Below are 144,179 nucleotides of genomic sequence, written 5' to 3'. Positions count from 1 at the left end.
TCCAGTCGTTTCCATAGAAACGTTACTCACTTTAGAAGGAGATGTCATAGAACCCATAGTATTTCATAGCGACGCAATTTCTGTGTTAATTCGTCAATGTGAGGGAGCGAGGGATGCAGTAAAGAAGGAATAGTGCATTGGACTGGAGAATCTCGTGTCCTTAAGGAATATCCAGTCGTTTCCATAGAAACGAGACTCAATTTAGAAGGAGATGTCATAGAACACATAGTATTTCATAGTGACGCAATTTCTGTGTTAATTCGTCAATGTGTGTGAGCGAGGGATGCAGTAAAGAAGGAATAGTGCATCGGACAGGAGAAACTAATGTCCCAAAGATTATCCAGTCGTTTCCATAGAAACGTTACTCAATTTAGAAGGAGATGTCATAGAACCCATAGTATTTCATAGCGACGCAATTTCTGTGTTAATTCGTGAATGTGAGTGAGCGAGGGATGAAGTATAGAAGGAATAGTGCATCGGACAGGAGAAACACGTGTCCCAAAAGAATATCCAGTTGTTTCCATTGAAACGTTACTCACTTTAGAAGGAGATGCCATAGAACACATAGTATTTCATATCGGCGCAATTTCTGTGTTAATTCGTCAGTGTGAGGGAGCGAGGGATGCAGTAAAGAAGGAATAGTGTATCGGCCAGGAGAAACTCGTGTCCCAAAAGAATATCCATTCGTTTCCATAGAAACGTTACTCAATTTAGAAGGAGACGTCATAGAACCCATAGTTATTCATAGCGACGCAATTTCTGTGTTAATTCGTCAATGTCAGGGAGCGAGGGATGCAGTAAAGATGGAATAGTGCATCGGACAGGAGAAACTCGTGTCCCAAAAGAATATCCAGTCGTTTCCATAGAAACGTTACTCAATTTAGAAGGAGATGTCATAGAACGTATAGTATTTCATAGCGACGCAATTTCTGAGTTAATTCGTCAATGTGAGGGAGCGAGGGATGCAGTAAAGAAGGAATAGTGCATCGGACAGGAGAAACTCGTGTCCCAAAAGAATATCCAGTCGTTTCCATAGGAACGTTACTCAATTTAGAAGGAGATGTCATACAACCCATAGTACTTCATAGCGACGCAATTTCTGTGTTAATTCGTCAATGTGAGGGAGCGAGGGGTGCAGTAAAGAAGGAATAGTGCATCGGACAGGAGAAACTCGTGTCCCAAAAGAATATCCAGTCGTTTCCATAGAAACGTTACTCAATTTAGAAGGAGATGTCATAGGTCCCATAGTACTTCATAGCGACGCAATTTCTGTGCAATTCGTCAATGTGAGAGAGCGAGGGATGCAGTAAAGAAGGAATAGTGCATCGGACAGGAGAAACTCGTGTCCCAAAAGAATATCCAGTCGTTTCCATATAAACGTTACTCAATTTAGAAGAAGATGTCATAGAACCCATAGTGTTTCATAGCGACGCAATTTCTGTGTTAATTCGTCAATGTGAGGGAGCGAGGGATGCAGTAAAGAAGGAATAGTGCATCCGAAACTACATAGTCATATCCCAAAAGAGAATCCTGTTGTTTCCTTAGAAACATACCCTATTACGAAGGAGATGTCATAGAACACGTAGTATTTCATAGCGACGCAATTTCTGTGTTAATTCGTCAATGTGAGGGAGCGAGGGATGCAGTAAAGAAGGAATAGTGCATCGGAAAGGACATAGTCGTATCCCAAAAGAGAATCCTGTTGTTTCCTTAGAAACGTTACTCTATTAAGAAGGAGATGTCATAGCACCCATAGTATTTCATAGCGACGCAATTTCTGTGTTAATTCTTCAATGTGAGGGAGCGAGAGATGCAGTAAAGTAGGAATATTGCATCGGACAGGAGAAGCTCGTGTCCCAAAAGAATATCCAGTCGTTTCCATAGAAACGTTACTCAATTTAGAAGGAGATGTCATAGAACACATATTGTTTCATTGCGACGCAATTTCTGTGTTAATTCGCCAATGTGAGGGAGCGAGGGATGCAGTAAAGAAGGAATAGTGGATTGGACAGGAGAATCTCGTGTCCTTAAAGAATATCCAGTCGTTTCCATAGAAACGATACTCAATTTAGAAGGAGATGTCATAGAACCCATAGTATTTCATAGTGACGCAATTTCTGTGTTAATTCGTCAATGTGTGTCAGCGAGGGATGCAGTAAAGAAGGAATAGTGCATCGGACAGGAGAAACTAATGTCCCAAAGATTATCCAGTCGTTTCCATAGAAACGTTACTCAATTTAGAAGGAGATGTCATAAAACCCATAGTATTTCATAGCGACGCAATTTCTGTGTTAATTCGTGAATGTGAGTGAGCGAGGGATGAAGTATAGAAGGAATAGTGCATCGGACAGGAGAAACTCGTGTCCCAAAAGAATATCCATTCGTTTCAATTGAAACGTACTCAATTTAGAAGGAGACGTCATAGAACCCATAGTATTTCATAGCGACGCAATTTCTGTGTTAATTCGTCAATGTGAGGGAGCGAGGGATGCAGTAAAGAAGGAATAGTGCATCGGACAGGAGAAACTCGTGTCCCAAAAGAATATCCAGTCGTTTCCATAGAAACGTTACTCAATTTAGAAGGAGACGTCATAGAACCCATAGTATTTCATAGCGACGCAATTTCTGTGTTAATTCGTCAATGTGAGGGAGCGAGGGATGCAGTAAAGAAGGAATAGTGCATCGGACAGGAGAAACTCGTGTCCCAATTGAATATCCAGTCGTTTCCATAGAAACGTTACTCAATTTAGAAGGAGATGTCATTGAACGTATAGTATTTCATAGCGACGCAATTTCTGTGTTAATTCGTCAATGTGAGGGAGCGAGGGATGCAGTAAAGAAGGAATAGTGCATCGGACAGGAGAAACTCGTGTCCCAAAAGAATATCCAGTCGTTTCCATAGGAACGTTACTCAATTTAGAAGGAGATGTCATACAACCCATAGTACTTCATAGCGACGCAATTTCTGTGTTAATTCGTCAATGTGAGGGAGCGAGGGGTGCAGTAAAGAAGGAATAGTGCATCGGACAGGAGAAACTCGTGTCCCAAAAGAATATCCAGTCTTTTCCATAGAAACGTTACTCAATTTAGAAGGAGATGTCATAGGTCCCATAGTACGTCATAGCGACGCAATTTCTGTGTAATTCGTCAATGTGAGAGAGCGAGGGATGCAGTAAAGAAGGAATAGTGCATCGGACAGGAGAAACTCGTGTCCCAAAAGGATATCCAGTCGTTTCCATATAAACGTTACTCAATTTAGAAGGAGATGTCATAGAACCCATAGTGTTTCATAGCGACGCAATTTCTGTGTTAATTCGTCAATGTGAGGGAGCGAGGGATGCAGTAAAGAAGGAATAGTGCATCGGAAACTACATAGTCATATCCCAAAAGAGAATCCTGTTGTTTCCTTAGAAACGTACCCTATTACGAAGGAGATGTCATAGAACACATAGTATTTCATAGCGACGCAATTTCTGTGTTAATTCGTCAATGTGAGGGAGCGACGGATGCAGTAAAGAAGGAATAGTGCATCGGAAAGGACATAGTCGTATCCCAAAAGAGAATCCTGTTGTTTCCTTAGAAACGTTACTCTATTAAGAAGGAGATGTCATAGCACCCATAGTATTTCATAGCGACGCAATTTCTGTGTTAATTCGTCAACGTGAGGGTGCGAGGAATGCAGTAAAGAAGGAATAGTTCATCAGACAGGAGAAACTCGTGTTCCAAAAAATATCCAGTCGTTTATTTCCTAATAGAAATGTTACTCAATTTATGAGATGTCATAGAACGTATAGTATTTCATAGCGACGCAATTTCTGTCTTAATTCGTCAATGTGAGGGAGCGAGGGATGCAGTAAAGAAGGAATAGTGCATCGGACAGGAGAAACTCGTGTCCCAAAAGAATATCCAGTCGTTTCCATAGAAACGTTACTCAATTTAGAAGGAGATGTCTTAGATCCCATAGTATTTCATAGCGACGCAATTTCTGTGTTAATTCGTCAATGTGAGGGAACGAGGAATGCAGTAAAGAAGGAATAGTGCTTCGGACAGGAGAAACACGTGTCCCAAAAGAATATCCACTCGTTTCCATAGAAACGTTACTCACTTTAGAAGGAGATGCCATAGAACCCATAGTATTTCATAGCGGCGCAACTTCTGTGTTAATTTGTCAATGTGAGGGAGCGTGGGATGCAGTAAAGGAGGAATAGTGCATCGGACAGGAGAAACTCGTGTTCCAAAAATATCCAGCCGTTTGTATTGAAACGTTACCAATTTAGAAGGAGATGACATAGAACCCATAGTATTTCATAGCGACGCAATTTCTGTGTTAATTCGTCAATGTGAGGGAGCGAGGGATGCAGTAAAGAAGGAATAGTGCAACGGAGAGGAGAAACTCGTGTCCAAAAGAATAACCAGTCGTTACCATAGAAACGTTACTCAATTTAGAAGGAGATGTCGTAGAACCCATAATATTTCATAGCGACGCCATTTCTGTGTTAATTCGTCAATGTTTGGGAGCGAGGGATGCAGTAAAGATGGCATAGTGCATCGGAAAGGACATAGTCGTTTCCCAAAAGAGAATCCAGTTATTTCCTTAGAAACGTTACTCTATTAAGAAGGAGATGTCATAGAACCCATAGTATTTCATAGCGACACAATTTCTGTGTTAATTCGTCAATGTGAGGGAGCGAGGGATGCAGTAAAGAAGGAATAGTGCATCGGAGAAGAGAAACTCGAGTCCCAAAAGAATATCCAGTCGTTTCCTTAGAAACGTTACTCAATTTAGAAGGAGATGTCATAGAACACATTGTATTTCATAGCGACGCAATTTCTGTGTTAATTCGTCAATGTGAGGGAGCGAGGGATTCAGTAAAGATGGAATAGTGCATCGGAAAGGACATAGTCGTATCCCAAAAGAGAATCCTGTTGTTTCTTTAGAAACGTTACTCTATTAAGAAGGAGATGTCATAGAACCCATAGTATTTCATAGCGACACAATTACTATGTTAATTCGTCAATGTGAGGGAGCGAGGGATACAGTAAAGAAGGAATGGTACATCGGGCAGGAGAAACTCGTGTCCCAAGAGAATATCCAGTCGTTTCCATAGAAACGTTACTCAATTTGGAAGGAGATGTCATAGCACCCATAGTATTTCATAGCGACGCAATTTCTGTGTTAATTCGTCAATGTGAGGGAGCGAGGGATGCAGTAAAGAATGAATAGTACATCGGCAGGAGAAACTCGTATCCCAAGAGAATATCCAGTCGTTTCCATAGAAAGGTTACTCAATTTAGAAGGAGATGTCATAGAACACATAGTATTTCATAGCGACGCAATTTCTGAGTTAATTCGTCAACGTGATGGTGCGAGGGATGCAGTAAAGAAGGAATAGTGCATCGGACAGGAGAATCTCGTGTCCCAAAAGAATATCCAGTCGTTTCCATAGAAACGTTACTCTATTTAGAAGGAGATGTCGTAGAACACATAGTATTTCATAGCGACGCAATTTCTGTGTTAATTCGTCAATGTGAGGGAGCGAGGGATGCAGTAAAGAAGGAATAGTGCATCGGACAGGAGAATCTCGTGTCCTTAAACAATATCCAGTCGTTTCCATAGAAACGATACTCAATTTAGAAGGAGATGTCATAGAACCCATAGTATTTCATAGTGACGCAATTTCTGTGTTAATTCGTCAATGTGTGTGAGCGAGGGATGCAGTAAAGAAGGAATAGTGCATCGGACAGGAGAAACTAATGTCCCAAAGATTATCCAGTCGTTTCCATAGAAACGTTACTCAATTTAGAAGGAGATGTCATAGAACCCATATTTCATAGCGACGCAATTTCTGTGTTAATTCGTCAATGTGAGGGGGCGAGGGATGCAGTAAAGAAGGAATAGTGCATCGGACAGGAAAAATCTCGTGTCATTAAACAATATCCAGTCGTTTCCATAGAAAACGATACTCAATTTAGAAGGAGATGTCATAGAACCCTTAGTATTTCCATAGTGACGCAATTTCTGTGTTAATTCGTCAATGTGTGTGAGCGAGGGATGCAGTAAAGAAGGAATAGTGCATCGGACAGGAGAAACTAATGTCCCAAAGAATATCCAGTCGTTTCCATAGAAACGTTACTCAATTTAGAAGGAGATGTCATAGAACCATAGTATTTCATAGCGACGCAATTTCAGTGTTAATTCATGAATGTGAGTGAGCGAGGGATGAAGTATAGAAGGAATAGTGCATCGGACAGGAGAAACACATGTCCCAAACGAATATCCAGTCGTTTCCATAGAAACGTTGTTCACTTTAGAAGGAGATGCCATAGAACCCATAGTATTTCATATCGGCGAAATTTCTGTGTTAATTCGTCAGTGTGAGGGAGCGAGGGATGCAGTAAAGAAGGAATAGTGTATCGGCCAGGAGAAACTCGTGCCCCCCAAAGAATATCCAGTCGCTTCCATAGAAACGTTACTCAATTTAGAAGGAGACGTCATAGAACCCATAGTATTTCATAGCGACGCAATTTCTGTGTTAATTCGTCAATGTGAGGGAGCGAGGGATGCAGTAATGAAGGAATAGTGCATCGGACAGGAGAAACTCGTGTCCCAAAAGAATATCCAGTCGTTTCCATAGAAACGTTACTCAATTTAGAAGGAGATGTCATAGAACGTATAGTATTTCATAGCGACGCAATTTCTGTGTTAATTCGTCAATGTGAGGGAGCGAGGGATGCAGTAAAGAAGGAATAGTGCATCGGACAGGAGAAACTCGTGTCCCAAAAGAATATCCAGTCGTTTCCATAGAAACGTTACTCAATTTAGAAGGAGATGTCTTAGATCCCATAGTATTTCATAGCGACGCAATTTCTGTGTTAATTCGTCAATGTGAGGGAGCGAGGGATGCAGTAAAGAAGGAATAGTGCATCGGAGAGGAGAAACTCGTGTTCCAAAAGAATATCCAGTCGTTTCCATAGAAATGTTACTCAATTTATGAGATGTCATAGAACGTATAGTATTTCATAGCGACGCAATTTCTGTGTTAATTCGTCAATGTGAGGGAGCGAGGGATGCAGTAAAGAAGGAATAGTGCATCGGACAGGAGAAACTCGTGTCCCAAAAGAATATCTTGTCGTTTCCATAGAAACGTTACTCAATTTAGAAGGAGATGTCTTAGATCCCATAGTATTTCATAGCGACGCAATTTCTGTGTTAATTCGTCAATGTGAGGGAACGAGGGATGCAGTAAAGAAGGAATAGTGCTTCGGACAGGAGAAACACGTGTCCCAAAAGAATATCCAGTCGTTTCCATAGAAACGTTACTCACTTTAGAAGGAGATGCCATAGAACCCATAGTATTTCATAGCGGCGCAACTTCTGTGTTAATTCGTCAATGTGAGGGAGCGTGGGATGCAGTAAAGAAGGAATAGTGCATCGGACAGGAGAAACTCGTGTTCCAAAAAATATCCAGCCGTTTCTATAGAAACGTTACTCAATTTAGAAGGAGATGACATAGAACCCATAGTATTTCATAGCGACGCAATTTCTGTGTTAATTCGTCAATGTGAGGGAGCGAGGGATGCAGTAAAAAAGGAATAGTGCATCGGAAAGGACATAGTCGTATCCCAAATTTAAGGAACCATTTGCACTAGAGCACAGATAATATTTAAGTTAGTTAACTTAGATTATATGTATCGATTTTTTAAGACAAGAGAATGCAAAATAAAGCAATTAACACCGCTCTCTTGTCACAGCGAGTAGGCATCAACACTCTCATGTCATTCGTTGTCCTAGAAGGACTTAATATTTTGTGCGGCTCCACAGTTAGCCATATTGATATTTATTAGCAGAAAAGAGGCGCTGAATTAATAAGTCGCTCTCATTTGTGAATGATCTGCCATTATTTATCTAGAATTTTACGTAAGTGTAATTTATATCGTAACGTATATGTTAAAATGAATATATGTTTTATTTAATCGTATGCTTTTCTTTGTTTTAGTAGTTTTAGTCACTCCATTTTCATGATTGAAGCTGAGGTCAGATATCAGACTCTGTCTAAAAAAAAAAATACATAATGAGCCCTGGCTACGTTCCGTACATCTTCGGACGTGCGAAGCTCGATAAATTCACGGCGTAAAATTTTAATCCCTCAATTACTTATCCAAACAATAACAGTTATTATTATTACAAATTATTATTATTATATATTATTATTATTATTTTATTTTATATTTTTTTATTTGTTACACTGGCGACTATGTGCCAGGACTCATTATTGTATCTGTACTACAACTAATTGTTCTTTTTCATGTACATCCTGACCGGTGACGAGAATATTAAAAAAAAACGAATAAAATCTGGAGACAGTTTGGACTGGAAATGCAATCTTCGCATCAAGACGATATGCACGGTAAGACGCAGCACTCGCGCATCCACAATTGATTCCAAGCACATTTTTCATTCAAAATTATTTTTCTCAGCATTAAATTCAGTATTTAGTTTCCATTCAGTAATTTTTTCCAAATTCCACGAAATCTCATTATTCAGACGATTACATTCCGATCCAACAATACGCAAGTTACATTGCACAATATGGCCGACATTGTACAAGATTCAAGCAACATGGCTAGTCACCATTAACACGTATGCTACTTTAGATCTTTAAAGTCATCTCTCAATCATTCTCAGTCATTTAAACATACACATAGGCCGTACATTTTCACACTACGCGTTTAAACAATTTTTTTCTTGCACACAATTTATTCACGATATGGTAAAAACTCGACACCAGTACACAATGGAACAACAATCAAGTAATGCAAACATGGATACACAGACACAGTCAGACACAGAAATTAATACAGACACGCAAACGCATCAAAATAACCTGCTACACATACACACAAACGCCGAAAGGAGCAACTCCGAACCAAACCTGAGAGACCACGTCACGTCTAATGACGCGGCGGGGGCAAGCTCATTTTGCAATCAAAATTTTGGCGCTATACTGAATTCAATTTTGGAAGGCATATCCAATATTAAGCAAGATAATGACGAAAAATTCTCACAATTAATGACAGACAATGCAGCCTTCAGGAATGACATAAAATCAGACTTCGCCACACTGACTCAAAAGGTAGATGAAATTAATACACGTCTTTCCAAACAGGTCGACGATCTTACGGAAAAATTCGAAAATTTAGAGTTACGACAAAGCGACAATGCCAATCACATCCATGACTTGACAAAAACCTGTGAAACTATTAATTGCAAACTAGAATCAAACACGCACGCATGTGACGAAATTAATTTAAAGGTGAATACAATAGAAACAAACGTAGCTGACATCCACAAACAGATTCACACAACAATACAGATAGAGGCTGAACCCCATTTGTCTCGCATTAATTCACAATTTAAAGAATGGACGGCACACAAAGACGAAATTTTTGAAGAATGTATACAAAACAAATTGCCACATATTGTGCACGATTCTGTAGTGGAATACATGAACAACAATAGTCAAGTAATCGATGACGATATGCAAACAAAGACAACTCAATGCCAAGCACAACAGAATAGTACACCCACTACACATTTTTACACACACAGAAGAAAATCTCGATTCGGAAATGAACACATGTACACACACGAATTTCCACACTCAAATACACAATACACTGACACGCATAGCAACAGATACCCATCACCTGAAATACAATACAATTATTCTGATGAAGAACCATGTACACACAGGGAAGAATTCAATGATTACACGGAAAGAAACAGACGAACACGTAACAAAGAAGAAGAAAGTCTATTCAAGCACCGTAAATTCCAACCTTTTATACCAGGCAAAAACACTGTACACCCTGTCATCTTCTTAAAAGCTTTTAGGAACGCATTCCCACGTTCGTGGAGCGACCACAAACGCATTGCGTACGTTGTGGATTACATTCAAGGGGACGCTGTTGTCTGGGCTTACCATGAAAGCGACAGATGTGTAACATACGAGCAGTTTGAACGCGCCTTCTTGAATAAGATTTGGTCACCCACTGTGCAGGAACGCATCCGCAAACAAGTCACTGAACCCGAACACTTCAATCCTAAAAACGGCAACCTGCCCAGATATTTCGAGAAGTACCTAAACATGACACACTTCCTTAATGAACCAGTGAAACCAAAAGATGTGATCCGATCACTGAAAGCAAGACTTCCTTTTAATATTAAAGAGAAATTACTGTACTTACAGGACGACGATCCTGAATATTTTTTGGAAAAGTTAGATGCTGTTGATTTACTATATGAAGAACAAGAACCAACACACAACTCACGCAGTAGGAATCAACATGTCTACATTGCTACATTACCAAACACACAGCAAAATTCACAACACACAGTAAACATGCAAAACAGTCACCACAACTCACAGCTGCACACAGACAACAACTACGACTATACACAGGGAGATAACCCGTACAAAAAACGAAGAAACAACAATTTTAATTCAAGAAGGAATAGTGGAAACAACAACGCACACAAAGCAAAACAGAAACACTGGCAAAGAAACAACAACACAGATTATACAAGAAATGGAACACTTACACCGCACTTTAATCAGAACGACAACCAGTATTATGTGAGACAGTGGCAAACACCGCAACCGCCACCACAAAATCATGTTCAGATGCCACAAGGGAATTTTGTGCAAACAAGCAACACAAACCAACAAGTGACTTCAGCCAACCGAAAACAGACAGGTGATTGGCAAAGACAATATCCAAATGTAAATATTATTGAGGTAGCTAATGAAACTACAACTACACTTACCAATGACCAGACAAACCAGGTAAACTAGAACCAGTCATTACTGAGCCCCAGGTCGTGACTGAGGAACATTTGGGGGGCAACTTCAATTTAGAAACTATGTTTGAATACACACTTGCTAGTGAAACTGTGAAACAAGAAAAATTAACATTTACACAACAAGAGTTGCCTACACTATTCTTAAGATATAATGAAAGTGGAAACTTAGCTGATGATCTGATAAATAATAACACACAATGTCACAATGTAAAGAAAAGATTTGTACTGTCTTCCACCTCAGGCATTGTAGGAGGTATACCTACTAACATAATTATTGATACAGGAGCTGCTGTCAGTGTGATTTCTCACAATTTTTATACTATGATGAAGAAAACTTCTAAGATACCAGAGTTCCCAGTTCAGAACTGTTTAATATTAACTGCATTAGGTAATAAGTCAAGTAGAGTTAATAAGCAGGTATTTGTGACTGTTAATATGGGAAATGGAATCGTACAATGGCCTTTCCTAGTTGTCCAAAACCTTGCTGCCAATTGTATATTGGGTATTGATTTTCTTTGCGAGAAGGACTGTACTATAGACTTCTCCAAAGGCATTTGTTATTTTAAGTATGAAGGCAAAGACATAGTTTTGAACTTGGACACTCGACTAGTAGACCATAACAAGCACTGTTCTGGCTACACGATACAGATTATACGTGAGACTGACATAGATTCCACACAACAACCTGTATCACACGGTGAGGTAGTGAATGATGTACTTACACAAATTAATTCTAAGTTATCAGAATGTGATGCTATTAATGAAGAGGAGAGATCCCAGCTTAAACATATTTTACTTAAGAATAAGGATGTTTCACTAGTAAGCCAGGTAGGATCAACACATATATGTATACGATTGAAGTCAAGCCTCACCAAATCTATTACCACAAGTCATACAATGTACCTCTAGCTCTGCGACCTGCAGTTTGGGAAGAACTAAAGAAAATGATTACATGGAATATTATAGAACCACCAACATCTCCATATTGTAGCCCTTTGCATGTAGTGAAAAGACACAATGGAAGTATCAGGTTAGTATTAGATGCAAGAGCTATCAACCAAATTATCTTACCTGTGAGGACACAACCAGAAAATCTTGACGAACAACTTCAGAAGTTCTTGGATGCAAAATATTTCTCTACAATAGACCTTAAAAATTCGTTTTGGCAGGTGCCAATAAGCAAAGAATCCAGAAAATATACAGCCTTTGTGTTTGGTGGCAGAACTTATCAATTTTGTGTATTACCATTTGGCCTAAATGTAAGCTCAGGAGTATTCATTACTGCACTAAACTCTGTACTCGGTGATGATTTACTAGAAACTGTTACACACTATGTAGATGACATACTGATTGCCTCAAAAACCTGGAAGGATCACACTGATACCCTGAACACTTTACTATGCAGATTCACACAAGCTGGTATCACTGCCAATATTTGTAAATCTAGATTTGCTTGTTGTGAGATCAAATACCTAGGACACATCATCAACACACAAGGCATTAAACCTGACCCGTCAAAATTAGATGCTATCAGACATTTCCCCAGTCCCACTAATAAGAAACAGTTAAAATCATTTCTCGGTCTATGCTCATTTTTCAGACGATTCATACCTAAACAGTTACTCAATAGCAGATACTTACTAAACTTATTAAAGAAGAACCAGGTATGGATTTGGAACCAAAACTGTGAAAATGACTTTACTAAAATCAAAGAAGCCTTAGTAAATTCTAACATGCTGGAACATCCAGACTTCAATTTGAACTTTTGTATTGCTTGTGATGCATCAAACATTGGTTTGGGATGTTGTTTATTTCAACTTGTTAATACAGAAACTTCAGAACGTATTAAGATCATTGGTTTTGCCAGTCGTACTTTAACGGAATGTGAAAGATCTTACTCCACCACAGAATTGGAAACATTATCTATTATATGGGCATTTAAAAAGTTTAATTATTATCTGTATGGAAGACACACCATTATATACACTGACCATCAAGCACTTACATTCCTTTTGTCATGTAAACTCATTCATCCTAAACTTACACGATGGGCACTTGCATTACAGAATTACTCTTTTGAAATCAAGCACATCAAGGGAAAAGACAACATAATAGCTGACACACTTTCAAGACTACTGCAAGGATTACACCATAACAATACAGACTTTGAGAACACACACGATTACAGAATACTACTCATGCAAGACAAACAGTTTACACAATACTACATAGACCTATGCAAGAACATGGCAACACTACAAGATTCAGATCCACATTGGTACAAAATAAAACAAATCATAGTACAACAACACAATGACACTTTACAAGACAGATACATGTTACACAACAACATACTTTTCTACAAAAGACACACAAATGCTACTAACTGGTGCGTTTGCATACCACAAGATTCTGTACACAATCTCGTTGCACACACTCACACAGTTTGGGGACACTACGGAACAAAGAAATGTCTAAACAAGTTACATACATATTGCTATTTTCCAAACATGAGAAGAAAAATACATGATGTTATCAGCAAATGTCTCATATGTCAAAAATCCAAGCCACAAAATCAATCCACCAAAACAGATTTGCACTCTATCTTACCTACTGGACCTAGAGAGATACTTTGTACAGATGTTAGCGGACCTCATCCAACTAGCATCGGAGGTTGCAAATACATTCTAGCATTTTATGACATATTTTCTAAGCACATCAAACTTTTTGCCATTAAGTCACCCACAGCAAACACCATCATCAGAAGATTCACAAATGATTACATGCCATACTGTGGAAAACCTAAAGCCATTCTATCAGATAACGCCAAGTATTATGCAGGATTCACCTGGAGAAAATTTCTAAAGGACAATAACATTAAGAGCATCTTTATTTCAAAGTTTCATGCATCAGCCAACCCTTGTGAGAGAGTTTTTAGAGAATTAAATAGATTCATGAGAACTTATACCTCAACACAGCACACAAACTGGATACATTACCTAGCACTTTTTGAGGAAATACACAACAATTTAAATATATACAACACACCCTACACTCCCAGAGAAATCATGTTTGACACAAAGGAAACTAATGAATGGAGCAACCCACTACCAAAATTTTCTGACACCAAACCTTCACAAGAGGAAAAGGTAAGGGAAGTACTCATTTCAATTACTGAACAAGCTGACATTAGAAATAAGAACTATGGTGCTAATCTGAAAAGAAGGCAAAACTTTACAACAGGCATGCAAGTTTTACTTAAGACCCACTACAAATCGTCATTACCTCTAAAACGTAATGTTAAGTGGCGTCCACTATATGAAGGTCCATACACAATCATTGATATACCACACCCTGGAGCATATCTGTTACAAAACCCCAAGAATAAGAGAATTTTAGGTTTGTACCCTCACAAAGATTTGAAAACTTTTAGCCCTTAACAGAGTATGCTGATACAAAAACAAGGTAAGTCACATCTGGTACTTCAAGCTGGAAGAAGAAGATATAAGCTATAATCTTAAGTATCTACATTTTACAGCACCAGCAGTAACAGCAGCAGCAGCAGCAGCAAGAAGATAAGACACAGGAAGAACTAACAATTTTCATGCAAAGCACAGTTACTGATTATATTTGTTAATACCTTGCAGACAAGCTGACAGACTAAATGACCGGAGGCAATTGCTGCTCTGAACCAGATATATTAATTGGCATGATAGACACTTGATTTGCTATTCACACTCACACCACAATCCACATGAACACAACATGCACAAAAAAAAACACTCTACAGGAAATGACAAATGAGATTAACTGAGCAAGGCTATATATTTTATTTTATTTGTAAATGATACTTTGTGCATGTGCTAATTTGGAATTGACTGTGGATGTGACGTGTCGTGTCTTATTGTAATCATGATTTTTCAGGACAGATCATCTCAAGGATGTTTTCTAACCTATTATGAAAGTTTATGTTGCAGGAAACATTTAATGAGGAAGAACACTTATTGTGTAGTACTGATGTAAAGGAAAATATACTTAAAAGGAAAACTTTATTAAAAAGGGGAAGAGACCTGTAAAAGAAAATGGATTTTCTGAATGTATCACAATACACTGAACCTATTAGATAATTTTTTTTATGTCTGACCCATATGTATTTGTAAATATCTAGTTTAGTGTAATTGAAAAATATAAAATATGTATATGTATTACGAAACAATGTAGTGTAAATGTATAGATACATGTTTCACAGAAAATTTTTATATCTATGTAAATATGTAACAGAAAACTATACTCAAAGTGAAGTGATATTTGTTATGTTTTGTGCTCTCCGTTGTGAACGAACATTTTGTTTTGCAACGAACAATGTGTGAACAAGTTGTGTGCAAATATTAAAAAAAAAAAAAAACCGGTTCACTGTGCTCATGATGGGACACTATAGGTGACGTGAGTAGCAAAACCACGGCACACTTTTCGACGAAACGACGACACAATATCCAGGAGACGACATACGCTTTTTGGAAGACGAAATATGGAGGTTACTGAGTAGATGTACCACGGACTGGTCAGTATGGAACCACTGACACCATGAACTCCTACCACGACGAAACCACATTTTAACTATGTCTTCCAAAGCACGCTTGGTTGCGAGATTCTTGATCTCCAACTTGTTTCTTCAAGAACTTTCGTCTAAATGTAAACAAAACGTGTGACACGTGACATTTATTTTAAAGTGCAAAGACTTTAGCACAGTATAGATAAACCTTTACTAACAAGTGACATTCTAAAGAGAATATGTTCACATATCTCTGAATATGCACAAAACCATTAATTAATTTATTGAATGAACATGTGTAATAACATTTTGAAGTGAAAGAGAACAACGGACTATATGCCCAACAAAATTTTTACAAAGTAACAGCACAAGTGAATACGAACTATGAAATTCGTTACAGTCTGTGTAGAACTGTTACATAAAATTGAGAACTGTATGCACGCTAGCAGTAATAGCACTGAGCCACTTCGTTAGTCTCTGATACTGCAGTTCCTGAGTTCAATACTGCTCGGAAGCGAATATTTTTATTTTTTCTTTTCACTTTCATTGATCTTGTATGTAAATATTATTTATGTATTTTTGTGGATGTATGACATTTTATGATATTTTAAGTATGTTGAATCTGTGAAACAAGATACGTAACAACTTATGATTCATGACATGACAAATAAAGAAAATACGTCAACAAATTGCTCAGCTGCAGGTGGTACACCTTTGCTCTCGCAATTTGGGGGGCAGTTTAAGGAACCATTTGCACTAGAGCACAGATAATATTTAAGTTAGTTAACTTAGATTATATGTATCGATTTTTTAAGACAAGAGAATGCAAAATAAAGCAATTAACACCGCTCTCTTGTCACAGCGAGTAGGCATCAACACTCTCATGTCATTCGTTGTCCTAGAAGGACTTAATATTTTGTGCGGCTCCACAGTTAGCCATATTGATATTTATTAGCAGAAAAGAGGCGCAGAATTAATAAGTCGCTCTCATTTGTGAATGATCTGCCATTATTTATCTAGAATTTTACGTAAGTGTAATTTATATCGTAACGTATATGTTAAAATGAATATATGTTTTATTTAATCGTATGCTTTTCTTTGTTTTAGTAGTTTTAGTCACTCCATTTTCATGATTGAAGCTGAGGTCAGATATCAGACTCTGTCTAAAAAAAAAAATACATAATGAGCCCTGGCTACGTTCCGTATATCTTCGGACGTGCGAAGCTCGATAAATTCACGGCGTAAAATTTTAATCCCTCAATTACTTATCCAAACAATAACAGTTATTATTATTACAAATTATTATTATTATATTTTATTATTATTATTTTATTTTATATTTTTTTATTTGTTACACAAAAGAGAATCCAGTTGTTTCCTTAGAAACGTTACTCTATTAAGAAAAAGATGTCATAGAACCCATAGTATTTCATAGCGACACAATTTCTGTGTTAATTCGTCAATGTGAGGGAGCGAGGGATGCAGTAAAGAAGGAATAGTGCATCGGAGAGGAGAAACTCGTGTCCCAAAAGAATATCCAGTCGTTTCCTTAGAAACGTTACTCAATTTAGAAGGAGATGTCATAGAACACATTGTATTTCATAGCGACGCAATTTCTGTGTTAATACGTCAATGTGAGGGAGCGAGGGATTCAGTAAAGATGGAATAGTGCATCGGAAAGGACATAGTCGTATCCCAAAAGAGAATCCTGTTGTTTCTTTAGAAACGTTACTCTATTAAGAAGGAGATGTCATAGAACCCATAGTATTTCATAGCGACACAATTTCTATGTTAATTCGTCAATGTGAGGGAGCGAGGGATACAGTAAAGAAGGAGTAGTACATCGGGCAGGAGAAACTCGTGTCCCAAGAGAATATCCAGTCGTTTCCATAGAAACGTTACTCAATTTAGAATGAGATGTCATAGAACCCATAGTATTTCATATCGACGCAATTTCTGTGTTAATTCGTCAATGTGAGGGAGCGAGGGATGCAGTAAAGAATGAATAGTACATAGGGCAGGAGAAACTCGTATCCCAAGAGAATATCCAGTCGTTTCCATAGAAAGGTCACTCAATTTAGAAGGAGATGTCATAGAACACATAGTATTTCATAGCGACGCAATTTCTGTGTTAATTCGTCAATGTGTGTGAGCGAGGGATGCAGTAAAGAAGGAATAGTGCATTGGACAGGAGAAACTAATGTCCCAAAGAATATCCAGTCGTTTCCATAGAAACGTTACTCAATTTAGAAGGAGATTTCATAGAACCCATAGTATTTCATAGCGACGCAATTTCAGTGTTAATTCGTGAATGTGAGTGAGCGAGGGATGAAGTATAGAAGGAATAGCGCATCGGACAGGAGAAACACGTGTCCCAAACGAATATCCAGTCGTTTCCAAAGAAACGTTACTCACTTTAGAAGGAGATGCCATAGAACCCATAGTATTTCATATCGGCGCAATTTCTGTGTTAATTCGTCAGTGTGAGGGAGCGAGGGATGCAGTAAAGAAGGAATAGTGTATCGGCCAGGAGAAACTCGTGCCCCAAAAGAATATCCAGTCGTTTCCATAGAAACGTTACTCAATTTAGAAGGAGATGCCATAGAACCCATAGTATTTCATAGCGACGCAATTTCTGTGTTAATTCGTCAATGTGAGGGAGCGAGGGATGCAGTAAAGAAGGAATAGTGCATCGGACAGGAGAAACTCGTGTCCCAAAAGAATATCCAGTCGTTTCCATAGAAACGTTACTCAATTTAGAAGGAGATGTCATAGAACGTATAGTATTTCATAGCGACGCAATTTCTGTGTTAATTCGTCAATGTGAGGGAGCGAGGGATGCAGTAAAGAAGGAATAGTGCATCGGACAGGAGAAACTCGTGTCCCAAAAGAATATCCAGTCGTTTCCATAGGAACGTTACTCAATTTAGAAGGAGATGTCATACAACCCATAGTACTTCATAGCGACGCAATTTCTGTGTTAATTCGTCAATGTGAGGGACCGAGGGATGCAGTAAAGAAGGAATAGTCCATCGGACAGGAGAAACTCGTGTCCCAAAAGAATATCCTGTCGTTTCCATAGAAACGTTACTCAATTTAGAAGGAGATGTCATAGGTCCCATAGTACTTCATAGCGACGCAATTTCTGTGTAATTCGTCAATGTGAGAGAGCGAGGGATGCAGTAAAGAAGGAATATTGCATCGGACTGGAGAAACTCGTGTCCCAAAAGAATATCCAGTCGTTTCCATAGAAACGTTACTCAATTTAGAAGGAGATGTCATAGAACCCATAGTGTTTCATAGCGACGCAATTTCTGTGTTAATTCGTCAATGTGAGGGAGCGAGGCATGCAGTGAAGAAGGAATAGTGCATCGGAAACTACATAGTGATATCCCAAAGGAGAATCTTGTTGTTTCCTTAGAAACGTACCCTATTAAGAAGGAGATGTCATAGAACACATAGTATTTCATAGCGACGCAATTTCTGTGTTAATTCGTCAATGTGAGGGAGCGAGGGATGCAGTAAAGAAGGAATAGTGCATCGGAAAGGACATAGTCGTATCCCAAAAGAGAATCCTGTTGTTTCCTTAGAAACGTTACTCTATTAAGAAGGAGATGTCATAGAAACCATAGTATTTCATAGCGACGCAATTTCTGTGTTAATTCTTCAATGTGATGGAGCGTGGGATGCAGTAAAGAAGGAATATTGCATCGGACAGGAGAAACTCGTGTCCCAAAAGAATATCCAGTCGTTTCCATAGAAACGTTACTCAATTTAGAAGGAGATGTCATAGAACCCATAGTATTTCATAGCGACGCAATTTCTGTGTTAATTCGTCAATGTGAGGGAGCGAGGGATGCAGTAAAGAAGGAATAGTGCATCGGAAAGTACATAGTCGTATCCCAAAAGAGAATCCAGTTGTTTCCTTAGAAACGTTACTCTATTAAGAAGGAGATATCATAGAACCCATAGTATTTCATAGCGACACAATTTCTGTGTTAATTCGTCAATGTGAGGAAGCGAGGGATGCAGTAAAGAAGGAATAGTGCATCGGACAGGAGAAACTCGTCTCCCAAGAGAATATTAAGTAGTTTCCATAGAAACGTTACTCAATTTAGAAAAGAGATGACATAGAACCCATAGTATTTCATAGCGACGCAATTTCTGTGTTAATTCGTCAATGTGAGGGAGCGAGGGATGCAGTAAAGAAGGAATAGTGCATCGGAGAGGAGAAACTCGTGTTCCAAAAGAATATCCAGTCGTTTCCATAGAAATGTTACTCAATTTATGAGATGTCATAGAACCCATAGTATTTCATAGCGACGCAATTTCTGTGTTAATTCGTCAATGTGAGGGAGCGAGGGATGCAGTAAAGAAGGAATAGTGCATCGGACAGGAGGAACTCGTGTCCCAAAAGAATATCTAGTCGTTTCCATAGAAACGTTACTCAATTTAGACGGAGATGTCATAGAACCCATAGTATTTCATACCGACGCAATTTCTGTGTTAATTCGTCAATGTGAGGGAGCGAGGGATGCAGTAAAGAAGGAATAGTGCATCGGACAGGAGAAACTCGTGTCCCAAAAGAATATCCAGTCGTTTCCATATAAACATTACTCAATATAGATGGAGATGTCATAGAACCCATAGTATTTCATAGCGACGCAATTTCTGTGTTAATTCGTCAATGTGAGGGAGCGAGGGATGCATTAAAGAAGGAATATAGCATCGGACAGGAGAAACTCGTGTCCCAAAAGAATATCCAGTCGTTTCCATAGAAACGTTACTCAATTTAGAAGGAGATGTCATAGAACCCATAGTATTTCATAACGACTCAATTTCTGTGTTAATTCGTCAATGTGAGGGAGCGAGAGATGCAGTAAAGAAGGAATAGTGCATCGGACAGGAGAAACTGGTGTCCCAAAAGAATATCCAGTCGTTTCCATAGAATCGTTACTCAATTTAGAAGGAGATGTCATAGAACCCATAGTATGTCATAGTGACGCAATTTCTGTGTTAATTCGTCAATGTGTTGGAGCGAGGGATACGTTAAAGGAGAAATAGTGCATCGGACAGGAGAAACTCGTGTCCCTAAAGAATATCCAGTCGCTCCATAGAAACGTTACTCTATTTAGAAGGAGATGTCATAGAACCCATAGTATTTCATAGCGACGCAATTTCTGTGTTAATTCGTCAATGTGAGGGAGCGAGGGATGCAGTAAAGAAGGAATAGTGCATCGGACAGGACAAACTCGTGTCCCAAAAGAATATCCAGTCGTTTACATAAAGACGATACTCAATTTAGAAGTAGATGTCGTAGAACCCATAGTATTTCATAGCGACGCAATTTCTGTGTTAATTCGTCAACGTGTGGGAGCGAGGGATGCAGTAAAGAAGGAATAGTGCATCGGAAAGGACATAGTCGTATCCCAAATAAGAATTCTGTTGTTTCCTTAGAAACGTTACTCTATTAAGAAGGAGATGTCATAGAACCCATAGTATTTCATAGCGACGCAATTACTGTGTTAATTAGTCAATGTGAGGGGCGAGGGACGCAGTAAAGAAGGAATAGTGCAACGGACAGGAGATACTCGTGTCCCAAAAGAATATCCAGTAGTTTCCATCGAAACGTTACTCAATTTACAAGGAGATGTCATAGAACCCATTGTATTTCAGAGCGATGCAATTTCTGTGTTAATTCGTCAATGTGAGGGAGCGAGGGATGCAGTAAAGAAGGAATAGAGCATCGGACAGGAGAAACTCGTGTCCCAAACGAATATCCAGTCGTTTCCATAGAAACGTTACTCAATTTAGAAGGAGATGTCATAGAACCCATAGTATTTCATAGCGACGCAGTTTCTGTGTTAATTCGTCAATGTGTGGGAGCGAGGGATGCGTTAAAGGATGAATAGTGCATCGGACAGGAGAAACTCGTGTCCCAAAAGAATATCCAGTCGTTTCCATAGAAAAGTTACTCAATTTAGAAGGAGATGTCATAGAACACATAATATTTCATAGCGACGCAATTTCTGTGTTAATTCGTCAATGTGAGGGGGCGAGCGATGCAGTAAAGAAGGAATCGTGCATCGACAGGAGAAACTCGTGTCCCAAAAGAATGTCCAGTCGTTTCCATAGAAATGTTACTCAATTTAGAAGGAGATGTCATGGAACCCATAGTATTTCAGAGCGATGCAATTTCTGTGTTAATTCGTCAATGTGAGGGAGCGAGGGATGCAGTAAAGAAGGAATAGAGCATCGGACAGGAGAAACTCGTGTCCCAAACGAATATCCAGTCGTTTCCATAGAAACGTTACTCAATTTAGAAGGAGATGTCATAGAACCCATAGTATTTCATAGCGACGCAGTTTCTGTGTTTATCCGTCAATGTGTGGGAGCGAGGGATGCGTTAAAGGATGAATAGTGCTTCGGACAGGTGAAACTCGTGTCCCAAAAGAATATCCATTCGTTTCCATAGAAACGTTACTCAATTCAGAAGGAGATGTCATAGAACCCATAGTATTTTATAGCGACGCATTTTCTGTGTTAATTCGTCAATGTGAGGGAGCGAGGGATGCAGTAAAGAAGGAATAGTGCATCGGACAGGAGAAACTCGTGTCCCAAAAGAATATCCTTTCGTTTCCATAGAAACGTTTCTCAATTCAGAAGTAGATGTCATAGAACCCATAGTATATCATAGCGACGCAATTTCTGTGTCAATTCGTCAATGTGGGGGAGCGAGAGATGCAGTAAAGAAGGAATAGTGCATCGGACAGGAGAAACTCGTGTCCCAAAAGAATATCCAGTCGTTTCCATAGAATCGTTACTCATTTTAAAAGGAGATGTCATAGAACCCATAGTATTTCATAGCGACGCAATTTCTGTGTTAATTCGTCAATGTGAGTGAGCGCGGCATGCAGTAAAAGAGGAATAGTACATCGGGCAGGAGAAACTCGTGTCCCAAGAGAATATCCAGTCGTTTACATAGAAACGTTACTCAATTTAGAAGGAGTTGTCATAGAACCCATAGTATTTCATAGCGAAGCAATTTCTGTGTTATTTCGTCAATCTGAGGGAGCGAGGGATGCAGTAAAGAAGGAATAGTGCATCGGACAGGAGAATCTCGTGTCCTTAAAGAATATCCAGTCGTTTCCATGGAATCGATACTCAATTTAGGAGATGTTATAGAACCCATAGTATTTCATAGCGACGCAATTTCTGTGTTAATTCGTCAATGTGAGTGAACGAGGGATGCAGTAAAGAAGGATTAGTGCATCGGACAGGAAAAACTCGTGTTCCAAAAAATATACAGTCGTTTCCATAGAAACGTTACTCAATTAAGAATGAGATTTCATAGAACACATAGTATTTCATAGCGACGCAATTTCTGTGTTAATTCGTCAATGTGTGGGAGCGAGGGATGCGATAAAGGAGAAATAGTGCATCGGACAGGAGAAACTCGTGTCCCAAAAGAATATTTAGTCGTTTCCATAGAAACGTTACTCTATTTAGAAGGAGATGTCATAGAACCCATAGTATTTCATAGCGACGCAATTTCTGTGTTAATTCGTCAATGTGAGGGAGCGAGGGATGCAGTAAAGAAGGAATAGTGCATCGGACAGGAGAAACTCGTGTCCCAAAAGAATATCCAGTCGTTTACATAGAGACGTTACTCAATTTAGAAGTAGATGTCGTAGAACCCATACTATTTCATAGCGACGCAATTTCTGTGTTAATTCGTCAATGTGAGGGAGCGAGGGATGCAGTAAAGAAGGAATAGTGCATCGGAAAGGACATAGTCGTATCCCAAAAGAGAATTCTGTTGTTTCCTTAGATACGTTACTCTATTAAGAAGGAGATGTCATAGAACCCATAGTATTTCATAGCGTCACAATTTCTGTGTTAATTAGTCAATGTGAGGGAGCGAGGGATGCAGTAAAGAAGGAATAGTGCAACGGACAGGAGAAACTCGTGTCCCAACAGAATATCCAGTAGTTTCCATAGAAACGTTACTCAATTTAGAAGGAGATGTCATAGAACCCATAGTATTTCATAGCGACGCAATTTCTGTGTTAATTCGTCAATGTGAGTGAGCGAGGGATGCAGTAAAGAAGGAATAGAGCATCGGACAGGACAAACTCGTGTCCCAAATGAATATTCAGTCGTTTCCATAGAAACGTTACTCAATTTAGAATTAGATGTCATAGAACCCATAGTATTTCATAGCGACGCAATTTCTGTGTTAATTCGTCAATGTGTGGGAGCGAGGGATGCGTTAAAGGATGAATAGTAAATCGGACAGGAGAGACTCGTGTCCCAAAAGAATATCCAGTCGTTTCCATAGAAACGTTACTCAATTTAGAAGGAGATGTCATAGATCCCATAGTATTTCATAACGACGCAATTTCTGGGTTAATTCGTCAATGTGAGGGAGCGAAGGATGCAGTAAAGAAGGAATCGTGCATCGGACAGGAGAAACTCGTGTCCCAAAAGAATGTCCAGTCGTTTCCATCGAAATGTTACTCAATTTAGAAGGAGATGTCATGGAACACATAGTATTTCAGAGCGATGCAATTTCTGTGTTAATTCGTCAATGTGACGGAGCGAGGGATGCAGTAAAGGAGGAATAGAGCATCGGACAGGAGAAACTCTTGTCCCAAAAGTATATCCAGTCGTTTCCATAAAAACGTTACTCAATTTTGAAGGAGATGCATAGAACCCATAGTATGTCATAGCGACGCAGTTTCTGTGTTAATTCGTCAATGTGTGGGAGCGAGGGATGCGTTAAAGGATGAATAGTGCATCGGACTGGAGAAACTCGTGTCCCAAAAGAATATCCATTCGTTTCCATAGAAACGTTAGTCAATTCAGAAGGAGATGTCATGGAACCCATAGTATTTCATAGCGACGCAATTTCTGTGTTAATTCGTCAATGTGAGGGAGCGAGGGATGCAGTAAAGAAGGAATCGTGCATCGGACAGGAGAAACTCAAGTCCCAAAAGAATGTCCAGTCGTTTCCATAGAAATGGTACTCAATTTAGAAGGAGATGTCATGGATCCCATTGTATTTCAGAGCGATGCAATTTCTGTGTTAATTCGTCAATGTGAGGCAGCGAGGGATGCAGTAAAGAAGGAATAGTGCAACGGACAGGAGAAACTCGTGTCCCAAAAGAATATCCAGTAGTTTCCATAGAAGCGTTACTCAATTTAGAAGGGGATGTCATAGAACCCATAGTATTACATAGCGACGCAATTTCTGTGTTAATCCGTCAATGTGTGGGAGCGAGTGATGCGTTAAAGGATGAATAGTGCATCGGACAGGAGAAACTCGTGTCCCAAAAGAATATGCAGTCGTTTCCATAGAAACGTTACTCAATTGAGAAGGAGATGTCATAGAACCCACAGTATTTCATAGCGACGCAATTTCTGTGTTAATTCGTCAATGTGAGGGAGCGAGGGATGCAGTAAAGAAGGAATCGTGCATCGGACAGGAGAAACTCAAGTCCCAAAAGAATGTCCAGTCGTTTCCATAGAAATGGTACTCAATTTAGAAGGAGATGTCATGGATCCCATTGTATTTCAGAGCGATGCAATTTCTGTGTTAATTCGTCAATGTGAGGCAGCGAGGGATGCAGTAAAGAAGGAATAGAGCATCGGACAGCAGAAACTCGTGTCCCAAAAGAAAATCCAGTCGTTTCCATAGAAACGTTACTCAATTTAGAAGGAGATGTCATAGAACACATAGTATTTCATAGCGATGCAGTTTCTGTGTTAATTCGTCAATGTGTTGGAGCGAGGGATGCGTTAAAGGATGAATAGTGCATCGGATAGGAGAAACTCGTGTCCCAAAAGAATATCCAGTCGTTTCCATAGAAACGTTACTCAATTTAGAAGGAGATGTCATAGAACCCATAGTATGTCATAGCGACGCAGTTTCAGTGTTAATTCGTCAATGTGTGGGAGCGAGGGATGCGTTAAAGGATGAATAGTGCATCGGACAGGAGAAACTCGTGTCCCAAAAGAATATCCATTCGTTTCCATAGAAACGTTACTCAATTCAGAAGGAGATGTCATGGAACCCATAGTATTTCATAGCGACGCAATTTCTGTGTTAATTCGTCAATGTGAGGGAGCGAGAGATGCAGTAAAGAAGGAATAGTGCATCGGACAGGAGAAACTCGTGTCCCAAAAGATTATCCAGTCGTTTCCATAGAATCGTTACTCAATTTAGAAGGAGATGTCATAGAACACATAGTATTTCATAGCGACGCAATTTCTGTGTTAATTCGTCAATGTGAGGGAGCGTGGGGTGCAGTAAAGAAGGAATAGTGCATCGGAAAGGACATAGTCATATCCCAAAAGAGAATCCAGTTGTTTCCTTAGAAACGTTACTCTATTAAGAAGGAGATGTCATAGAACACATAGTATTTCATAGCGACACAATTTCTGTGTTAATTCGTCAATGTGAGGGTGCGAGGGATGCAGTAAAGAAGGAATAATACATCGGGCAGGAGAAACTCGTGTCCCAAGAGTATATCGAGTCGTTTCCATAGGAACGTTACTCAATTTAGAGGGAGATGACATAGAACCCATAGTATTTCATAGCGACGCCATTTCTGCGTTGATTCGTCAATGTGAGGGAGCGAGTGATGCGTTAAAGGATGAATAGTGCATCGGACAGGAGAAACTCGTGTCCGAAAAGAATATCCAGTCGTTTCCATAGAAACGTTACTCAATTTAGAAGGAGATGTCATAGAACCCATAGTATTTCATAGCGACGCAATTTCTGTGTTAATTCGTCAATGTGAGGGAGCGAGGGATGCAGTAAAGAAGGAATCGTGCATCGGACAGGAGAACCTCAAGTCCCAAAAGAATGTCCAGTCGTTTCCATAGAAATGGTACTCAATTTAGAAGGAGATGCCATGGAACCCATTGTATTTCAGAGCGATGCAATTTCTGTGTTAATTCGTCAATGTGAGGGAGCGAGGGAAGCAGTAAAGAAGGAATAGAGCATCGGACAGGAGAAACTCGTGTCCCAAAAGAAAATCCAGTCGTTTCCATAGAAACGTCACTCAATTTAGAAGGAGATGTCATAGAACACATAGTATTTCATAGCGATGCAGTTTCTGTGTTACTTCGTCAATGTGTGGGAGCGAGGGATGCGTTAAAGGATGAATAGTGCATCGGATAGGAGGAACTCGTGTCCCAAAAGAATATCCATTCGTTTCCATAGAAACGTTACTCAATTTAGAAGGAGATGTCATAGAACCTATAGTATTTCATAGCGACGCAATTTTTGTGTCAATTCGTCAATGTGAGGGAGCGAGGGATGCAGTAAAGAAGGAATAGTGCATCCGACAGGAGAAACTAGTGTCCCAAAAGAATATCCAGTCGTTTCCATAGAATCGTTACTCAATGTAGAAGGAGATGTCATAGAACCCATAGTATTTCATAGCGACGCAATTTCTGTGTTAATTCGTCAATGTGAGGGAGCGAGGGATGCAGTAAAGAAGGAATAGTGCATCGGACAGGAGAAACTCGTGTTCCAAAAAATATCCAGTCGTTTCCATAGAAACGTTACTCAATTTAGAAGGAGATGTCATAGAACCCATAGTATTTTATAGCGACGCAATTTCTGTATTAATTCGTCAATGTGAGGGAGCGAGGGATGCAGTAAAGAAGGAATAGTGCATCGGAAAGGACATAGTCATATCCCAAAAGAGAATCCAGTTGTTTCCTTAGAAACGTTACTCTATTATGAAGGAGATGTCATAGAACCCATAGTATTTCATAGCGACACAATTTCTGTGTTAATTCGTCAATGTGAGGGAGCGAGGGACGCAGTAAAGAAGGAATAGTACATCGGGCAGGAGAAACTCGTGTCCCAAGAGTATATCCAGTCGTTTCCATAGGAACGTTACTCATTTTAGAGGGAGATGACATAGAACTCATAGTATTTCATAGCGACGCAATTTCTGTGTTAATTCGTCAATGTGAGGGAGCGAGGGATGCAGTAAAGAAGGAATAGTGCATCGGACAGGAGAAACTCGTGTCCCAAAAGAATATCCAGTCGTTTCCATAGAAACGTTACTCAATTTAGAAGGAGATGTCATAGAACCCATAGTATTTCATAGCGACGCAATTTCTGTGTTAATTCGTCAATGTGAGGGAGCGAGGGATGCAGTAAAGAAGGAATAGTGCATCGACAGGAGAAACTCGTGTCCCAAAAGAATGTCCAGTCGTTTCCATAGAATTGTTACTCAATTTAGAAGGAGATGTCATGGAACCCATAGTATTTCAGAGCGATGCAATTTCTGTGTTAATTCGTCAATGTGAGGGAGCGAGGGATGCGTTAAAGGATGAATAGTGCATCGGACAGGAAAAACTCGTGTCCCAAAAGAATATCCATTCGTTTCCATAGAAACGTTACTCAATTCAGAAGGAGATGTCATAGAACCCATAGTATTTCATAGCGACGCAATTTCTGTTTTAATTCGTCAATGTGAGGGAGCGGGAGATGCAGTAAAGAAGGAATAGTGCATCGGACAGGTGAAACTCGTGTCCCAAAAGAATATCCAGTCGTTTCCATAGAATCGTTACTCAATTTAGAAGGAGATGTCATAAAACCCATAGTATTTCATAGCGACGCAATTTCTGTGTTAATTCGTCAATGTGAGGGAGCGAGGGATGCAGTAAAGAAGGAATAGTGCATCGGACAGGAGAAACTCGTGTCCCAAAAGAATATCCATTCGTTTCCATAGAAACGTTACTCAATTCTGAAGGAGATGTCATAGAACCCATAGTATTTCATAGCGACGCAATTTCTGTGTCAATTCGTCAATGTGAGGGAGCGAGAGATGCAGTAAAGAAGGAATAGTGCATCGGACAGGAGAAACTCGTGTTCCAAAAAATATCCAGTCGTTTCCATAGAAACGTTACTCAATTTAGAAGGAGATGTCATAGAACACATAGTATTTCATAGCGACGCAATTTCTGTGTTAATTCGTCAATGTGTGGGAGCGAGGGATGCGATAAAGGAGAAATAGTGCATCGGACAGGAGAAACTCATGTCCCAAAAGAATATCCATTCGTTTCCATAGAAACGTTACTCAATTCAGAAGGAGATGTCATGGAACCCATAGTATTTCATAGCGACGCAATTTCTGTGTTAATTCGTCAATGTGAGGGAGCGAGAGATGCAGTAAAGAAGGAATAGTGCATCGGACAGGAGAAACTCGTGTCCCAAAAGATTATCCAGTCGTTTCCATAGAATCGTTACTCAATTTAGAAGGAGATGTCATAGAACACATAGTATTTCATAGCGACGCAATTTCTGTGTTAATTCGTCAATGTGAGGGAGCGTGGGGTGCAGTAAAGAAGGAATAGTGCATCGGAAAGGACATAGTCATATCCCAAAAGAGAATCCAGTTGTTTCCTTAGAAACGTTACTCTATTAAGAAGGAGATGTCATAGAACACATAGTATTTCATAGCGACACAATTTCTGTGTTAATTCGTCAATGTGAGGGTGCGAGGGATGCAGTAAAGAAGGAATAATACATCGGGCAGGAGAAACTCGTGTCCCAAGAGTATATCGAGTCGTTTCCATAGGAACGTTACTCAATTTAGAGGGAGATGACATAGAACCCATAGTATTTCATAGCGACGCCATTTCTGCGTTGATTCGTCAATGTGAGGGAGCGAGTGATGCGTTAAAGGATGAATAGTGCATCGGACAGGAGAAACTCGTGTCCGAAAAGAATATCCAGTCGTTTCCATAGAAACGTTACTCAATTTAGAAGGAGATGTCATAGAACCCATAGTATTTCATAGCGACGCAATTTCTGTGTTAATTCGTCAATGTGAGGGAGCGAGGGATGCAGTAAAGAAGGAATCGTGCATCGGACAGGAGAACCTCAAGTCCCAAAAGAATGTCCAGTCGTTTCCATAGAAATGGTACTCAATTTAGAAGGAGATGCCATGGAACCCATTGTATTTCAGAGCGATGCAATTTCTGTGTTAATTCGTCAATGTGAGGGAGCGAGGGAAGCAGTAAAGAAGGAATAGAGCATCGGACAGGAGAAACTCGTGTCCCAAAAGAAAATCCAGTCGTTTCCATAGAAACGTCACTCAATTTAGAAGGAGATGTCATAGAACACATAGTATTTCATAGCGATGCAGTTTCTGTGTTACTTCGTCAATGTGTGGGAGCGAGGGATGCGTTAAAGGATGAATAGTGCATCGGATAGGAGGAACTCGTGTCCCAAAAGAATATCCATTCGTTTCCATAGAAACGTTACTCAATTTAGAAGGAGATGTCATAGAACCTATAGTATTTCATAGCGACGCAATTTTTGTGTCAATTCGTCAATGTGAGGGAGCGAGGGATGCAGTAAAGAAGGAATAGTGCATCCGACAGGAGAAACTAGTGTCCCAAAAGAATATCCAGTCGTTTCCATAGAATCGTTACTCAATGTAGAAGGAGATGTCATAGAACCCATAGTATTTCATAGCGACGCAATTTCTGTGTTAATTCGTCAATGTGAGGGAGCGAGGGATGCAGTAAAGAAGGAATAGTGCATCGGACAGGAGAAACTCGTGTTCCAAAAAATATCCAGTCGTTTCCATAGAAACGTTACTCAATTTAGAAGGAGATGTCATAGAACCCATAGTATTTTATAGCGACGCAATTTCTGTATTAATTCGTCAATGTGAGGGAGCGAGGGATGCAGTAAAGAAGGAATAGTGCATCGGAAAGGACATAGTCATATCCCAAAAGAGAATCCAGTTGTTTCCTTAGAAACGTTACTCTATTATGAAGGAGATGTCATAGAACCCATAGTATTTCATAGCGACACAATTTCTGTGTTAATTCGTCAATGTGAGGGAGCGAGGGACGCAGTAAAGAAGGAATAGTACATCGGGCAGGAGAAACTCGTGTCCCAAGAGTATATCCAGTCGTTTCCATAGGAACGTTACTCATTTTAGAGGGAGATGACATAGAACTCATAGTATTTCATAGCGACGCAATTTCTGTGTTAATTCGTCAATGTGAGGGAGCGAGGGATGCAGTAAAGAAGGAATAGTGCATCGGACAGGAGAAACTCGTGTCCCAAAAGAATATCCAGTCGTTTCCATAGAAACGTTACTCAATTTAGAAGGAGATGTCATAGAACCCATAGTATTTCATAGCGACGCAATTTCTGTGTTAATTCGTCAATGTGAGGGAGCGAGGGATGCAGTAAAGAAGGAATAGTGCATCGACAGGAGAAACTCGTGTCCCAAAAGAATGTCCAGTCGTTTCCTTAGAATTGTTACTCAATTTAGAAGGAGATGTCATGGAACCCATAGTATTTCAGAGCGATGCAATTTCTGTGTTAATTCGTCAATGTGAGGGAGCGAGGGATGCGTTAAAGGATGAATAGTGCATCGGACAGGAAAAACTCGTGTCCCAAAAGAATATCCATTCGTTTCCATAGAAACGTTACTCAATTCAGAAGGAGATGTCATAGAACCCATAGTATTTCATAGCGACGCAATTTCTGTTTTAATTCGTCAATGTGAGGGAGCGGGAGATGCAGTAAAGAAGGAATAGTGCATCGGACAGGTGAAACTCGTGTCCCAAAAGAATATCCAGTCGTTTCCATAGAATCGTTACTCAATTTAGAAGGAGATGTCATAAAACCCATAGTATTTCATAGCGACGCAATTTCTGTGTTAATTCGTCAATGTGAGGGAGCGAGGGATGCAGTAAAGAAGGAATAGTGCATCGGACAGGAGAAACTCGTGTCCCAAAAGAATATCCATTCGTTTCCATAGAAACGTTACTCAATTCTGAAGGAGATGTCATAGAACCCATAGTATTTCATAGCGACGCAATTTCTGTGTCAATTCGTCAATGTGAGGGAGCGAGAGATGCAGTAAAGAAGGAATAGTGCATCGGACAGGAGAAACTCGTGTTCCAAAAAATATCCAGTCGTTTCCATAGAAACGTTACTCAATTTAGAAGGAGATGTCATAGAACACATAGTATTTCATAGCGACGCAATTTCTGTGTTAATTCGTCAATGTGTGGGAGCGAGGGATGCGATAAAGGAGAAATAGTGCATCGGACAGGAGAAACTCATGTCCCAAAAGAATATTCAGTCGTTTCCATAGAAACGTTACTCAATTTAGAACGAGATGTCATAGAACCCATAGTATTTCATAGCGACGCAATTTCTGTGTTAATTCGTCAATGTGAGGGAGCGAGGGATGCAGTAAAGAAGGAATAGTGCATCGGACAGGAGAAACTCGTGTCCCAAAAGAATATCCAGTCGTTTCCATAGAAACGTTACTCACTTTAGAAGGAGATGCCATTGAACCCATAGTATTTCATAGCGACGTAATTTCTGTGTTAATTCGTCAAAGTGAGGGAGCGAGGGATTTAGTAAAGAAGGAATAGTACATCGGAAAAGACGTAGTCGTACCCCAAAAAAGAATCCTGTTGTTTCCTTAGAAACGTTACTCTATTAAGAAGGAGATGTCATAGAACCCATAGTATTTCATAGCGACGCAATTTCTGTGTTAATTGGTCAGTGTGAGGGAGCGAGGGATGCAGAAAAGAAGGAATAGTGCATCGAAAAGGAGAAACTCGTGTCCCAAAAGAATATCCAGTCGTTTCCATAGAAACGTTACTCAATTTAGAAGCAGATGTCATAGGACCCATAGTACTTCATAGCGACGCAATTTCTGTGTAATTCGTCAATGTGAGAGAGCGAGGGATGCACTAAGGAAGGAATAGTGCATCGGACAGGAGAAACTCGTGTCCTAAAAGAATATCCAGTCGTTTCCATAGAAACGTTACTCAATTTAGAAGGAGATGTCATAGAACCCATAGTGTTTCATAGCGACGCAATTTCTGTGTTAATTCGTCAATGTGAGGGAGCGATGGAAGCAGTAAAGAAGGAATAGTGCATCGGAAACTACATAGTCGTATCCCAAAAGAGAATCCTTTTGTTTCCTTAGAAACGTTACTCTATTAAGAAGGAGATGTCGTAGAACCCATAGTATTTCATAGCGACGCAATTTCTGTGTTAATTCGTCAATGTGAGGGAGCGAGGGATGCAGTAAAGATGGAATAGTGCATCGGACAGGAGAAACTCGTGTCCCAAAAGAATATCCAGTCGTTTCCATAGAAACGTTACTCAATTTAGAAAGAGATGTCATAGAACCCATAGTATTTCATAGCGGCGCAATCTCTGTGTTAATTTGTCAATGTGAGGGAGCGTGGGATGCAGTAAAGAAGGAATAGTGCATCGGACAGGAGAAACTCGTGTTCCAAAAAATATCCAGTCGTTTCCATAGAAACGTTACTCAATTTAGAAGGAGATGTCATAGAGCCCATAGTATTTCATAGCGACGCAATTTCTGTGTTAATTCGTCTATGTGAGGGAGCGAGGAATTCAGTAAAGATGGAATAGTGCATCGGAAAGGACATAGTCGTATCCCAAAAGAGAATCCTTTTGTTTCCTTAGGAACGTTACTCTATTAAGTCTGGGATGTCACAGAACCCATAGTATTTCATAGCGACCCAATTTCTGTGTTAATTCGTCAATGTGAGGGAGCGAGGGATGCAGTAAAGGACGAATAGTACATCGGGCAGGAGAAACTCGTGTCCCAAGTGAATATCCAGTCGTTTCCATAGAAACGTTACTCAATTTAGAAGGAGATGCCTTAGAACCCATAGTATTTCATAGCGACGCAATTTCTGTGTTAATTCGTCATTGTGAGGGAGCGAGGGATGCAGTAAAGAAGGAATAGTGCATCGGACAGGAGAATCTCGTGTCCTTAAAGAATATCCAGTCGTTTCCATGGAAACGATACTCAATTTAGAAGGAGATGTTATAGAACCCATAGTATTTCATAGCGACGCAATTTCTGTGTTAATTCGTCAATGTGAGTGAGCGAGGGATGCAGTAAAGAAGGAATAGTGCATCGGACAGGAGAAACTCGTGTTCCAACAAATATCCGGTCGTTTCCATAGAAACGTTACTCAATTTAGAAGGAGATGTCATAGAACCCATAGTATTTCATAGCGACGCAATTTCTGTGTTAATTCGTCAATGAGAGGGAGCGAGGGATGCAGTAAAGAAGGAATAGTGCATCGGAAAGGACATAGTCGTATCCCAAAAGAGAATCCAGTTGTTTACCTTGGAAACGTTACTCTATTAAGAAGGAGATGTCATAGAACCCATAGTATTTCATAGCGACACAATTTCTGTGTTAATTCGTCAATTTGAGGGAGCGAGGGATGCAGTAAAGAAGGAATAGTGCATCGGACAGGAGAAACTCGTGTCCCAAAAGAATATCCAGTCGATTCCATAGAATCGTTACTCAATTTAGAAGGAGATAACATAGAACACATAGTATTTCATAGCGACGCAATTTCTGTGTTAATTCGTCAATGTGAGGGAGCGAGGCATGCAGTAAAAGAGGAATATTACATCGGGCAGGAGAAACTCGTGTCCCAAGAGAATATCCATTCGTTGACATAGAAACGTTACTAAATTTAGAAGGAGATGTCATAGAACCCATAGTATTTCATAGCGAAGCAATTTCTGCGTTATTTCGTCAATGTGAGGGAGCGAGGGATGCAGTAAAGAAGGAATAGTGCATCGGACAGGAGAATCTCGTGTCCTTAAAGAATATCCAGTCGTTTCCTTGGAAACGATACTCAATTTAGAAGGAGATGTTATAGAACCCATAGTATTTCATAGCGACGCAATTTCTGTGTTAATTCGTCAATGTGAGTGAACGAGGGATGCAGTAAAGAAGGAATAGTGCATCGGACAGGAAAAACTCGTGTTCCAAAAAATATCCAGTCGTTTCCATAGAAACGTTACTCAATTTAGAAGGAGATGTCATAGAACACATAGTATTTTATAGCGACGCAATTTCTGTGTTAATTCGTCAATGTGTTTGAGCGAGGGATGCGATAAAGGAGAAATAGTGCATCGGACAGGAGAAACTCGTGTCCCAAAAGAATACTGAGTCGTTTCCATAGAAACGTTACTCAATTTAGAAGGAGATGTCATAGAACTCATAGTATTTCATAGCGACGCAATTTCTGTGTTAATTCGTCAATGTGAGGGAGCGAGGGATGCAGTAAAGAAGGAATAGTGCATCGGACAGGAGAAACTCGCGTCCCAAAAGAATATGCAGTCGTTTCCATAGAAACGTTACTCACTTTAGAAGGAGATGCCATAGAACCCATAGTATTTCATAGCGACGTAATTTCTGTGTTAATTCGTCAATGTGAGGGAGCGAGGGATTTAGTAAAGAAGGAATAGTGCATCGGAAAAGACGTAGTCGTATCCCAAAAGAGAATCCTGTTGTTTCCTTAGAAACGTTACTCTATTAAGAAAGAGATGTCATAGAACCCATAGTATTTCATAGCGACGCAATTTCTGTGTTAATTCGTCAATGTGAGGGAGCGAGGGATGCAGTAAAGAAGGAATAGTGCATCGAACAGGAGAAACTCGTGTCCCAAAAGAATATCCAGTCGTTTCCATAGAAATGTTACTCAATTTAGAAGAAGATGTCATAGGACCCATAGTACTTCATAGCGACGCAATTTCTGTGTAATTCGTCAATGTGAGAGAGCGAGGGATGCAGTAAAGATGGAATAGTGCATCGGACAGGAGAAACTCGTGTCCCAAAAGAATATCCAGTCGTTTCCATAGAAACGTTACTCAATTTAGAAAGAGATGTCATAGAACCCATAGTATTTCATAGCGGCACAATTTCTGTGTTAATTTGTCAATGTGAGGGAGCGTGGGATGCAGTAAAGAAGGAATAGTGCATCGGACAGGAGAAACTCGTGTTCCAAAATATATCCAGTCGTTTCCATAGAAACGTTACTCAATTTAGAAGGAGATGTCATAGGACCCATAGTATTTCATAGCGACGCAATTTCTGTGTTAATTCGTCTATGTGAGGGAGCGAGGAATTCAGTAAAGATGGAATAGTGCATCGGAAAGGACATAGTCGTATCCCAAAAGAGAATCCTTTTGTTTCCTTAGAAACGTTACTCTATTAAGACTGGGATGTCATAGAACCCATAGTATATCGTAGCGAAACAATTTCTGTGTTAATTCGTCAATGTGAGGGAGCGAGGGATGCAGTAAAGGAGGAATAGTACATCGGGCAGGAGAAACTCGTGTCCCAAGAGAATATCCAGTCGTTTCCATAGAAACGTTACTCAATTTAGAAGGAGATGCCTTAGAACCCATAGTATTTCATAGCGACGCAATTTCTGTGTTAATTCGTCATTGTGAGGGAGCGAGGGATGCAGTAAAGAAGGAATAGTGCATCGAACAGGAGAATCTCGTGTCCTTAAAGAATATACAGTCGTTTCCATGGAAACGATACTCAATTTAGAAGGAGATGTTATAGAACCCATAGTATTTCATAGCGACGCAATTTCTGTGTTAATTCGTCAATGTGAGTGAGCTAGGGATGCAGTAAAGAAGGAATAGTGCATCGGACAGGAGAAACTCGTGTTCCAAAAAATATCCGGTCGTTTCCATAGAAACGTTACTCAATTTAGAAGGAGATGTCATAGAACCCATAGTATTTCATAGCGACGCAATTTCTGTGTTAATTCGTCAATGTGAGGGAGCGAGGGATGTAGTAAAGAAGGAATAGTGCATCGGAAGGGACATAGTCGTATCCCAAAAGAGAATCCAGTTGTTTACCTTGGAAACGTTACTCTATTAAGAAGGAGATGTCATAGAACCCATAGTATTTCATAGCGACACAATTTCTGTGTTAATTCGTCAATTTGAGGGAGCGAGGGATGCAGTAAAGAAGGAATCGTGCATCGGACAGGAGAACCTCAAGTCCCAAAAGAATGTCCAGTCGTTTCCATAAAAATGGTACTCAATTTAGAAGGAGATGCCATGGAACCCATTGTATTTCAGAGCGATGCAATTTCTGTGTTAATTCGTCAATGTGAGGGAGCGAGGGAAGCAGTAAAGAAGGAATAGAGCATCGGACAGGAGAAACTCGTGTCCCAAAAGAAAATCCAGTCGTTTCCATAGAAACGTCACTCAATTTAGAAGGAGATGTCATAGAACACATAGTATTTCATAGCGATGCAGTTTCTGTGTTACTTCGTCAATGTGTGGGAGCGAGGGATGCGTTAAAGGATGAATAGTGCATCGGATAGGAGGAACTCGTGTCCCAAAAGAATATCCATTCGTTTCCATAGAAACGTTACTCAATTTAGAAGGAGATGTCATAGAACCTATAGTATTTCATAGCGACGCAATTTTTGTGTCAATTCGTCAATGTGAGGGAGCGAGGGATGCAGTAAAGAAGGAATAGTGCATCCGACAGGAGAAACTAGTGTCCCAAAAGAATATCCAGTCGTTTCCATAGAATCGTTACTCAATGTAGAAGGAGATGTCATAGAACCCATAGTATTTCATAGCGACGCAATTTCTGTGTTAATTCGTCAATGTGAGGGAGCGAGGGATGCAGTAAAGAAGGAATAGTGCATCGGACAGGAGAAACTCGTGTTCCAAAAAATATCCAGTCGTTTCCATAGAAACGTTACTCAATTTAGAAGGAGATGTCATAGAACCCATAGTATTTTATAGCGACGCAATTTCTGTATTAATTCGTCAATGTGAGGGAGCGAGGGATGCAGTAAAGAAGGAATAGTGCATCGGAAAGGACATAGTCATATCCCAAAAGAGAATCCAGTTGTTTCCTTAGAAACGTTACTCTATTATGAAGGAGATGTCATAGAACCCATAGTATTTCATAGCGACACAATTTCTGTGTTAATTCGTCAATGTGAGGGAGCGAGGGACGCAGTAAAGAAGGAATAGTACATCGGGCAGGAGAAACTCGTGTCCCAAGAGTATATCCAATCGTTTCCATAGGAACGTTACTCATTTTAGAGGGAGATGACATAGAACTCATAGTATTTCATAGCGACGCAATTTCTGTGTTAATTCGTCAATGTGAGGGAGCGAGGGATGCAGTAAAGAAGGAATAGTGCATCGGACAGGAGAAACTCGTGTCCCAAAAGAATATCCAGTCGTTTCCATAGAAACGTTACTCAATTTAGAAGGAGATGTCATAGAACCCATAGTATTTCATAGCGACGCAATTTCTGTGTTAATTCGTCAATGTGAGGGAGCGAGGGATGCAGTAAAGAAGGAATAGTGCATCGACAGGAGAAACTCGTGTCCCAAAAGAATGTCCAGTCGTTTCCATAGAATTGTTACTCAATTTAGAAGGAGATGTCATGGAACCCATAGTATTTCAGAGCGATGCAATTTCTGTGTTAATTCGTCAATGTGAGGGAGCGAGGGATGCGTTAAAGGATGAATAGTGCATCGGACAGGAAAAACTCGTGTCCCAAAAGAATATCCATTCGTTTCCATAGAAACGTTACTCAATTCAGAAGGAGATGTCATAGAACCCATAGTATTTCATAGCGACGCAATTTCTGTTTTAATTCGTCAATGTGAGGGAGCGGGAGATGCAGTAAAGAAGGAATAGTGCATCGGACAGGTGAAACTCGTGTCCCAAAAGAATATCCAGTCGTTTCCATAGAATCGTTACTCAATTTAGAAGGAGATGTCATAAAACCCATAGTATTTCATAGCGACGCAATTTCTGTGTTAATTCGTCAATGTGAGGGAGCGAGGGATGCAGTAAAGAAGGAATAGTGCATCGGACAGGAGAAACTCGTGTCCCAAAAGAATATCCATTCGTTTCCATAGAAACGTTACTCAATTCTGAAGGAGATGTCATAGAACCCATAGTATTTCATAGCGACGCAATTTCTGTGTCAATTCGTCAATGTGAGGGAGCGAGAGATGCAGTAAAGAAGGAATAGTGCATCGGACAGGAGAAACTCGTGTTCCAAAAAATATCCAGTCGTTTCCATAGAAACGTTACTCAATTTAGAAGGAGATGTCATAGAACACATAGTATTTCATAGCGACGCAATTTCTGTGTTAATTCGTCAATGTGTGGGAGCGAGGGATGCGATAAAGGAGAAATAGTGCATCGGACAGGAGAAACTCATGTCCCAAAAGAATATCCATTCGTTTCCATAGAAACGTTACTCAATTCAGAAGGAGATGTCATGGAACCCATAGTATTTCATAGCGACGCAATTTCTGTGTTAATTCGTCAATGTGAGGGAGCGAGAGATGCAGTAAAGAAGGAATAGTGCATCGGACAGGAGAAACTCGTGTCCCAAAAGATTATCCAGTCGTTTCCATAGAATCGTTACTCAATTTAGAAGGAGATGTCATAGAACACATAGTATTTCATAGCGACGCAATTTCTGTGTTAATTCGTCAATGTGAGGGAGCGTGGGGTGCAGTAAAGAAGGAATAGTGCATCGGAAAGGACATAGTCATATCCCAAAAGAGAATCCAGTTGTTTCCTTAGAAACGTTACTCTATTAAGAAGGAGATGTCATAGAACACATAGTATTTCATAGCGACACAATTTCTGTGTTAATTCGTCAATGTGAGGGTGCGAGGGATGCAGTAAAGAAGGAATAATACATCGGGCAGGAGAAACTCGTGTCCCAAGAGTATATCGAGTCGTTTCCATAGGAACGTTACTCAATTTAGAGGGAGATGACATAGAACCCATAGTATTTCATAGCGACGCCATTTCTGCGTTGATTCGTCAATGTGAGGGAGCGAGTGATGCGTTAAAGGATGAATAGTGCATCGGACAGGAGAAACTCGTGTCCGAAAAGAATATCCAGTCGTTTCCATAGAAACGTTACTCAATTTAGAAGGAGATGTCATAGAACCCATAGTATTTCATAGCGACGCAATTTCTGTGTTAATTCGTCAATGTGAGGGAGCGAGGGATGCAGTAAAGAAGGAATCGTGCATCGGACAGGAGAACCTCAAGTCCCAAAAGAATGTCCAGTCGTTTCCATAGAAATGGTACTCAATTTAGAAGGAGATGCCATGGAACCCATTGTATTTCAGAGCGATGCAATTTCTGTGTTAATTCGTCAATGTGAGGGAGCGAGGGAAGCAGTAAAGAAGGAATAGTGCATCGGACAGGAGAAACTCGTGTCCCAAAAGAATATCCAGTCGATTCCATAGAATCGTTACTCAATTTAGAAGGAGATAACATAGAACACATAGTATTTCATAGCGACGCAATTTCTGTGTTAATTCGTCAATGTGAGGGAGCGAGGCATGCAGTAAAAGAGGAATATTACATCGGGCAGGAGAAACTCGTGTCCCAAGAGAATATCCATTCGTTGACATAGAAACGTTACTAAATTTAGAAGGAGATGTCATAGAACCCATAGTATTTCATAGCGAAGCAATTTCTGCGTTATTTCGTCAATGTGAGGGAGCGAGGGATGCAGTAAAGAAGGAATAGTGCATCGGACAGGAGAATCTCGTGTCCTTAAAGAATATCCAGTCGTTTCCTTGGAAACGATACTCAATTTAGAAGGAGATGTTATAGAACCCATAGTATTTCATAGCGACGCAATTTCTGTGTTAATTCGTCAATGTGAGTGAACGAGGGATGCAGTAAAGAAGGAATAGTGCATCGGACAGGAAAAACTCGTGTTCCAAAAAATATCCAGTCGTTTCCATAGAAACGTTACTCAATTTAGAAGGAGATGTCATAGAACACATAGTATTTTATAGCGACGCAATTTCTGTGTTAATTCGTCAATGTGTTTGAGCGAGGGATGCGATAAAGGAGAAATAGTGCATCGGACAGGAGAAACTCGTGTCCCAAAAGAATACTGAGTCGTTTCCATAGAAACGTTACTCAATTTAGAAGGAGATGTCATAGAACTCATAGTATTTCATAGCGACGCAATTTCTGTGTTAATTCGTCAATGTGAGGGAGCGAGGGATGCAGTAAAGAAGGAATAGTGCATCGGACAGGAGAAACTCGCGTCCCAAAAGAATATGCAGTCGTTTCCATAGAAACGTTACTCACTTTAGAAGGAGATGCCATAGAACCCATAGTATTTCATAGCGACGTAATTTCTGTGTTAATTCGTCAATGTGAGGGAGCGAGGGATTTAGTAAAGAAGGAATAGTGCATCGGAAAAGACGTAGTCGTATCCCAAAAGAGAATCCTGTTGTTTCCTTAGAAACGTTACTCTATTAAGAAAGAGATGTCATAGAACCCATAGTATTTCATAGCGACGCAATTTCTGTGTTAATTCGTCAATGTGAGGGAGCGAGGGATGCAGTAAAGAAGGAATAGTGCATCGAACAGGAGAAACTCGTGTCCCAAAAGAATATCCAGTCGTTTCCATAGAAATGTTACTCAATTTAGAAGAAGATGTCATAGGACCCATAGTACTTCATAGCGACGCAATTTCTGTGTAATTCGTCAATGTGAGAGAGCGAGGGATGCAGTAAAGATGGAATAGTGCATCGGACAGGAGAAACTCGTGTCCCAAAAGAATATCCAGTCGTTTCCATAGAAACGTTACTCAATTTAGAAAGAGATGTCATAGAACCCATAGTATTTCATAGCGGCACAATTTCTGTGTTAATTTGTCAATGTGAGGGAGCGTGGGATGCAGTAAAGAAGGAATAGTGCATCGGACAGGAGAAACTCGTGTTCCAAAATATATCCAGTCGTTTCCATAGAAACGTTACTCAATTTACAAGGAGATGTCATAGGACCCATAGTATTTCATAGCGACGCAATTTCTGTGTTAATTCGTCTATGTGAGGGAGCGAGGAATTCAGTAAAGATGGAATAGTGCATCGGAAAGGACATAGTCGTATCCCAAAAGAGAATCCTTTTGTTTCCTTAGAAACGTTACTCTATTAAGACTGGGATGTCATAGAACCCATAGTATATCGTAGCGAAACAATTTCTGTGTTAATTCGTCAATGTGAGGGAGCGAGGGATGCAGTAAAGGAGGAATAGTACATCGGGCAGGAGAAACTCGTGTCCCAAGAGAATATCCAGTCGTTTCCATAGAAACGTTACTCAATTTAGAAGGAGATGCCTTAGAACCCATAGTATTTCATAGCGACGCAATTTCTGTGTTAATTCGTCATTGTGAGGGAGCGAGGGATGCAGTAAAGAAGGAATAGTGCATCGAACAGGAGAATCTCGTGTCCTTAAAGAATATACAGTCGTTTCCATGGAAACGATACTCAATTTAGAAGGAGATGTTATAGAACCCATAGTATTTCATAGCGACGCAATTTCTGTGTTAATTCGTCAATGTGAGTGAGCTAGGGATGCAGTAAAGAAGGAATAGTGCATCGGACAGGAGAAACTCGTGTTCCAAAAAATATCCGGTCGTTTCCATAGAAACGTTACTCAATTTAGAAGGAGATGTCATAGAACCCATAGTATTTCATAGCGACGCAATTTCTGTGTTAATTCGTCAATGTGAGGGAGCGAGGGATGTAGTAAAGAAGGAATAGTGCATCGGAAGGGACATAGTCGTATCCCAAAAGAGAATCCAGTTGTTTACCTTGGAAACGTTACTCTATTAAGAAGGAGATGTCATAGAACCCATAGTATTTCATAGCGACACAATTTCTGTGTTAATTCGTCAATTTGAGGGAGCGAGGGATGCAGTAAAGAAGGAATCGTGCATCGGACAGGAGAACCTCAAGTCCCAAAAGAATGTCCAGTCGTTTCCATAGAAATGGTACTCAATTTAGAAGGAGATGCCATGGAACCCATTGTATTTCAGAGCGATGCAATTTCTGTGTTAATTCGTCAATGTGAGGGAGCGAGGGAAGCAGTAAAGAAGGAATAGAGCATCGGACAGGAGAAACTCGTGTCCCAAAAGAAAATCCAGTCGTTTCCATAGAAACGTCACTCAATTTAGAAGGAGATGTCATAGAACACATAGTATTTCATAGCGATGCAGTTTCTGTGTTACTTCGTCAATGTGTGGGAGCGAGGGATGCGTTAAAGGATGAATAGTGCATCGGATAGGAGGAACTCGTGTCCCAAAAGAATATCCATTCGTTTCCATAGAAACGTTACTCAATTTAGAAGGAGATGTCATAGAACCTATAGTATTTCATAGCGACGCAATTTTTTTGTCAATTCGTCAATGTGAGGGAGCGAGGGATGCAGTAAAGAAGGAATAGTGCATCCGACAGGAGAAACTAGTGTCCCAAAAGAATATCCAGTCGTTTCCATAGAATCGTTACTCAATGTAGAAGGAGATGTCATAGAACCCATAGTATTTCATAGCGACGCAATTTCTGTGTTAATTCGTCAATGTGAGGGAGCGAGGGATGCAGTAAAGAAGGAATAGTGCATCGGACAGGAGAAACTCGTGTTCCAAAAAATATCCAGTCGTTTCCATAGAAACGTTACTCAATTTAGAAGGAGATGTCATAGAACCCATAGTATTTTATAGCGACGCAATTTCTGTATTAATTCGTCAATGTGAGGGAGCGAGGGATGCAGTAAAGAAGGAATAGTGCATCGGAAAGGACATAGTCATATCCCAAAAGAGAATCCAGTTGTTTCCTTAGAAACGTTACTCTATTATGAAGGAGATGTCATAGAACCCATAGTATTTCATAGCGACACAATTTCTGTGTTAATTCGTCAATGTGAGGGAGCGAGGGACGCAGTAAAGAAGGAATAGTACATCGGGCAGGAGAAACTCGTGTCCCAAGAGTATATCCAATCGTTTCCATAGGAACGTTACTCATTTTAGAGGGAGATGACATAGAACTCATAGTATTTCATAGCGACGCAATTTCTGTGTTAATTCGTCAATGTGAGGGAGCGAGGGATGCAGTAAAGAAGGAATAGTGCATCGGACAGGAGAAACTCGTGTCCCAAAAGAATATCCAGTCGTTTCCATAGAAACGTTACTCAATTTAGAAGGAGATGTCATAGAACCCATAGTATTTCATAGCGACGCAATTTCTGTGTTAATTCGTCAATGTGAGGGAGCGAGGGATGCAGTAAAGAAGGAATAGTGCATCGACAGGAGAAACTCGTGTCCCAAAAGAATGTCCAGTCGTTTCCATAGAATTGTTACTCAATTTAGAAGGAGATGTCATGGAACCCATAGTATTTCAGAGCGATGCAATTTCTGTGTTAATTCGTCAATGTGAGGGAGCGAGGGATGCGTTAAAGGATGAATAGTGCATCGGACAGGAAAAACTCGTGTCCCAAAAGAATATCCATTCGTTTCCATAGAAACGTTACTCAATTCAGAAGGAGATGTCATAGAACCCATAGTATTTCATAGCGACGCAATTTCTGTTTTAATTCGTCAATGTGAGGGAGCGGGAGATGCAGTAAAGAAGGAATAGTGCATCGGACAGGTGAAACTCGTGTCCCAAAAGAATATCCAGTCGTTTCCATAGAATCGTTACTCAATTTAGAAGGAGATGTCATAAAACCCATAGTATTTCATAGCGACGCAATTTCTGTGTTAATTCGTCAATGTGAGGGAGCGAGGGATGCAGTAAAGAAGGAATAGTGCATCGGACAGGAGAAACTCGTGTCCCAAAAGAATATCCATTCGTTTCCATAGAAACGTTACTCAATTCTGAAGGAGATGTCATAGAACCCATAGTATTTCATAGCGACGCAATTTCTGTGTCAATTCGTCAATGTGAGGGAGCGAGAGATGCAGTAAAGAAGGAATAGTGCATCGGACAGGAGAAACTCGTGTTCCAAAAAATATCCAGTCGTTTCCATAGAAACGTTACTCAATTTAGAAGGAGATGTCATAGAACACATAGTATTTCATAGCGACGCAATTTCTGTGTTAATTCGTCAATGTGTGGGAGCGAGGGATGCGATAAAGGAGAAATAGTGCATCGGACAGGAGAAACTCATGTCCCAAAAGAATATCCATTCGTTTCCATAGAAACGTTACTCAATTCAGAAGGAGATGTCATGGAACCCATAGTATTTCATAGCGACGCAATTTCTGTGTTAATTCGTCAATGTGAGGGAGCGAGAGATGCAGTAAAGAAGGAATAGTGCATCGGACAGGAGAAACTCGTGTCCCAAAAGATTATCCAGTCGTTTCCATAGAATCGTTACTCAATTTAGAAGGAGATGTCATAGAACACATAGTATTTCATAGCGACGCAATTTCTGTGTTAATTCGTCAATGTGAGGGAGCGTGGGGTGCAGTAAAGAAGGAATAGTGCATCGGAAAGGACATAGTCATATCCCAAAAGAGAATCCAGTTGTTTCCTTAGAAACGTTACTATATTAAGAAGGAGATGTCATAGAACACATAGTATTTCATAGCGACACAATTTCTGTGTTAATTCGTCAATGTGAGGGTGCGAGGGATGCAGTAAAGAAGGAATAATACATCGGGCAGGAGAAACTCGTGTCCCAAGAGTATATCGAGTCGTTTCCATAGGAACGTTACTCAATTTAGAGGGAGATGACATAGAACCCATAGTATTTCATAGCGACGCCATTTCTGCGTTGATTCGTCAATGTGAGGGAGCGAGTGATGCGTTAAAGGATGAATAGTGCATCGGACAGGAGAAACTCGTGTCCGAAAAGAATATCCAGTCGTTTCCATAGAAACGTTACTCAATTTAGAAGGAGATGTCATAGAACCCATAGTATTTCATAGCGACGCAATTTCTGTGTTAATTCGTCAATGTGAGGGAGCGAGGGATGCAGTAAAGAAGGAATCGTGCATCGGACAGGAGAACCTCAAGTCCCAAAAGAATGTCCAGTCGTTTCCATAGAAATGGTACTCAATTTAGAAGGAGATGCCATGGAACCCATTGTATTTCAGAGCGATGCAATTTCTGTGTTAATTCGTCAATGTGAGGGAGCGAGGGAAGCAGTAAAGAAGGAATAGAGCATCGGACAGGAGAAACTCGTGTCCCAAAAGAAAATCCAGTCGTTTCCATAGAAACGTCACTCAATTTAGAAGGAGATGTCATAGAACACATAGTATTTCATAGCGATGCAGTTTCTGTGTTACTTCGTCAATGTGTGGGAGCGAGGGATGCGTTAAAGGATGAATAGTGCATCGGATAGGAGGAACTCGTGTCCCAAAAGAATATCCATTCGTTTCCATAGAAACGTTACTCAATTTAGAAGGAGATGTCATAGAACCTATAGTATTTCATAGCGACGCAATTTTTGTGTCAATTCGTCAATGTGAGGGAGCGAGGGATGCAGTAAAGAAGGAATAGTGCATCCGACAGGAGAAACTAGTGTCCCAAAAGAATATCCAGTCGTTTCCATAGAATCGTTACTCAATGTAGAAGGAGATGTCATAGAACCCATAGTATTTCATAGCGACGCAATTTCTGTGTTAATTCGTCAATGTGAGGGAGCGAGGGATGCAGTAAAGAAGGAATAGTGCATCGGACAGGAGAAACTCGTGTTCCAAAAAATATCCAGTCGTTTCCATAGAAACGTTACTCAATTTAGAAGGAGATGTCATAGAACCCATAGTATTTTATAGCGACGCAATTTCTGTATTAATTCGTCAATGTGAGGGAGCGAGGGATGCAGTAAAGAAGGAATAGTGCATCGGAAAGGACATAGTCATATCCCAAAAGAGAATCCAGTTGTTTCCTTAGAAACGTTACTCTATTATGAAGGAGATGTCATAGAACCCATAGTATTTCATAGCGACACAATTTCTGTGTTAATTCGTCAATGTGAGGGAGCGAGGGACGCAGTAAAGAAGGAATAGTACATCGGGCAGGAGAAACTCGTGTCCCAAGAGTATATCCAGTCGTTTCCATAGGAACGTTACTCATTTTAGAGGGAGATGACATAGAACTCATAGTATTTCATAGCGACGCAATTTCTGTGTTAATTCGTCAATGTGAGGGAGCGAGGGATGCAGTAAAGAAGGAATAGTGCATCGGACAGGAGAAACTCGTGTCCCAAAAGAATATCCAGTCGTTTCCATAGAAACGTTACTCAATTTAGAAGGAGATGTCATAGAACCCATAGTATTTCATAGCGACGCAATTTCTGTGTTAATTCGTCAATGTGAGGGAGCGAGGGATGCAGTAAAGAAGGAATAGTGCATCGACAGGAGAAACTCGTGTCCCAAAAGAATGTCCAGTCGTTTCCATAGAATTGTTACTCAATTTAGAAGGAGATGTCATGGAACCCATAGTATTTCAGAGCGATGCAATTTCTGTGTTAATTCGTCAATGTGAGGGAGCGAGGGATGCGTTAAAGGATGAATAGTGCATCGGACAGGAAAAACTCGTGTCCCAAAAGAATATCCATTCGTTTCCATAGAAACGTTACTCAATTCAGAAGGAGATGTCATAGAACCCATTGTATTTCATAGCGACGCAATTTCTGTTTTAATTCGTCAATGTGAGGGAGCGGGAGATGCAGTAAAGAAGGAATAGTGCATCGGACAGGTGAAACTCGTGTCCCAAAAGAATATCCAGTCGTTTCCATAGAATCGTTACTCAATTTAGAAGGAGATGTCATAAAACCCATAGTATTTCATAGCGACGCAATTTCTGTGTTAATTCGTCAATGTGAGGGAGCGAGGGATGCAGTAAAGAAGGAATAGTGCATCGGACAGGAGAAACTCGTGTCCCAAAAGAATATCCATTCGTTTCCATAGAAACGTTACTCAATTCTGAAGGAGATGTCATAGAACCCATAGTATTTCATAGCGACGCAATTTCTGTGTCAATTCGTCAATGTGAGGGAGCGAGAGATGCAGTAAAGAAGGAATAGTGCATCGGACAGGAGAAACTCGTGTTCCAAAAAATATCCAGTCGTTTCCATAGAAACGTTACTCAATTTAGAAGGAGATGTCATAGAACACATAGTATTTCATAGCGACGCAATTTCTGTGTTAATTCGTCAATGTGTGGGAGCGAGGGATGCGATAAAGGAGAAATAGTGCATCGGACAGGAGAAACTCATGTCCCAAATGAATATTCAGTCGTTTCCATAGAAACGTTACTCAATTTAGAACGAGATGTCATAGAACCCATAGTATTTCATAGCGACGCAATTTCTGTGTTAATTCGTCAATGTGAGGGAGCGAGGGATGCAGTAAAGAAGGAATAGTGCATCGGACAGGAGAAACTCGTGTCCCAAAAGAATATCCAGTCGTTTCCATAGAAACGTTACTCACTTTAGAAGGAGATGCCATTGAACCCATAGTATTTCATAGCGACGTAATTTCTGTGTTAATTCGTCAAAGTGAGGGAGCGAGGGATTTAGTAAAGAAGGAATAGTACATCGGAAAAGACGTAGTCGTATCCCAAAAGAGAATCCTGTTGTTTCCTTAGAAACGTTACTCTATTAAGAAGGAGATGTCATAGAACCCATAGTATTTCATAGCGACGCAATTTCTGTGTTAATTGGTCAGTGTGAGGGAGCGAGGGATGCAGAAAAGAAGGAATAGTGCATCGAACAGGAGAAACTCGTGTCCCAAAAGAATATCCAGTCGTTTCCATAGAAACGTTACTCAATTTAGAAGCAGATGTCATAGGACCCATAGTACTTCATAGCGACGCAATTTCTGTGTAATTCGTCAATGTGAGAGAGCGAGGGATGCACTAAGGAAGGAATAGTGCATCGGACAGGAGAAACTCGTGTCCTAAAAGAATATCCAGTCGTTTCCATAGAAACGTTACTCAATTTAGAAGGAGATGTCATAGAACCCATAGTGTTTCATAGCGACGCAATTTCTGTGTTAATTCGTCAATGTGAGGGAGCGACGGAAGCAGTAAAGAAGGAATAGTGCATCGGAAACTACATAGTCGTATCCCAAAAGAGAATCCTTTTGTTTCCTTAGAAACGTTACTCTATTAAGAAGGAGATGTCGTAGAACCCATAGTATTTCATAGCGACGCAATTTCTGTGTTAATTCGTCAATGTGAGGGAGCGAGGGATGCAGTAAAGATGGAATAGTGCATCGGACAGGAGAAACTCGTGTCCCAAAAGAATATCCAGTCGTTTCCATAGAAACGTTACTCAATTTAGAAAGAGATGTCATAGAACCCATAGTATTTCATAGCGGCGCAATCTCTGTGTTAATTTGTCAATGTGAGGGAGCGTGGGATGCAGTAAAGAAGGAATAGTGCATCGGACAGGAGAAACTCGTGTTCCAAAAAATATCCAGTCGTTTCCATAGAAACGTTACTCAATTTAGAAGGAGATGTCATAGAGCCCATAGTATTTCATAGCGACGCAATTTCTGTGTTAATTCGTCTATGTGAGGGAGCGAGGAATTCAGTAAAGATGGAATAGTGCATCGGAAAGGACATAGTCGTATCCCAAAAGAGAATCCTTTTGTTTCCTTAGAAACGTTACTCTATTAAGTCTGGGATGTCACAGAACCCATAGTATTTCATAGCGACCCAATTTCTGTGTTAATTCGTCAATGTGAGGGAGCGAGGGATGCAGTAAAGGACGAATAGTACATCGGGCAGGAGAAACTCGTGTCCCAAGTGAATATCCAGTCGTTTCCATAGAAACGTTACTCAATTTAGAAGGAGATGCCTTAGAACCCATAGTATTTCATAGCGACGCAATTTCTGTGTTAATTCGTCATTGTGAGGGAGCGAGGGATGCAGTAAAGAAGGAATAGTGCATCGGACAGGAGAATCTCGTGTCCTTAAAGAATATCCAGTCGTTTCCATGGAAACGATACTCAATTTAGAAGGAGATGTCATAGAACCCATAGTATTTCATAGCGACGCAATTTCTGTGTTAATTCGTCAATGTGAGTGAGCGAGGGATGCAGTAAAGAAGGAATAGTGCATCGGACAGGAGAAACTCGTGTTCCAACAAATATCCGGTCGTTTCCATAGAAACGTTACTCAATTTAGAAGGAGATGTCATAGAACCCATAGTATTTCATAGCGACGCAATTTCTGTGTTAATTCGTCAATGAGAGGGAGCGAGGGATGCAGTAAAGAAGGAATAGTGCATCGGAAAGGACATAGTCGTATCCCAAAAGAGAATCCAGTTGTTTACCTTGGAAACGTTACTCTATTAAGAAGGAGATGTCATAGAACCCATAGTATTTCATAGCGACACAATTTCTGTGTTAATTCGTCAATTTGAGGGAGCGAGGGATGCAGTAAAGAAGGAATAGTGCATCGGACAGGAGAAACTCGTGTCCCAAAAGAATATCCAGTCGATTCCATAGAATCGTTACTCAATTTAGAAGGAGATAACATAGAACACATAGTATTTCATAGCGACGCAATTTCTGTGTTAATTCGTCAATGTGAGGGAGCGAGGCATGCAGTAAAAGAGGAATATTACATCGGGCAGGAGAAACTCGTGTCCCAAGAGAATATCCATTCGTTGACATAGAAACGTTACTAAATTTAGAAGGAGATGTCATAGAACCCATAGTATTTCATAGCGAAGCAATTTCTGCGTTATTTCGTCAATGTGAGGGAGCGAGGGATGCAGTAAAGAAGGAATAGTGCATCGGACAGGAGAATCTCGTGTCCTTAAAGAATATCCAGTCGTTTCCTTGGAAACGATACTCAATTTAGAAGGAGATGTTATAGAACCCATAGTATTTCATAGCGACGCAATTTCTGTGTTAATTCGTCAATGTGAGTGAACGAGGGATGCAGTAAAGAAGGAATAGTGCATCGGACAGGAAAAACTCGTGTTCCAAAAAATATCCAGTCGTTTCCATAGAAACGTTACTCAATTTAGAAGGAGATGTCATAGAACACATAGTATTTTATAGCGACGCAATTTCTGTGTTAATTCGTCAATGTGTTTGAGCGAGGGATGCGATAAAGGAGAAATAGTGCATCGGACAGGAGAAACTCGTGTCCCAAAAGAATACTCAGTCGTTTCCATAGAAACGTTACTCAATTTAGAAGGAGATGTCATAGAACTCATAGTATTTCATAGCGACGCAATTTCTGTGTTAATTCGTCAATGTGAGGGAGCGAGGGATGCAGTAAAGAAGGAATAGTGCATCGGACAGGAGAAACTCGCGTCCCAAAAGAATATGCAGTCGTTTCCATAGAAACGTTACTCACTTTAGAAGGAGATGCCATAGAACCCATAGTATTTCATAGCGACGTAATTTCTGTGTTAATTCGTCAATGTGAGGGAGCGAGGGATTTAGTAAAGAAGGAATAGTGCATCGGAAAAGACGTAGTCGTATCCCAAAAGAGAATCCTGTTGTTTCCTTAGAAACGTTACTCTATTAAGAAAGAGATGTCATAGAACCCATAGTATTTCATAGCGACGCAATTTCTGTGTTAATTCGTCAATGTGAGGGAGCGAGGGATGCAGTAAAGAAGGAATAGTGCATCGAACAGGAGAAACTCGTGTCAGAAAGAATATCCAGTCGTTTCCATAGAAATGTTACTCAATTTAGAAGAAGATGTCATAGGACCCATAGTACTTCATAGCGACGCAATTTCTGTGTAATTCGTCAATGTGAGAGAGCGAGGGATGCAGTAAAGATGGAATAGTGCATCGGACAGGAGAAACTCGTGTCCCAAAAGAATATCCAGTCGTTTCCATAGAAACGTTACTCAATTTAGAAAGAGATGTCATAGAACCCATAGTATTTCATAGCGGCACAATTTCTGTGTTAATTTGTCAATGTGAGGGAGCGTGGGATGCAGTAAAGAAGGAATAGTGCATCGGACAGGAGAAACTCGTGTTCCAAAATGTATCCAGTCGTTTCCATAGAAACGTTACTCAATTTAGAAGGAGATGTCATAGGACACATAGTATTTCATAGCGACGCAATTTCTGTGTTAATTCGTCTATGTGAGGGAGCGAGGAATTCAGTAAAGATGGAATAGTGCATCGGAAAGGACATAGTCGTATCCCAAAAGAGAATCCTTTTGTTTCCTTAGAAACGTTACTCTATTAAGACTGGGATGTCATAGAACCCATAGTATATCGTAGCGAAACAATTTCTGTGTTAATTCGTCAATGTGAGGGAGCGAGGGATGCAGTAAAGGAGGAATAGTACATCGGGCAGGAGAAACTCGTGTCCCAAGAGAATATCCAGTCGTTTCCATAGAAACGTTACTCAATTTAGAAGGAGATGCCTTAGAACCCATAGTATTTCATAGCGACGCAATTTCTGTGTTAATTCGTCATTGTGAGGGAGCGAGGGATGCAGTAAAGAAGGAATAGTGCATCGAACAGGAGAATCTCGTGTCCTTAAAGAATATACAGTCGTTTCCATGGAAACGATACTCAATTTAGAAGGAGATGTTATAGAACCCATAGTATTTCATAGCGACGCAATTTCTGTGTTAATTCGTCAATGTGAGTGAGCTAGGGATGCAGTAAAGAAGGAATAGTGCATCGGACAGGAGAAACTCGTGTTCCAAAAAATATCCGGTCGTTTCCATAGAAACGTTACTCAATTTAGAAGGAGATGTCATAGAACCCATAGTATTTCATAGCGACGCAATTTCTGTGTTAATTCGTCAATGTGAGGGAGCGAGGGATGTAGTAAAGAAGGAATAGTGCATCGGAAGGGACATAGTCGTATCCCAAAAGAGAATCCAGTTGTTTACCTTGGAAACGTTACTCTATTAAGAAGGAGATGTCATAGAACCCATAGTATTTCATAGCGACACAATTTCTGTGTTAATTCGTCAATTTGAGGGAGCGAGGGATGCAGTAAAGAAGGAATAGTGCATCGGACAGGAGAAACTCGTGTCCCAAAAGAATATCTAGTCGTTTCCATAGAAACGTTACTCAATTTAGAAGGAGATGTCATTGAACCCATAGTATTTCATAGCGACGCAATTTCTGTGTTAATTCGTCAATGTGAGGGAGCGAGGGATGCAGTAAAGAAGGAATAGTGCATCGGACAGGAGAAACTCGTGTCCCAAAAGAATATCCATTCGTTTCCATATAAACATTACTCAATATAGATGGAGATGTGATAGAACCCATAGTATTTCATAGCGACGCAATTTCTGTGTTAATTATCCAATGTGAGGGAGCGAGGGATGCAGTGAAGAAGGAATAGTGCATCGGAAAGGTCATAGTCTTATCCCAAATAAGAATCCTGTTGTTTCTTCAGAAACATTACTCTATTAAGAAGGAGATGTCATAGAACACATAGTATTTCATAGCGACACAATTACTGTGTTAATTAGTCAATGTGAGGGGCGAGGAACGCAGTAAAGAAGGAATAGTGCAACGGACAGGAGAAACTCGTGTCCCAAAAGAATATCCAGTAGTTTCCCTAGAAACGTTACTCAATTTAGAAGGAGATGTCATAGAACCCATAGTATTTCATAGCGACGCAATTTCTGTGTTAATTCGTCAATGTGAGGGAGCGAGGGATGCAGTAAAGAAGGAATAGAGCATCGGACAGGACAAACTCGTGTCCCAAAAGTATATCCCGTCATTTCCATAGAAACGTTACTCAATTTAGAAAGAGATGTCATAGAACCCATAGTATTTCATAGCGACGCAATTTCTGTGTTAATTCGTCAATGTGTGGGAGCGAGGGATGCGTTAAAGGACGAATAGTTCATCGGACAGGAGAAACTCGTGTCCCAAAAGAATATCCAGTCGTTTCCATAGAAACGTTACTCAATTTAGAAGGAGATGTCATAGAACCCATAATATTTCATAGCGACGCAATTTCTGTGTTAATTCGTCAATGTGAGGGGCGAGGGATGCAGTAAAGAAGGAATTGTGCATCGACAGGAGAAACTCGTGTCCCAAAAGAATGTCCAGTCGTTTCCATAGAAATGTTACTCTATTTAGAAGGAGATGTCATGGAACCCATAGTATTTCAGAGCGATGCAATCTCTGTGTTAATTCGTCAATGTGAGGGAGCGAGGGATGCAGTAAAGAAGGAATAGTGCATCGGAAAGGACATAGTCGTATCCCAAATAAGAATCCTGTTGTTTCTTCAGAAACATTACTCTATTAAGAAGGAGATGTCATAAAACCCATAGTATTTCATAGCGACACAATTACTGTGTTAATTAGTCAATGTGAGGGGCGAGGGACGCAGTAAAGAAGGAATAGTGCATCGACAGGAGAAACTCGTGTCCCAAAAGAATGTCCAGTCGTTTCCATAGAAATGTTACTCAATTTAGAGGGAGATGTCATGGAACCCTTAGTATTTCAGGGCGATGCAACCTCTGTGTTAATTCGTCAATGTGAGGGAGCGAGGGATGCAGTAAAGAAGGAATAGAGCAATCGACAGGAGAAACTCGTGTCCCAAACGAATATCCAGTCGTTTCCATAGAAACGTTACTCAATTTAGAAGGAGATGTCACAGAACAAATAGTATTTCATAGCGACGCAGTTTCTGTGTTTATCCGTCAATGTGTGGGAGCGAGGGATGCGTTAAAGGATGAATAGTGCTTCGGACAGAAGAAACTCGTGTCCCAAAAGAATATCCATTCATTTCCATAGAAACGTTACTCAATTCAGAAGGAGATGTCGTAGAACCCATAGTATTTCATAGCGAAGCAATTTCTGTGTTATTTCGTCAATGTGAGGGAGCGAGGGATGCAGTAAAGAAGGAATAGTGCATCGGACAGGAGAATCTCGTGTCCTTAAAGAATATCCAGTCGTTTCCATGGAAACGATACTCAATTTAGGAGAAGTTATAGAACCCATAGTATTTCATAGCGACGCAATTTCTGTGTTAATTCGTCAATGTGAGTGAACGAGGGATGCAGTAAAGAAGGAATAGTGCATCGGACAGGAAAAACTCGTGTTCCAAAAAGTATCCAGTCGTTTCCATAGAAACGTTACTCAATTAAGAATGAGATGTCATAGAACACATAGTATTTCTGAGCGACGCAATTTCTGTGTTAATTCGTCAATGTGTGGGAGCGAGGGATGCGATAAAGGAGAAATAGTGCATCGGACAGGAGAAACTCGTGACCCAAAAGAATATTCAGTCGTTTCCATAGAAACGTTACTCTATTTAGAAGGAGATGTCATAGAACCCATAGTATTTCATAGCGACGCAATTTCTGTGTTAATTCGTCAATGTGAGGGAGCGAGGGATGCAGTAAAGAAGGAATAGAGAATCGGACAGGAGAAACTCGTGTCCCAAACGAATATCCAGTCGTTTCCATAGAAACGTTACTCGATTTAGAAGGAGATGCCATAGAACCCATAGTATTTCATAGCGACGCAGTTTCTGTGTTTATCCGTCAATGTGTGGGAGCGAGGGATGCGTTAAAGGATGAATAGTGCTTCGGACAGGAGAAACTCGTGTCCCAAAAGAATATCCATTCGTTTCCATAGAAACGTTACTCAATTCAGAAGGAGATGTCATAGAACCCATAGTATTTCATAGCGACGCAATTTCTGTGTTAATTTGTCAATGTGAGGGAGCGAGAGATGCAGTAAAGAAGGAATAGTGCATCGGACAGGTGAAACTCGTGTCCCAAAAGAATATCCAGTCGTTTCCATAGAATCGTTACTCATTTTAGAAGGAGATGTCATAGAACCCATAGTATTTCATAGCGACGCAATTTCTGTGTTAATTCGTCAATGTGAGGGAGCGAGGGATGCAGTAAAGAAGGAATAGTGCATCGGACAGGAGAAACTCGTGTCCCAAAAGAATATCCAGTCGTTTACATAAAGACGTTACTCAATTTAGAAGTAGATGTCGTAGAACCCATAGTATTTCATAGCGACGCAATTTCTGTGTTAATTCGTCAATGTGTGGGAGCGAGGGATGCAGTAAAGAAGGAATAGTGCATCGGAAAAGACATAGTCGTATCCCAAATAAGAATCCTGTTGTTTCCTTAGAAACATTACTCTATTAAGAAGGAGATGTCATAGAACCCATAGTATTTCATAGCGACACAATTACTGTGTTAATTAGTCAATGTGAGGGGCGAGGGACGCAGTAAAGAAGGAATAGTGCAACGGACAGGAGAAACTCGTGTCCCAAAAGAATATCCAGTAGTTTCCATAGAAACGTTACTCAATTTAGAAGGAGATGTCATAGAACACATAATATTTCATAGCGACGCAATTTCTGTGTTAATTAGTCAATGTGAGGGGGCGAGGGATGCAGTAAAGAAGGAATCGTGCATCGACAGGAGAAACTCGTGTCCCAAAAGAATGTCCAGTCGTTTCCATAGAAATGTTACTCAATTTAGAAGGAGATGTCATGGAACCCATAGAATTTCAGAGCGATGCAATTTCTGTGTTAATTCGTCACTGTGAGGGAGCGAGGGATGCAGTAAAGAAGGAATAGAGCATCGGACAGGAGAAACTCGTGTCCCAAACGAATATCCAGTCGTTTCCATAGAAACGTTACTCAATTTAGAAGGAGATAACATAGAACCCATAGTATTTCATAGCGACGCAGTTTCTGTGTTTATCCGTCAATGTGTGGGAGCGAGGGATGCGTTAAAGGATGAATAGTGCTTCGGACAGGAGAAACTCGTGTCCCAAAAGAATATCCATTCGTTTCCATAGAAACGTTACTCAATTCAGAAGGAGATGTCATAGAACCCATAGTATTTCATAGCGACACAATTACTGTGTTAATTAGTCAATGTGAGGGGCGAGGGACGCAGTAAAGAAGGAATAGTGCAACGGACAGGAGAAACTCGTGTCCCAAAAGAATATCCAGTAGTTTCCCTAGAAACGTTACTCAATTTAGAAGGAGATGTCATAGAACCCATAGTATTTCATAGCGACGCAATTTCTGTGTTAATTCGTCAATGTGAGGGAGCGAGGGATGCAGTAAAGAAGGAATAGAGCATCGGACAGGACAAACTCGTGTCCCAAAAGTATATCCCGTCATTTCCATAGAAACGTTACTCAATTTAGAAAGAGATGTCATAGAACACATAGTATTTCATAGCGACGCTATTTCTGTGTTAATTCGTCAATGTGTGGGAGCGAGGGATGCGTTAAAGGATGAATAGTGCATCGGACAGGAGAAACTCGTGTCCCAAAAGAATATCCACTCGTTTCCATAGAAACGTTACTCAATTTAGAAGGAGATGTCATAGAACCCATAATATTTCATAGCGACGCAATTTCTGTGTTAATTCGTCAATGTGAGGGGGCGAGGGATGCAGTAAAGAAGGAATCGTGCATCGACAGGAGAAACTCGTGTCCCAAAAGAATGTCCAGTCGTTTCCCATAGAAATGTTACTCGATTTAGAAGGAGATGTCATGGAACCCATAGTATTTCAGCAGCGATGCAATCTCTGTGTTAATTCGTCAATGTGAAGGAGCGAGGGATGCAGTAAAGAAGGAATAGAGCATCGGACAGAGAAACTCGTGTCCCAAACGAATATCCAGTCGTTTCCATAGAAACGTTACTCAATTTAGAAGGAGATGTCATAGAACCCATAGTATTTCATAGCGACGCAGTTTCTGTGTTTATCCGTCAATGTGTGGGAGCGAGGGATGCGTTAAAGGATGAATAGTGCTTCGGAGAGGAGAAACTCGTGTCCCAAAAGAATATCCATTCGTTTCCATAGAAACGTTACTCAATTCAGAAGGAGATGTCATAGAACACATAGTATTTCATAGCGACGCAATTTCTGTGTTAATTCGTCAATGTGAGGGAGCGAGAGATGCAGTAAAGAAGGAATAGTGCATCGGACAGGTGAAACTCGTGTCCCAAAAGAATATCCAGTCGTTTCATAGAATCGTTACTAAATTTAGAAGGAGATGTCATAGAACCGATAGTATTTCATAGCGACGCAATTTCTGTGATAATTCGTCAATGTGAGGGGAGCGAGGGATGCAGTAAAGAAGGAATAGTGCATCGGACAGGAGAAACTCGTGTCCCAAAAGAATATCCATTCGTTTCCATAGAAACGTTACTCAATTCAGAAGGAGATGTCATAGAACCCCATAGTATATCATAGCGACGCAATTTCTGTGTCAATTCGTCAATGTGAGGGAGCGAGAGATGCAGTAAAGAACGAATAGTGCATCGGACAGGAGAAACTCGTGTCCCAAAAGATCATCCAGTCGTTTCATAGAATCGTTACTCAATTTAGAAGGAGATGTCATAGAACCCATAGTATTTCATAGCGACGCAATTTCTGTGTTAATTCGTCAATGTGAGGGAGCGAGGCATGCAGTAAAAGAGGAATAGTACATCGGGCAGGAGAAACTCGTGTCCCAAGAGAATATCCAGTCGTTTACATAGAAACGTTACTCAATTTAGAAGGAGTTGTCATAGAACCCATAGTATTTCATAGCGAAGCAATTTCTGTGTTATTTCGTCAATGTGAGGGAGCGAGGGGATGCAGTAAAAGAAGGAATAGTGCATCGGAAAGGACATAGTCGTATACCAAATAAGAATCCTCTTGTTTCTTCAGAAACATTACTCTATTAAGAAGGAGATGTCATAGAACCCATAGTATTTCATAGCGACACAATTACTGTGTTAATTAGTCAATGTGAGGGGCGAGGGACGCAGTAAAGAAGGAATAGTGCAACGGACAGGAGAAACTCGTGTCCCACAAGAATATCCAGTAGTTTCCCTAGAAACGTTACTCAATTTAGAAGGAGATGTCATAGAACCCATAGTATTTCATAGCGACGCAATTTCTGTGTTAATTCGTCAATGTGAGGGAGCGAGGGATGCAGTAAAGAAGGAATAGAGCATCGGACAGGACAAACTCGTGTCCCAAAAGTATATCCCGTCATTTCCATAGAAACGTTACTCAATTTAGAAAGAGATGTCATAGAACACATAGTATTTCATAGCGACGCTATTTCTGTGTTAATTCGTCAATGTGTGGGAGCGAGGGATGCGTTAAAGGATGAATAGTGCATCGGACAGGAGAAACTCGTGTCCCAAAAGAATATCCAGTCCTTTCCATAGAAACGTTACTCAATTTAGAAGGAGATGTCATAGAACCCATAATTTTTCATAGCGACGCAATTTCTGTGTTAATTCGTCAATGTGAGGGGGCGAGGGAAGCAGTAAAGAAGGAATCGTGCATCGACAGGAGAAACTCGTGTCCCAAAAGAATGTCCAGTCGTTTCCATAGAAATGTTACTCAATTTAGAAGGAGATGTCATGGAACCCATAGTATTTCAGAGCGATGCAATGTCTGTGTTAATTCGTCAATGTGAGGGAGCGAGGGATGCAGTAAAGAAGGAATAGAGCATCGGACAGGAGAAACTCGTGTCCCAAACGAATATCCAGTCGTTTCCATAGAAACGTTACTCAATTTAGAAGGAGATGTCATAGAACCCATAGTATTTCATAGCGACGCAGTTTCTGTGTTTATCCGTCAATGTGTGGGAGCGAGGGATGCGTTAAAGGATGAATAGTGCTTCGGACAGGAGAAACTCGTGTCCCAAAAGAATATCCATTCGTTTCCATAGAAACGTTACTCAATTCAGAAGGAGATGTCATAGAACACATAGTATTTCATAGCGACGCAATTTCTGTGTTAATTCGTCAATGTGAGGGAGCGAGAGATGCAGTAAAGAAGGAATAGTGCATCGGACAGGTGAAACTCGTGTCCCAAAAGAATATCCAGTCGTTTCCATAGAATCGTTACTCAATTTAGAAGGAGATGTCATAGAACCCATAGTATTTCATAGCGACGCAATTTCTGTGATAATTCGTCAATGTGAGGGAGCGAGGGATGCAGTAAAGAAGGAATAGTGCATCGGACAGGAGAAACTCGTGTCCCAAAAGAATATCCATTCGTTTCCATAGAAACGTTACTCAATTCAGAAGGAGATGTCATAGAACCCATAGTATATCATAGCGACGCAATTTCTGTGTCAATTCGTCAATGTGAGGGAGCGAGAGATGCAGTAAAGAACGAATAGTGCATCGGACAGGAGAAACTCGTGTCCCAAAAGATCATCCAGTCGTTTCCATAGAATCGTTACTCAATTTAGAAGGAGATGTCATAGAACCCATAGTATTTCATAGCGACGCAATTTCTGTGTTAATTCGTCAATGTGAGGGAGCGAGGCATGCAGTAAAAGAGGAATAGTACATCGGGCAGGAGAAACTCGTGTCCCAAGAGAATATCCAGTCGTTTACATAGAAACGTTACTCAATTTAGAAGGAGTTGTCATAGAACCCATAGTATTTCATAGCGAAGCAATTTCTGTGTTATTTCGTCAATGTGAGGGAGCGAGGGATGCAGTAAAGAAGGAATAGTGCATCGGACAGGAGAATCTCGTGTCCTTAAAGAATATCCAGTCGTTTCCATGGAAACGATTCTCAATTTAGGAGATGTTATAGAACCCATAGTATTTCATAGCGACGCAATTTCTGTGTTAATTCGTCAATGTGAGTGAACGAGGGATGCAGTAAAGAAGGAATAGTGCATCGGACAGGAAAAACTCGTGTTCCAAAAAATATCCAGTCGTTTCCATAGAAACGTTACTCAATTAAGAATGAGATGTCATAGAACACATAGTATTTCTGAGCGACGCAATTTCTGTGTTAATTCGTCAATGTGTGGGAGCGAGGGATGCGATAAAGGAGAAATAGTGCATCGGACAGGAGAAACTCGTGACCCAAAAGAATATTCAGTCGTTTCCATAGAAACGTTACTCTATTTAGAAGGAGATGTCATAGAACCCATAGTATTTCATAGCGACGCGATTTCTGTGTTAATTCGTCAATGTGAGGGAGCGAGGGTTGCAGTAAAGAAGGAATAGAGCATCGGACAGGAGAAACTCGTGTCCCAAACGAATATCCAGTCGTTTCCATAGAAACGTTACTCAATTTAGAAGGAGATGTCATAGAACCCATAGTATTTCACAGCGACGCAGTTTCTGTGTTTATCCGTCAATGTGTGGGAGCGAGGGATGCGTTAAAGGATGAATAGTGCTTCGGACAGGAGAAACTCGTGTCCCAAAAGAATATCCAGTCGTTTCCATAGAAACGTTACTCAATTTAGAAGGAGATGTCATAGATCCCATAGTATTTCATAACGACGAAATTTCTGTGTTAATTCGTCAATGTGAGGGAGCGAGAGATGCAGTAAAGAAGGAATAGTGCATCGGACAGGAGAAACTCGTGTCCCAAAAGATTATCCAGTCGTTTCCATAGAATCGTTACTCAATTTAGAAGGAGATGTCATAGAACACATAGTATTTCATAGCGACGCAATTTCTGTGTTAATTCGTCAATGTGAGGGAGCGTGGGGTGCAGTAAAGAAGGAATAGTGCATCGGAAAGGACATAGTCATATCCCAAAAGAGAATCCAATTGTTTCCCTAGAAACGTTACTCTATTAAGAAGGAGATGTCATAGAACTCATAGTATTTCATAGCGACACAATTTCTGTGTTAATTCGTCAATGTGAGGGAGCGAGGGATGCAGTAAAGAATTAATAATACATCGGGCAGGAGAAACTCGTGTCCCAAGAGTATATCCAGTCGTTTCCATAGGAACGTTACTCAATTTAGAGGGAGATGACATAGAACCCATAGTATTTCATAGCGACGCCATTTCTGTGTTAATTCATCAATGTGAGGGAGCGAGGGATGCAGTCAAGAAGGAATAGTGCATCGGACAGGAGAAACTCGTGTCCCAAAAGAATATCCAGTCGTTTACATAGAGACGTTACTCAATTTAGAAGTAGATGTCGTAGAACCCATAGTATTTCATTGCGACGAAATTTCTGTGTTAATTCGTCAATGTGAGGGATTGAGGGATGCAGTAAAGAAGGAATAGTGCATCGGAAAGGACATAGTCGTATCCCGAAAGAGAATCCTGTTGTTTCCTTAGAAACGTTACTCTATTAAGAAGGAGAAGTCATAGAACCCATAGTATTTCATAGCGACACAATTTCTGTGTTAATTAGTCAATGTGAGGGAGCGAGGGATGCAGTAAAGAAGGAATAGTGCAACGGACAGGAGAAACTCGTGTCCCAAAAGAATATCCAGTAGTTTTCATAGAAACGTTACTCAATTTAGAAGGGGATGTCATAGAACCCATAGTATTTCATAGCGACGCAATTTCTGTGTTAATTCGTCAATGTGAGGGAGCGAGGGATGCAGTAAAGAAGGAATAGAGCATCGGACATGACAAACTCGTGTCCCAAAAGAATATCAAGTCGTTTCCATAGAAACGTTACTCAATTTAGAAGGAGATGTCATAGAACACATAGTATTTCATAGCGATGCAGTTTCTGTGTTAATTCGTCAATGTGTGGGAGCGAGAGATGCGTTAAAGGATGAATAGTGCATCGCACAGGTGAAACTCGTGTCCCAAAAGAATATCCATTCGTTTCCATAGAAACGTTACTCAATTTAGAAGGAGATGTCATAGAACCCATAGTATTTCATAGCGACGCAATTTTTGTGTCAATTCGTAAATGTGAGGGAGCGAGGGATGCAGTAAAGAAGGAATAGTGCATCGGACAAGAGAAACTCGTGTCCCAAAATAATATCCATTCGTTTCCATGGAAACGTTACTCAATTCAGAAGGAGATGTCATAGAACCCATAGTATTTCATAGCGACGCAATTTCTGTGTAAATTCGTCAATGTGAGGGAGCGAGAGATGCAGTAAAGAAGGAATAGTGCATCGGACAGGAGAAACTCGTGTCCCAAAAGAATATCCAGTCGTTTCCATAGAATCGTTACTCAATTTAGAAGGAGATGTCATAGAACCCATAGTATTTCATAGCGACGCAATTTCTGTGTTAATTCGTCAATGTGAGGGAGCGAGGGATGCAGTAAAGGAGGAATAGTACATCGGGCAGGAGAAACTCGTGTCCCAAGAGAATATCCAGTCGTTTCCATAGAAACGTTACTCAATTTAGAAGGAGATGTCATAGAACCCATAGTGTTTCATAGCGACGCAATTTCTGTGTTAATTCGTCAGTGTGAGGGAGCGAGGGATGCAGTAAAGAAGGAATAGTGCATCGGACAGGAGAATCTCGTGTCCTTAAAGAATATCCAGTCGTTTCCATGGAAACGATACTCAATTTAGAAGGAGATGTTATAGAACCCATAGTATTTCATAGCGACGCAATTTTTGTATTAATTCGTCAATGTGAGGGAGCGAGGGATGCAGTAAAGAAGGAATAGTGCATCGGAAAGGACATAGTCATATCCCAAAAGAGAGTCCAGTTGTTTCCTTAGAAACGTTACTCTATTAAGTAGGAGATGTCATAGAACCCATAGTATTTCATAGCGACACAATTTCTGTGTTAATTCGTCAATGTGAGGGAGCGAGGGATGCAGTAAAGAAGGAATAGTACATCGGGCAGGAGAAACTCGTGTCCCAAGAGTATATCCAGTCGTTTCCATAGGAACGTTACTCAATTTAGAGGGAGATGACATAGAACTCATAGTATTTCATAGCGACGCAAGTTCTGTGTTAATTCGTCAATGTGAGGGAGCGATTGATGCAGTAAAGAAGGAATAGTGCATCGGACAGGAGAAATTCGTGTCCCAAAAGAATATCCAGTCGTTTCCATAGAAACGTTACTCAAATTAGAAGGAGATGTCATAGAACCCATAGTAGTTCATAGCGACGCAATTTCTGTGTTAATTCGTCAATGTGAGGGAGCGAGGGATGCAGTAAAGAAGGAATCGTGCATCGACAGGAGAAGCTCGTGTCCCAAAAGAATGTCCAGTCGTTTCCATACAAATGTTACTCAATTTAGAAGGAGATGTCATGGAACCCATAGTATTTCAGAGCGATGCAATTTCTGTGTTAATTTTTTCAATGTGAGGGAGCGAGGGATGCGTTAAAGGATGAATAGTGCATCGGACAGGAGAAACTCGTGTCCCAAAAGAATATCCATTCGTTTCCATAGAAACGTTACTCAATTCAGAAGGAGATGTCATAGAACACATAGTATTTCATAGCGACGCAATTTCTGTGTTAATTCGTCAATGTGAGGGAGCGAGGGATGCAGTAAAGGAGGAATAGTACATCGGGCAGGAGAAACTCGTGTCCCAAGAGAATATTCAGTCGTTTCCATAGAAACGTTACTCAATTTAGAAGGAGATGTCATAGAACCCATAGTATTTCATAGCGACGCAATTTCTGTGTTAATTCGTCAATGTGAGGGAGCGAGGGATGCAGTAAAGAAGGAATAGTGCATCGGACAGGAGAAACTCGTGTTCCAAAAATTATCCAGTCGCTTCCATAGAAACGTTACTCAATTTAGAAGGAGATGTCATAGATCCCATAGTATTTCATAGCGACGCAATTTCTGTATTAATTCGTCAATGTGAGGGAGCGAGGGATGCAGTAAAGAAGGAATAGTGCATCGGAAAGGACATAGTCATATCCCAAAAGAGAATTAAGTTGTTTCCTTAGAAACGTTACTCTATTAAGAAGGAGATGTCATAGAACCCATAGTATTTCATAGCGACACAATTTCTGTGTTAATTCGTCAATGTGAGGGAGCGAGGGATGCAGTAAAGAAGGAATAGTGCATCGGACAGGAGAAACTCGTGTCCCAAATGAATATCCAGTCGTTTCCATAGAAACGTTACTCAATTTAGAAGGAGATGTCATAGAACCCATAGTATTTCATAGCGACGAAATTTCTGTGTTAATTCGTCAATGTGAGGGAGCGAGGGATGCAGTAAAGAAGGAATCGTGCATCGACAGGAGAAACTCGTGTCCCAAAAGAATATCCAGTTGTTGCCATAGAATCGTTACTCAATTTAGAAGGAGATGTCATAGAACCCATAGTATTTCATAGCGACGCAATTTCTGTGTTAATTCGTCAATGTGAGGGAGCGAGGGATGCAGTAAAGAAGGAATAGTGCATCGGACAGGAGAAACTAGTGTCCCAAAAGAATATCCAGTCGTTTCCATAGAATCGTTACTCAATTTAGAAGGAGATGTCATAGAACCCATAGTATTTCATAGCGACGCAATTTCTGTGTAAATTCGTCAATGTGAGGGAGCGAGGCATGCAGTAAAAGAGGAATAGTACATCGGGCAGGAGAAACTCGTGTCCCAAGAGAATATCCATTCGTTTACATAGAAACGTTACTCAATTTAGAAGGAGATGTCATAGAACCCATAGTATTTCATAGCGAAGGAATTTCTGTGTTATTTCGTCAATGTGAGGGAGCGAGGGATGCAGTAAAGAAGGAATAGTGCATCGGACAGGAGAAACTCGTGTTCCAAAAAATATCCATTCGTTACCATAGAAACGTTACTCAATTTAGAAGGAGATGTCATAGAACACATTGTATTTCATAGCGACGCAATTTCTGTGTTAATTCGTCAATGTGTGGGAGCGAGGGATGCGATAAAGGAGAAATAGTGCATCGGACAGGAGAAACTCGTGTCCCAAAAGAATATTCAGTCGTTTCCATAGAAACGTTACTCTATTTAGAAGGAGATGTCATAGAACCCATAGTATTTCATAGCGACGCAATTTCTGTGTTAATTCGTCAATGTGAGGGAGCGAGGGATGAAGTAAAGAAGGAATAGTGCATCGGACAGGAGAAACTCGTGTCCCAAATGAATATCCAGTCGTTAACATAGAGACGTTACTCAATTTAGAACTAGATGTCGTAGAACCCATAGTATTTCATAGCGACGCAATTTCTGTGTTAATTCGTCAATGTGAGGGAGCGAGGGATGCAGTAAAGAAGGAATAGTGCATCGGAAAGGACATAGTCGTATCCCAAAAGAGAATCCTGTTGTTTCGTTAGAAACGTAACTCTATTAAGAAGGAGATGTCATAGAACCCATAGTATTTCATAGCGGCGCAATTTCTGTGTTAATTCGTCAATGTGAGGGAGCGAGGGATGCAGTAAAGAAGGAATAGAGCATCGGACAGGACAAACTCGTGTCCCAAAAGAATATCCAGTCGTTTCCATAGAAACGTTACTCAATTTAGAAGAAGATGTCATGGAACCCATAGTATTTCATAGCGACGCAATTTCTGTGTTAATTCGTCAATGTGTGGGAGCGAGGGATGCGTTAAAGGATGAATAGTGCATCGGACAGGAGAAACTCGTGTCCCAAAAGAATATCCAGTCGTTTCCATGGAAACGTTACTCAATTTAGAAGGAGATGTCATAGAACCCATAGTATTTCATAACGACGCAATTTCTGTGTTAATTCGTCAATGTGAGGGAGCGAGGGATGCAGTAAAGAAGGAATCGTGCATCGGACAGGAGAAACTCGTGTCCCAAAAGAATGTCCAGTCGTTTCCATCGAAATGTTACTCAATTTAGAAGGAGATGTCATGGAACCCATAGTATTTCAGAGCGATGCAATTTCTGTGTTAATTCGTCAGTGAGGGAGCGAGGGATGCAGTAAAGAAGGAATAGAGCATCGGACAGGAGAAACTCGTGTCCCAAAAGAATATCCAGTCGTTTCCATAGAAACGTTACTCAATTTAGAAGGAGATGTCATAGAACCCATAGTATTTCATAGCGACGCAATTTCTGTGTTAATTCGTCAATGTGAGGGAGCGAGGGATGCAGTAAAGAAGGAATCGTGCATCGACAGGAGAAGCTCGTGTCCCAAAAGAATGTCCAGTCGTTTCCATACAAATGTTACTCAATTTAGAAGGAGATGTCATGGAACCCATAGTATTTCAGAGCGATGCAATTTCTGTGTTAATTCGTCAATGTGAGGGAGCGAGGGATGCGTTAAAGGATGAATAGTGCATCGGACAGGCGAAACTCGTGTCCCAAAAGAATATCCATTCGTTTCCATAGAAACGTTACTCAATTCAGAAAAGGATGTCATAGAACCCATAGTATTTCATAGCGACGCAATTTCTGTGTTAATTCGTCAATGTGAGGGAGCGAGGGATGCAGTAAAGGAGGAATAGTACATCGGGCAGGAGAAACTCGTGTCCCAAGAGAATATTCAGTCGTTTCCATAGAAACGTTACTCAATTTAGAAGGAGATGTCATAGAACCCATAGTATTTCATAGCGACGCAATTTCTGTGTTAATTCGTCAATGTGAGGGAGCGAGGGATGCAGTAAAGAAGGAATAGTGCATCGGACAGGAGAATCTCGTGTCCTTAAAGAATATCCAGTCGTTTCCATGGAAACGATACTCAATTTAGAAGGAGATGTTATAGAACACATAGTATTTCATAGCGACGCAATTTATGTTTTAATTCGTCAATGTGAGTGAGCGAGGGATGCAGTAAAGAATGAATAGTGCATCGGACAGGAGAAACTCGTGTTCCAAAAATTATCCAGTCGCTTCCATAGAAACGTTACTCAATTTAGAAGGAGATGTCATAGATCCCATAGTATTTCATAGCGACGCAATTTCTGTATTAATTCGTCAATGTGAGGGAGCGAGTGATGCAGTAAAGAAGGAATAGTGCATCGGAAAGGACATAGTCATATCCCAAAAGAGATTTAAGTTGTTTCCTTAGAAACGTTACTCTATTAAAAAGGAGATGTCATAGAACCCATAGTATTTCATAGCGACACAATTTCTGTGTTAATTCGTCAATGTGAGGGAGCGAGGGATGCAGTTAAGAAGGAATAGTGCATCGGACAGGAGAAACTCGTGTCCCAAAAGAATATCCAGTCGTTTCCATAGAAACGTTACTCAATTTAGAAGGAGATGTCATAGAACCCATAGTATTTCATAGCGACGCAATTTCTGTGTTAATTCGCCAATGTGAGGGAGCGAGGGATGCAGTAAAGAAGGAATCGTGCATCGACAGGAGAAACTCGTGTCCCAAAAGAATGTCCAGTCGTTTCCATAGAAATGTTACTCAATTTAGAAGGAGATGTCATGGAACCCATAGTATTTCAGAGCGATGCAATTTCTGTGTTAATTCGTCAATGTGAGGGAGCGAGGGATGCGTTAAAGGATGAATAGTGCATCGGACAGGAGAAACTCGTGTCCCAAAAGAATATCCAGTCGTTTCCATAGAATCGTTACTCAATTTAGAAGGAGATGTCATAGAACCCATAGTATTTCATAGCGACGCAATTTCTGTGTTAATTCGTCAATGTGAGGGAGCGAGGGATGCAGTAAAGAAGGAATAGTGCATCGGACAGGAGAAACTCGTGTCCCAAAAGAATATCCAGTCGTTTCCATAGAATCGTTACTCAATTTAGAAGGAGATGTCATAGAACCCATAGTATTTCATAGCGACGCAATTTCTGTGTTAATTCGTCAATGTGAGTGAACGAGGGATGCAGTAAAGAAGGAATAGTGCATCGGACAGGAAAAACTCGTGTTCCAAAAAATATCCAGTCGTTACCATAGAAACGTTACTCAATTTAGAAGGAGATGTCATAGAACACATTGTATTTCATAGCGACGCAATTTCTGTGTTAATTCGTCAATGTGTGGGAGCGAGGGATGCGATAAAGGAGAAATAGTGCATCGGACAGGAGAAACTCGTGTCCCAAAAGAATATTCAGTCGTTTCCATAGAAACGTTACTCTATTTAGAAGGAGATGTTATAGAACACATAGTATTTCATAGCGACGCAATTTATGTTTTAATTCGTCAATGTGAGTGAGCGAGGGATGCAGTAAAGAGGGAATAGTGCATCGGACAGGAGAAACTCGTGTTCCAAAAATTATCCAGTCGCTTCCATAGAAACGTTACTCAATTTAGAAGGAGATGTCATAGATCCCATAGTATTTCATAGCGACGCAATTTCTGTATTAATTCGTCAATCTGAGGGAGCGAGGGATGCAGTAAAGAAGGAATAGTGCATCGGAAAGGTCATAGTCATATCCCAAAAGAGAATTAAGTTGTTTCCTTAGAAACGTTACTCTATTAAGAAGGAGATGTCATAGAACCCATAGTATTTCATAGCGACACAATTTCTGTGTTAATTCGTCAATGTGAGGGAGCGAGAGATGCAGTTAAGAAGGAATAGTGCATCGGACAGGAGAAACTCGTGTCCCAAAAGAATATCCAGTCGTTTCCATAGAAACGTTACTCAATTTAGAAGGAGATGTCATAGAACCCATAGTATTTCATAGCGACGCAATTTCTGTGTTAATTCGTCAATGTGAGGGAGCGAGGGATGCAGTAAAGAAGGAATCGTGCATCGACAGGAGAAACTCGTGTCCCAAAAGAAAGTCCAGTGGTTTCCATAGAAATGTTACTCAATTTAGAAGCAGATGTCATGGAAACCATAGTATTTCAGAGCGATGCAATTTCTGTGTTAATTCGTCAATGTGAGGGAGCGAGGGATGCGTTAAAGGATGAATAGTGCATCGGACAGGAGAAACTCGTGTCCCAAAAGAATATCCATTCGTTTCCATAGAAACGTTACTCAATTCAGAAGGAGATGTTATAGAACCCATAGTATTTCATAGCGACGCAATTTCTGTGTTAATTCGTCAATGTGAGGGAGCGAGAGATGCAGTAAAGAAGGAATAGTGCATCGGACAGGTGAAACTCGTGTCCCAAAAGAATATCCAGTCGTTTCCATAGAATCGTTACTCAATTTAGAAGGAGATGTCATAGAACCCATAGTATTTCATAGCGACGGAATTTCTGTGTTAATTCGTCAATGTGAGGGAGCGAGGGATGCAGTAAAGAAGGAATAGTGCATCGGACAGGAGAAACTCGTGTCCCAAAAGAATATCCAGTCGTTTCCATAGAATCGTTACTCAATTTAGAAGGAGATGTCATAGAACCCATAGTATTTCATAGCGACGCAATTTCTGTGTTAATTCGTCAATGTGAGGGAGCGAGGCATGCAGTAAAAGAGGAATAGTACATCGGGCAGGAGAAACTCGTGTTCCAAGAGAATATCCATTCGTTTACATAGAAACGTTACTCAATTTAGAAGGAGATGTCATAGAACCCATAGTATTTCATAGCGAAGCAATTTCTGTGTTATTTCGTCAATGTGAGGGAGCGAGGGATGCAGTAAAGAAGGAATAGTGCATCGGACAGGAGAATCTCGTGTCCTTAAAGAATATCCAGTCGTTTCCATGGAAACGATACTCAATTTAGAAGGAGATGTTATAGAACCCATAGTATTTCATAGCGACGCAATTTCTGTTTTAATTCGTCAATGTGAGTGAACGAGGGATGCAGTAAAGAAGGAATAGTGCATCGGACAGGAAAAACTCGTGTTCCAAAAAATATCCAGTCGTTACCATAGAAACGTTACTCAATTTAGAAGGAGATGTCATAGAACACATTGTATTTCATAGCGACGCAATTTCTGTGTTAATTCGTCAATGTGTGGGAGCGAGGGATGCGATAAAGGAGAAATAGTGCATCGGACAGGAGAAACTCGTGTCCCAAAAGAATATTCAGTCGTTTCCATAGAAACGTTACTCTATTTAGAAGGAGATGTCATAGAACCCATAGTATTTCATAGCGACGCAATTTCTGTGTTAAATCGTCAATGTGAGGGAGCGAGGGATGCAGTAAAGAAGGAATAGTGCATCGGACAGGAGAAACTCGTGTCCCAAATGAATATCCAGTCGTTAACATAGAGACGTTACTCAATTTAGAAGTAGATGTCGTAGAACCCATAGTATTTCATAGCGACGCAATTTCTGTGTTAATTCGCCAATGTGAGGGAGCGAGGGATGCAGTAAGGAAGGAATAGTGCATCGGAAAGGACATAGTCGTATCCCAAAAGAGAATCCTGTTGTTTCGTTAGAAACGTTACTCTATTAAGAAGGAGATGTCATAGAACCCATAGTATTTCATAGCGACGCAATTTCTGTGTTAATTCGTCAATGTGAGGGAGCGAGGGATGCAGTAAAGAAGGAATAGAGCATCGGACAGGACAAACTCGTGTCCCAAAAGAATATCCAGTCGTTTCCATCGAAACGTTACTCAATTTAGAAGAAGATGTCATGGAACCCATAGTATTTCATAGCGACGCAATTTCTGTGTTAATTCGTCAATGTGTGGGAGCGAGGGATGCGTTAAAGGATGAATAGTGCATCGGACAGGAGAAACTCGTGTCCCAAAAGAATAACCAGTCGTTTCCATGGAAACGTTACTCAATTTAGAAGGAGATGTCATAGAACCCATAGTATTTCATAACGACGCAATTTCTGTGTTAATTCGTCAATGTGAGGGAGCGAGGGATGCAGTAAAGAAGGAATCGTGCATCGGACAGGAGAAACTCGTGTCCCAAAAGAATGTCCAGTCGTTTCCATCGAAATGTTACTCAATTTAGAAGGAGATGTCATGGAACCCATAGTATTTCAGAGCGATGCAATTTCTGTGTTAATTCGTCAATGTGAGGGAGCGAGGGATGCAGTAAAGAAGGAATAGAGCATCGGACAGGAGAAACTCGTGTCCCAAAAGAATATCCAGTCGTTTCCATAGAAACGTTACTCAATTTAGAAGGAGTTGTCATTGAACCCATAGTATTTCATAGCGACGCAGTTTCTATGTTAATTCGTCAATGTGTGGGAGCGAGGTATGCGTTAAAGGATGAATAGTGCATCGGACAGGAGAAACTCGTGTCCCAATTGAATATCCATTCGTTTCCATAGAAACGTTACTCAATTCAGATGGAGATGACATAGAACCCATAGTATTTCATAGCGACGCAATATCTGTGTTAATTCGTCAATGTGAGGGAGCGAGAGATGCAGTAAAGAAGGAATATTGCATCGGACAGGAGAAACTTGTGTCCCAAAAGAATATCCAGTCGTTTACATAGAGACGATACTCAATTTAGAAGTAGATGTCGTAGAACCCATAGTATATCATAGCGACGCAATTTCTGTGTTAATTCGTCAATGTGAGGGAGCGAGGGATGCAGTAAAGAAGGAATAGTGCATCGGAAAGGACATAGTCGTATCCCAAAAGAGAATCCTGTTGTTTCCTTAGAAACGTTACTCTATTAAGAAGGAGATGTCAAAGAACCCATAGTATTTCATAGCGACGCAATTTCTGTGTTAATTCGTCAATGTGAGGGAGCGAGGCATGCAGTAAAAGAGGAATAGTACATCGGGCAGGAGAAACTCGTGTTCCAAGAGAATATCCAGTCGTTTCCATAGAAACTTTACTCAATTTAGAAGAAGATGTCATAGAACCCATTGTATTTCATAGCGACGCAATTTCTGTGTTAATTCGTCAATGTGTGGGAGCGAGGGATGCGTTAAAGGATGAATAGTGCATCGGACAGGAGAAACTCGTGTCCCAAAAGAATATCCAGTCGTTTCCATGGAAACGTTACTCAATTTAGAAGGAGATGTCATAGAACCCATAGTATTTCATAACCAAGCAATTTCTGTGTTAATTCGTCAATGTGAGGGAGCGAGGGATGCAGTAAAGAAGTAATCGTGCATCGGACAGGAGAAACTCGTGTCCCAAAAGAATGTCCAGTCGTTTCCATCGAAACGTTACTCAATTTAGAAGGAGATGTCATGGAACCCATAGTATTTCAGAGCGATGCAATTTCTGTGTTAATTCGTCAATGTGAGGGAGCGAGGGATGCAGTAAAGAAGGAATAGAGCATCGGACAGGAGAAACTCGTGTCCCAAAAGTTTATCCAGTCGTTTCCATAGAATCGTTACTCAATTTAGAAGGAGATGTCATAGAACACATAGTATTTCATAGCGACGCAATTTCTGTGTTAATTCGTCAATGTGAGGGAGCGAGGGATGCAGTAAAGAAGGAATAGTGCATCGGACAGGAGAAACTCGTGTCCCAAAAGAATATCCATTCGTTTCCATAGAAACGTTACTCAATTCAGAAGGAGATGACATAGAACCCATAGTATTTCATGCCGACACAATTTCTGTGTTAATTCGTAAATGTGAGGGAGCGACAGATGCAGTAAAGAAGGAATAGTGCATCGGACAGGAGAAACTCGTGTCCCAAAAGAATATCCAGTCGTTTCCATAGAATCGTTACTCAATTTAGAAGGAGATGTCATAGAACCCATAGTATTTCATAGCGACGCAATTTCTGTGTTAATTCGTCAATGTGAGGGAGCGAGGGATGCAATAAAGGAGGAATAGTACATCGGGCAGGAGAAACTCGTGTCCCAAGATAATATCCAGTCGTTTCCATAGAAACGTTATTCAATTTAGAAGGAGATGTCGTAGAACCCATAGTATTTCATAGCGACGCAATTTCTGTGTTAGTTCGTCAATGTGAGTGAGCGAGGGATGCAGTAAAGAAGGAATAGTGCATCGGACAGGAGAAACTCGTGATCCAAGAAATATCCAGTCGTTTCCATAGAAACGTTACTCAATTTAGAAGGAGATGTCATAGAACCCATAGTATTTCATAGCGACGCAATTTCTGTGTTAATTCGTCAATGTGAGGGAGCGAGGGATGCAGTAGAGAAGAAATAGTGCATCGGACAGGAGAAACTCGTGTCCCAAAAGAATATCCAGTAGTTTCCATAGAAACGTTACTCAATTTAGAACGAGATTTCATAGAACCCATAGTATTTCTTAGCGACGCAATTTCTGTGTTAATTCGTTAATGTGAGGGTGCGAGGGATGCAGTAAAGAAGGAATAGAGCATCGGACGTGACAAACTCGTGTCCCAAAAGAATATCCAGTCGTTTCCATAGAAACGTTACTCAATTTAGAAGGAGATGTCGTAGAAACCATAGTATTTCATAGCGACGCAATTTCTGTGTTAATTCGTCAATGTGTGGGAGCGATGGATGCGTTAAAGGATGAATAGTGCATCGGAAGGAGAAACTCGTGTCCCAAAAGAATATCCAGTCGTTTCCATAGAAACGTTACTCAATTTAGAAGGAGATGTCATAGAACCCATAGAATTTCATAGCGACGCAATTTCTGTGTTAATTCGTCAATGTGAGGGAGCGAGGAATGCAGTAAAGAAGGAATCGTGCATCGGACATGAGAAAATCGTGTCCCAAAAGAATGTCCAGTCGTTTCCATAGAAATGGTACTCAATTTAGAAGGAGATGTCATGGAACCCATAGTATTTCAGAGCGATGCAATTTCTGTGTTAATTAGTCAATGTGAGGGAGCGAGGGATGCAGTAGAGAAGGAATAGAACATTGGACAGGAGAAACTCGTGTCCCAAAGGAATATCCAGTCGTTTCCATAGAAACATTACTCAATTTAGAAGGCGATGTCATAGAACCCATAGTATTTCATAGCGACGCAGTTTCTGTGTTAATTCGTCAATGTGTGGGAGCGAGGGATGCATTAAAGGATGAATAGTGCATCGGACAGGAGAAACTCGTGTCCCAAAAGAATATCCATTCATTTCCATAGAAACGTTACTCAATTTAGAAGGAGATGTCATAGAACCCATAGTATTTCACAGCGACGCAATTTCTGTGTCAATTCGTCAATGTGAGGGAGCGAGGGATGCAGTAAATAAGGAATAGTGCATCGGACAGGAGAAACTCGTGTCCCAAAAGAATATCCATTCGTTTCCATGGAAACGTTACTGAATTCAGAAGGAGATGACATAGCACCCATAGTACTTCATAGCGACGTAATTTCTGTGTAAATTCTTCAATGTGAGGGAGCGAGAGATGCAGTAAAGAAGGAATAGTGCATCGGACAGGAGCAACTCGTGTCCCAAAAGAATATCCAGTCGTTTCCATAGAATCGTTACTCAATTTAGAAGGAGATGTCATAGAACCCATAGTATTTCATAGCGACGCAATTTCTGTGTTAATTCGTCAATGTGAGGGAGCGAGGGATGCAGTAAAGGAGGAATAGTACATCGGGCAGGAGAAACTCGTGTCCCAAGAGAATATCCAGTCGTTTCCATAGAAACGTTACTCAATTTAGAAGGAGATGTCATAGAACACATAGTATTTCATAGCGACGCAATTTCTGTGTTAATTCGTCAATGTGAGGGAGCGAGGGATGCAGTAAAGAAGGAATAGTGCATCGGACAGGAGAATCTCGTGTCCTTAAAGAATATCCAGTCGTTTCCATGGAAACGATACTCAATTTAGAAGGAGATGTTATAGAACCCATAGTATTTTATAGCGACGCAATTTCTGTGTTAATTCGTCAATGTGAGTGAGCGAGGGATGCAGTAAAGAAGGAATAGTGCATCGGACAGGAGAAACTCGTGTTCCAAAAAATATCAAGTCGTTTCCATAGAAACGTTACTCAATTTAGAAGGAGATGTCAGAGAACACATAGTATTTCATAGCGACGCAATTTCTGTGTTAATTCGTCAATGTGAGGGAGCGAGGGATGCAGTAAAGAAGGAAAGGTGCATCGGAAAGGACATAGTCATATCCCAAAAGAGAATCCAGTTGTTTCCTTAGAAACGTTACTCTATTAAGAAGGAGATGTCATAGAACCCATAGTATTTCATAGCGACACAACTTCTGTGTTAATTCGTCAATCAGAGGGAGCGAGGGATGCAGTAAAGAAGGAATAGTACATCGGGCAGGAGAAACTCGTGTCCCAAGAGTATATCCAGTCGTTTCCATAGGAACGTTACTCAATTTAGAGGGAGATGACATAGAACACATAGTATTTCATAGCGACGCAATTTCTGTGTTAATTCGTCAATGTGAGGGATCGAGTGATGCAGTAAAGAAGGAATAGTGCAACGAACAGGAGAAACTCGTGTCCCAAAAGAATATCCAGTTGTTTCCATAGAAACGTTACTCTATTTAGAAGGAGATGTCATAGAACCCACAGTACTTCATAGCGACGCAATTTCTGTGTTAATTCGTCAATGTGAGGGAGCGAGGGATGCAGTAACGAAGGAATAGTGCATCGGACAGGAGAAACTCCTGTCCCAAAAGAATATCCAGTCGTTTCCACAGAAACGTTACTCAATTTAGAAGGAGATGTCACAGAGCCCATAGTATTTCATAGTGACGCAATTTCTGTGTTAATTCGTCAATGTGAGGGAGCGAGGGATGCAGTAAAGAAGGAATAGTGCATCGGACAGGAGAAGCTCGTGTCCCAAAAGCATATCCAGTCGTTTCCATATAAACGTTACTCAATTTAGAAGGAGATGTCATAGAACCCGTAGTATTTCATAGCGACGCAATTTCTCTGTTTATTCGTCAATGTGAGGGAGCGAGGGATGCAGTAAAGAAGGAATAGTGCATCGGACAGGAGAAACTCGTGTCCCAAAAGAATATCCAATCGTTTCTATAGAAACGTTACTCAATTTAGAAGGAGATGTCATAGAACCCATAGTATTTCATAGCGACGCAATTTCTGTGTTAATTCGTCAATGTGAGGGAGCTAGCGATGCAGCAAAGAAGGAATAGTGCATCGGACAGGAGAAACTCGTGTCCCAAAAGAATATCCAGTCGTTTCCATAGAAACGTTACTCAATTTAGAAGGAGATGTCATAGAACACATAGTATTTCATAGCGACGCAATTTCTGTGTTAATTCGTCAATGTGAGGGAGCGAGGGATGCAGTAAAGAAGGAATAGCGCATCGGACAGGAGAAACTCGTGTCCCAAAAGAATATCCAGTCGTTTCCATAGAAACGTTACTCAATTTAGAAGGAGATGTCATAGAACCCATAGTATTTCATAGCGACGCAATTTCTGTGTTAATTCGTCAATGTGTGGGAGCGAGGGATGCGTTAAAGAATGAATAGTGCATCGGACAGGAGAAACTCGTGTCCAAAAGAATATCCAGTCGTTTCCATAGAAACGTTACTAAATTTAGAAGGAGATGTCATAGAACCCATAGTTTTTCGTAGCGACGCAATTTCTGTGTTAATTCGTCAATGTGAGGGAGTGAGGGATGCAGTAAAGAAGGAATCGTGCAACGGACAGGAGAAACTCGTGTCCCAAATGAATGTCCAGTCGTTTCCATAGAAATGGTACTCAATTTAGAAGGAGATGTCATGGAACCCATAGTATTTCAGAGCGATGCAATTTCTGTGTTAATTCGTCAATGTGAGGGAGCGAGGGATGCGGTAAAGAAGGAATAGAGCATCAGACAGGAGAAACTCGTGTCCCAAAAGAATATCCAGTCGTTTCCATAGAAACGTTACTCAATTTTGAAGGAGATGTCACAGAACCCATAGTATTTCATAGCGACGCAGTTTCTGTGTTAATTCGTCAATGTGTGGGAGCGAGCGACGCGTTAAAGGATGAATAGTGCATCGGACAGGAGAAACTCGTGTCCCAAAAGAAAATCCATTCGTTTCCATAGAAACGTTACTCAATTTAGAAGGAGATGTCATAGTACGCATAGTATTTCATAGCGACGCAATTTCTGTGTTAATTCGTCAATGTGAGGGAGCGAGGGATGCAGTAAAGAAGGAATCGTGCATCGGACAGGAGAAACTCGTGTCCCAAAAGAATGTCCAGTCGTTTCCATAGAAATGGTACTCAATTTTGAAAGGAGATGTCATGGAACCCATAGTATTTCAGAGCGGTGCAATTTCTGTGTTAATTAGTCAATGTGAGGGAGCGAGCGATGCAGTAAAGAAGGAATAGAGCATCGGACAATAGAAACTCGTGTCCCAAAAGAATATCCAGTCGTTTCCATAGAAACGTTACTCAATTTAGAAGGAGATGTCATAGAACCCATAGTATTTCATAGCGACGCAGTTTCTGTGTTAATTCGTCAATGTGTGGGAGCGAGGGATGCTTTTAAGGATGAATAGTGCATCGGACAGGAGAAACTCGTGTCCCAAAAGAATATCCATTCGTTTCCATAGAAACGTTACTCATTTAGAAGGAGATGTCATAGAACCCACAGTATTTCATAGCGACGCAATTTTTGTGTCAATTCGTCAATGTGAGGGAGCGAGGGATGCAGTAAAGAAGGAATAGTGCATCGGACAGGAGAAACTCGTGTCCCAAAAGAATATCCATTCGTTTCTATGGAAACGTTACTCAATTCAGAAGGAGATGACATAGAACCCATAGTATTTCATAGCGACGCAATTTCTGTGTAAATTCGTCAATGTGAGGGAGCGAGGGACGCAGTAAAGAAGGAATAGTGCATCGGACAGGAGAAACTCGTGTCCCAAAAGAATATCCAATCGTTTCTATAGAAACGTTACTCAATTTAGAAGGAGATGTCATAGAACCCATAGTATTTCATAGCGACGCAATTTCTGTGTTAATTCGTCAATGTGAGGGAGCGAGGGATATAGTAAAGAAGGAATCGTGCATCGGACAGGAGAAACTCGTGTCCCAAAAGAATGTCCAGTCGTTTCCATAGGAAATGGTACTCAATTTAGAAGGAGATGTCATGGAACCCATAGTAATTCTGAGCGATGCAATTTCTGTGTTAATCCGTCAATGTGTGGGAGCGAGGGATGCGGTAAAGAAGTAATAGACCATCAGACAGCAGAAACTCGTGTCCCAAAAGAATATCCAGTCGTTTCCATAGAAAACGTTACTCAATTTAGAAGGAGATGTCATAGAACACATAGTATTCATAGCGACGCAATTTCTGTGTTAATTCGTCAATGTGAGGGGAGCGAGGGATGCAGTAAAGAAGGAAAAGTGCATCGGAAAGGACATAGTCCATATCCCAAAAGAGAATCCAGTTGTTTCCTTAGAAACGTTACTCTATTAAGAAGGGAGATGTCATAGAACCCATAGTACTTCATAGCGACACAATTTCTGTGTTAATTCGTCAATGTGAGGAGCGAGGGATGCAGTAAAGAAGGAATAGTACATCGGGCAGGAGAAACTCGTGTCCCAAGAGTATATCCAGTCGTTTCCATAGGAACGTTACTCAATTTAGTGGGAGATGACATAGAACACATAGTATTTCATAGCGACGCAATTTCTGTGTTGATTCGTCAATGTGAGGGAGCGAGCGATGCAGCAAAGAAGGAATAGTGCATCGGACAGGAGAAACTCGTGTCCCAAAAGAATATCCAGTCGTTTCCATAGAAACGTTACTCAATTTAGAAGGAGATGTCATAGAACCCATAGTATTTCATAGCGACGCAATTTCTGTGTTAATTCGTCAATGTGAGGGAGCGAGGGATGCAGTAAAGAAGGAATAGTGCATCGGACAGGAGAAACTCGTGTCCCAAAAGAATATACAGTCGTTTCCATATAAACGTTACTCAATTTAGGAGGAGAAGTCATAGAACCCATAGTATTTTCATAGCGACGCAATTTCTGTGTTAATTCGTCAATGTGTGGGTGCGAGGGATGCGTTAAAGGAGGAATAGTGCATCGGACAGGAGAAACTCGTGTCCCAGAACAATATCCAGTCGTTTCCATATAAACGTTACTCAATTTAGAAGGTGATGTCATAGAGCCCATAGTATTTCATAGCGACGCAATTTCTGTGTTAATTCGTCAATGTGAGCCAGCGAGGGATGCAGTAAAGAAGGAATAGTGCATCGGACAGGAGAAACTCGTGTCCCAAAAGAATATCCAGTCGTTTCCATATAAACGTTACTCAATTTAGAAGGAGATGTAATAGAACCCATAGTATTTCATAGCGACGCAATTTCTGTGTTAATTCGTCAATGTGAGGGAGCGAGGGATGCAGTAAAGAAGGAATAGGGCATCGGACAGGAGAAACTCGTGTCCCAAAAGAATATCCAGTCGTTTCCATAGAAACGTTACTCAATTTAGAAGGAGTTGTCATAGAACCCATAGTATTTCATAGCGACGCAATTTCTGTGTTAATTCGTCAATGTGTGGGAGCGAGGGATGCGTTAAAGGATGAATAGTGCATCGGACAGGAGAAACTCGTGTCCCAAAAGAATATCCAGTCGTTTCCATAGAAACGTTACTAAATTTAGAAGGAGATGTCATAGAAACCATAGTATTTCGTAGCGACGCAATTTCTGTGTTAATTCGTCAATGTGAGGGAGCGAGGGATGCAGTAAAGAAGGAATCGTGCATCGGACAGGAGAAACTCGTGTCCCAAAAGAATGTCCAGCCGTTTCCATAGAAATGGTACTCAATTTTGAAGGAGATGTCATGGAACCCATAGTATTTCAGAGCGATGCAATTTCTGTGTTAATTCGTCAATGTGAGGGAGCGAGGGATGCGGTAAAGAAGTAATAGAGCATCAGACAGGAGAAACTCGTGTCCCAAAAGAATATCCAGTCGTTTCCATAGAAACGTTACTCAATTTAGAAGGAGATGTCATAGGACCCATAGTATTTCATAGCGACGCAGTTTCTGTGTTAATTCGTCAATGTGTGGGAGCGAGGGATGCGTTTAAGGATGAATAGTGCATCGGACAGGAGAAACTCGTGTCCCAAAAGAATATCCATTCGTTTCCATAGAAACGTTACTCAATTTAGAAGGAGATGTCATAGAACCCACAGTACTTCATAGCGACGCAATTTCTGTGTTAATTCGTCAATGTGAGGGAGCGAGGGATGCAGTAACGAAGGATTACTGCATCGGACAGGAGAAACTCCTGTCCCAAAAGAATATCCAGTCGTTTCCATAGAAACGTTACTCAATTTAGAAGGAGATGTCACAGAGCCCATAGTATTTCATAGTGACGCAATTTCTGTGTTAATTCGTCAATGTGAGGGAGCGAGGGATACAGTAAAGACGGAATAGTGCATCGGACAGGAGAAGCTCGTGTCCCAAAAGCATATCCAGTCGTTTCATATAAACGTTACTCAATTTAGAAGAGATGTCATAGAACCCGTAGTATTTCATAGCGACGCAATTTCTCTGTTTATTCGTCAATGTGAGGGAGCGAGGGGATGCAGTAAAGAAGGAATAGTGCGTCGGACAGGAGAAACTCGTGTCCCAAAAGAATATCCAATCGTTTCTATAGAAACGTTACTCAATTTAGAAGGAGATGTCATAGAACCCATAGTATTTCATAGCGACGCAGTTTCTGTGTTAATTCGTCAATGTGTGGGAGCGAGGGATGCGTTTAAGGATGAATAGTGCATCGGACAGGAGAAACTCGTGTCCCAAAAGAATATCCATTCGTTTCCATAGAAAACGTTACTCAATTTAGAAGGAGATGTCATAGAACCCACAGTATTTCATAGCGACGCAATTTCTGTGTCAATTCGTCAATGTGAGGGAGCGAGGGATGCAGTATAGAAGGAATAGTGCATCGGACAGGAGAAACTCGTGTCCCAAAAGAATATCCATTCGTTTCCGTGGAAACGTTACTCAATTCAGAAGGAGATGACACAGAACCCATAGTATTTCATAGCGACGCAATTTCTGTGTAAATTCGTCAATGTGAGGGAGCGAGGGACGCAGTAAAGAAGGAATAGTGCATCGGACAGGAGAAACTCGTGTCCCAAAAGAATATCCAATCGTTTCTATAGAAACGTTACTCAATTTAGAAGGAGATGTCATAGAACCCATAGTATTTCATAGCGACGCAATTTCTGTGTTAATTCGTCAATGTGAGGGAGCGAGGGATGCAGTAAAGAAAGAATCGTGCATCGGACAGGAGAAACTCGTGTCCCAAAAGAATGTCCAGGTCGTTTCCATAGAAATGGTACTCAATTTAGAAGGAGATGTCATGGAACCCATAGTAATTCTGAGCGATGCAATTTCTGTGTTAATTCGTCAATGTGAGGGAGCGAGGGATGCAGTAAAGAAAGAATCGTGCATCGGACAGGAGAAACTCGTGTCCCAAAAGAATGTCCAGTCGTTTCCATAGAAATGGTACTCAATTTAGAAGGAGATGTCATAGAACCCATAGTATTTCATAGCGACACAATTTCTGTGTTAATTCGTCAATGTGAGGGAGCGAGGGATGCAGTAAAGAAGGAATAGTACATCGGGCAGGAGAAACTCGTGTCCCAAGAGTACATCCAGTCGCTTCCATAGGAACGTTACTCAATTTAGAGGGAGATGACATAGAACACATAGTATTTCATAGCGACCCAATTTCTGTTTTAATTCGTCAATGTGAGGGAGCGAGCGATGCAGCAAAGAAGGAATAGTGCATCGGACAGGAGAAACTCGTGTCCCAAAAGAATATCCAGTCGTTTCCATAGAAACGTTACTCAATTTAGAAGGAGATGTCATAGAACCCATAGTATTTCATAGCGACGCAATTTCTGTGTTAATTCGTCAATGTGAGGGAGCGAGGGATGCAGTAAAGAAGGAATAGTGCATCGGACAGGAGAAACTCGTGTCCCAAAAGAATATACAGTCGTTTCCATATAAACGTTTCTCAATTTAGGAGGAGAAGTCATAGAACCCATAGTATTTCATAGCGACGCAATTTCTGTTTTAATTCGTCAATGTGTGGGAGCGAGGGATGCGTTAAAGGAGGAATAGTGCATCGGACAGGAGAAACTCGTGTCCCACAACAATATCCAGTCGTTTCCATATAAACGTTACTCAATTTAGAAGGTGATGTCATAGAGCCCATAGTATTTCATAGCGACGCAATTTCTGTGTTAATTCGTCAATGTGAGGGAGCGAGGGATGCAGTAAAGAAGGAATAGTGCATCGGACAGGAGAAACTCGTGTCCCTAAAGAATATCCAGTCGTTTCCATATAAACGTTACTCAATTTAGAAGGAGATGTAATTGAACCCATAGTATTTCATAGCGACGCAATTTCTGTGTTAATTCGTCAATGTGAGGGAGCGAGGGATGCAGTAAAGAAGGAATAGGGCATCGGACAGGAGAAACTCGTGTCCCAAAAGAATATCCAGTCGTTTCCAAAGAAACGTTACTCAATTTTGAAGGAGATGTCAAAGAACCCATAGTATTTCATAGCGACGCAGTTTCTGTGTTAATTCGTCAATGTGTGGAAGCGAGCGATGCGTTAAAGGGTGAATAGTGCATCGGACAGGAGAAACTCGTGTCCCAAAAGAAAATCCATTCGTTTCCATAGAAACGTTACTCAATTTAGAAGGAGATGTCATAGTACGCATAGTATTTCATAGCGACGCAATTTCTGTGTTAATTCGTCAATGTGAGGGAGCGAGGGATGCAGTAAAGAAGGAATCGTGCATCGGACAGGAGAAACTCGTGTCCCAAAAGAATGTCCAGTCGTTTCCATAGAAATGGTACTCAATTTAGAAGGAGATGTCATGGAACCCATAGTATTTCAGAGCGATGCAATTTCTGTGTTAATTCGTCAATGTGAGGGAGCGAGGGATGCAGTAAAGAAGGAATAGTGCATCGGACAGGAGAAGCTCGTGTCCCAAAAGCATATCCAGTCTATTCCATATAAACGTTACTCAATTTAGAAGGAGATGTCATAGAACCCGTAGTATTTCATAGCGACGCAATTTCTCTGTTTATTCGTCAATGTGAGGGAGCGAGGGATGCAGTAAAGAAGGAATAGTGCATCGGACAGGAGAAACACGTGTCCCAAAAAATAACCAATCGTTTCTATAGAAACGTTACTCAATTTAGAAGGAGATGTCATAGAACCCATAGTATTTCATAGCGACGCAATTTCTGTGTTAATTCGTCAATGTGAGGGAGCGAGCGATGCAGCAAAGAAGGAATAGTGCATCGGACAGGAGAAACTCGTGTCCCAAAAGAATATCCAGTCGTTTCCATAGAAACGTTACTCAATTTAGAAGGAGATGTCATAGAACCCATAGTATTTCATAGCGACGCAATTTCTGTGTTAATTCGTCAATGTGAGGGAGCGAGGGATGCAGTAAAGAAGGAATAGTGCATCGGACAGGAGAAACTCGTGTCCCAAAAGAATATACAGTCGTTTCCATATAAACGTTACTCAATTTAGGAGGAGAAGTCATAGAACCCATAGTATTTCATAGCGACGCAATTTCTGTGTTAATTCGTCAATGTGTGGGAGCGAGGGATGCGTTAAAGGAGGAATAGTGCATCGGACAGGAGAAACTCGTGTCCCAGAACAATATCCAGTCGTTTCCATATAAACGTTACTCAATTTAGAAGGTGATGTCATAGAACCCATAGTATTTCATAGCGACGCAATTTCTGTGTTAATTCGTCAATGTGAGGGAGCGAGGGATGCAATAAAGAAGGAATAGTGCATCGGACAGGAGAAACTCGTGTCCCAAAAGAATATCCAGTCGTTTCCATATAAACGTTACTCAATTTGGAAGGAGATGTAATAGAACCCATAGTATTTCATAGCGACGCAATTTCTGTGTTAATTCGTCAATGTGAGGGAGCGAGGGATGCAGTAAAGAAGGAATAGGGCATCGGACAGGAGAAGCTCGTGTCCCAAAAGCATATCCAGTCGTTTCCATATAAACGTTACTCAATTTAGAAGGAGATGTAATAGAACCCATAGTATTTCATAGCGACGCAATTTCTGTGTTAATTCGTCAATGTGAGGGAGCGAGGGATGCAGTAAAGAAGGAATTGTGCATCGGACAGGAGAAACTCGTGTCCCAAAAGAATGTCCAGTCGTTTCCATAGAAATGGTACTCAATTTAGGAGGAGATGTCATGGAACCCATAGTATTTCAGAGCGATTCAATTTCTGTGTTAATTCGTCAATGTGAGGGAGCGAGGGATGCAGTAAAGAAGGAATAGTGCATCGGACAGGAGAAGCTCGTGTCCCAAAAGCATATCCAGTCGTTTCCATATAAACGTTACTCAATTTAGAAGGAGATGTCATAGAACCCGTAGTATTTCATAGCGACGCAATTTCTCTGTTTATTCGTCAATGTGAGGGAGCGAGGGATGCAGTAAAGAAGGAATAGTGCATCGGACAGGAGAAACTCGTGTCCCAAAAAATATCCAATCGTTTCTATAGAAACGTTACTCAATTTAGAAGGAGATGTCATAGAACCCATAGTATTTCATAGCGACGCAATTTCTGTGTTAATTCGTCAATGTGAGGGAGCGAGCGATGCAGCAAAGAAGGAATAGTGCATCGGACAGGAGAAACTCGTGTCCCAAAAGAATATCCAGTCGTTTCCATAGAAACGTTACTCAATTTAGAAGGAGATGTCATAGAACCCATAGTATTTCATAGCGACGCAATTTCTGTGTTAATTCGTCAATGTGAGGGAGCGAGGGATGCAGTAAAGAAGGAATAGTGCATCGGACAGGAGAAACTCGTGTCTCAAAAGAATATACAGTCGTTTCCATATAAACGTTACTCAATTTAGGAGGAGAAGTCATAGAACCCATAGTATTTCATAGCGACGCAATTTCTGTGTTAATTCGTCAATGTGTGGGAGCGAGGGATGCGTTAAAGGAGGAATAGTGCATCGGACAGGAGAAACTCGTGTCCCAGAACAATATCCAGTCGTTTCCATATAAACGTTACTCAATTTAGAAGGTGATGTCATAGAGCCCATAGTATTTCATAGCGACGCAATTTCTGTGTTAATTCGTCAATGTGAGGGAGCGAGGGATGCAATAAAGAAGGAATAGTGCATCGGACAGGAGAAACTCGTGTCCCAAAAGAATATCCAGTCGTTTCCATATAAACGTTACTCAATTTAGAAGGAGATGTAATAGAACCCATAGTATTTCATAGCGACGCAATTTCTGTGTTAATTCGTCAATGTGAGGGAGCGAGGGATGCAGTAAAGAAGGAATCGTGCATCGGACAGGAGAAACTCGTGTCCCAAAAGAATGTCCAGTCGTTTCCATAGAAATGGTACTCAATTTAGAAGGAGATGTCATGGAACCCATAGTATTTCAGGGCGATGCAATTTCTGTGTTAATTCGTCAATGTGAGGGAGCGAGGGATGCAGTAAAGAAGGAATAGTGCATCGGACAGGAGAAACTCGTGTCCCAAAAAATATCCAATCGTTTCTATAGAAACGTTACTCAATTTAGAAGGAGATGTCATAGAACCCATAGTATTTCATAGCGACGCAATTTCTGAGTTAATTCGTCAATGTGAGGGAGCGAGCGATGCAGCAAAGAAGGAATAGTGCATCGGACAGGAGAAAACTCGTGTCCCAAAAAGAATATCCAGTCGTTTCCCATAGAAACGTTACTCAATTTAGAAGGAGATGTCATAGAACCCATAGTATTTCATAGCGACGCAATTTCTGTGTTAATTCGTCAATGTGAGGGAGCGAGGGATGCAGTAAAGAAGGAATAGTGCACCGGACAGGAGAAACTCGTGTCCCAAAAGAATATCCGGTCGTTTCCATAGAAACGTTACTCAATTTACAAGGAGATGTCATAGAACCCATAGTATTTCATAGCGACGCAATTTCTGTGTTAATTCGTCAATGTGTGGGAGCGAGGATGCGTTAAAGAATGAATAGTGCATCGGACAGGAGAAACTCGTGTCCCAAAAGAATATCCAGTCGTTCCATAGAAACGTTACTAAATTTAGAAGGAGATGTCATAGAACCCATAGTATTTCGTAGCGACGCAATTTCTGTGTTAATTCGTCAATGTGAGGGAGTGAGGGATGCAGTAAAGAAGGAATCGTGCATCGGACGGGAGAAACTCGTGTCCCAAAAGAATGTCCAGTCGTTTCCATAGAAGTGGTACTCAATTTAGAAGGAGATGTCATGGAACCCATAGTATTTCAGAGTGACGCAATTTCTGTGTTAATTCGTCAATGTGAGGGAGCAAGGGATGCGGTATAGAAGTAATAGAGCATCAGACAGGGGAAACTCGTGTCCCAAAAGAATATCCAGTCGTTTCCATAGAAACGTTACTCAATTTTGAAGGAGATGTCAAAGAACCCATAGTATTTCATAGCGACGCAGTTTCTGTGTTAATTCGTGAATGTGTGGGAGCGAGCGATGCGTTAAAGGATGAATAGTGCATCGGACAGGAGAAACTCGTGTCCCAAAGGAAAATCCATTCGTTTCCATAGAAACGTTACTCAATTTAGAAGGAGATGTCATAGTACGCATAGTATTTCATAGCGACGCAATTTCTGTGTTAATTCGTCAATGTGAGTTAGCGAGGGATGCAGTAAAGAAGGAATCGTGCATCGGACAGGAGAAACTCGTGTCTTAAAAGAATGTCCAGTCGTTTCCACAGAAATGGTACTCAATTTAGAAGGAGATGTCATGGAACCCATAGTATTTCAGAGCGATGCAATTTCTGTGTTAATTAGTCAATGTGAGGGAGCGAGGGATGCAGTAAAGAAGGAATAGAGCATCGGACAAGAGAAACTCGTGTCCCAAAAGAATATCCAGCCGTTTCCATAGAAACGTTACTCAATTTAGAAGTAGATGTCATAGAACCCATAGTTTTTCATAGCGACGCAGTTTCTGTGTTAATTCGTCAATGTGTGGGAGCGAGGGATGCGTTTAAGGATGAATAGTGCATCGGACAGGAGAAACTCGTGTCCCAAAAGAATATCCAATCGTTTCCATAGAAACGTTACTCAATTTAGAAGGAGATGTCATAGAACCCACAGTATTTCATAGCGACGCAATTTCTGTGTCAATTCGTCAATGTGAGGGAGCGAGGGATGCAGTAAAGAAGGAATAGTGCATCGGACAGGAGAAACTCGTGTCCCAAAACAATATCCATTCGTTTCCATGGAAACGTTACTCAATTCAGAAGGAGATGACATAGAACCCATAGTATTTGATAGCGACGCAATTTCTGTGTAATTTCGTCAATGTGAGGGAGCGAGGGACGCAGTAAAGTAGGAATAGTGCATTGGACAGGAGAAACTCGTGTCCCAAAAGAATATCCAATCGTTTCTATAGAAACGTTACTCAATTTAGAAGGAGATGTCATAGAACCCATAGTATTTCATAGCGACGCAATTTCTGTGTTAATTCGTCAATGTGAGGGAGCGAGCGATGCAGCAAAGAAGGAATAGTGCATCGGACAGGAGAAACTCGTGTCCAAAAAGAATATCCAGTCGTTTCCACAGAAACGTTACTCAATTTAGAAGGAGATGTCATAGAACCCATAGTATTTCATAGCGACGCAATTTCTGTGTTAATTCGTCAATGTGAGGGAGCGAGGGATGCAGTAAAGAAGGAATAGTGCATCGGACAGGAGAAACTCGTGTCCCAAAAGAATATACAGTCGTTTCCATGGAAACATTACTCAATTTAGGAGGAGAAGTCATAGAACCCATAGTATTTCATAGCGACGCAATTTCTGTGTTAATTCGTCAATGTGTGGGAGCGAGGGATGCGTTAAAGGATGAATAGTGCATCGGACAGGAGAAACTCGTGTCCCAGAACAATATCCAGTCGTATCCATATAAACGTTACTCAATTTAGAAGGTGATGTCATAGAGCCCATAGTACTTCATACCGACGCAATTTCTGTGTTAATTCGTCAATGTGAGGGAGCGAGGGATGCAGTAAAGAAGGAATAGTGCATCGGAGAGGAGAAACTCGTGTCCCAAAAGAGTATCCAGTCGATTCCATAGAAACGTTACTAAATTTAGAAGGAGATGTCATAGAACCCATAGTATTTCGTAGCGACGCAATTTCTGTGTTAATTCGTCAATTTGAGGGAGTGAGGGATGCAGTAAAGAAGGAATCGTGAATCGGACAGGAGAAACTCGTGTCCCAAAAGAATGTCCAGTCGTTTCCGTAGAAATGGTACTCAATTTAGAAGGAGATGTCATGGAACCCATAGTAATTCTGAGCGATGCAATTTCTGTGTTAATTCGTCAATGTGAGGGAGCGAGGGATGCGGTAAAGAAGTAATAGAGCATCAGACAGCAGAAACTCGTGTCCCAAAAGAATATCCAGTCGTTTCCATAGAAACGTTACTCAATTTAGAAGGAGATGTCATAGAACACATAGTATTTCATAGCGACGCAATTTCTGTGTTAATTCGTCAATGTGAGGGAGCGAGGGATGCAGTAAAGAAGGAATACTGCATCGGAAAGGACATAGTCATATCCCAAAAGAGAATCCAGTTGTTTCCTTAGAAACGTTACTCTATTAAGAAGGAGATGTCATAGAACCCATAGTATTTCATAGCGACACAATTTCTGTGTTAATTCGTCAATGTGAGGGAGCGAGGGATGCAGTAAAGAAGGAATAGTACATCGGGCAGGAGAAACTCGTGTCCCAAGAGTATATCCAGTCGTTTCCATAGGAACGTTATTCAATTTAGAAGGAGATGTCATAGAACCCATAGTATTTCATAGCGACGCAATTTCTGTGTTAATTCGTCAATGTGTGGGAGCGAGGGATGCGTTAAAGGATGAATAGTGCATCGGACAGGAGAAACTCGTGTCCCAAAAGAATATCCAGTCGTTTCCATAGAAACGTTACTAAATTTAGAAGGAGATGTCATAGAACCCATAGTATTTCGTAGCGACGCAATTTCTGTGTTAATTCGTCAATGTGAGGGAGCGAGGGATGCAGTAAAGAAGGAATCGTGCATCGGACAGGAGAAACTCGTGTCCCAAAAGAATGTCCAGTCGTTTCCATAGAAATGGTACTCAATTTAGAAGGAGATGTCATGGAACCCATAGTATTTCAGAGCGATGCAATTTCTGTGTTAATTCGTCAATGTGTGGGAGCGAGGGATGCGTTAAAGGATGAATAGTGCATCGGACAGGAGAAACTCGTGTCCCAAAAGAACATCCAGTCGTTTCCATTGAAACGTTACTCAATTTAGAAGGAGATGTCATAGTACCCATAGTATTTCATAGCGACGCAATTTCTGTGTTAATTCGTCAATGTGTGGGAGCGAGGGATGCAGTAAAGAAGGAATAGGGCATCGGACAGGAGAAACTCGTGTCCCAAAAGAATATCCAGTCGTTTCCATAGAAACGTTACTCAATTTAGAAGGAGATGTCATAGAACCCATAGTATTTCATAGCGACGCAATTTCTGTGTAATTCGTCAATGTGTGGGAGCGACGGATGCGTTAAAGGATGAATAGTGCATCGGACAGGAGAAACTCGTGTCCCAAAAGAATATCCAGTCGATTCCATAGAAACGTTACTAAATTTAGAAGGAGATGTCATAGAACACATAGTATTTCGTAGCGACGCAATTTCTGTGTTAATTCGTCAATGTGAGGGAGCGAGGGATGCAGTAAAGAAGGAATCGTGAATCGGACAGGAGAAACTCTTGTCCCAAAAGAATGTCCAGTCGTTTCCATAGAAATGGTACTCAATTTAGAAGGAGATGTCATGGAACCCATGGTAATTCTGAGCGATGCAATATCTGTGTTAATTCGTCAATGTGAGGGAGCGAGGGATGCGGTAAAGAAGTAATAGAGCATCAGACAGCAGAAACTCGTGTCCCAAAAGGATATACAGTCGTTTCCATAGAAACGTTACTCAATTTAGAAGGAGATGTCATAGAACACATAGTATTTCATAGCGACGCAATTTCTGTGTTAATTCGTCAATGTGAGGGAGCGAGGGATGCAGTAAAGAAGGAATAGTGCATCGGAAAGGACATAGTCATATCCCAAAAGAGAATCCAGTTGTTTCCTTAGAAACGTTACTCTATTAAGATGGAGATGTCATAGAACCCATAGTATTTCATAGCGACACAATTTCTGTGTTAATTCGTCAATGTGAGGGAGCGAGGGATGCAGTAAAGAAGGAATAGTACATCGGGCAGGAGAAACTCGTGTCCCAAGAGTATATCCAGTCGTTTCCATAGGAACGTTACTCAATTTAGAAGGAGATGTCATAGAACCCATAGTATTTCATAGCGACGCAATTTCTGTGTTAATTCGTCAATGTGTGGGAGCGAGGGATGCGTTAAAGGATGAATAGTGCATCGGACAGGAGAAACTCGTGTTCCAAAAGAACATCTAGTCGTTTCCATTGAAACGTTACTCAATTTAGAAGGAGATGTCATAGAACACATAGTATTTCATAGCGACGCAATTTCTGTGTTAATTCGTCAATGTGAGGGAGCGAGGGATGCAGTAAAGAAGGAATAGGGCATCGGACAGGAGAAACTCGTGTCCCAAAAGAATATCAAGTCGTTTCCATAGAAACGTTACTCAATTTAGAAGGAGATGTCATAGAACCCATAGTATTTCATAGCGACGCAATTTCTGTGTTAATTCGTCAATGTGTGGGAGCGAGGGATGCGTTAAAGGATGAATAGTGCATCGGACAGTAGAAACTCGTGTCCCAAAAGAATATCCAGTCGTTTCCATGGAAACGTTACTAAATTTAGAAGGAGATGTCATAGAACCCATAGTATTTCGTAGCGACGCAATTTCTGTGTTAATTCGTCAATGTGAGGGAGCGAGGGATGCAGTAAAGAAGGAATCGTGCATCGGACAGGAGAAACTCGTGTCCCAAAAGAATGTCCAGTCGTTTCCATAGAAATGGTACTCAATTTAGAAGGAGATGTCATGGAACCCATAGTATTTCAGAGCGATGCAATTTCTGTGTTAATTCGTCAATGTGAGGGAGCGAGGGATGCGGTAAAGAAGTAATAGAGCATCAGACAGGAGAAACTCGTGTCCCAAAAGAATATCCAGTCGTTTCCATAGAAACGTTACTCAATTTAGAAGGAGATGCCATAGGACCCATAGTATTTCATAGCGACGCAGTTTCTGTGTTAATTCGTCAACGTGTGGGAGCGTGGGATGCGTTTAAGGATGAATAGTGCATCGGACAGGAGAAACTCGTGTCCCAAAAGAATATCCATTCGTTTCCATAGAAACGTTACTCAATTTAGAAGGAGATGTCATAGAACCCATAGTATTTCATAGCGACGCAATTTCTGTGTAACTTCGTCAATGTGAGGGAGCGAGAGATGCAGTAAAGAAGGAATAGTGCATCGGACAGGAGAAACTCGTGTCCCAAAAGAATATCCAGTCGTTTCCATAGAAACGTTACTCAATTTAGAAGGAGATGTCATAGAACCCATAGTATTTCATAGCGACGCAATTTCTGTGTTAATTCGTCAATGTGTGGGAGCGAGGGATGCGTTAAAGGATGAATAGTGCATCGGACAGGAGAAACTCGTGTCCCAAAAGAATATCCAGTCGTTTCCATAGAAACGTTACTAAATTTAGAAGGAGATGTCTTAGAATCCATAGTATTTCGTAGCGACGCAATTTCTGTGTTAATTCGTCAATGTGAGGGAGCGAGGGATGCAGTAAAGAAGGAATCGTGCATCGGACAGGAGAAACTCGTGTCCCAAAAGAATGTCCAGTCGTTTCCATAGAAATGGTACTCAATTTAGAAGGAGATGTCATGGAACCCATAGTATTTCAGAGCGATGCAATTTCTGTGTTAATTCGTCAATGTGAGGGAGCGAGGGATGCGGTAAAGAAGTAATAGAGCATCAGACAGGAGAAACTCGTGTCCCAAAAGAATATCCAGTCGTTTCCATAGAAATGTTACTCAATTTAGAAGGAGATGTCACAGAACCCATAGTATTTCATAGCGACGCAGTTTCTGTGTTAATTCGTCAATGTGTGGGAGCGAGCGATGCGTTAAAGGATGAATAGTGCATCAAACAGGAGAAACTCGTGTCCCAAAAGAAAATCCATTCGTTTCCATAGAAACGTTACTCAATTTAGAAGGAGATGTCATAGTACGCATAGTATTTCATAGCGACGCAATTTCTGTGTTAATTCGTCAATGTGAGGGAGCGAGGGATGCAGTAAAGAAGGAATCGTGCATCGGACAGGAGAAACTCGTGTCCCAAAAGAATGTCCAGTCGTTTCCATAGAAATGGTACTCAGTTTAGAAGGAGATGTCATGGAACCCATAGTATTTCAGAGCGATGCAATTTCTGCGTTAATTAGTCAATGTGAGGGAGCGAGGTATGCAGTAAAGAAGGAATAGAGCATCGGACAAGAGAAACTCGTGTCCCAAAAGAATATCCAGTCGTTTCCATAGAAACGTTACTCAATTTAGAAGATGTCGTAGGACCCATAGTATTTCATAGCGACGCAGTTTCGGTGTTAATTCGTCAATGTGTGGGAGCGAGGGATGCGTTTAAGGATGAATAGTGCATCGGACAGGAGAAACTCATGTCCCAAAAGAATATCCATTCGTTTCCATAGAAACGTTACTCAATTTAGAAGGAGATGTCATAGAACCCATAGTATTTCATAGCGACGCAATTTCTGTGTAACTTCGTCAATGTGAGGGAGCGAGGGATGCAGTAAAGAAGGAATAGTGCATCGGACAGGAGAAACTCATGTCCCAAAAGAATATCCATTCGTTTCCATAGAAACGTTACTCAATTTAGAAGGAGATGTCATAGAACCCATAGTATTTCATAGCGACGCAATTTCTGTGTCAATTCGTCAATGTGAGGGAGCGAGGGATGCAGTAAAGAAGGAATAGTGCATCGGACAGGAGAAACTCGTGTCCCAAAAGAATATCCATTCGTTTCCATGGAAACGTTACTCAATTCAGAAGGAGATGACATAGAACCCATAGTATTTCATAGCGACGCAATTTCTGTGTAACTTCGTCAATGTGAGGGAGCGAGGGATGCAGTAAAGAAGGAATAGTGCATCGGACAGGAGAAACTCGTGTCCCAAAAGAATATCCAATCGTTTCTATAGAAACGTTACTCAATTTAGAAGGAGATGTCATAGAACCCATAGTATTTCATAGCGACGCAATTTCTGTGTTAATTCTTCAATGTGAGGGAGCGAGCGATGCAGCAAAGAAGGAATAGTGCATCGGACAGGAGAAACTCGTGTCCCAAAAGAATATCCAGTCGTTTCCATAGAAACGTTACTCAATTTAGAAGGAGATGTCATAGAACCCATAGTATTTCATAGCGACGCAATTTCTGTGTTAATTCGTCAATGTGAGGGAGCGAGGGATGCAGTAAAGAAGGAATAGTGCATCGGACAGGAGAAACTCGTGTCCCAAAAGAATATACAGTCGTTTCCATAGAAACATTACTCAATTTAGGAGGAGAAGTCATAGAACCCATAGTATTTCACAGCGACGCAATTTCTGTGTTAATTCGAGAATGTGTGGGAGCGAGGGATGCGTTAAAGGAGGAATAGTGCATCGGACAGGAGAAACTCGTGTCCCAGAAAAATATCCAGTCGTTTCCACATAAACGTTACTCAATTTAGAAGGTGATATCATAGAGCCCATAGTACTTCATAGCGACGCAATTTTTGTGTTAATTCGTCAATGTGAGGGAGCGAGGGATGCAGTAAAGAAGGAATAGTGCATCGGACAGGAGAAACTCGTGTCCCAAAAGAATATCCAGTCGTTTCCATATAAACGTTACTCAATTTAGAAGGAGATGTAATAGAACCCATAGTATTTCATAGCGACGCAATTTCTGTGTTAATTCGTCAATGTGAGGGAGCGAGGGATGCAGTAAAGAAGGAATAGGGCATCGGACAGGAGAAACTCGTGTCCCAAAAGAATATCCAGTCGTTTCCATAGAAACGTTACTCAATTTAGAAGGAGATGTCATAGAACCCATAGTATTTCATAGCGACGCAATTTCTGTGTTAATTCGTCAATGTGTGAGAGCGAGGGATGCGTTAAAGGATGAATAGTGCATCGGACAGGAGAAACTCGTGTCCCAAAAGAATATCCAGTCGTTTCCATAGAAACGTTACTAAATTTAGAAGGAGATGTCATGGAACCCATAGTATTTCGTAGCGACGCAATTTCTGTGTTAATTCGTCAATGTGAGGGAGCGAGGGATGCAGTAAAGAAGGAATAGTGCATCGGACAGGAGAAACTCGTGTCCCAAAAGGATATCCATTCGTTTCCATAGAAACGTTACTCAATTCAGTAGGAGATGTCATAGAACCCATAGTATTTCATAGCTACGCAATTTCTGTGTTAATTCGTCAATGTGAGGGAGCGAGAGATGCAGTAAAGAAGGAATAGTGCATCGGACAGGAGAAACTCGTGTCCCCCAAAAGAATATCCAGTCGCTTCCATAGAATCGTTACTCAATTTAGATGGAGATGTCATAGAACCCATAGTATTTCATAGCGACGCAATTTCTGTGTTAATTCGCCAATGTGAGGTCGCGAGGGATGCAGTAAAGAAGGAATAGTGCATCGGACAGGAGTATCTCGTGTCGTTAAAGAATATCCAGTCGTTTCCATGGAAACGATACTCAATTTAGAAGGAGATGTTATAGAACCCATAGTATTTCATAGCGACGCAATTTCTGTGTTAATTTGTCAATGTGAGTGAGCGAGGGATGCAGTAAAGAAGGAATAGTGCATCGGAAAGGACATAGTCATATCCCAAAAGAGAATCCAGTTGTTTCCTTAGAAACGTTCCCCTATTAAGAAGAAGATGTCATAGAACCCATAGTATTTCATAGCGACACAATTTCTGTGTTAATTCGTCAATGTGAGGGAGCGAGGGATGCAGTAACGAAGGAATAGTGCATCGGACAGGAGAAACTCGTGTCCCAAAAGAGTATCCAGTCGTTTCCATAGACACGTTACTCAATTTAGAAGGCGATGTCATAGAACCCATAGTGTTTCATAGCAATGCAATTTCTGTGTTTATTCGTCAATGTGTGGGAGCGAGGGATGCGTTATAGGAGGAATAGTGCATCAGACAGGAGAAACTCGTGTCCCAAAAGAATATCCAGTCGTTTCCATAGAGACGTTACTCAATTTAGAAGGAGATGTCACAGAGCCCATAGTAATTCATAGTGACGCAATTTCTGTGTTAATTCTCAATGTGAGGGAGCGAGGGATGCAGTAAAGAACGAATAGTGCATCGGACAGGAGAAACTCGTGTCCCAAAAGAATATCCAGTCGTTTCCATAGAATCGTTACTCAATTTAGAAGGAGATGTCATAGAACCCATAGTATTTCATAGCGACGCTATTTCTGTGCTAATTCGTCAATGTGTGGGGGCGAGGGATGCGTTAAAGGAGAAATAGTGCATCGAACAGGAGAAACTCGTGTCCCAAAAGAATATCCAGTCGTTTCCATAGAAACGTTACTCTATTTAGAAGGAGATGTCATAGAACCCATAGTATTTCATAGCGACGCAACTTCTGTGTTAATTAGTCAATGTGAGGGAGCGAGGGATGCAGTAAAGAAGGAATAGTGCATCGGACAAAGGAAACTCGTGTCCCAAAAGAATATCCAGTCGTTTACATAGAGACGTTACTCAATTTAGAAGTAGATGTCGTAGAACCCATAGTATTTCATAGCGACGCAATTTCTGTGTTAATTCGTCAATGTGAGGGAGCGAGGGATGCAGTAAAGAAGGAATAGTGCATCGGAAAGGACATAGTCGTATCCCAAAAGAGAACCCTGTTGTTTCCTTAGAAACGTTACTCTATTAAGAAGGAGATGTCATAGAACCCATAGTATTTCATAGCGACACAATTTCTGTGTTATTAAGTCAATGTGTGGGAGCGAGGTATGCAGTAAAGAAGGAATAGTGCAACGGACAGGAGAAACTCGTGTCCCAAAAGAATATCCAGTAGTTTCCATAGGAACATTACTCAATTTAGTAGGAGATGTCATAGAACCCATAGTATTTCATAGCGACGCAATTTCTGTGTTAATTCGTCAATGTGAGGGAGCGCGGGATGCAGTAAAGAAGGAATAGAGCATCGGACAGGACAAACTCGTGTCCCAAAAGAATATCCAGTCGTTTCCATAGCAACGTTACTCAATTTAGAAGGAGATGTCATAGAACCCATAGTATTTCATAGCGACGGAATTTCTGTGTTAATTCGTCAATGTGTGGGAGCGAGGGATGCGTTAATGGATGAATAGTGCATCGGACAGGAGAAACTCGTGTCCCAAAAGAATATCCAGTCGTTTCCATAGAAACGTTATTCAATTTAGAAGGAGATGTCATAGAACCCAAGGTATTTCATAGCGACGCAATTTCTGTGTTAATTCGTCAATGTGAGGGAGCGAGGGATGCAGTAAAGAAGGAATCGTGCATCGGACAGGAGAAACTCGTGTCCCAAAAGAATGTCCAGTCGTTTCCATAGAAATGTTACTCAATTTAGAAGGAGATGTCATGGAACCCATAGTATTTCAGAGCGATGCAATTTCTGTGTTAATTCGTCAATGTGAGGGAGCGAGGGTTGCAGTAAAGAAGGAATAGAGCATCGGACAGGAGAAACTCGTGTCCCAAAAGAATATCCAGTCGTTTCCATAGAAACGTTACTCAATTTAGAAGGAGATGTCATAGAACCCATAGTATTTCATAGCGACGCAATTTCTGTGTTAATTCGTCAATGTGTGGGAGCGAGGGATGCGTTAAAGGAGGAATAGTGCATCGGACAGGAGAAACTCGTGTCCCAAAAGAATATCCAGTCGTTTCCATAGAAACGTTACTCTATTTAGAAGGAGATGTCATAGAACCCATAGTATTTCATAGCGACGCAATTTCTGTGTTAATTCGTCAATGTGAGGGAGCGAGGGATGCAGTAAAGAAGGAATAGTGCATCTGGACAGGAGAAACTCGTGTCCCAAAAGAATATCCAGTCGTTTACATAGAAACGTTACTCAATTTAGAAGGAGATGTCATAGAACCCATAGTATTTCATAGCGACGCAAATTATGTGTTAATTCGTCAATGTGAGGGAGCGAGGGATGCAGTAAAGAAGGAATAGAGCATCGGGCAGGAGAAACTCGTGTCCCAAGACAATATCCAGTCGTTTCCATAGAAACGTTACTCAATTTAGTAGGAGATGTCATAGACCCCATAGTATTTCATAGCGATGCAATTTCTGTGTTAATTCGCCAATGTGAGGGAGCGAGGGATGCAGTAAAGAAGGAATAGTGCATCGGACAGGAGAATCTCGTGTCCTTAAAGAATATCCAGTCGTTTCCATGGAAACGATACTCAATTTAGAGGGAGATGTTATAGAACCCATAGTACTTCATAGCGACGCAATTTCTGTGTTAATTCGCCAATGTGAGTGAGCGAGGGATGCAGTAAAGAAGGAATAGTGCATAGGACAGGAGAATCTCGTGTTCCAAAAAATATCCAGTCGTTTCCATAGAAACGTTACTCAATTTAGAAGGAGATGTTATAGAACCCATAGTATTTCATAGCGACGCAATTTCTGTGTTAATTCGTCAATGTGAGGGATCGAGGGATGCAGTAAAGAAGGAATAGTGCATCGGAAAGGACATAGTCATATCCCAAAGGAGAATCCAGTTGTTTCCTTAGAAACGTTACACTATTAAGAAGGAGATGTCATAGAACCCATAGTATTTCATAGCGACACAATTTCTGTGTTAATTCGTCACTATGAGGGAGCGAGGGGGGCAGTAAAGAAGGAATAGTACATCGGGCAGGAGAAACTCGAGTCCCAAGAGTATATCCAGTCGTTTCCATAGGAACGTTACTCAATTTAGAGGGAGATGACATAGAACCCATAGTATTTCATAGCGACGCAATTTCTGTGTTAATTCGTCAATGTGAGGGAGCGAGGGATGCAGTAAGGAAGGAATAGTGCATTGGACAGGAGAAACTCGTGTCCCAAAAGAATATCCAGTCGTTTCCATAGAAACGTTACTCAATTTAGAAGAAGATGTCATAGAACCCATAGTATTTCACAGCGACGCAATTTCTGTGTTAATTCGTCAATGTGAGGGAGCGAGGGATGCAGTAACGAAGGAATAGTGCATCGGACAGGAGAAACTCGTGTCTCAAAAGAATATCCAGTCGTTTCCATAGAAACGTTACTCGATTTAGAAGGAGATGTCATAGAACCCATAGTGTTTCATAGCGATGCAATTTCTGTGTTTATTCGTCAATGTGTGGGAGCGAGGGATGCGTTAAAGGAGGAATAGTGCATCAGACAGGAGAAACGCGTGTTCCAAAAGAATATCCAGTCGTTTCCATAGAAACGTTACTCAGTTTAGAAGGAGATGTCACAGAGCCCATAGTATTTCATAGTGACGCAATTTCTGTGTTAAATCGTCAATGTGAGGGAGCGAGGGATGCGGTAAAGAAGGAATAGAGCATTGGACAGGAGAAAATCGTGTCCCAAAAGAATATCCAGCGTTTCCATAGAAACGTTACTCAATTTAGTAGGAGATGTCATAGAACCCATAGTATTTCATAGCGACGCAATTTCTGTGTTAATTCGTCAATGTGAGGGAGCGAGGGATGCAGTAAAGAAGGAATAGGGCATCGGACAGGAGAAACTCGTGTCCCAAAAGAATATCCAGTCGTTTCCATAGAAACGTTACTCCATTTACAAGGAGATGTCATAGAACCCATAGTATTTCATAGCGACGCAATTTCTGTGTTAATTCGTCAATGTGTGGGAGCGAGGGATGCGTTAAAGGATGAATAGTGCATCGGACAGGAGAAACTCGTGTCCCAAAAGAATATCCAGTCGTTTCCATAGAAACGTTACTAAATTTAGAAGGAGATGTCATGGAACCCATAGTATTTCGTAGCGACGCAATTTCTGTGTTAATTCGTCAATGTGAGGGAGCGAGGGATGCAGTAAAGAAGGAATAGTGCATCGGAAAGGACATAGTCATATCCCAAAAGAGAATCCAGTTGTTTCCTTAGAAACGTTACCCTATTAAGAAGGAGATGTCATAGAACCCCTAGTATTTCATAGCGACACAATTTCTGTGTTAATTCGTCAACGTGAGGGAGCGAGGGATGCAGTAACGAAGGAATAGTGCATCGGAGAGGAGAAACTCGTGTCCCAAAAGAGTATCCAGTCGTTTCCATAGACACGTTACTCAATTTAGAAGGAGATGTCATAGAACCCATAGTGTTTCATAGCAATGCAATTTCTGTGTTTATTCGTCAATGTGTGGGAGCGTGGGATGCGTTAAAGGAGGAATAGTGCATCAGACAGGAGAAACTCGTGTCCCAAAAGAATATCCAGTCGTTTCCATAGAAACGTTACTCAATTTAGAAGGAGATGTCACAGAGCCCATAGTAATTCATAGTGACGCAATTTCTGTGTTAATTCGTCAATGTGAGGGAGCGAGGGATGCAGTAAAGAACGAATAGTGCATCGGACAGGAGAAACTCGTGTCCCAAAAGAATATCCAGTCGCTTCCATAGAAACGTTACTCAATTTAGGAGGAGATGTCATAGAACACATAGTATTTCATAGCGACGCAATTTCTGTGTTAATTCGTCAATGTGTGGGAGCGGGGGATGCGTTAAAGGAGGAATAGTGCATCGGACAGGAGAAACTCGTGTCCCAGAAGAATATCCAGTCGTTTCCATAGAAACGTTACTCAATTTAGATGGAGATGTCATAGAACCCATAGTATTTCATAGCGACGCAATTTCTGTGCTAATTCGTCAATGTGTGGGAGCGAGGGATGCGTTAAAGGAGAAATAGTACATCGGACAGGAGAAACTCGTGTCCCAAAAGAATATCCAGTCGTTTCCATAGAAACGTTACTCTATTTAGAAGGAGATGTCATAGAACCCATAGTATTTCATAGCGACGCAATTTCTGTGTTAATTCGTCAATGTGAGGGAGCGAGGGATGCAGTAAACAAGGAATAGTGCATCGGAAAGGACATAGTCGTATCCCAAAAGAGAACCCTGTTGTTCCTTAGAAACGTTACTCTATTAAGAAGGAGATGTCATAGAACCCATAGTATTTCATAGCGACACAATTTCTGTGTTAATTAGTCAATGTGTGGGAGCGAGGGATGCAGTAAAGAAGGAATAGTGCAACGGACAGGAGAAACTCGTGTCCCAAAAGAATATCCAGTAGTTTCCATAGGAACGTTACTCAATTTAGTAGGAGATGTCATAGAACCCATAGTATTTCATAGCGACGCAATTTCTGTGTTAATTCGTCAATGTGAGGGAGCGAGGGATGCAGTAAAGAAGGAATAGAGCATCGGACAGGACAAACTCGTGTCCCAAAAGAATATCCAGTCGTTTCCATAGAAACGTTACTCAATTTAGAAGGAGATGTCATAGAACCCATAGTATTTCATAGCGACGCAATTTCTGTGTTAATTCGTCAATGTGTGGGAGCGAGGGATGCGTTAATGGATGAATAGTGCATCGGACAGGAGAAACTCGTGTCCCAAAAGAATATCCAGTCGTTTCCATAGAAACGTTACTCAATTTAGAAGGAGATGTCATAGAACCCAAGGTATTTCATAGCGACGCAATTTCTGTGTTAATTCGTCAATGTGAGGGAGCGAGGGATGCAGTAAAGAAGGAATCGTGCATCGGACAGGAGAAACTCGTGTCCCAAAAGAATGTCCAGTCGTTTCCATAGAAATGTTTCTCAATTTAGAAGGAGATGTCATGGAACCCATAGTATTTCAGAGCGATGCAATTTCTGTGTTAATTCGTCAATGTGAGGGAGCGAGGGTTGCAGTAAAGAAGGAATAGAGCATCGGACAGGAGAAACTCGTGTCCCAAAAGAATATCCAGTCGTTTCCATAGAAACGTTACTCAATTTAGAAGGAGATGCCATAGAACCCATAGTATTTCATAGCGACACAGTTTCTGTGTTAATTCGTCGATGTGTGGGAGCGAGGGATGCGTTAAAGGATGAATAGTGCATCGGACAGGAGAAACTCGTGTCTCAAAAGAATATCCATTCGTTTCCATAGAAACGTTACTCAATTCAGAAGGAGATGTCATAGAACCCATAGTATTTCATAGCGACGCAATTTTTGTGTTAAGTCGTCAATGTGAGGGAGCGAGAGATCCAGTAAAGAAAAGAATAGTGCATCGGACAGGAGAAACTCGTGTCCCAAAAGAATAACCAGTCGTTTCCATAGAATCGTTACTCAATTTAGAAGGAGATGTCATAGAACCCATAGTATTTCATAGCGACGCTATTTCTGTGTTAATTCGTCAATGTGAGGGAGCGATTGATGCAGTAAAGAAGGAATAGTGCATCGGACAGCAGAAACTCGTGTCCCAAAAGAATATCCATTCGTTTCCATAGAAACGTTACTCAATTCAGAAGGAGATGTCATAGAACCCATAGTATTTCATAGCGACGCAATTTCTGTGTTAATTCGTCAATGTGAGGGAGCGAGGGATGCAGTAAAGAAGGAATAGTGCATCTGGACAGGAGAAACTCGTGTCCCAAAAGAATATCCAGTCGTTTACATAGAGACGTTACTCAATTTAGAAGTAGATGTCATAGAACCCATAGTATTTCATAGCGACGCAATTTCTGTGTTAATTCGTCAACGTGAGGGAGCGAGGGATGCAGTAAACAAGGAATAGTGCATCGGAAAGGACAAAGTCGTATCCCAAAAGAGAATCCTGTTGTTTCCTTAGAAACGTTACTCTATTAAGAAGGAGATGTCATAGAACACATAGTATTTCATAGCGACACAATTTCTGTGCTAATTTGTCAATGTGAGGGAGCGAGGGATGCAGTAAAGAAGGAATAGTGCAACGGACAGGAGAAACTCGTGTCCCAAAAGAATATCCAGTAGTTTCCATAGAAACGTTACTCAATTTAGAAGGAGATGTCATAGAACCCATAGTATTTCATAGCGACGCAAATTCTGTGTTAATTCGCCAATGTGAGGGAGCGAGGGATGCAGTAAAGAAGGAATTGTGCATCGGACAGGAGAATCTCGTGTCCTTAAAGAATATCCAGTCGTTTCCATGGAAACGATACTCAATTTAGAGGGAGATGTTATAGAACCCATAGTATTTCATAGCGACGCAATTTCTGTGTTAATTCGTCAATGTGAGGGAGCGAGGGATGCAGTAAAGAAGGAATAGTGCATCGGAAAGGACATAGTCATATCCCAAAGGAGAATCCAGTTGTTTCCTTAGAAAGGTTACCCTATTAAGAAGGAGATGTCATAGAACCCATAGTATTTCATAGCGACACAATTTCTGTGTTAATTCGTCAATGTGAGGGAGCGAGGGGGGCAGTAAAGAAGGAATAGTACATCGGGCAGGAGAAACTCGAGTCCCAAGAGTATATCGAGTCGTTTCCATAGGAACGTTACTCAATTTAGAGGGAGATGACATAGAACCCATAGTATTTCATAGCGACGCAATTTCTGTGTTAATTCGTCAATGTGAGGGAGCGAGGGATGCAGTAAGGAAGGAATAGTGCATCGGACAGGAGAAACTCGTGTCCCAAAGGAATATCCAGTCGTTTCCATAGAAACGTTACTCAATTTAGAAGAAGATGTCATAGAACCCATAGTATTTCATAGCGACGCAATTTCTGTGTTAATTCGTCAATGTGAGGGAGCGAGGGATGCAGTAACGAAGGAATAGTGCATCGGACAGGAGAAACTCGTGTCCCAAAAGAATATCCAGTCGTTTCCATAGAAACGTTACTCAATTTAGAAGGAGATGTCATAGAACCCATAGTGTTTCATAGCGATGCAATATCTGTGTTTATTGGTCAATGTGTGGGAGCGAAGGATGCGTTAAAGGAGGAATAGTGCATCAGACAGGAGAAACGCGTGTCCCAAAAGAATATCCAGTCGTTTCCATAGAAACGTTACTCAGTTTAGAAGGAGATGTCACAGAGCCCATAGTATTTCATAGTGACGCAATTTCTGTGTTAAATCGTCAATGTGAGGGAGCGAGGGATGCGGTAAAGAAGGAATAGAGCATTGGACAGGAGAAAATCGTGTCCCAAAAGAATATCCATCGTTTCCACAGAAACGTTACTCAATTTAGTAGGAGATGTCATAGAACCCATAGTATTTCATAGCGACGCAATTTCTGTGTTAATTCGTCAGTGTGAGGGAGCGAGGGATGCAGTAAAGAAGGAATAGTGCATCGGACAGGAGAAACTCGTGACCCAAAAGAATATCCATTCGTTTCCATAGAAACGTTACTCAATTCAGAAGGAGATGTCATAGAACCCATAGTATTTCATAGCGACGCACTTTCTGTGTTAATTCGTCAATGTGAGGGAGCCAGAGATGCAGTAAAGAAGGAATAGTGCATCGGACAGGAGAAACTCTTGTCCCAAAAGAATATCCAGTCGTTTCCATAGAATCGTTACTCAATTTAGAAGGACATGTCATAGAACCCATAGTATTTCATAGCGACGCAATTTCTGTGTTAATTCGTCAATGTGGGGGAGCGAGGGATGCAGTAAAGGAGGAATAGTACATCGGGCAGGAGAAACTCGTGTCCCAAGAGAATATACAGTCGTTTCCATAGAAACGTTACTCAATTTAGAAGGAGATGTCATAGAACCCATAGTATTTCATAGCGACGCAATTTCTGTGTTAATTCGTCAATGTGAGTGAGCGAGGGATGCAGTAAAGAAGGAATAGTGCATCGGACAGGAGAAACTCGTGTTCCAAAAAATATCCAGTCGTTTCCATAGAAACGTTACTCACTTTAGAAGGAGATGTCATAGGACCCATAGTATTTCATAGCGACGCAATTTCTGTGTTAATTCGTCAATGTGAGGGAGCGAGGGATGCAGTTAAGAAGGAATAGTGCATCGGAAAGGACATAGTCGTATCCCAAAAGAGAACCCTGTTGTTTACTTAGAAACTTTACTCTATTAAGAAGGAGATGTCATAGAACCCATAGTATTTCATAGCGACACAATCTCTGTGTTAATTAGTCAATGTGTGGGAGCGAGGGATGCAGTAAAGAAGGAATAGTGCAACGGACAGGAGAAACTCTTGTCCCAAAAGAATATCCAGTAGTTTCCATAGAAACGTTACTCAATTTAGAAGGAGATGTCATAGAACCCATAGTATTTCATAGCGACGCAATTTCTGTGTTAATTCGCCAATGTGAGGGAGCGAGGGATGCAGTAAAGAAGGAATAGAGCATCGGACAGGACAAACTCGTGTCTCAAAAGTATATCCATTCGTTTCCATAGAAACGATACTCAATTCAGAAGGAGATGTCATAGAACCCATAGTATTTCATAGCGACGCAATTTCTGTGTTAATTCGTCAATGTGAGGGAGCGAGGGATGCAGTAAAGAAGGATTAGTGCATCGGACAGCAGAAACTCGTGTCCCAAAAGAATATCCATTCGTTTCCATAGAAACGTTACTCAATTCAGAAGGAGATGCCATAGAACCAATAGCATTTCATAGCGACGCAATTTCTGTGTTAATTCGTCAATGTGAGGGAGCGAGAGATGCAGTAAAGAAGGAATAGTGCATCGGACGGGAGAAACTCGTGTGCCAAAAGAATATCCAGTCGTTTACATGGAATCGTTAGTCAATTTAGAAGGAGATGTCATAGAACCAATAGTATTTCATAGCGACGCAATTTCTGTGTTAATTCGTCAATGTGTGAGAGCGAGGGATGCGTTAAAGGAGGAATAGTGCATCGGACAGGAGACACTCGTGTCCCAAAAGAATATCCAGTCGTTTCCATAGAAACGTTACTCTGTTTAGAAGGAGATGTCATAGAACCCATAGTATTTCATGGCGACGCAATTTCTGTGTTAATTCGTCAGTGTGAGGGAGCGAGGGATGCAGTAAAGAAGGAATAGTGCATCTGGACAGGAGAATCTCGTGTCCCAAAAGAATATCCAGTCGTTTACATAGAGACGTTACTCAATTTAGAAGTAGATGTCATAGAAACCATAGTATTTCATGTCGACGCAATTTCTGTGTTAATTCGTCAATGTGAGGGAGCGTGGGATGCAGTAAAGAAGGAATAGAGCATCGGAAAGGACATAGTCGTATCCCAAAAGAGAATCCTGCTGCTTCCTTAGAAACGTTACTCTATTAAGAAGGAGATGTCATAGAACACATAGTATTTCATAGCGACACAATTTGTGTGCTAATTTGTCAATGTGTGGGAGCGAGGGATGCAGTAAAGAAGGAATAGTGAACGGGCAGGAGAAACTGGTGTCCCAAAAGAATATCCAGTAGCTTCCATAGATACGTTACTCAATTTAGAAGGAGATGTCATAGAACACATAGAATTTCATAACGACGCAATTTCTGTGTTAATTCGTAAATGTGTGTGAGCGAGGGATGCGTTAAAGGATGAATAGTGCATCGGACAGGAGAAACTCGTGTCCCAAAAGAATATCCAGTCGTTTCCATAGAAACGTTACTCAATTTAGAAGGAGATGTCATAGAACCCATAGTATTTCATAGCGACGCAATTTCTGTGTTAATTCGTCAATGTGAGGGAGCGAGGGATGGAGTAAAGAAGGAATCGAGCATCGGACAGGAGAAACTCGTGTCCCAAAAGAATATCCATTCGTTTCCATAGAAACGTTACTCAATTCAGAAGGAGATGTCATAAAACCCATAGTATTTCATAGCGACGCAATTTCTGTGTTAATTCGTCAATGTGAGGGAGCGAGAGATGCAGTAAAGAAGGAATAGTGCATCGGACAGGAGAAACTCGTGTCCCAAAAGAATATCCAGTCGTTTACATAGAATCGTTACTCAATTTAGAAGGAGATGTCATAGAACACATAGTATTTCATAGCGACGCAATTTCTGTGTTAATTCGTCAATGTGTGGGAGCGAGGGATGCGTTAAAGGAGGAATAGTGCATCGGACAGGAGAAACTCGTGTCCCAAAAGAATATCCAGTCGTTTCCATAGAAACGTTACTCAATTTAGAAGGAGATGTCATCGAACTAATAGTATTTCATAGCGACGCAATTTCTTTGTTAATTCGTCAATGTGTATGAGCGAGGGATGCGTTAAAGGATGAATAGTGCATCGGACAGGAGAAACTCGTGTCCCAAAAGAATATCCAGTCGTTTCCATAGAAACGTTACTCAATTTAGGAGGAGACGACATAGAACCCGTAGTATTTCATAGCGACGCAATTTCTGTGTTAATTCGTCAATGTGAGGGAGCGAGGGATGCAGTAAAGAAGGAATCGTGCATCGGACAGGAGAAACTCGTGTCCCAAAAGAATGTCCAGTCGTTTCCATAGAAACGTTACTCAATTTAGAAGGAGATGTCATAGAACCCATAGTATTTCATAGCGACGCAATTTCTGTGTTAATTCGTCAATGTGAGGGAGCGAGGGATGCAGTAAAGAAGGAATCGTGCATCGGACAGGAGAAACTCGTGTCCCAAAAGAATGTCCAGTCGTTTCCATAGAAATGTTACTCAATTTAGAAGGAGATGTCATGGAACCCATAGTATTTCAGAGCGATGCAATTTCTGTGTTAACTCGTCAATGTGAGGGAGCGAGGGGTGCAGTAAAGAAGGAATAGAGCATCGGACAAGAGAAACTCGTGTCCCAAAAGAATATCCAGTCGTTTCCATAGAAACGTTACTCAATTTAGAAGGAGATGTCATAGAACCCATAGTATTTCATAGCGACACAGTTTCTGTGTTAATTCGTCGATGTGTGGGAGCGAGGGATGCGTTAAAGGATGAATAGTGCATCGGACAGGAGATACTCGTGTCTCAAAAGTATATCCATTCGTTTCCATAGAAACGATACTCAATTCAGAAGGAGATGTCATAGAACCCATAGTATTTCATAGCGACGCAATTTCTGTGTTAATTCGTCAATGTGAGGGAGCGAGGGATGCAGTAAAGAAGGATTAGTGCATCGGACAGCAGAAACTCGTGTCCCAAAACAATATCCGTTCGTTTCCATAGAAACGTTACTCAATTCAGAAGGAGATGTCATAGAACCCATAGTATTTCATAGCGACGCAATTTCTGTGTTAATTCGTCAATGTGAGGGAGCGAGAGATGCAGTAAAGAAGGAATAGTGCATCGGACGGGAGAAACTCGTGTGCCAAAAGAATATCCAGTCGTTTACATGGAATCGTTACTCAATTTAGAAGGAGATGTCATAGAACCCATAGTATTTCATAGCGACGCAATTTCTGTGTTAATTCGTCAATGTGTGAGAGCGAGGGATGCGTTAAAGGAGGAATAGTGCATCAGACAGGAGAAACTCGTGTCCCAAAAGAATATCCAGTCGTTTCCATAGAAACGTTACTCTGTTTAGAAGGAGATGTCATAGAACCCATAGTATTTCATAGCGACGCAATTTCTGTGTTAATTCGTCAATGTGAGGGAGCGAGGGATGCAGTAAAGAAGGAATAGTGCATCTGGACAGGAGAATCTCGTGTCCCAAAAGAATATCCAGTCGTTTACATAGAGACGTTACTCAATTTAGAAGTAGATGTCATAGAACCCATAGTATTTCATAGCGACGCATTTTCTGTGTTAATTCGTCAATGTGAGGGAGCAAGGGATGCAGTAAAGAAGGAATAGTGCATCGGAAAGGACATAGTCGTATCCCAAAAGAGAATCCTGTTGCTTCCTTAGAAACGTTACTCTATTAAGAAGGAGATGTCATAGAACACATAGTATTTCATAGCGACACAATTTCTGTGCTAATTTGTCAATGTGTGGGAGCGAGGGATGCAGTAAAGAAGGAATAGTGAACGGGCAGGAGAAACTCGTGTCCCAAAAGAATATCCAGTAGTTTCCATAGAAACGTTACTCAATTTAGAAGGAGATGTCATAGAACCCATTGAATTTCATAGCGACGCAATTTCTGTGTTATTTTCGTCAATGTGTGGGAGCGAGGGATGCGCTAAAGGATGAATAGTGCATCGGACAGGAGAAACTCGTGTCCCAAAGGAATATCCAGTCGTTTCCATAGAAACGTTACCCAATTTAGAAGGAGATGTCATAGAACCCATAGTATTTCGTAGCGACGCAATTTCTGTGTTAATTCGTCAATGTGAGGGAGCGAGGGATGCAGTAAAGAAGGAATCGAGCATCGGACAGGAGAAACTCGTGTCCCAAAAGAATATCCATTCGTTTCCATAGAAACGTTACTCAATTCAGAAGGAGATGTCATAAAACCCATAGTATTTCATAGCGACGCAATTTCTGTGTTAATTCGTCAATGTGAGGGAGCGAGAGATGCAGTAAAGAAGGAATAGTGCATCGGACAGGAGAAACTCGTGTCCCAAAAGAATATCCAGTCGTTTACATAGAATCGTTACTCAATTTAGAAGGAGATGTCATAGAACCCATAGTATTTCATAGCGACGCAATTTCTATGTTAATTCGTCAATGTGTGGGAGCGAGGGATGCGTTAAAGGAGGAATAGTGCATCGGACAGGAGAAACTCGTGTCCCAAAAGATTATCCAGTCGTTTCCATAGAAACGTTACTCTATTTAGAAGGAGATGTCATAGAACCCATAGTATTTCATAGCGACGCAATTTCTGTGTTAATTCGTCAATGTGAGGGAGCGAGGGATGCAGTAAAGAAGGAATCGTGCATCGGACAGGAGAAACTCGTGTCCCAAAAGAATGTCCAGTCGATTCCATAGAAACGTTACTCAATTCAGAAGGAGATGTCATAGAACCCATAGTATTTCATAGCGACGCAATTTCTGTGTTAATTCGTCAATGTGAGGGAGCGAGAGATCCAGTAAACAAGGAATAGTGCATCGGACAGGAGAAACTCGTGTCCTAAAAGAATATCCATTCGTTTCCATAGAAACGTTACTCAATTCAGAAGGAGATGTCATAAAACCCATAGTATTTCATAGCGACGCAATTTCTGTGTTAATTCGTCAATGTGAGGGAGCGAGAGATGCAGTAAAGAAGGAATAGTGCATCGGACAGGAGAAACTCGTGTCCCAAAAGAATATCCAGTCGTTTACATAGAATCGTTACTCAATTTAGAAGGAGATGTCATAGAACACATAGTATTTCATAGCGACGCAATTTCTGTGTTAATTCGTCAATGTGAGGGAGTGAGGGATGCAGTAAAGAAGGAATAGTGCATCGGACAGGAGAAACTCGTGTCCCAAAAGAATATCCAGTCGTTTACATAGAATCGTTACTCAATTTAGAAGGAGATGTCATAGAACACATAGTATTTCATAGCGACGCAATTTCTGTGTTAATTCGTCAATGTGTGGGAGCGAGGGATGCGTTAAAGGAGGAATAGTGCATCGGACAGGAGAAACTCGTGTCCCAAAAGAATATCCAGTCGTTTCCATAGAAACGTTACTCAATTTAGAAGGAGATGTCATCGAACTAATAGTATTTCATAGCGACGCAATTTCTGTGTTAATTCGTCAATGTGTATGAGCGAGGGATGCGTTAAAGGATGAATAGTGCATCGGACAGGAGAAACTCGTGTCCCAAAAGAATATCCAGTCGTTTCCATAGAAACGTTACTCAATTTAGAAGGAGACGTCATAGAACCCGTAGTATTTCATAGCGACGCAATTTCTGTGTTAATTCGTCAATGTGAGGGAGCGAGGGATGCAGTAAAGAAGGAATCGTGCATCGGACAGGAGAAACTCGTGTCCCAAAAGAATGTCCAGTCGTTTCCATAGAAACGTTACTCAATTTAGAAGGAGATGTCATAGAACCCATAGTATTTCATAGCGACGCAATTTCTGTGTTAATTCGTCAATGTGAGGGAGCGAGGGATGCAGTAAAGAAGGAATCGTGCATCGGACAGGAGAAACTCGTGTCCCAAAAGAATGTCCAGTCGTTTCCATAGAAATGTTACTCGATTTAGAAGGAGATGTCATGGAACCCATAGTATTTCAGAGCGATGCAATTTCTGTGTTAACTCGTCAATGTGAGGGAGCGAGGGGTGCAGTAAAGAAGGAATAGAGCATCGGACAAGAGAAACTCGTGTCCCAAAAGAATATCCAGTCGTTTCCATAGAAACGTTACTCAATTTAGAAGGAGATGTCATAGAACCCATAGTATTTCATAGCGACACAGTTTCTGTGTTAATTCGTCGATGTGTGGGAGCGAGGGATGCGTTAAAGGATGAATAGTGCATCGGACAGGAGATACTCGTGTCTCAAAAGTATATCCATTCGTTTCCATAGAAACGATACTCAATTCAGAAGGAGATGTCATAGAACCCATAGTATTTCATAGCGACGCAATTTCTGTGTTAATTCGTCAATGTGAGGGAGCGAGGGATGCAGTAAAGAAGGATTAGTGCATCGGACAGCAGAAACTCGTGTCCCAAAACAATATCCATTCGTTTCCATAGAAACGTTACTCAATTCAGAAGGAGATGTCATAGAACCCATAGTATTTCATAGCGACGCAATTTCTGTGTTAATTCGTCAATGTGAGGGAGCGAGAGATGCAGTAAAGAAGGAATAGTGCATCGGACGGGAGAAACTCGTGTGCCAAAAGAATATCCAGTCGTTTACATGGAATCGTTACTCAATTTAGAAGGAGATGTCATAGAACCCATAGTATTTCATAGCGACGCAATTTCTGTGTTAATTCGTCAATGTGTGAGAGCGAGGGATGCGTTAAAGGAGGAATAGTGCATCAGACAGGAGAAACTCGTGTCCAAAAGAATATCCAGTCGTTTCCATAGAAACGTTACTCTGTTTAGAAGGAGACGTCATAGAACCCATAGTATTTCATAGCGACGCAATTTCTGTGTTAATTCGTCAATGTGAGGGAGCGAGGGATGCAGTAAAGAAGGAATAGTGCATCTGGACAGGAGAATCTCGTGTCCCAAAAGAATATCCAGTCGTTTACATAGAGACGTTACTCAATTTAGAAGTAGATGTCATAGAACCCATAGTATTTCATAGCGACGCATTTTCTGTGTTAATTCGTCAATGTGAGGGAGCGAGGGATGCAGTAAAGAAGGAATAGTGCATCGGAAAGGACATAGTCGTATCCCAAAAGAGAATCCTGTTGCTTCCTTAGAAACGTTACTCTATTAAGAAGGAGATGTCATAGAACACATAGTATTTCATAGCGACACAATTTCTGTGCTAATTTGTCAATGTGTGGGAGCGAGGGATGCAGTAAAGAAGGAATAGTGAACGGGCAGGAGAAACTCGTGTCCCAAAAGAATATCCAGTAGTTTCCATAGAAACGTTACTCAATTTAGAAGGAGATGTCATAGAACCCATAGAATTTCATAGCGACGCAATTTCTGTGTTATTTTCGTCAATGTGTGGGAGCGAGGGATGCGCTAAAGGATGAATAGTGCATCGGACAGGAGAAACTCGTGTCCCAAAGGAATATCCAGTCGTTTCCATAGAAACGTTACTCAATTTAGAAGGAGATGTCATAGAACCCATAGTATTTCGTAGCGACGCAATTTCTGTGTTAATTCGTCAATGTGAGGGAGCGAGGGATGCAGTAAAGAAGGAATCGAGCATCGGACAGGAGAAACTCGTGTCCCAAAAGAATATCCATTCGTTTCCATAGAAACGTTACTCAATTCAGAAGGAGATGTCATAAAACCCATAGTATTTCATAGCGACGCAATTTCTTTGTTAATTCGTCAATGTGAGGGAGCGAGAGATGCAGTAAAGAAGGAATAGTGCATCGGACAGGAGAAACTCGTGTCCCAAAAGAATATCCAGTCGTTTACATAGAATCGTTACTCAATTTAGAAGGAGATGTCATAGAACCCATAGTATTTCATAGCGACGCAATTTCTGTGTTAATTCGTCAATGTGAGGGAGCGAGAGATCCAGTAAACAAGTAATAGTGCATCGGACAGGAGAAACTCGTGTCCCAAAAGAATATCCATTCGTTTCCATAGAAACGTTACTCAATTCAGAAGGAGATGTCATAAAACCCATAGTATTTCATAGCGACGCAATTTCTGTGTTAATTCGTCAATGTGAGGGAGCGAGAGATGCAGTAAAGAAGGAATAGTGCATCGGACAGGAGAAACTCGTGTCCCAAAAGAATATCCAGTCGTTTACATAGAATCGTTACTCAATTTAGAAGGAGATGTCATAGAACACATAGTATTTCATAGCGACGCAATTTCTGTGTTAATTCGTCAATGTGTGGGAGCGAGGGATGCGTTAAAGGAGGAATAGTGCATCGGACAGGAGAAACACGTGTCCCAAAAGAATATCCAGTCGTTTCCATAGAAACGTTACTCTATTTAGAAGGAGATGTCATAGAACCCATAGTATTTCATAGCGGCGCAATTTCTGTGTTAATTCGTCAATGTGATTGAGCGAGGGATGCAGTAAAGAAGGAATCGTGCATCGGACAGGAGAAACTCGTATCCCAAAAAAATATCCAGTCGTTTACATAGAGACGTTACTCAATTTAGAAGTAGATGTCATAGAACCCATAGTATTTCATAGCGACACAATTTCTGTGTTAATTTGTAAATGTGAGGGAGCGAGGGATGCAGTAAAGAAGGAATAGTGCATCGGACAGGAGAAACTCGTGTCCCAAAAGAATATCCAGTAGTTTCCATAGAAACGTTACTCAATTTAGAAGGAGATGTCATAGAACCCATACTATTTCATAGCGACGCAATTTCTGCGTTAATTCGTCAATGTGAGGGAGCGAGGGATGCAGTAAAGAAGGAATAGAGCATCAGACAGGACAAACACGTGTCCCAAAAGAATATCCAGTCGTTTCCATAGAAACGTTACTCAATTTAGAAGGAGATGTCATCGAACTAATAGTATTTCATAGCGACGCAATTTCTGTGTTAATTCGTCAATGTGTATGAGCGAGGGATGCGTTAAAGGATGAATAGTGCATCGGACAGGAGAAACTCGTGTCCCAAAAGAATATCCAGTCGTTTCCATAGAAACGTTACTCAATTTAGAAGGAGACGTCATAGAACCCGTAGTATTTCATAGCGACGCAATTTCTGTGTTAATTCGTCAATGTGAGGGAGCGAGGGATGCAGTAAAGAAGGAATCGTGCATCGGACAGGAGAAACTCGTGTCCCAAAAGAATGTCCAGTCGTTTCCATAGAAACGTTACTCAATTTAGAAGGAGATGTCATAGAACCCATAGTATTTCATAGCGACGCAATTTCTGTGTTAATTCGTCAATGTGAGGGAGCGAGGGATGCAGTAAAGAAGGAATCGTGCATCGGACAGGAGAAACTCGTGTCCCAAAAGAATGTCCAGTCGTTTCCATAGAAATGTTACTCAATTTAGAAGGAGATGTCATGGAACCCATAGTATTTCAGAGCGATGCAATTTCTGTGTTAACTCGTCAATGTGAGGGAGCGAGGGGTGCAGTAAAGAAGGAATAGAGCATCGGACAAGAGAAACTCGTGTCCCAAAAGAATATCCAGTCGTTTCCATAGAAACGTTACTCAATTTAGAAGGAGATGTCATAGAACCCATAGTATTTCATAGCGACACAGTTTCTGTGTTAATTCGTCGATGTGTGGGAGCGAGGGATGCGTTAAAGGATGAATAGTGCATCGGACAGGAGAAACTCGTGTCTCAAAAGTATATCCATTCGTTTCCATAGAAACGATACTCAATTCAGAAGGAGATGTCATAGAACCCATAGTATTTCATAGCGACGCAATTTCTGTGTTAATTCGTCAATGTGAGGGAGCGAGGGATGCAGTAAAGAAGGATTAGTGCATCGGACAGCAGAAACTCGTGTCCCAAAACAATATCCATTCGTTTCCATAGAAACGTTACTCAATTCAGAAGGAGATGTCATAGAACCCATAGTATTTCATAGCGACGCAATTTCTGTGTTAATTCGTCAATGTGTGAGAGCGAGGGATGCGTTAAAGGAGGAATAGTGCATCGGACAGGAGAAACTCGTGTCCCAAAAGAATATCCAGTCGTTTCCTTAGAAACGTTACTCTGTTTAGAAGGAGATGTCATAGAACCCATAGTATTTCATAGCGACGCAATTTCTGTGTTAATTCGTCAATGTGAGGGAGCGAGGGATGCAGTAAAGAAGGAATAGTGCATCTGGACAGGAGAATCTCGTGTCCCAAAAGAATATCCAGTCGTTTACATAGAGACGTTACTCAATTTAGAAGTAGATGTCATAGAACCCATAGTATTTCATAGCGACGCATTTTATGTGTTAATTCGTCAATGTGAGGGAGCGAGGGATGCAGTAAAGAAGGAATAGTGCATCGGAAAGGACATAGTCGTATCCCAAAAGAGAATCCTGTTGCTTCCTTAGAAACGTTACTCTATTAAGAAGGAGATGTCATAGAACACATAGTATTTCATAGCGACACAATTTCTGTGCTAATTTGTCAATGTGTGGGAGCGAGGGATGCAGTAAAGAAGGAATAGTGAACGGGCAGGAGAAACTCGTGTCCCAAAAGAATATCCAGTAGTTTCCATAGAAACGTTGCTCAATTTAGAAGGAGATGTCATAGAACCCATAGAATTTCATAGTGACGCAATTTCTGTGTTATTTTCGTCAATGTGTGGGAGCGAGGGATGCGCTAAAGGATGAATAGTGCATCGTACAGGAGAAACTCGTGTCCCAAAAGAATATCCAGTCGTTTCCATAGAAACGTTACTCAATTTAGAAGGAGATGTCATAGAACCCATAGTATTTCGTAGCGACGCAATTTCTGTGTTAATTCGTCAATGTGAGGGAGCGAGGGATGCAGTAAAGAAGGAATCGAGCATCGGACAGGAGAAACTCGTGTCCCAAAAGAATATCCATTCGTTTCCATAGAAACGTTACTCAATTCAGAAGGAGATGTCATAAAACCCATAGTATTTCATAGCGACGCAATTTCTGTGTTAATTCGTCAATGTGAGGGAGCGAGAGATGCAGTAAAGAAGGAATAGTGCATCGGACAGGAGAAACTCGTGTCCCAAAAGAATATCCAGTCGTTTACATAGAATCGTTACTCAATTTAGAAGGAGATGTCATAGAACCCATAGTATTTCATAGCGACGCAATTTCTATGTTAATTCGTCAATGTGTGGGAGCGAGGGATGCGTTAAAGGAGGAATAGTGCATCGGACAGGAGAAACTCGTGTCCCAAAAGAATATCCAGTCGTTTCCATAGAAACGTTACTCTATTTAGAAGGAGATGTCATAGAACCCATAGTATTTCATAGCGACGCAATTTCTGTGTTAATTCGTCAATGTGAGGGAGCGAGGGATGCAGTAAAGAAGAAATCGTGCATCGGACAGGAGAAACTCGTATCCCAAAAAAATATCCAGTCGTTTAAATAGAGACGTTACTCAATTTAGAAGTAGATGTCATAGAACCCATAGTATTTCATAGCGAAACAATTTCTGTGTTAATTTGTAAATGTGAGGGAGCGAGGGATGCAGTAAAGAATTAAGGGTGCATCGGACAGGAGAAGCTCGTGTCCCAGAAGAATATCCAGTAGTTTCCATAGAAACGTTACTCAATTTAGAAGGAGATGTCATAGAACCCATAGTATTTCATAGCGACGCAATTTCTGTGTTAATTCGTCAATGTGAGGGAGCGAGGGATGCAGTAAAGAAGGAATAGAGCATCGGACAGGACAAACTCGTGTCCCAAAAGAATATCGAGTCGTTTCCATTGAAACGATACTCAATTTAGAAGGAGATGTCATCGAACTAATAGTATTTCATAGCGACGCAATTTCTGTGTTAATTCGTCAATGTGTATGAGCGAGGGATGCGTTAAAGGATGAATAGTGCATCGGACAGGAGAAACTCGTGTCCCAAAAGAATATCCAGTCGTTTCCATAGAAACGTTACTCAATTTAGAAGGAGATGTCAAGGAACCCATAGTATTTCATAGCGACGCAATTTCTGTGTTAATTCGTCAATGTGAGGGAGCGAGGGATGCAGTAAAGAAGGAATCGTGCATCGGACAGGAGAAACTCGTGTCCCAAAAGAATGTCCAGTCGATTCCATAGAAACGTTACTCAATTCAGAAGGAGATGTCATAGAACCCATAGTATTTCATAGCGACGCAATTTCTGTGTTAATTCGTCAATGTGAGGGAGCGAGAGATCCAGTAAACAAGGAATAGTGCATCGGACAGGAGAAACTCGTGTCCCAAAAGAATATCCAGTCGTTTCCATAGAAACGTTACTCAATTTAGAAGGAGATGTCATAGAACCCATAGTATTTCATAGCGACGCAATTTCTGTGTTAATTCGTCAATGTGTGAGAGCGAGGGATGCGTTAAAGGAGGAATAGTGCATCGGACACGAGAAACTCGTGTCCCAAAAGAATATCCAGTCGTTTCCATAGAAACGTTACTCTGTTTAGAAGGAGATGTCATAGAACCCATAGTATTTCATAGCGTCGCAATTTCTGTGTTAATTCGTCAATGTGAGGGAGCGAGGGATGCAGTAAAGAAGGAATAGTGCATCTGGACAGGGGAATCTCGTGTCCCAAAAGAATATCCAGTCGTTTACATAGGGACGTTACTCAATTTAGAAGTAGATGTCATAGAACCCATAGTATTTCATAGCGACGCAATTTCTGTGTTAATTCGTCAATGTGAGGGAGCGAGGGATGCAGTAAAGAAGGAATAGAGCATCGGAAAGGACATAGTCGTATCCCAAAAGAGAATCCTGTTGCTTCCTTAGAAACGTTACTCTATTAAGAAGGAGATGTCATAGATCACATAGTATTTCATAGCGACACAATTTCTGTGCTAATTGGTCAATGTGTGGGAGCGAGGGATGCAGTAAAGAAGGAATAGTGAATGGGCAGGAGAAACTCGTGTCCCAAAAGAATATCCAGTAGTTTCCATAGAAACGTTACTCAATTTAGAAGGAGATGTCATAGAACCCATAGTATTTCATAGCGACGCAATTTCTGTGTTAATTCGTCAATGTGTGGGAGCGAGGGATGCGTTAAAGGATGAATAGTGCATCGGACAGGAGAAACTCATGTCCCAAAAGAATATCCAGTCGTTTCCAAAGAAACGTTACTCAATTTAGAACGAGATGTCATAGAACCCATAGTATTTAATAGCGACGCAATTTCTGTGTTAATTCGTCAATGTGAGGGAGCGAGGGATGCAGTAAAGAAGGAATCGAGCATCGGACAGGAGAAACTCGTGTCCCAAAAGAATATCCATTCGTTTCCATAGAAACGTTACTCAATTCAGAAGGAGATGTCATAAAACCCATAGTATCTCATAGCGACGCAATTTCTGTGTTAATTCGTCACTGTGAGGGAGCGAGAGATGCAGTAAAGAAGGAATAGTGCATCGGACAGGAGAAACCCGTGTCCCAAAAGAATATCCAGTCGTTTACATAGAATCGTTACTCAATTTAGAAGGAGATGTCATAGAACCCATAGTATTTCATAGCGACGCAATTTCTGTGTTAATTTGTCAGTGTGTGGGAGCGAGGGATGCGTTAAAGGAGGAATAGTGCATCGGACAGGAGAAACTCGTGTCCCAAAAGAATATCCAGTCGTTTCCATAGAAACGTTACTCTATTTAGAAGAAGATGTCATAGAACCCATAGTATTTCATAGCGACGCAATTTCTGTGTTAATTCGTCAATGTGAGGGAGCGAGGGATGCGGTAAAGAAGGAATCGTGCATCGGACAGGAGAAACTCGTATCCCAAAAAAATATCCAGTCATTTCCATAGAGACGTTAATCAATTTAGAAGTAGATGTCATAGAACCTATAGTATTTCATAGCGACGCAATTTCTGTGTTAATTCGTCAATGTGAGGGAGCGAGGGATGCAGTAAAGGGGGAATAGTGCATCGGAAAGGACGTAGTCGTATCCCAAAAGAGAATCCTGTTGTTTCCTTAGAAACGTTACTCTATTAAGTAGGAGATGTCATAGAACACATAGTATTTCATAGCGACACAATTTCTGTGTTAATTTGTAAATGTGAGGGAGCGAGGGATGCAGTAAAGAAGGAATAGTGCATCGGACAGGAGAAACTCGTGTCCCAAAAGAATATCCAGTCGTTTACATAGAATCGTTACTCAATTTAGAAGGAGATGTCATAGAACCCATAGTATTTCATAGCGACGCAATTTCTGTGTTAATTCGTCAATGTGTGGGAGCAAGGGATGCGTTAAAGGAGGAATAGTGCATCGGACAGGAGAAACTCGTGTCCCAAAAGAGTACCCAGTCGTTTCCATAGAAACGTTACTCTATTTAGAAGGAGATGTCATGGAACCCATAGTATTTCATAGCGACGCAATTTCTGTGTTAATTCGTCAATGTGAGGGGGCGTGGGATGCAGTAAAGAAGGAATAGTGCATCGGACAGGAGAAACTCGTGTCCCAAAAGAATATCCAGTCGTTTACATAGAGACGTTACTCAATTTAGAAGTAGATGTCATAGAACCCATAGTATTTCATAGCGACGCAATTTCTGTGTTAATTCGTCAATGTGAGGGAGCGAGGGATGCAGTAAAGAAGGAATAGTGCATCGGAAAGGACATAGTCGTGTCCCAAAAGAGAATCCTGTTGTTTCCTTAGAAACGTTACTCAATTAAGAAGGAGATGTCATAGAACACATAGTATTTCATAGCGACACAATTTCTGTGCTTATTTGTCAATGTGAGGGAGCGAGGGATGCAGTAAAGAAGGAATAGTGCAACGGACAGGAGAAACTCGTGTCCCAAAAGAATATCCAGTAGTTTCCATAGAAACGTTACTCAATTTAGAACGAGATGTCATAGAACCCATAGTATTTAATAGCGACGCAATTTCTGTGTTAATTCGTCAATGTGAGGGAGCGAGGGATGCAGTAAAGAAGGAATAGAGCATCGGACAGGAAAAACTCGTGTCCCAAAAGAATATCCAGTCGTTTCCATAGAAACGTTACTCAATTTAGAAGGAGATGTCATAGAACCCATAGTATTTCATAGCGACGCAATTACTGTGTTAATTCGTCAATGTGATTGAGCAAGGGATGCAGTAAAGAAGGAATCGTGCATCGGACAGGAGAAACTCGTGTCCCAAAAGAATGTCCAGTCGTTTCCATAGAAATGTTACTCAATTTAGAAGGAGATGTCATAGAACGCACAGTATTTAATAGCGATCAATTTCTGTGTTAATTCGTCAATGTGTGGGAGCGAGGGATGCGTTAAAGTAGGAATAGTGCATCGGACAGGAGAAACTCGTGTCCCAAAAGAATATCCAGTCGTTTCCATTGAAACGTTACTCAATTTAGAAGGAGATGTCATAGAACCCATAGTATTTCATAGCGACGCAGTTTCTGTGTTAATTCGTCAATGTGAGGGAGCGAGGGATGCAGTAAAGAGGGAATAGTGCATCGGAAAGGACATAGTCGTATGCCAATAGAGAATCCTGTTGTTTCCATAGAAACGTTACTCAATTTAGAAGGAGATGTCATAGAACCCATAGTATTTCATAGCGACGCAATTCTGTGTTAATTCGTCAATGTGAGGGAGCGAGAGATGCAGTAAAGAAGGAATAGTGCATCGGACAGGAGAAACTCGTGTCCCAATAGAATATCCAGTCGTTTCCATAGAATCGTTACTGAATTTAGAAGGAGATGTCATAGACCCCATAGTATTTCATAGCGACGCAATTTCTGTGTTAATTCGTCAATGTGAGGGAGCGAGGGATGCAGTAAAGAAGGAATAGTGCATCGGACAGCAGAAACTCGTGTCCCAAAAGAATATCCATTCGTTTCCATAGAAACGTTACTCAATTCAGAAGGAGATTTCATAGAACCCATAGTATTTCATAGCGACGCAATTTCTGTGTTAATTCGTCAATGTGAGGGAGCGAGAGATGCAGTAAAGAAGGAATAGTGCATCGGACAGGAGAAACTCGTGTCCCAAAAGAATATCCAGTCGTTACATAGAGACGTTACTCAATTTAGAAGTAGATGTCATAGAACCCATAGTATTTCATAGCGACGCAATTTCTGTGTTAATTCGTCAATGTGAGGGAGCGAGGGATGCAGTAAAGAAGGAATAGTGCATCGGACAGGGGAAACTCGTGTCCCAAAAGAATATCCAGTCGTTCCCATAGAAACGTTACTCAATTTAGGAGGAGATGTCACAGAACTCATAGTATTTCATAGAGACGCAATTTCTGTGTTAATTCGTCAATGTGAGTGAGCGAGGGATGCAGTAAAGAAGGAATAGTGCATCGGAAAGGACATAGTCGTATCCCAAAAGAGAATCCTGTTGTTTCCTTAGAAACGTTACTCTATTAAGAAGGAGATGTCATAGAACCCATAGTATTTCATAGCGACGCAATTTCTGTGTTAATTCGTCTGTGTGTGGGAGCGAGGGATGCAGTAAAGAAGGAATAGTGCATCGGACAGCAGAAACTCGTGTCCCAAAAGAATATCCAGTCGTTTACATAGAATCGTTACTCAATTTAGAAGGAGATGTCATAGAACCCATAGTATTTCATAGCGACGCAATTTCTGTGTTAATTCGTCAATGTGTGGGAGCAAGGGATGCGTTAAAGGAGGAATAGTGCATCGGACAGGAGAAACTCGTGTCCCAAAAGAGTACCCAGTCGTTTCCATAGAAACGTTACTCTATTTAGAAGGAGATGTCATGGAACCCATAGTATTTCATAGCGACGCAATTTCTGTGTTAATTCGTCAATGTGAGGGGGCGTGGGATGCAGTAAAGAAGGAATAGTGCATCGGACAGGAGAAACTCGTGTCCCAAAAGAATATCCAGTCGTTTACATAGAGACGTTACTCAATTTAGAAGTAGATGTCATAGAACCCATAGTATTTCATAGCGACGCAATTTCTGTGTTAATTCGTCAATGTGAGGGAGCGAGGGATGCAGTAAAGAAGGAATAGTGCATCGGAAAGGACATAGTCGTGTCCCAAAAGAGAATCCTGTTGTTTCCTTAGAAACGTTACTCAATTAAGAAGGAGATGTCATAGAACACATAGTATTTCATAGCGACACAATTTCTGTGCTTATTTGTCAATGTGAGGGAGCGAGGGATGCAGTAAAGAAGGAATAGTGCAACGGACAGGAGAAACTCGTGTCCCAAAAGAATATCCAGTAGTTTCCATAGAAACGTTACTCAATTTAGAACGAGATGTCATAGAACCCATAGTATTTAATAGCGACGCAATTTCTGTGTTAATTCGTCAATGTGAGGGAGCGAGGGATGCAGTAAAGAAGGAATAGAGCATCGGACAGGAAAAACTCGTGTCCCAAAAGAATATCCAGTCGTTTCCATAGAAACGTTACTCAATTTAGAAGGAGATGTCATAGAACCCATAGTATTTCATAGCGACGCAATTACTGTGTTAATTCGTCAATGTGATTGAGCAAGGGATGCAGTAAAGAAGGAATCGTGCATCGGACAGGAGAAACTCGTGTCCCAAAAGAATGTCCAGTCGTTTCCATAGAAATGTTACTCAATTTAGAAGGAGATGTCATAGAACGCACAGTATTTAATAGCGATCAATTTCTGTGTTAATTCGTCAATGTGTGGGAGCGAGGGATGCGTTAAAGTAGGAATAGTGCATCGGACAGGAGAAACTCGTGTCCCAAAAGAATATCCAGTCGTTTCCATTGAAACGTTACTCAATTTAGAAGGAGATGTCATAGAACCCATAGTATTTCATAGCGACGCAGTTTCTGTGTTAATTCGTCAATGTGAGGGAGCGAGGGATGCAGTAAAGAGGGAATAGTGCATCGGAAAGGACATAGTCGTATGCCAATAGAGAATCCTGTTGTTTCCATAGAAACGTTACTCAATTTAGAAGGAGATGTCATAGAACCCATAGTATTTCATAGCGACGCAATTCTGTGTTAATTCGTCAATGTGAGGGAGCGAGAGATGCAGTAAAGAAGGAATAGTGCATCGGACAGGAGAAACTCGTGTCCCAATAGAATATCCAGTCGTTTCCATAGAATCGTTACTGAATTTAGAAGGAGATGTCATAGACCCCATAGTATTTCATAGCGACGCAATTTCTGTGTTAATTCGTCAATGTGAGGGAGCGAGGGATGCAGTAAAGAAGGAATAGTGCATCGGACAGCAGAAACTCGTGTCCCAAAAGAATATCCATTCGTTTCCATAGAAACGTTACTCAATTCAGAAGGAGATTTCATAGAACCCATAGTATTTCATAGCGACGCAATTTCTGTGTTAATTCGTCAATGTGAGGGAGCGAGAGATGCAGTAAAGAAGGAATAGTGCATCGGACAGGAGAAACTCGTGTCCCAAAAGAATATCCAGTCGTTACATAGAGACGTTACTCAATTTAGAAGTAGATGTCATAGAACCCATAGTATTTCATAGCGACGCAATTTCTGTGTTAATTCGTCAATGTGAGGGAGCGAGGGATGCAGTAAAGAAGGAATAGTGCATCGGACAGGGGAAACTCGTGTCCCAAAAGAATATCCAGTCGTTCCCATAGAAACGTTACTCAATTTAGGAGGAGATGTCACAGAACTCATAGTATTTCATAGAGACGCAATTTCTGTGTTAATTCGTCAATGTGAGTGAGCGAGGGATGCAGTAAAGAAGGAATAGTGCATCGGAAAGGACATAGTCGTATCCCAAAAGAGAATCCTGTTGTTTCCTTAGAAACGTTACTCTATTAAGAAGGAGATGTCATAGAACCCATAGTATTTCATAGCGACGCAATTTCTGTGTTAATTCGTCTGTGTGTGGGAGCGAGGGATGCAGTAAAGAAGGAATAGTGCATCGGACAGCAGAAACTCGTGTCCCAAAAGAATATCCAGTCGTTTCCATAGAAACGTTACCCAATTTACAAGGAGATGTCATAGAACCCATAGTATTTCATAGCGACGCAATTTTTGTGTTAATTCGTCAATGTGTGGGAGCGAGGGATGTGTCAAAAAAGGAATAGTCCATCAGACAGGAGAAACTCGTGTCCCAAAAGAATATCCAGTCGTTTCCATAGAAACGTTACTCAATTTAGAAGGAGATGTCATAGAACCCATAGCATTTCATAACGACGCAATTTCTGTGTTAATTCGTCAATGTGAGGGAGCGAGGGATGCAGTAAAGAAGGAATAGTGCATCGGAAAGGACATAGTCGTATCCCAAAAGAGAATCCTGTTGTTTCCTTAGAAACGTTACTCTATTATTAAGGAGATGTCATAGAACCCATAGTATTTCATAGCGACACAATATGTGTGTTAATTAGTCAATGTGAGGGAGCGAGGGTTGCAGTAAAGAAGGAATAGTGCAACGGACAGGAGAAAATCGTGTCCCAAAAGAATATCCAGTTGTTTCCATAGAAACGTTACTCAATTTAGAAGGAGATGTCATAGAACACATAGTATTTCATAGCGACGCAATTTCTGTGTTAATTCGTCAATGTGAGGGAGCGAGGGATGCAGTAAAGAAGGAGTAGTGCATCGGACAGGAGAAACTCGTGTCCCGAAAGAATATCCAGTCATTTCCATAGAAACGTTACTCAATTCAGAAGGAGATGTCATAGAACCAATAGTATTTCATAGCGACGCAATTTCTGTGTTAATTCGTCAATGTGATTGAGCGAGGGATGCAGTAGAGAAGGAATAGTGCATCGGACAGGAGAAACTCATGTCACAAACGAATATCCAGTCGTTTCCATAGAAACGTTGCTCAATTTAGAAGGAGATGTCATAGAACCCATAGTATTTCATACCGACGCAATATTTGTGTTAATTCGACAATGTTAGGGAGCGAGGGATGCAGTAAAGAAGGAATAGTGCATCGGACAGGAGAAACTTGTGTCCCAAAAGAATATCCAGTCAATTGCATAGAAACGTTACTCAATTCAGAAGGAGATGTCATAGAACCAATAGTATTTCATAGCGACGCAATTTCTGTGTTAATTCGTCAATGTGATTGAGCGAGGGATGCAGTAAAGAAGGAATAGTGCATCGGACAGGAGAAATTCGTGTCCCAAACGAATATCCAGTCGTTTCAATAGAAACGTTGCTCAATTTAGAAGAAGATGTCATAGAACACATAGTATTTCATAGCGACGCAATTTCTGTGTTAATTCGTCAATGTGAGGGAACGAGGGATGCAGTAAAGAAGGAATAGTGCATCGGACAGGAGCAACTCGTGTCCCAAAAGAATATAAATTCGTTTCCATAGAAACGATACTCAATTTAGAAGGAGATGTCATAGAACCCATAGTATTTCATAGCGACGCAATTTCTGTGTTAATTCGTCAATGTGAGGGAACGAGGGATGCAGTAAAGAAGGAATAGTGCATCGGACAGGAGAAACTCGTGTCCCAAAAGAATATCCAGTCGTTTCCATAGACACGTTACTCAATTTACAAGGAGATGTCATAGAACCCATAGTATTTCATAGCCACGCAATTTTTGTGTCAATTCGTCAATGTGTGGGAGCGATGGATGCGTTAAAAAAGGAATAGTGCATCTGACAGGAGAAACTCGTGTCCAAAAAGAATATCCAGTCGTTTCCACAGAAACGTTACTCAATTTAGAAGGAAAAGTCATAGAACCCATAGTATTTCATAGCGACGCAATTTCTGTGTTAATTCGTCAATGTGAGGGAGCGAGGGATGCAGTAAAGAAGGAATAGTGCATCGGAAAGGACATAGTCGTATCTCAATAGAGAATCCTGTTGTTTCCATAGAAACGTTACTCTATTATTAAGGAGATGTCATAGAACCCATAGTATTTCATAGCGACGCAATTTCTGTGTTAATTCGTCAATGTGAGGGAACGAGGGATGCAGTAAAGAAGGAATAGTGCATCGGACAGGAGAAACTCGTGTCCCAAAAGAATATCCAGTCGTTTCCATAGACACGTTACTCAATTTACAAGGAGATGTCATAGAACCCATAGTATTTCATAGCCACGCAATTTTTGTGTCAATTCGTCAATGTGTGGGAGCGATGGATGCGTTAAAAAAGGAATAGTGCATCTGACAGGAGAAACTCGTGTCCAAAAAGAATATCCAGTCGTTTCCACAGAAACGTTACTCAATTTAGAAGGAAAAGTCATAGAACCCATAGTATTTCATAGCGACGCAATTTCTGTGTTAATTCGTCAATGTGAGGGAGCGAGGGATGCAGTAAAGAAGGAATAGTGCATCGGAAAGGATATAGTCGTATCCCAAAAGAGAATCCTGTTGTTTCCTTGGAGACGTTACTCTATTAGGAAGGAGATGTCATAGAACACATAGTATTTCATAGCGACGCAATTTCTGTGTTAATTCGTCAACGTGAGGGAGCGAGGGATGCAGTAAAGAAGGAATAGTGCATCGGACAGGAGAAACTCGTGTCCCAAAAGAGTATCCTGTCGTTTCCATAGAAACGTTACTCAATTTTGAAGGAGATGTCATAGAACCAATAGTATTTGATAGCGACGCACTTTCTGTGTTAATTCGTCAATGTGAGGGAGCGAGGGATGCAGTAAAGAAGGAATAGTGCATCGGACAGGAGAAACTCGTGTCCCAAAATAATATCCAGTCGTTCCCATAGAAACGTTACTCAGTTTAGAAGGAGATGTCATAGAACCCATAGTATTTCATAGAGACGTAATTTCTGTGTTAATTCGCCAATGTGAGTGAGCGAGGGATGCAGTAAAGAAGGAATAGTGCATCGGAAAGGACATAGTCGTATCCCAAGAGAGAATCCTGTTGTTGCCTTAGAAACGTTACTCTATTAAGAAGGAGATGTCATAGAACCCATAGTATTTCATTGCGACGCCATTTCTGTGTTAATTCGTCGGTGTGAGGGAGCGAGGGAAGCAGTAAAGAAGGAATAGTGCATCGGACAGGAGAAACTCGTGTCCCAAAAGAATATCCAGTCGTTTCCATAGAAACGTTACTCAATTTACCAGGAGATGTCATAGAACCCATAGTATTTCACAGCGACGCAATTTTTGTGTTAATTCGTCAATGTGTGGGAGCGAGGGATGCGTCAAAAAAGGAATAGTCCATCGGACAGGAGAAACTCGTGTCCCAAAAGAATATCCAATCGTTTCCATAGAAACGTTACTCAATTTAGAAGGAGATGTCATAGAACCCATAGCATTTCATAACGACGCAATTTCTGTGTTAATTCGTCAATGTGAGGGAGCGAGGGATGCAGTAAAGAAGGAATAGTGCATCGCAAAGGACATAGTCGTATCCCAAAAGAGAATCCTGTTGTTTCCTTAGAAACGTTACTCTATTATTAAGGAGATGTCATAGAACCCATAGTATTTCATAGCGACACAATATGTGTGTTAATTAGTCAATGTGAGGGAGCGAGGGATGCAGTAAAGATGGAATAGTCCAACGGACAGGAGATACTCGTGTCCCAAAAGAGTATCCAGTTGTTTCCTTAGAAACGTTACTCAATTTAGAAGGAGATGTCATAGAACACATAGTATTTCATAGCGACGCAATTTCTGTGTTAATTCGTCAATGTGATTGAGCGAGGGATGCAGTAAAGAAGGAATAGTGCATCGGACAGGAGAAACTCGTGTCCCAAACGAATATCCATTCGTTTCCATAGAAACGTTGCTCAATTTAGAAGGAGATGTCATAGAACCCATAGTATTTCATAGCGACGCAATTTCTGTGTTAATTCGACAATGTTAGGGAGCGAGGGACGCAGTAAAGAAGGAATAGTGCATCGGACAGGAGAAACTTGTGTCCCAAAAGAATATCCAGTCATTTCCATAGAAACGTTACTCAATTCAGAAGGAGATGTCATAGAACCAATAGTATTTCATAGCGACACAATTTCTGTGTTAATTCGTCAATGTGATTGAGCGAGGGATGGAGTAAAGAAGGAATAGTGCATCGGACAGGAGAAACTCGTGTCCCAAACGAATATCCAGTCGTTTCCATAGAAACGTTGCTCAATTTAGAAGGAGATGTCATGGAATCCATAGTATTTCACAGCGACGCAATTTCTGTGTTAATTCGACAATGTTAGGGAGCGAGGGATGCAGTAAATAAGGAATAGTGCATCGGACAGGAGAAACTTGTGTCCCAAAAGAATATCCAATCGTTTCCATAGAAACGTTACTGACTTTAGAAGGAGATGTCATAGAACCGATAGTATTTCAAAGCGACGCAATTTCTGTGTTAATTCGACAATGTGAGGGAGCAAGGGATGCAGTAAAGAGGGAATAGTGCATCGGACAGGAGAAACTCGTGTCCCAAAAGAATATCCAGTCGTTTCCATAGAAACGTACTCAATTTAGAAGGAGATGTCATAGAACACATAGTATTTCATAGCGACGCAATTTCTGTGTTAATTCGTCAATGTGAGGGAACGAGGGATGCAGTAAAGAAGGAATAGTGCATCGGACAGGAGCAACTCGTGTCCCAAAAGAATATAAATTCGTTTCCATAGAAACGATACTCAATTTAGAAGGAGATGTCATAGAACCCATAGTATTTCATAGCGACGCAATTTCTGTGTTAATTCGTCAATGTGAGGGAACGAGGGATGCAGTAAAGAAGGAATAGTGCATCGGACAGGAGAAACTCGTGTCCCAAAAGAATATCCAGTCGTTTCCATAGACACGTTACTCAATTTACAAGGAGATGTCATAGAACCCATAGTATTTCATAGCCACGCAATTTTTGTGTCAATTCGTCAATGTGTGGGAGCGATGGATGCGTTAAAAAAGGAATAGTGCATCTGACAGGAGAAACTCGTGTCCAAAAAGAATATCCAGTCGTTTCCACAGAAACGTTACTCAATTTAGAAGGAAAAGTCATAGAACCCATAGTATTTCATAGCGACGCAATTTCTGTGTTAATTCGTCAATGTGAGGGAGCGAGGGATGCAGTAAAGAAGGAATAGTGCATCGGAAAGGACATAGTCGTATCTCAATAGAGAATCCTGTTGTTTCCATAGAAACGTTACTCTATTATTAAGGAGATGTCATAGAACCCATAGTATTTCATAGCGACGCAATTTCTGTGTTAATTCGTCAATGTGAGGGAACGAGGGATGCAGTAAAGAAGGAATAGTGCATCGGACAGGAGAAACTCGTGTCCCAAAAGAATATCCAGTCGTTTCCATAGACACGTTACTCAATTTACAAGGAGATGTCATAGAACCCATAGTATTTCATAGCCACGCAATTTTTGTGTCAATTCGTCAATGTGTGGGAGCGATGGATGCGTTAAAAAAGGAATAGTGCATCTGACAGGAGAAACTCGTGTCCAAAAAGAATATCCAGTCGTTTCCACAGAAACGTTACTCAATTTAGAAGGAAAAGTCATAGAACCCATAGTATTTCATAGCGACGCAATTTCTGTGTTAATTCGTCAATGTGAGGGAGCGAGGGATGCAGTAAAGAAGGAATAGTGCATCGGAAAGGATATAGTCGTATCCCAAAAGAGAATCCTGTTGTTTCCTTGGAGACGTTACTCTATTAGGAAGGAGATGTCATAGAACACATAGTATTTCATAGCGACGCAATTTCTGTGTTAATTCGTCAACGTGAGGGAGCGAGGGATGCAGTAAAGAAGGAATAGTGCATCGGACAGGAGAAACTCGTGTCCCAAAAGAGTATCCTGTCGTTTCCATAGAAACGTTACTCAATTTTGAAGGAGATGTCATAGAACCAATAGTATTTGATAGCGACGCACTTTCTGTGTTAATTCGTCAATGTGAGGGAGCGAGGGATGCAGTAAAGAAGGAATAGTGCATCGGACAGGAGAAACTCGTGTCCCAAAATAATATCCAGTCGTTCCCATAGAAACGTTACTCAGTTTAGAAGGAGATGTCATAGAACCCATAGTATTTCATAGAGACGTAATTTCTGTGTTAATTCGCCAATGTGAGTGAGCGAGGGATGCAGTAAAGAAGGAATAGTGCATCGGAAAGGACATAGTCGTATCCCAAGAGAGAATCCTGTTGTTGCCTTAGAAACGTTACTCTATTAAGAAGGAGATGTCATAGAACCCATAGTATTTCATTGCGACGCCATTTCTGTGTTAATTCGTCGGTGTGAGGGAGCGAGGGAAGCAGTAAAGAAGGAATAGTGCATCGGACAGGAGAAACTCGTGTCCCAAAAGAATATCCAGTCGTTTCCATAGAAACGTTACTCAATTTACCAGGAGATGTCATAGAACCCATAGTATTTCACAGCGACGCAATTTTTGTGTTAATTCGTCAATGTGTGGGAGCGAGGGATGCGTCAAAAAAGGAATAGTCCATCGGACAGGAGAAACTCGTGTCCCAAAAGAATATCCAATCGTTTCCATAGAAACGTTACTCAATTTAGAAGGAGATGTCATAGAACCCATAGCATTTCATAACGACGCAATTTCTGTGTTAATTCGTCAATGTGAGGGAGCGAGGGATGCAGTAAAGAAGGAATAGTGCATCGCAAAGGACATAGTCGTATCCCAAAAGAGAATCCTGTTGTTTCCTTAGAAACGTTACTCTATTATTAAGGAGATGTCATAGAACCCATAGTATTTCATAGCGACACAATATGTGTGTTAATTAGTCAATGTGAGGGAGCGAGGGATGCAGTAAAGATGGAATAGTCCAACGGACAGGAGATACTCGTGTCCCAAAAGAGTATCCAGTTGTTTCCTTAGAAACGTTACTCAATTTAGAAGGAGATGTCATAGAACACATAGTATTTCATAGCGACGCAATTTCTGTGTTAATTCGTCAATGTGATTGAGCGAGGGATGCAGTAAAGAAGGAATAGTGCATCGGACAGGAGAAACTCGTGTCCCAAACGAATATCCATTCGTTTCCATAGAAACGTTGCTCAATTTAGAAGGAGATGTCATAGAACCCATAGTATTTCATAGCGACGCAATTTCTGTGTTAATTCGACAATGTTAGGGAGCGAGGGACGCAGTAAAGAAGGAATAGTGCATCGGACAGGAGAAACTTGTGTCCCAAAAGAATATCCAGTCATTTCCATAGAAACGTTACTCAATTCAGAAGGAGATGTCATAGAACCAATAGTATTTCATAGCGACACAATTTCTGTGTTAATTCGTCAATGTGATTGAGCGAGGGATGGAGTAAAGAAGGAATAGTGCATCGGACAGGAGAAACTCGTGTCCCAAACGAATATCCAGTCGTTTCCATAGAAACGTTGCTCAATTTAGAAGGAGATGTCATGGAATCCATAGTATTTCACAGCGACGCAATTTCTGTGTTAATTCGACAATGTTAGGGAGCGAGGGATGCAGTAAATAAGGAATAGTGCATCGGACAGGAGAAACTTGTGTCCCAAAAGAATATCCAATCGTTTCCATAGAAACGTTACTGACTTTAGAAGGAGATGTCATAGAACCGATAGTATTTCAAAGCGACGCAATTTCTGTGTTAATTCGACAATGTGAGGGAGCAAGGGATGCAGTAAAGAGGGAATAGTGCATCGGACAGGAGAAACTCGTGTCCCAAAAGAATATCCAGTCGTTTCCATAGAAACGTACTCAATTTAGAAGGAGATGTCATAGAACCCATAGTATTTCATAGCGACGCAATTTCTGTGTTAAATCGTCAATGTGAGGGAGCGACGGATGCAGTAAAGAGGGAATAGTGCATCGGAAAGGACATAGTCGTATCCCAAAAGAGAATCGTGCTGTTTCCTTAGAAACGTTACACTAGTAAGAGAGAGATGTCATAGAACCCATAGTATTTCATAGCGACGCAATTTCTGTGTTAATTCGTCAATGTGAGGGAGCGAGAGATGCAGTAAAGAAGGAATAGTGCATCGGACAGGAGAAACTCGTGTTCCAAAAGAATATCCAGTCGTTTCCATAGAATCGTTACTCAATTTATAAGGAGATGTCATAGAACCCATAGTATTTCATAGCGACGCAATTTCTGTGTTAATTCGTCAATGTGAGGGAGCGAGGGATGCAGTAAAGAAGGAATAGTGCATCGGACAGCAGAAACTCGTGTCCCAAAAGAATATCCATTCGTTTCCGTAGAAACGTTACTCAATTCAGAAGGAGATGTCATAGAACCCATAGTATTTCATAGCGACGCAATTTCTGTGTTAATTCGTCAATGTGAGGGAGCGAGAGATGCAGTAAAGAAGGAATAGTGCATCGGACAGGAGAAACTCGTGTCCCAAAAGAATATCCAGTCGTTTACATAGAATCGTTACTCAATTTAGAAGGAGATGTCATAGAACCCATAGTATTTCGTACCCACGCAATTTCTGTGTTAATTCGTCAATTTGTGGGACCGAGGGATGCGTTAAAGGAGGAATAGTGCATCGGACAGGAGAAACTCTTGTCCCAAAAGAATATCCGGTCGTTTCCATAGAAACGTTACTCTATTTAGAAGGAGATGTCATAGAACCCATAGTATTTCATAGCGACGCAATTTCTGTGTTAATTCGTCAATGTGAGGGAGCGAGGGATGCAGTAAAGAAGGAATAGTGCATCGGAAAGGACATAGTCGTATCCCAAAAGAGAATCCTGTTGTTTCCTTAGAAACGTTACTCTATTAAGAAGAAGATGTCATAGAACACATAGTATTTCATAGCGACACAATTTCTGTGTTAATTTGTCAAGGTGAGGGAGCGAGGGATGCAGTAAAGAAGGAATAGTGCAACGGGCAGGAGAAACTCGTGTCCCAAGAGTATATCCAGTCGTTTCCATAGAAACGTACTCAATTTAGAAGGAGATGTCATAGAACCCATAGTATTTCATAGCGACGCAATTTCTGTGTTAAATCGTCAATGTGAGGGAGCGACGGATGCAGTAAAGAGGGAATAGTGCATCGGAAAGGACATAGTCGTATCCCAAAAGAGAATCGTGCTGTTTCCTTAGAAACGTTACACTAGTAAGAGAGAGATGTCATAGAACCCATAGTATATCATAGCGACACAATTTCTGTGTTAATTAGTCAATGTGAGGGAGCGAGGGATGCAGTAAAGAAGTAATAGTGCATCGGACAGGAGAAACTCGTGTCCCAAAAGAATATCCAGTCGTTTCCATGGAAGCGTTACTCAATTTACAAGGAGGTGTCATAGAACCCATAGTATTTCATAGCCACGCAATTTTTGTGTTAATTCGTCAATGTGTAGGAGCGAGGGATGCGTTAAAAAAGGAATAGTGCATCGGACAGGAGAAACTCGTGTCCCAAAAGAATATCCAGTCGTTTCCATAGAAACGTTACTCAATTTAGAAGGAGATGTCATAGAACCCATAGTATTTCATAGCGACGCAATTTCTGTGTTCATTCGTCAATGTGAGGGAGCGAGAGATGCAGTAATGAAGGAATAGTGCATCGGAAAGGACATAGTCGTATCCCAATAGAGAATCCTGTTGTTTCCATAGAAACGTTACTCTATTATTAAGGAGATGTCATAGAACCCATAGTATTTCATAGCGACGCAATTTCTGTGTTAATTCGTCAATGTGAGGGAGCGAGAGATGCAGTAAAGAAGGAATAGTGCATCGGACAGGAGAAACTCGTGTTCCAAAAGAATATCCAGTCGTTTCCATAGAATCGTTACTCAATTTATAAGGAGATGTCATAGAACCCATAGTATTTCATAGCGACGCAATTTCTGTGTTAATTCGTCAATGTGAGGGAGCGAGGGATGCAGTAAAGAAGGAATAGTGCATCGGACAGCAGAAACTCGTGTCCCAAAAGAATATCCATTCGTTTCCGTAGAAACGTTACTCAATTCAGAAGGAGATGTCATAGAACCCATAGTATTTCATAGCGACGCAATTTCTGTGTTAATTCGTCAATGTGAGGGAGCGAGAGATGCAGTAAAGAAGGAATAGTGCATCGGACAGGAGAAACTCGTGTCCCAAAAGAATATCCAGTCGTTTACATAGAATCGTTACTCAATTTAGAAGGAGATGTCATAGAACCCATAGTATTTCGTACCGACGCAATTTCTGTGTTAATTCGTCAATTTGTGGGACCGAGGGATGCGTTAAAGGAGGAATAGTGCATCGGACAGGAGAAACTCTTGTCCCAAAAGAATATCCGGTCGTTTCCATAGAAACGTTACTCTATTTAGAAGGAGATGTCATAGAACCCATAGTATTTCATAGCGACGCAATTTCTGTGTTAATTCGTCAATGTGAGGGAGCGAGGGATGCAGTAAAGAAGGAATAGTGCATCGGAAAGGACATAGTCGTATCCCAAAACAGAATCCTGTTGTTTCCTTAGAAACGTTACTCTATTTAGAAGGAGATGTCATAGAACCCATAGCATTTCATAACGACGCAATTTCTGTGTTAATTCGTCAATGTGAGGGAGTGAGGGATGCAGTAAAGAAGGAATAGTGCATCGGAAAGGACATAGTCGTATCCCAAAAGAGAATCCTGTTGTTTCCTTAGAAACGTTACTCTATTATTAAGGAGATGTCATAGAACCCATAGTATTTCATAGCGACACAATATGTGTGTTAATTAGTCAATGTGAGGGAGCGAGGGTTGCAGTAAAGAAGGAATAGTGCAACGGACAGGAGAAACTCGTGTCCCAAAAGAATATCCAGTTGTTTCCATAGAAACGTTACTCAATTTAGAAGGAGATGTCATAGAACACATAGTATTTCATAGCGACGCAATTTCTGTGTTAATTCGTCAATGTGAGGGAGCGAGGGATGCAGTAAAGAAGGAGTAGTGCATCGGACAGGAGAAACTCGTGTCCCGAAAGAATATCCAGTCATTTCCATAGAAACGTTACTCAATTCAGAAGGAGATGTCATAGAACCAATAGTATTTCATAGCGACGCAATTTCTGTGTTAATTCGTCAATGTGATTGAGCGAGGGATGCAGTAAAGAAGGAATAGTGCATCGGACAGGAGAAACTCGTGTCACAAACGAATATCCAGTCGTTTCCATAGAAACGTTGCTCAATTTAGAAGGAGATGTCATAGAACCCATAGTATTTCATACCGACGCAATATTTGTGTTAATTCGACAATGTTAGGGAGCGAGGGATGCAGTAAAGAAGGAATAGTGCATCGGACAGGAGAAACTTGTGTCCCAAAAGAATATCCAGTCAATTGCATAGAAACGTTACTCTATTCAGAAGGAGATGTCATAGAACCAATAGTATTTCATAGCGACGCAATTTCTGTGTTAATTCGTCAATGTGATTGAGCGAGGGATGCAGTAAAGAAGGAATAGTGCATCGGACAGGAGAAATTCGTGTCCCAAACGAATATCCAGTCGTTTCAATAGAAACGTTGCTCAATTTAGAAGAAGATGTCATAGAACCCATAGTATTTCATAGCGACGCAATTTCTGTGTTAATTCGTCAATGTGAGGGAACGAGGGATGCAGTAAAGAAGGAATAGTGCATCGGACAGGAGCAACTCGTGTCCCAAAAGAATATAAATTCGTTTCCATAGAAACGATACTCAATTTAGAAGGAGATGTCATAGAACCCATAGTATTTCATAGCGACGCAATTTCTGTGTTAATTCGTCAATGTGAGGGAACGAGGGATGCAGTAAAGAAGGAATAGTGCATCGGACAGGAGAAACTCGTGTCCCAAAAGAATATCCAGTCGTTTCCATAGACACGTTACTCAATTTACAAGGAGATGTCATAGAACCCATAGTATTTCATAGCCACGCAATTTTTGTGTCAATTCGTCAATGTGTGGGAGCGATGGATGCGTTAAAAAAGGAATAGTGCATCTGACAGGAGAAACTCGTGTCCAAAAAGAATATCCAGTCGTTTCCACAGAAACGTTACTCAATTTAGAAGGAAAAGTCATAGAACCCATAGTATTTCATAGCGACGCAATTTCTGTGTTAATTCGTCAATGTGAGGGAGCGAGGGATGCAGTAAAGAAGGAATAGTGCATCGGAAAGGACATAGTCGTATCTCAATAGAGAATCCTGTTGTTTCCATAGAAACGTTACTCTATTATTAAGGAGATGTCATAGAACCCATAGTATTTCATAGCGACGCAATTTCTGTGTTAATTCGTCAATGTGAGGGAGTGAGAGATGCAGTAAAGAAGGAATAGTGCATCGGACAGGAGAAACTCGTGTCCCAAAAGAATATCCAGTCGTTTACATAGAATCGTTACTCAATTTAGAAGGAGATGTCATTGAACCCATAGTATTTCATAGCGACGCAATTTCTGTGTTAATTCGTCAATGTGTGGGAGCGAGGGATGCGTTAAAGGAGGAATAGTGCATCGGACAGGAGAAACTCTTGTCCCAAAAGAATATCCAGTCCTTTCCATAGAAACGTTACTCTATTTAGAAGGAGATGTCATAGAACCCATAGTATTTCATAGCGACGCAATTTCTGTGTTAATTCGTGAATGTGAGGGAGCGAGGGGTGCAGTAAAGAAGGAATCGTGCATCGGACAGGAGAAACTCGTGTCCCAAAAGAATATCCAGTCGTTTACATAGAGACGTTACTCAATTTAGAAGTAGATGTCATAGAACCCATAGTATTTCATAGAGACGTAATTTCTGTGTTAATTCGCCAATGTGAGTGAGCGAGGGATGCAGTAAAGAAGGAATAGTGCATCGGAAAGGACATAGTCGTATCCCAAGAGAGAATCCTGTTGTTGCCTTAGAAACGTTACTCTATTAAGAAGGAGATGTCATAGAACCCATAGTATTTCATAGCGACGCCATTTCTGTGTTAATTCGTCAATGTGAGGGAGCGAGGGATGCAGTAAAGAAGGAATAGTGCATCGGAAAGGACATAGTCGTATCCCAAAAGAGAATCCTGTTGTTTCCTTGGAGACGTTACTCTATTAGGAAGGAGATGTCATAGAACACATAGTATTTCATAGCGACGCAATTTCTGTGTTAATTCGTCAACGTGAGGGAGCGAGGGATGCAGTAAAGAAGGAATAGTGCATCGGACAGGAGAAACTCGTGTCCCAAAAGAGTATCCTGTCGTTTCCATAGAAACGTTACTCAATTTTGAAGGAGATGTCATAGAACCAATAGTATTTGATAGCGACGCACTTTCTGCGTTAATTCGTCAATGTGAGGGAGCGAGGGATGCAGTAAAGAAGGAATAGTGCATCGGACAGGAGAAACTCGTGTCCCAAAATAATATCCAGTCGTTCCCATAGAAACGTTACTCAATTTAGAAGGAGATGTCATAGAACCCATAGTATTTCATAGAGACGTAATTTCTGTGTTAATTCGCCAATGTGAGTGAGCGAGGGATGCAGTAAAGAAGGAATAGTGCATCGGAAAGGACATAGTCGTATCCCAAGAGAGAATCCTGTTGTTGCCTTAGAAACGTTACTCTATTAAGAAGGAGATGTCATAGAACCCATAGTATTTCATAGCGACGCCATTTCTGTGTTAATTCGTCGGTGTGAGGGAGCGAGGGATGCAGTAAAGAAGGAATAGTGCATCGGACAGGAGAAACTCGTGTCCCAAAAGAATATCCAGTCGTTTCCATAGAAACGTTACTCAATTTACCAGGAGATGTCATAGAACCCATAGTATTTCACAGCGACGCAATTTTTGTGTTAATTCGTCAATGTGTGGGAGCGAGGGATGCGTCAAAAAAGGAATAGTCCATCGGACAGGAGAAACTCGTGTCCCAAAAGAATATCCAATCGTTTCCATAGAAACGTTACTCAATTTAGAAGGAGATGTCATAGAACCCATAGCATTTCATAACGACGCAATTTCTGTGTTAATTCGTCAATGTGAGGGAGCGAGGGATGCAGTAAAGAAGGAATAGTGCATCGCAAAGGACATAGTCGTATCCCAAAAGAGAATCCTGTTGTTTCCTTAGAAACGTAACTCTATTATTAAGGAGATGTCATAGAACCCATAGTATTTCATAGCGACACAATATGTGTGTTAATTAGTCAATGTGAGGGAGCGAGGGATGCAGTAAAGATGGAATAGTCCAACGGACAGGAGATACTCGTGTCCCAAAAGAGTATCCAGTTGTTTCCTTAGAAACGTTACTCAATTTAGAAGGAGATGTCATAGAACACATAGTATTTCATAGCGACGCAATTTCTGTGTTAATTCGTCAATGTGATTGAGCGAGGGATGCAGTAAAGAAGGAATAGTGCATCGGACAGGAGAAACTCGTGTCCCAAACGAATATCCAGTCGTTTCCATAGAAACGTTGCTCAATTTAGAAGGAGATGTCATAGAACCCATAGTATTTCATAGCGACGCAATTTCTGTGTTAATTCGACAATGTTAGGGAGCGAGGGACGCAGTAAAGAAGGAATAGTGCATCGGACAGGAGAAACTTGTGTCCCAAAAGAATATCCAGTCATTTCCATAGAAACGTTACTCAATTCAGAAGGAGATGTCATAGAACCAATAGTATTTCATAGCGACACAATTTCTGTGTTAATTCGTCAATGTGATTGAGCGAGGGATGGAGTAAAGAAGGAATAGTGCATCGGACAGGAGAAACTCGTGTCCCAAACGAATATCCAGTCGTTTCCATAGAAACGTTGCTCAATTTAGAAGGAGATGTCATGGAACCCATAGTATTTCACAGCGACGCAATTTCTGTGTTAATTCGACAATGTTAGGGAGCGAGGGATGCAGTAAAGAAGGAATAGTGCATCGGACAGGAGAAACTTGTGTCCCAAAAGAATATCCAATCGTTTCCATAGAAACGTTACTGACTTTAGAAGGAGATGTCATAGAACCGATAGTATTTCATAGCGACGCAATTTCTGTGTTAATTCGACAATGTGAGGGAGCAAGGGATGCAGTAAAGAGGGAATAGTGCATCGGACAGGAGAAACTCGTGTCCCAAAAGAATATCCAGTCGTTTCCATAGAAACGTACTCAATTTAGAAGGAGATGTCATAGAACCCATAGTATTTCATAGCGACGCAATTTCTGTGTTAAATCGTCAATGTGAGGGAGCGACGGATGCAGTAAAGAGGGAATAGTGCATCGGAAAGGACATAGTCGTATCCCAAAAGAGAATCGTGCTGTTTCCTTAGAAACGTTACACTAGTAAGAGAGAGATGTCATAGAACCCATAGTATATCATAGCGACACAATTTCTGTGTTAATTAGTCAATGTGAGGGAGCGAGGGATGCAGTAAAGAAGTAATAGTGCATCGGACAGGAGAAACTCGTGTCCCAAAAGAATATCCAGTCGTTTCCATGGAAGCGTTACTCAATTTACAAGGAGGTGTCATAGAACCCATAGTATTTCATAGCCACGCAATTTTTGTGTTAATTCGTCAATGTGTAGGAGCGAGGGATGCGTTAAAAAAGGAATAGTGCATCGGACAGGAGAAACTCGTGTCCCAAAAGAATATCCAGTCGTTTCCATAGAAACGTTACTCAATTTAGAAGGAGATGTCATAGAACCCATAGTATTTCATAGCGACGCAATTTCTGTGTTCATTCGTCAATGTGAGGGAGCGAGAGATGCAGTAAAGAAGGAATAGTGCATCGGAAAGGACATAGTCGTATCCCAATAGAGAATCCTGTTGTTTCCATAGAAACGTTACTCTATTATTAAGGAGATGTCATAGAACCCATAGTATTTCATAGCGACGCAATTTCTGTGTTAATTCGTCAATGTGAGGGAGCGAGAGATGCAGTAAAGAAGGAATAGTGCATCGGACAGGAGAAACTCGTGTTCCAAAAGAATATCCAGTCGTTTCCATAGAATCGTTACTCAATTTATAAGGAGATGTCATAGAACCCATAGTATTTCATAGCGACGCAATTTCTGTGTTAATTCGTCAATGTGAGGGAGCGAGGGATGCAGTAAAGAAGGAATAGTGCATCGGACAGCAGAAACTCGTGTCCCAAAAGAATATCCATTCGTTTCCGTAGAAACGTTACTCAATTCAGAAGGAGATGTCATAGAACCCATAGTATTTCATAGCGACGCAATTTCTGTGTTAATTCGTCAATGTGAGGGAGCGAGAGATGCAGTAAAGAAGGAATAGTGCATCGGACAGGAGAAACTCGTGTCCTAAAAGAATATCCAGTCGTTTACATAGAATCGTTACTCAATTTAGAAGGAGATGTCATAGAACCCATAGTATTTCGTACCGACGCAATTTCTGTGTTAATTCGTCAATTTGTGGGACCGAGGGATGCGTTAAAGGAGGAATAGTGCATCGGACAGGAGAAACTCTTGTCCCAAAAGAATATCCGGTCGTTTCCATAGAAACGTTACTCTATTTAGAAGGAGATGTCATAGAACCCATAGTATTTCATAGCGACGCAATTTCTGTGTTAATTCGTCAATGTGAGGGAGCGAGGGATGCAGTAAAGAAGGAATAGTGCATCGGAAAGGACATAGTCGTATCCCAAAAGAGAATCCTGTTGTTTCCTTAGAAACGTTACTCTATTAAGAAGGAGATGTCATAGAACACATAGTATTTCATAGCGACACAATTTCTGTGTTAATTTGTCAAGGTGAGGGAGCGAGGGATGCAGTAAAGAAGGAATAGTGCAACAGACAGGAGAAACTCGTGTCCCAAAAGAATATCCAGTAGTTTCCATAGAAACGTTACTCAATTTAGAAGGAGATGTCATAAAACCCATAGTATTTCATAGCGACGCAATTTCTGTGTTAATTCGTCAATGTGAGGGTGCGAGGGGTGCAGTAAAGATGGAATCGTGCATCGGACCGGAGAAACTAGTGTCCCAAAAGAATGTGCAGTCGTTTCCATAGAAATGTTACTCAATTTAGAAGGAGATGTCAGGGAACCCATAGTATTTCAGAGCGATGCAATTTCTGTGTTAATTCGTCAATGTGAGGGAGCGAGGGATGCAATAAAAGTAGGAATAGTGAATCGGACAGGGAGAAACTCGTGTCCCAAAAGAATATCCAGTCGTTTCCATAGAAACGTTACTCAATTTAGAAGGAGATGTCATAGAACCCATAGTATTTCATAGAGACGCAATTTCTGTGTTAATTCGTCAATGTGAGGGAGCGAGCGATGCAGTAAAGAAGGAATAGTGCATCGCAAAGGACATAGTCGTATCCCAAAAGAGAATCCTGTTGTTTCCTTAGAAACGTAACTCTATTATTAAGGAGATGTCATAGAACCCATAGTATTTCATAGCGACACAATATGTGTGTTAATTAGTCAATGTGAGGGAGCGAGGGATGCAGTAAAGATGGAATAGTCCAACGGACAGGAGATACTCGTGTCCCAAAAGAGTATCCAGTTGTTTCCTTAGAAACGTTACTCAATTTAGAAGGAGATGTCATAGAACACATAGTATTTCATAGCGACGCAATTTCTGTGTTAATTCGTCAATGTGATTGAGCGAGGGATGCAGTAAAGAAGGAATAGTGCATCGGACAGGAGAAACTCGTGTCCCAAACGAATATCCAGTCGTTTCCATAGAAACGTTGCTCAATTTAGAAGGAGATGTCATAGAACCCATAGTATTTCATAGCGACGCAATTTCTGTGTTAATTCGACAATGTTAGGGAGCGAGGGACGCAGTAAAGAAGGAATAGTGCATCGGACAGGAGAAACTTGTGTCCCAAAAGAATATCCAGTCATTTCCATAGAAACGTTACTCAATTCAGAAGGAGATGTCATAGAACCAATAGTATTTCATAGCGACACAATTTCTGTGTTAATTCGTCAATGTGATTGAGCGAGGGATGGAGTAAAGAAGGAATAGTGCATCGGACAGGAGAAACTCGTGTCCCAAACGAATATCCAGTCGTTTCCATAGAAACGTTGCTCAATTTAGAAGGAGATGTCATGGAACCCATAGTATTTCACAGCGACGCAATTTCTGTGTTAATTCGACAATGTTAGGGAGCGAGGGATGCAGTAAAGAAGGAATAGTGCACGGACAGGAGAAACTTGTGTCCCAAAAGAATATCCAATCGTTTCCATAGAAACGTTACTGACTTTAGACAGGAGATGTCATAGAACCGATAGTATTTCATAGCGACGCAATTTCTGTGTTAATTCGACAATGTGAGGGAGCAAGGGATGCAGTAAAGAGGGAATAGTGCATCGGACAGGAGAAACTCGTGTCCCAAAAGAATATCCAGTCGTTTCCATAGAAACGTACTCAATTTAGAAGGAGATGTCATAGAACCCATAGTATTTCATAGCGACGTAATTTCTGTGTTAAATCGTCAATGTGAGGGAGCGACGTATGCAGTAAAGAGGGAATAGTGCATCGGAAAGGACATAGTCGTATCCCAAAAGAGAATCGTGCTGTTTCCTTAGAAACGTTACACTAGTAAGAGAGAGATGTCATAGAACCCATAGTATATCATAGCGACACAATTTCTGTGTTAATTAGTCAATGTGAGGGAGCGAGGGATGCAGTAAAGAAGTAATAGTGCATCGGACAGGAGAAACTCGTGTCCCAAAAGAATATCCAGTCGTTTCCATGGAAGCGTTACTCAATTTACAAGGAGGTGTCATAGAACCCATAGTATTTCATAGCCACGCAATTTTTGTGTTAATTCGTCAATGTGTAGGAGCGAGGGATGCGTTAAAAAAGGAATAGTGCATCGGACAGGAGAAACTCGTGTCCCAAAAGAATATCCAGTCGTTTCCATAGAAACGTTACTCAATTTAGAAGGAGATGTCATAGAACCCATAGTATTTCATAGCGACGCAATTTCTGTGTTCATTCGTCAATGTGAGGGAGCGAGAGATGCAGTAAAGAAGGAATAGTGCATCGGAAAGGACATAGTCGTATCCCAATTGAGAATCCTGTTGTTTCCATAGAAACGTTACTCTATTATTAAGGAGATGTCATAGAACCCATAGTATTTCATAGCGACGCAATTTCTGTGTTAATTCGTCAATGTGAGGGAGCGAGAGATGCAGTTAAAGAAGGAATAGTGCATCGGACAGGAGAAACTCGTGTTCCAAAAGAATATCCAGTCGTTTCCATAGAATCGTTACTCAATTTATAAGGAGATGTCATAGAACCCCATAGTATTTCATAGCGACGCAATTTCTGTGTTAATTCGTCATGTGAGGGAGCGAGGGATGCAGTAAAGAAGGAATAGTGCATCGGACAGCAGAAACTCGTGTCCCAAAAGAATATCCATTCGTTTCCGTAGAAACGTTACTCAATTCAGAAGGAGATGTCATAGAACCCATAGTATTTCATAGCGACGCAATTTCTGTGTTAATTCGTCAATGTGAGGGAGCGAGAGATGCAGTAAAGAAGGAATAGTGCATCGGACAGGAGAAACTCGTGTCCCAAAAGAATATCCAGTCGTTTACATAGAATCGTTACTCAATTTAGAAGGAGATGTCATAGAACCCATAGTATTTCGTACCGACGCAATTTCTGTGTTAATTCGTCAATTTGTGGGACCGAGGGATGCGTTAAAGGAGGAATAGTGCATCGGACAGGAGAAACTCTTGTCCCAAAAGAATATCCGGTCGTTTCCATAGAAACGTTACTCTATTTAGAAGGAGATGTCATAGAACCCATAGTATTTCATAGCGACGCAATTTCTGTGTTAATTCGTCAATGTGAGGGAGCGAGGGATGCAGTAAAGAAGGAATAGTGCATCGGAAAGGACATAGTCGTATCCCAAAAGAGAATCCTGTTGTTTCCTTAGAAACGTTACTCTATTAAGAAGGAGATGTCATAGAACACATAGTATTTCATAGCGACACAATTTCTGTGTTAATTTGTCAAGGTGAGGGAGCGAGGGATGCAGTAAAGAAGGAATAGTGCAACAGACAGGAGAAACTCGTGTCCCAAAAGAATATCCAGTAGTTTCCATAGAAACGTTACTCAATTTAGAAGGAGATGTCATAAAACCCATAGTATTTCATAGCGACGCAATTTCTGTGTTAATTCGTCAATGTGAGGGTGCGAGGGGTGCAGTAAAGATGGAATCGTGCATCGGACCGGAGAAACTAGTGTCCCAAAAGAATGTGCAGTCGTTTCCATAGAAATGTTACTCAATTTAGAAGGAGATGTCAGGGAACCCATAGTATTTCAGAGCGATGCAATTTCTGTGTTAATTCGTCAATGTGAGGGAGCGACGGATGCAATAAAAAAGGAATAGTGCATCGGACAGGAGAAACTCGTGTCCCAAAAGAATATCCAGTCGTTTCCATAGAAACGTTACTCAATTTAGAAGGAGATGTCATAGAACCCATAGTATTTCATAGAGACGCAATTTCTGTGTTAATTCGTCAATGTGAGGGAGCGAGCGATGCAGTAAAGAAGGAATAGTGCATCGGAGAGGACATAGTCGTATCCCAAAAGAGAATCCTGTTGTTTCCTTAGAAACGTTACTCTATTAAGAAGGAGATGTCATAGAACCCATAGTATTTCATAGCGACGCAATTTCTGTGTTAATTCGTCAGTGTGAGGGAGCGAGGGATGCAGTAAAGAAGGAATAGTGCATCGGACATTAGAAACTCGTGTCCCAAAAGAATATCCATTCGTTTCCATAGAAACGTTACTCAATTTAGAAGGAGATGTCATAGAACCCATAGTATTTCATAGCGACGCAATTTTTGTGTTAATTCGTCAATGTGTGGGAGCTAGGGATGCGTTAAAAAAGGAATAGTGCATCGGACAGGAGAAACTCGTGTCCCAAAAGAATATCCAGTCGTTTCCATTGAAACGTTACTCAATTTAGAAGAAAATGTCATAGAACCCAAAGCATTTCATAGCGACGCAATTTCTGTGTTAATTCGTCAATGTGAGGGAGCGAGGGATGCAGTAAAGAAGGAATAGTGCATCGGAAAGGACATAGTCGTATCCCAAAAGAGAATCCTGTTGTTTCCTTAGAAACGTTACTCTATTATTAAGGAGATGTCATAGAACCCATAGTATTTCATAGCGACACAATTTGTGTGTTAATTAGCCAATGTGAGCGAGCGAGGGATGCAGTAAAGAAGGAATAGTGCAACGGACAGGAGAAACTCGTGTCCCAAAAGAATATCCAGTTGTTTCCATAGAAACGTTACTCAATTTAGAAGGAGATGTCATAGAACCCATAGTATTTGATAGCGACGCAATTTCTGTGTTAATTCGTCAATGTGAGGGAGCGAGGGATGCAGTAAAGAAGGAATAGTGCATCGGACAGGAGAAACTCGAGTCCCAAAAGAATATCCAGTCATTTCCATAGAAACGTTACTCATTTCAGAAGGAGATGTCATAGAACCAATAGTATTTCATAGCGACGCAATTTCTGTGTTAATTCGTCAATGTGATTGAGCGAGGGATGCAGTAAAGAAGGAATAGTGCATAGGACAGGAGAAACTCGTGTCCCAAACGAATATCCAGACGTTTCCATAGAAACGTTGCTCAATTTAGAAGGAGATGTCATAGAACACATAGTATTTCGTAGCGACGCAATTTCTGTGTTATTTCGACAATATTAGGGAGCGAGGGATGCAGTAAAGAAGGAATAGTGCATCGGACAGGAGAAACTTGTGTCCCAAAAGAATATCCAGTCGTTTCCATAGAAACGTTACTGACTTTAGAAGGAGATGTCATAGAACCCATAGTATTTCATAGCGACGCAATTTCTGTGTTAATTCGACAATGTGAGGGAGCGAGGGATGCAGTAAAGAAGGAATAGTGCATCGGACAGGAGAAACACGTGTCCCAAAAGAATATCCATTCGTTTCCATAGAAACGTTACTCAATTTACCAGGAGATGTCATAGAACCCATAGTATTTCACAGCGACGCAATTTTTGTGTTAATTCGTCAATGTGTGGGAGCGAGGGATGCGTCAAAAAAGGAATAGTCCATCGGACAGGAGA

This window comes from Schistocerca piceifrons, chromosome 4 (genome assembly GCF_021461385.2).
Source record: "Schistocerca piceifrons isolate TAMUIC-IGC-003096 chromosome 4, iqSchPice1.1, whole genome shotgun sequence".
NCBI lineage: Eukaryota > Metazoa > Arthropoda > Insecta > Orthoptera > Acrididae > Schistocerca > Schistocerca piceifrons.
This window is presented reverse-complemented; position numbering follows the sequence as displayed.